This window comes from Choloepus didactylus, chromosome 1 (assembly GCF_015220235.1).
Source record: "Choloepus didactylus isolate mChoDid1 chromosome 1, mChoDid1.pri, whole genome shotgun sequence".
Classification (NCBI taxonomy): Eukaryota; Metazoa; Chordata; class Mammalia; order Pilosa; family Megalonychidae; genus Choloepus; species Choloepus didactylus.
The window spans coordinates 37,683,806-37,827,984 of NC_051307.1; the positions used below are offsets into that span (position 1 = coordinate 37,683,806).

A 144,179-nucleotide genomic window follows, 5' to 3' on the forward strand; every position below is an offset into this window, starting at 1 on the left:
ATATGCCCCATATTTAGGATTTTCACACCTATGTCCCACCCCATTTCTCCTTCCCTTCAGAACCAGGCTCAGACAGGGAGAGAGAGAGAACTATGGGCTAAAGCTCAGCAAGAGGATAAGGGTCAGCAATGTCTACTTTCTCCATTCCCTGGTCATAGAAAACAGAATTTTTGAATTTTGATGTGAATGCAGCAAATTGGCATGTCATAACATGGAAATTTGATTTGCATTTATTTACAGTAATGACCTATTAATCATAATCTTTGTTTATACCAGTTAAACATTTGAACTAAAGAGACTCAATAATATAGTACAATTTACTGTTGATAATATATATTTCTATTTTCTGTAACTGTTTTATATATTACTAGAAATTTCACCAAACCCTTCAACACATTATATAAAGATAGGTCTCAGTCATCAACTTAAAAGCATTGAAGACATGCCCTTTTCTCAGTGCTATTCTTGCTTTTCCAAAATATTTCACTCTGAGACACTGCACATATAAATCTCTTTTGTGGTTGATATTAAGCAGAAATTTTAGGTTTCTAGCAGAATTTCAGTCCATACCCAGTGAGATTCCATTCTTTTAAATGAAGCAAAAAAAATTTTATTTGCTCCCTTATGATGCACTCTTTTACACATGACCATAAAAACAAATAAAAATTATTTATGAATGGAAACACACCATATTATACTTCCAAGATATGGGATTTTTTAAGTGTCATTTTTCTTGAGTATCTTTCAGCATGCTATTTGCATGTGGTTTGCATTCATTTCAGTCCAACTGACTTTAATCAATTGATATGGCTTCAAAAATTTATGTAAGTCTGCTTTTTACAAAATAAATCATTTAAGGCAACAAAAGAACTTACTCTTTAGAGAAATGTAATAGTAAATTATTTTGTGAAATTGAATGACTTTCTGGTTAATCTGTGGTATTCACTCATTTCTATTATATAAAGGGTAGCATGATTGGTATTCATAATTTCTACATGTGCAAAAGTACTAGACAGGCCATTTTTTAACTTATGTTTCTTTATCACTCAGACAATGAAGATGACACATTGATTTCTTGTATGAAATTACTCAAATCCCAAGAAAAGAAAGTTAGTAAAGTTAGCACAAAGAGGAAGGAAAAAATGGAGATTAGACTGGATTCTACTCCTTCATCACTGAGTAGATCCAGCACTTCAAATGGATGTGACATGGAAGATACATTATCCTACTATGAAGGTGAAGTTCAGATGTGGAACAGCTGCAAGCCTTTTGCAGAAAACTCAGTCTGGACATGTGTTGATTTCCAAATATCCCAGGTTGGATACTGGGACAACTGCTCCTGCTGTACTCACCACCCACATCTCAAGTCTTCTCACACAGATACGGATCTCCCATATTGGTGGGTAAGTTTGTAAGCTGAAGAAATATATCTGTCTTATCTGGGTGTTTGTACTGGCAGGAAATAAACAGATAGCAAAAGTGCTAATCAGTCAAATTTATTAGCGTCAGGAAACTTACCAGAGCTAGCGTTGTCTTCCCAAAGAGCAGTGCATCTCTTGTGACTTTTTCCCTTGTTAATACTACATATATTTCTGTGTGCACAAATAAACTCCTGCATAATATTTTCCACAGGTTTTTTTTAATTGAAGGAAAGCATGCACATGTTGATTCAGATTGCAAAATTGTTCATTGAATTTTTAAAATTATTACTATTGTAATCAATTACACTGACTAATAATAGCAAAATTTAATGAGCGTTTTCTTTGGACCCATCATTTTCTGAAGTACTTTATATATATATATATTATCTCATTTAAAGCTCACAATAATCTTATGAAGTAGGGACTGTTATTTTAATATTAATTCTCCCTATTTTACAATTCAAAAATCTAAGGCATAAAGAAGTCAATAACTAGTCCAACGTCACACAGCTAATTTGAGGTAGAGGTAAAAGCTAGAACCCAGACAGGTTATGCTAGAGATTCTGCTTTTAGCTAATACATTACAGAGTTTTCCACATACTAAGATGGACCCTAAGGCTATACGGTACGAGAGATAGAATGTGGACTCTGGAGTTAGACAAGCAATAGCCTTGTATCCCAGCTCTGGTACTTTATTAGCTTGGGAACATGATTTAAGGGATTCAATCTTAGTTTTATCAGCTGTAAAATGGAAATAATAATATGAAACCCATGAGGTAATTGAGAAGGTAAAATTAAATAACACGAATTTGTCAGGACTTATATTTGTCTAACATTTTTCCACTTGACTAAAAGTTCCTTGAGGCACATATTATACTTTTATTTCCCTACAGTTGATGGTTGTTTGAATTTGCAATGAATGAATGGAACAACTTTGTGTATCCAGGCACCCCAGTATATGCCATTTTTCTCTAAGAATCATTGTATCTTTAGAAAAGGGGCTATATTTTATGGTATATTAGAGATCTCTGAAGAAGCTTATTCTCTGTTGGAATCGTTTTCAATTTTCAAGATTTGTTTATTGAGTTAGGTATGTGAAGATCAGAGCTAAAATAGTCTGTTTTCAGAGTACCATGTTAAATATCACAGTTATCTGATAGCAGTCTTGGAACTGGTGAAATTGTCCAACATTCACCATTCTTAGAAATGTCCCTTCCACTTCTTCAGTCTTCATCTTCTCATCTGTTCCTGTTTGGGTTTGCAGCCTTCCTCTTGGAGCAGTTTCTTAGGGAATACCTAGTAATATAATCAGGACATTTCTGTAAAGACTCTTCTTGATAGCTTCACAAGCAGGATCCAGGATGATAATTCCTTGACAAGTGTCAAAGCTGTCATGTAAGAGTCCAAATGCAAATATTATTCAGGGTTTCCTTCAAGAATAAAATCTAGACTCCTCGATTTGGCATTTCTGTGTTTCAGCCGTGTGGCCTCAACTTAACTTTTAGGCTTTATCTACTGCGCTTTCCTTAGAGATTCTCTATGCTGTACTGACACACTGAATGATTTGCTATTCCTAAAGACTGTCATGTACTTTCCTGCCTCTGTATCTCCGGGTCTATGTGATTATTTCTGTCTGGTATATTATTCCCTTCTTTAGAATCATTATCCCATCTCTTAAGACTCATATCACATAGTTCATCCTCTGGAAAGCCTTACTGGATCATGCCAGACAGAAGTAATCTCTCCTTCCTTTGAATTTCTAGATCATTTAAGGGAAGTACTTCATTTTGTATTCATCAAACACATATTGGCATCTTTTATGGGACAGTCACAATCTTAGGCTCTGGGGATGCAGAGCTAAACATGTATACTTGGCTCTGTCTTCATGGAACTTACCATACTCCACCCCACACTGTCATTAGTTGGGCATGTGCTTACTTTCAATAGTAATTTATCTTCATATACTCCATAATTCCTAGAATATAATGGGTACTCAATAGATATTTGAGTACCATTTGCTAATTAAATGAATCGAGTTTTAGAAACCAATTAGCTTTGTTTCCACAGATTCAGATAATATATTTCTTCTCATTTTTCTAACTATTTTTGTAGCCAAAACTTTCCTCATTCTAATTAATCCAGTTAAACAAAAATTCAGTTACTTATGTGTTTGTGAGTGTTTGTGGGTATGTGTGTAGATTTAGGTAAATGCACAATAGTAATTCACCCTTTTATTTGGATAGTTTTGTCTATTTTGGTACATAACTACATGATTAAATAAATAAGCTTTATCTATAGAAGGTCAAACTTATACCTGAAGAATGCTCATATTTCAGGTGATAATGTTCAGCATTTGTAATAAGAAAATCTCACTGGATTTGGAGAGGAGCTTCAAGAACATGTTAGAGTTAAATTGGTTTGGTAAATTTAATGAGACCACTTACACTCAGGGATTTGAAACATTAGAGTGAAGGAAGTTGGATGAGTGCAAGTTATTATTTTTATATTCTACACATATATTCTATAAAAACAACAACTGAAAAATATCCAGTTTCATTTTAGCATACCTAGTATTTTTTCCTCAGTAATTACACAGATATAATTTGGGTTATACTTTAATTTACATTCTATAGAAGCCACAGAACCAGATAGTGTCGAGGGAAAAGATGTGTTCCTGATATGAGTATTACTCACTATCAACGACAAGTAGTGAGATGTGACGTTTTTGAAATTTTAAAGGGTAATTTTGTGGTCAGGTTTTTTTTTTTTTTTAATGTGCCAAAATATGCAGACATTGTTGACTGGGACCTAAACCCTACATTTCAGGGAATGGAATCCAATCCCAGAAGCACACTAGTTTTTCAGGAATAGTAGATTCCAGTGTGATTTGGTTTCTGATGCCTTTATCAGATCAGAGGTTTGAGGTGGCCTGAAACTGACCTGTCTTCCAGAAAGTCTTTATTCACTCATGTTTGGATCTCTGCTGAGCCCACTGCAGACTCACATTCTCAAGGCTGGTTCTGACATTACCAGTGGAGTGAGCTTGAACAAGCCTCACTCTCTTTTCACCTCCTAACTCCAATTCTGTACAATGGTTTCAGTTCCTTCTCACTCCCTTCCCACTGAGTGACTCTTTGCACACAACAAACATCCATTGGCAAAACAAGGCTGCCAATACCTACTTTGCACGGTTGCTGAGAATAATAAATGAAATGGCATCAGGACTCCAGTCTTGACCTGATTTATTCCAACATCATAGAATCAAGAGGCTTGTGTTAGACTCAGAAAGAAGCAGCATTTTATTCAGTTCAGATACCATAAACAAACTGAATTCAGAGAGGGAAATGTATTATTTGTGAAGGGCTTTTCACAGAAGTCACCAGAGGAGAATGAGACACACAGAGATGGTTAACATTCAGTTTAGTTGTTTGTAAGTTCCATGGGATTTGGGGAGTGGGAAAAAATATATGAGTAAGGAATTGATATAAATTGAGAAAGGTAAAAGATCAGATTTACGAGTGCATATACTCCACAAGAGATATGAGAAAAGAAAAATACTTAAGGATGTGGGTCTTTTCTCGTATCCAAGATGACTGTTGTTGAGAGGGGATTTCAGATGCATCTTAGGAAAGGTAATAGTGGAGGTGAAATAATGTTTGAAGCCATGTGTTTAGAATCAATTTATAAGAAGAGTGATTGAAGGGTACTTACAAAGTTCTGCATGCTAAGGGTTTGAAACATCTTAGGGAAAGAGGAAACTGAGCCACAGGTTTGGTAGAGAATTAGCGCAAGAAAGAATAAAGGTGGTATGTTGCAAATGGGACAAGAATTTCCTTTAATATAATATTATGATAATAGCAAACATACTTTTTCAAAATCTGGGGGAATTTTTTCAGATTTATCAAAAGGATTTTTATAATATTTATATAATATTGATTATGATATCAAAAGGATTTTAAAAATATAATAATGTATTTTATAGTATTATAAATTATTTTTATAATATTAAGATATGAAGGAGATCTGCATATGAAAAGGGGAGTGAATATCCATTCCGATCTTCCGGTGTCCAAAAATATTTTGAAACCTATTGTTTAAAAAAGTGTGTTATGTTTAAAAAGTAACAGTAACAAAAGCTCTTTCAGGAAGAAGGAAAGACAAAGGCTTGGAAGAACAAAACAGGGACCCAATTATAGACGAATTCAAAAGCAGTAAAGATGAAAAAATGATAATAGTAAGTGATGGAATTACATGAAAAACAGAAAAAGGACTGGCGTGTATATACACAATCTCAAGGTAAGGAAACAAACAAAGGCTCTACTTAAAGACATTTTACAGAGTGTAAGAAGAGGATGAGAAGAGCAAGGAGCGAAGGTCTTTTTGGAGTATTATTCAGACCTGCCAAAATAGTGCCAAAAGAGAAAATGTAGAGAACTGAATTTTTTTTTTTTTTTAACAGAACTGTTTCAATGAGAGGAACAGGATATGTGCAAATGCCAACCAAGAAACAAAGAAACAAATGGTTTTACAACTAATATTTTAGTTCAGAGAGAGAGCAGTGGAGGCTAATTATTGACATGAGAACGTGCTCTTATTTTTTTTACTGACCCAGTGAATTATAAGACATACTAAGAAGACAGCTCACACATACACCAAGGAGAAGGCAGGCTGTGAGCCATCAATGCATCATTTCTCAGAGTTTATTGCCCTTGTGCTGCAACTCTAAGAAAGTGAAAACCATTTGATAGAACAGTTTTAAACCCATCCTGCTTACATTGGAATTATGATTGGATGACAAGAGAACAAATTCCAAGGAATAGTTAAGTACAACTTACAAAAAGGAAGACAGTGAATGCTAATCTAGACTGAGAATTTCAAAAGGGAAAATAGGAAATTGTGATTTAAAAATGCTGAAAGATGTCTATACTTACTACCCCATACACTGAAATTAATGAACTTGAGAACCAAGATTCTAAAAATAATTTTGAGTCCTAAATAAATAAGAACAAAAATTTATTATGAATGTTTTACATGTTAAATCTTTGATTACAGCCATTATAATGTTTGATGCAAGGAGAGTCAGCATTTACCCAAGAGCAGAATATGAAAAACAAGAGATGCCCCAATAACTTATTCATTCATTGACTCATTCATTCACCCACTCATTCAACAAATTCAGGTCAAATGCCTACGGAGCCACTTGGTCTATGCATGTGGGAGCTTAGGGGCTTGTGTGTGGGGGATGGACTTTCTATCATTTCACATTTATAATGAGAGTCTGTGGGGTCTTATTAAAAGCAAGAGGCAAAAAGGAAGAACAAATAATCACAACCCTTGGTATAAAAAATCACCAGATGGCAAAGAGGTTGCAATATTTGTATGTAAAGTAAGACTGGAAAGGATCTGGTCAGACATGCAAATACCTTTCACATAAACAGTGCTTATAGAAGAAACACTTTAAATACGAGCTACTTTAAAGATGTAAGATGTCAGATTTATGGAAATACTTTAGGTTGAGTTTGTTTGTAGAAAGTAAATTTCAAATGCGTATAAAATGTTTAAATGTCTTTTCTAATAAAATCTTTTATAATAAAAAAGGATAAAATGAGACTACATAATTGCTCTGTTTGTGTGAAGTAGTAGTCTAGAAGTCCAGGGTAAATAGAGACCTTATTCAGTTAAACTTTTGAGGCACAGTAATGCAGAAACCAAACCGATCTAATTATTTGGGTTGAGGTTTGGCTAGACCCAATTATACAAACCTCATGCATATCAGTGAGAATAACAGAACTGCCCTAGAAGCCATGACTCTCCCTCCTGCATGAATTGCACAAAGGATTTTGTCTCTTCTTTCTCTTTGTGCTTTTTCATGCTCTGCTTGTTTACTCAAGTGCATTAAATTAAGGAGAAGTTAGAATTGGTGTTCTCCACAATAAAAAATCTTTTGAAATCATCATAAAATAATTGTCATTTAGAACAGTTCTTGTGATAAAGAGATAGGACACATGATAATCGATTATAAATACATTTTAGCTTCTATAGGATGAGGTGAAATTTGTTTCATTGGACCTGAAAATGGAAGGAGGAAGACAATGATCATCAAGCTGAAAGTGGCCTAATTGACCTTTGGGAGGAGAGAGGCCTGAATGTTAGAACCTTTCATAGACTAAGCCTTGAAGAACACTCCAAGTATTGGTAGATTTTCTTTTCCGGCAGAGAAACAAGGTTATAAACCAAATATGGCTAAGCAAGTTAAAGACAAAATCATATATGGAGTATGTAGCATGGTATGCTAGAGCCTGTGTTATACTGAAAGAAACACAAGTCATAGCCAGGAAAGCCAGGCATGAGCCCAATTCCATTACTTATCACGGTCATTTTGGGTCATGCTGCTTAACCTCCATGGGCCAATGCCTCCTAATTTTTAGGATGGGGGAGAGCTATCAATTTTTAAGGTTCTTTTTACTTTCAATATTTTGAACTATGAGGGCTAACTATAGAAGATAAATTCTACATGCAAATGAGATCAGTTCATAAAGGATTTTTCCTGTTCTTTCAAAGCACCTCTTTTGTCACTCTTCAGATAACCAGTGCTGACCTTCTTTCTGTCATTTCTCTTTTTACACAAGCTATTTTTGGGGTGATATTTTCCCTTACCAACTGCACTTCCTGTCCTAGCTACTTCCTCTCTCCCTCATGCTCTCTGGATACATCAGCCATAACTGATTGTAAGACAAAACGGAAACTGCATGTGAGCATAGACTTCATCAGGACATATCTAGCTTAGGTTGGTACAAACTTCTGCATGAACCAATGTTTCTACATTTCCCTTCTCAGTGTCTAAGAAGGTTGCTGCAGCTCAAAAAGAATTATTTAAAAAAAAAATAGTTAGAGGACTAAATTTTGTTTAGAAAAGCAGATGAAGTTTAAGTGAGACTACAGATATGGCAGAAGGGCAGTCTCTAAGCAGTGTGAAGAGAGTTAGGTTGGAGTAAGTCATCCCTTTTCCCCACCATCACCCATGAACCACACACACACACACACATGCACACAAACTCACACACTCAAACACACACACTAGGAGCCACCTTGAGCAGTTCATGCTTTTGAGATCTTATTCTGAGCACATGGACACATTGGTGTAATGATAGTTGTGGCTTCCACTTGATTGTATTTTGAGTGTTTTTTATATATACTATCATTAATTGTGTTATGATTCAGTAAGGTGCTATTAACATCCCCCTCTTAGTGATAGAAATCTCAGGCTCAAAGGGGACAAATACTACTTATGCAAAGCAATAGCAGGTGACAGGGCTGGATTTAAAGCCCAAAACTGAAAAAGTCTAAAGTTTTTCTGCAAAGACCATGATTTTATATCTTTTTAGACTAGGTGTTGGGCATTGAATCATGTCTCCCACAAAAGGCAGGCTCAGGACCTAACCCCTGATACTGTAGGTATGAGCCCATTTGTAAACAGGACCTTTGATGATATTATTAATTAAGGCATGCTCAAACAGAATGAGAGTGGGGCTTAATCCAATAGGGGTGAAGTCCTTGAAAGCAAAAAAAATTGGACATAGGAGACGAACCACAGAGAGCAGCCAGAAGCTGGTCGTCAACAGAACCTGGAAGAGAAAGGAGAAGACACTTCCATGGGTTTTGCCTAGTGACAGAAAATCCAAGGGTTAAGGATCACCAGCAGCCAACTCCCAGAATGCCACTGTCTTTGGGGGAGATATCGCCTTGCTAACACCTCCATTTTGGACTTCTCCTACTCTCAAAATTGTGAGCCAATAAATTTCTATCGTTAATGCCATTGTATGGCATTTTTTAGCAGCCAGGAAATGAAAACACAAGACTAGCAATTTATTCTCCCTTTTCTCTTTGTAAAAATGGAGACATTAGTTCCAGAGCAAAATGAAATGAGGCATGTGACGATGCTGATTCGAGGTAGGGTTTAATAGCTTATCAAATAGAGCCTTGCCTTCAAGTGCAACATAGCATTTTCTCTTATAACAGCCCTATGAATTCAGCAAGGCACTATTACCATTTTACAGATGGAGAAATTGAGTCACATGGGAATTAAGTAAATTACATGCAGTTCTACAGCAGGTGATGGCAGAGCTATTACTGAACATAAACCACCTAATTCTTAGTCAAGACTTCCTATCACTAAATCATCTTTAAAATTTGCAGCAAGTAGCAAATAAAGAGAGCAGTTGAGAGCAGTACATGGTGGAAATTTCCATGGGTGTTAGAGCCAGATAAGCTTGGTTTTGAATTGTAGTCTCATTGCTTATGTTCTGTGTGACTGCTGACAAAGTACTCGATCTCTCTGAGTTTCAGTTTCCCTGTCTATTGAGTGGATATAATAAAGATTTCTTTGTGGAGCTCTTGTAAGAATTGGATTAGATAATTGCACGTAAATTGTATCTGACATCCAGTAGGACAAAGAAGAGATACTACTTTTAGTGGTTATTATTATTTCATTATAATTTATAATTATTTACTCTTCATTCAGTGAAAAACAGCATAGTGTCTACAATATATCAAGTATTACCCTGGGCTGTGGGAACACAAAGAAGACTAAGGTGTGTATTTCCCATTAGGGGCTCACCATCAACAATTCTCAGCAATTCTGCATCATGCAAGATAATGTGACACTGAATGTACATTACTGGTTTTCACTAATTTTTAAGATTATTTTATACAATTTGCCCAGTTGTCTCCTGGTAGATAAGAAAGGCGGACTGCCTAGTTGAAATGCACATAGGGAAGGCAGGGTGAGAATCCTGCTTTTAGCTTCCCAGAGGTTCTCCAGTGACCCCACACCCATGAGTCCCTGAGGCATACAGACAAAAAGCAGGTGGGACTGGGGATGAATGCACTGGGTTCCCCATTACTCTTTCCTGACCTCACAAATTATCACCATGTTTACAGTGTCTTATAAATGTAAAATATTTAGCTTCTTAAAGTCCTCTCATATTTTTTCATACCCATATCATATATAGATTTCATGGTATTATATTTCACAGTCAGAATATATCTCTCAGGCATAGTCACCTTTTTCAGAAAAGAAGGAAAAATGAAGGAAAAAATGTCATGTTTTCTTTACTGCCTGAGAAGTTGTAAAACAAAGGGTTAGATTCACTCTAAAATCCCTTATGAATATTCAGTGTAAGTCTTTATGCATGTCATGGTTCCCAGCAATTAAATTCAATCATACTGCTGAATAATTGGATTAGAAATACAGCCTTATTGCAGCTCATCTCAAGTTCAATCCAAACCAAAGCCCATGTCTCACCCACAGAAAAGGATGTGTGACCAGGCACAAGATGGATTAAAATCAAGAACTCAGTTATTCATTCACTCAACAACTTATTCTGGAGTATTTATATTGGGCCATATATGGATGACAGCACAGTGGGAAAAAGTAAACATCATAAACCTCATAGTCTAATGAGAGACAAAAGCAGAAATAATCACCTAAATAAATATGAAAAGGCAACTGTGATAAGAATTATGAGAGCTACACAACTCTTTGAAGGCCTGTAACAGGCAAATTTGACCTAGTCAAGGAGTCAGGAAATGCTGTCAGATGTAGTGATGATTGAGCTCAAATCTGAAGGAAGAGAAGTTAACAAGCCAAAAATGGGTGGAATAAGAGAATGGTCAGAATAGCTGGAAGAAAGAAAGCAAGGCATTGTGGTACAAGGTGACTCTGCAGAAGGAGTCAGACCACATACAGCCTTATAGGTTATGCTAAGTTTTGTTGTTCATCCCCTAAAAGCAAAGCAAGGAGTTTTTATTTTTATGCCAAGGCCTTGTTTTTTCTTTGTTTCTTGTTTGTTTGCTGAGGGTATGAAGTGACATGCTTAAATTTATATTTTGAAATGATTACTCTGCATCCAAAGATGTGAATGGATTGGAAGGGGGTAAATAGATGCAAGATGATGTGACAAATGTGATTGTAGAAAGAAGAAAAGATTAATGAAAAACTCTCAGGCTCATAGACTTGTGTCCCCAACATATAAATTTCTCCAAATTAAAGAAATGTCACTTTTGAAAAAGTCATCTTCTGTGATGCAAACTCAAAAGCTCCATTCCCTTTAGGACATATGGTCACAGGGGACAGTAGAGAAGCGGCACCACGACATGACTACACATTCTGTATCTACCCTTAAATTTTAAAATGAACTAGCTCAGAGCCACCATGGTGGTATAATGGAATCATTACCGATGGATAAGGAAATGTCATCCATTTGCCTCCCCTGATTCCACTTGGACATAAGCCATTGTTTCTACAAAGAGTGGCTAGGAGCCATGCAAGGTTTCAAGGGAAATTGGCCTTTCAGAGACACATACACATAGATAATGCATAGTGCTACTGTAATATCTCTAATGAATATTAAGGGTGGCTTTCATTTGTGGTGATTGAAATGAACTCCTAAATTTTCTCTCTTGGGTGCTGGATTTTTTTCCTCCCTGTGGAGAGATTTAATGGATTTGTGGCATTTTGAATGATTTGGCTAGAAATCAGAGGTACCTGTGCAGTCACCCACAAAAGGCACTTTGTTTCTTGCATGTGATAGTCACCACCACAAAATACTTTTAGTGAGAACCCAGAATGATTGATGCAGCCCACCATAAGCCATGACAAGGTGTCAACTGAAAAACTGGAAAAAGAAGTGGTTAAAGACACCACAGCGTTAAAAACAAATTCAACTTTTAGAGAAGGGTTATTTCCTTTTACGAAAAAATTAGGCCTACCACCTGCAAGAAATTTACATCAGTTGTTTGTGGCAAGGGCCATCATATTTCGAGGACACTGAGAGCTCCTACTGCTCTCTGTGTGGAGTAGATTAAACTGTTCCCACACAGTGATAAATATATCACAAACAGCCATAACAGGAATACAGTAGTTGCAACAGTTAATGGTACAACTTCCAGTTAAAACGATATTCTTTGGGTTTTCTTTGGCCAGTTCCCATTTTATGTGTGCTATTTTTTGACAAGTTAATTTTTCACATTTGCAAAATCAATAGCTTTCAAAGCTTTGTAGGAATGAACAGGAGAATTGGAGGCAAGAATTTTAGGGAGATTTACTAGCTGTATGGGCCTGATAATAGACCAAATACTGAAAAGTGCAAAAATAATCTATCAGAACAGCAGATGAGAATTAAGATGCAAAAATATCACCAGCTCTAGATTTTCTATACACATAGAAGGAAATGGGGGGAAATAAACCTTTCGGGGGTTGAATCATGACCCCCATAAAAGGCATATTCAGATCCCAGCCACTGGTCCTGTGCTGTGAACCCATTTGTAAATAAAACCTTTGGAGATGTTATTAACTAAGATGTGCCAAAGCTGAATGAGGGTGAGCCTTAATACAATATGGCTGAAGTCCTTATAAGCAAAGGAAATTGGGCATGGGGAGACACAGGGAGCAGCCAGAACCTGGAAGTCAATAGAACCCAGAAGAAAAAAGGAACAGACACAACAATGTGCATTGTCATGATGGAAAAGCCAAGGAACCTCCGAGATTGTCAGACAGCCAGAAGATCCCAAAGAGGAAGCAAGCCTTCTAGCTCTGAAACCATAAGCCAATAAATTTCTATTGTTATGGTAACCCATTGTATGGAATTTGTTTTAGTGGCAAGGAAACTAAGACAAACCCAAAGCAGTGGGTTACCCAAAATTCATTCATAATTTACTATGGGATGTGGTAAAAATTCTCTTTTCAGAGAAAGTAACTTTTTAATGTTTTTCAATGCTGAGCTGTCAATATGTGAAGTAAAAAGTTGTATAATTTTGTTCTGTTGGAGACGTGTATTCTTTTTGGATTGAATCCATGATCCTCCTTTTTAAAAGCATGAGTACGCTATTTTGAAGAAAATTAACCCAAATGCTCCACATTTATTTAGTTGAGGGAATTTTTACTATTATTTAAAACACTGAATTTCTTTTTGACATTGGACAGCAAAGGTTGGTCCAGTGGGGAAATCTGAGTATAGATTTGACTCTCCATCAGGCTTACCTTGGGTGGGAAACTTCTTTATTTGTGAAGATTCTGGGTTGGAAAACAAGCCAGGTGGCATCAGCTATGGTTTTCTTAGCCATAAAATAAATGTGTTGAACTAGATGACCATTAAGACCTCTTCCATGAACAAATGTCCATGAATCACTTTTGTGAGAGAATGAAAAGTAATTGGATTATGTTGTCATCATCTGGAGGAAAGACAGAAATAGCTAATGATACCTGATTTGCACCAGAATATTTCCAAACTCAGTGCCTTAAATTTTAAGAAACAAAATGTTGAACACCTTTAATTATCCACACTTAAAATAATTAGGCAAGAGGCAATGTGTAGTGTTCTTCCAACCTTGATGACTTGCCATTACCTACTTATCGTTATGTACTTACTTACTAAAACTTAGTTATGTTTAGATATGAAAGGCTGACATAGTTCTTTCTGAGGGGGACTCAGGGAACTCATCCCACATGAGAATCAGAGGGCTTTGAAGCCTGCAGATTCGAGGGAGAGAAATGGCATTGGAGGAGAAACTCAGCACATCTGATGATTCCAAAGAAAACAATCTCTTTTTTCAAAATTTTCCTAGAACATTACATTTTAATGCTGAACTGCATCAGAATCACTTAAAGGAATTTGTTAATGATGCCTGCTTACTCCAAACTTACTGAATCAGAATTTCTAGGAAGGACACTCTTTAACAAGCTCCTTTAGGTAAAATGTTTATGATCACTGAAGTTTGAGAATCATTCTGAATACTAAAGCAGAAGAAAACAATTCCTTGTTCTCTGATTTTTCAGATCACTTATCCAGGAAGCCTTTTCGAGAAAATGTCATATGTATATCACTTTTACAAGTTATTAAATCTTATTAGGCACAATAACCCTGTAAATAGGGAATTCCATTTGCTGAATGGACTCTGAGGATTGAGAAAGTTGCCCAGGGTCAATCATTGTTCAGGATATGGACTGGGAAATAAGTCAAGGCCTTCTGAGTCCTGTTCCTGTAAGAAGGTCATGTCATCTGTGATACCTCATGCTGAGAATATCTCTTCCCAAGGACGAGAACACCAGGAATGTACTGGGTGGCCACTTAAGTACTAAAGGCCCTTATAATCAGCTGGAAACATATATTCAGACTACAATGTATGCAGCTGATAAATCCCCAAAGGTAGTTTTGTTTTTTCCAATCTGACTTGGTTAAAAATCCCATTAGAGAGTGTTTGGGGATTTTGATCAGTCATGGGGTAGAAAAATCCCCAGAAGTTATAACAAACCACTAGGCCACTTACCACATATATTCCAGATTTTACAAAATGATTTCAAATATAAATAGCTCTTATGATTATTACAAAAATGCTAATTTCTTTAGTAGCTGTGTACATGTAATCTGATTTTCTAAAGTGTGCCATGTTGTGTTTTTTCATGGTTAACCTCAAATCTGGATTAAAAACCATCTGCCTGACTCATTTGTGCAACTTCCTCCAATTTATTTTCTATGTGCTATTTTCTGCACCCTCTTCTGCCGACTCCTCCCTGGTTTGGATGGTCTAGTGGACTGCCTTTTTGTGGTTCCAGAAGCCATGATACCCTCTGTCCACACCATATCTTTATGACATAGGCCCCAAAACAATATTCTGCCTAACTACTAAGGAGTAAAAGTCATCTCATTTGTCAGGAGATCAAAGAAAATGCCCAGCTTTGATAAATGTACAGCCCACTTCCTTCAGTAAGAGTTTCCATTATCATTTAATCATTATCTCTAAATTCTAAGACATTTGTGCCATGCTGATGGGTTTAAAAGGAATCCTGAGGTGATTCTTGTCTGTATGTGTGTGTTTCTGTGAATCAGATAATACTAACATTGCTCAACAAGAAAAATATGAAAAGGGTTTCATTTGATTCACCATGGTTAACCTACCTCTGCCATTATTCTAAAGCAGTAAATTTTAAGTGCTATGATATGATGTTAACCATAAATGTATTAATGGATGCAATATGTATCAAGACAAAACAAAACATGTTCCTTTACATTTCAGTATAGGTTGTGGTAAATGAAAAATCACCGGTTTTGAATTGTAAAACAATCTGTTGATTTTGAAATATGTATGATAAAAGGCTTTTTGAAATTGAGTTCTCAGCTTTGGTAATGTGATTTTCCTGACAGTCTTTCAACATTTGGATGTACTTACTTATCACAACTAGAAAATTTGATAACTGTATTTATTGTGCATTAATTTGGCTCGGCTAAGAGTGGAGAAGAGTTGCCATTGCCTACAACATGACTGAATTTAAATTAAACCTAAGGAACCAAGTACAAATGCAGCTGCTGCCAACGAGTTGTCAACCAGAGCAATATCTTGGCCTTTGTATCTCTGCTAATTGTTAGAAAGGTGAGATTATGTCCTTACCAGTAATGAAAACAGAACTATTTAGAAAGTCAGACTGTATATATGGAATTGGAAGTGAATTAACTGTGATATGTTCCTGTTCTTTCAATTGTGAAGACATATGCCCTACTCCCACCCCATTAGCAAGAAGACAGAGTACATTGGCTTTGCTTTTGAAATTAAACATATCAATCACCAAATATTTATTAAACCCATATTGTCTTAGTTTTCCAGGGCTGCTGTAATAAAGTACCACAGACCAGAAGGCTTAAACAATAGAAATTTATTATCTAATGGTTTTGAGGGATAGAATTCTGAAATCAAGGTTTCAACAGGGCCATGTTTCCTCTTAAAGGAAAGAATCTGTTCTCCCCTAACTTCTGATGGGGTGGCTGGCAATCCAAGTTGTTCCTTAGTTTGTGATGGTATAACTCAGTCTACCACATGGCCTTCTCTCTCTCTCTCTCTCTCTCTCTCTCTCTCTCTCTCCCCCTGTCCTTCCTCCCTCCCTTTAATCACTGTGTCCAAATTTCCTCTGCTTATAGCTATTGCTGCTACTTTCATTCAAGCCTCTAATCCTTTCTGAGCTTTAACTTTCTCAAATAAATTTTAAAATTCTATACATCAGTGCTAAAAATGACTGAATACTAAATGTTGTAACCAAAAGTTTTTCATGTGTATTTAGGAAGAGTCTTGGTTTAATAATATTGTGATTTTAAAAAATTATTATTACCTTATATTTTATGTTTAAAACAGAGGGAAGTCATTTTAAATTCTTCCTTCAATATAATAAAATCAGAAACATATACTTTATATGTTTGGTAATTTTATGTCGTATATTTAATATTTTTATAACATTGCCAGTTATATTCAGTAAGTGAAATGGGAGGCACATTGAGATATATTTTTATTCATTAAATTATTTACTTATATATGCAAAGCACAACATGTTGAATCTCAGGGTGTTATGATGAAATTGCAGAATGTGAATAAGAATGCTTTAACAGTATTTCTTATTCTCCAGTAGATTCTGTCATTCCAATAAAGATATAACACTAGTAAAGTGTGTGTGTGCATGTGTGTGCATTTATGTTGCTTGTAAATCTGAACACATAGCTAAGTTTTCTGTATTTATTATAGAATCTATTAAACTATTCAAAACTAGAGATGGTTAAAGTATACAGTCTAAGTATTATCAAAGGCTTTAATGCTACCTAATCAAATTAGAAAGGAGTCATTTGCTTGCATAAAAGCTACCAATTATAACAGTTCACGACATTTCTATGAAATACACCTAACATAAATGACAGCTGTATTTCAGTATAATCAATACTGATCTTAGTTTCTTGTTTCTTAAAAATTTTTTACTTGCATAGTGTATGGAAATCAATATCCCAAAAAGATAGGTTCAAGTCCTAAGCTTTGATAGCTATAAATGTGATTTTATTTGGAGATGTATTCAAGTTACAGTGAGGTCATAGTGATTAGGATGGGCCTAACCAATGACAGTTGTCCTTATAAGAAAAGGGAACTTTGGACCCAGACACACAGACACAGAGTGAAAGCAGCCACATGAAAACAAAAGCACAGATTGGAATTATGGTGCCATAAGTCAAGGTACAGCAAGGATTGCCAACAGCCACCAGAAACTAGAAGAGGCAAAGAAGGATTCTTTCCTAGAGTCTTCAGAGGAGCATAGCCCTGCTGACACCTTGAATTTGGACCTCTAGCCTCCTGAACTGTAAGAGAACACATTTCTCTTGTTTTAAGCCACCAGATTTGTAGTAATTTTTATGGCAGCCCTAGGAAACTAATACATATAGGATCAGACATTTCAAGATATTGATACAAATCAGTTTTCCAATTAGGATAAAGAGCAAGGAAAACAATTCTGGGAACTCAAGTGGCTTGCTACTGGAAAATAATTTCATTTGTTTTATGGCTATGAGGTTTTCAATTAAATTTCGTTACCAATACCAAAAGTCAAAATCATTTTAAGTATCCATATCATGGTATTAGTACTGTCATTTTTCACTGTGACATTCTCATCACTAAATAAGGTGGTCTGGCAGTGTTCCATTACAAAGCATGCCCTTAGCCATTATCCAGGTAATATTATGCAGACAAGAGGCCTCCAGTGTAATGTCTTAGACCAAATTAAGAGAAAGAGAAAGGTGATCTTTTCTCCATCCTTTATGTTTGCTTCACAGATGAAGAGACATTGAGGAAGTACAGTAGTCAACAAACTCTGGACTTCTCTTCTTTGCAAATTAGAGGAAAGGTACATCTTCTCCCCACTCCCCACCTCCAATTCATTCTCCACATTTCAGCCAGAGCCTTTTTTTTTTTCTAACATGCAAATCTAATCATGTCACTCTCTTGCTGAAGATTTTTCAATAGCTTTCCATCCAATATAAATGTATACCCCCATCTCAAGGAAACCTACACTATTTTGCATGGCCTCCAAAACCCTTCATAATCTGGCCTCAAACTACCCAACAACCCATCTCCTGTTTTCCTCCTAATTAGCCATATACGCTCACTGCAGGGAAATGCTCCTTACGCATAGACTACACCAAATGCTTTCAGAGCTCTGATCCTATCATGTACTCTTCCCAGTGCTAGAATGCTCCCACTTTCCCATTGTCTGCCTGGCGAATTCTTATCTGGCCCACCATTGCCTCAAGCATTGCCTGCTTTGTGAAACATTTCCTTACCTCTCCATACAAATTAAGAGATTTGTTCTCTAGGCTGATCATTTCACTTGATCATTTCACTGATCATTTCACTGATCATTCAATGATTAGTGAAATGATCATTTCACTGATCATTGCACTTAGGATTTATGTAGATCCCATTACATTGATTCTTAATGTCTGTTGGCCTGCCTGTCTCCCTGCTAAACTGAAACCTCTTAGAATGCAGTACTCATGTCATTAATCTTTGTACATCTAGCAGAGTATCAGGCCCATACCAGTATCCAATAAATATCTGTTAAACAAATAAGACAGGGATCCTTCTCCAAATCTGGGAACATGACAAGAATGATGACAGACTCTTGTAATCAATATCTTATGCCTTGTGAGGCATTTGAATCCTACTTGATCTTATCTCTGTCTGACTAGGGGGTTGTTCTGCCAACAACAGCTCACCAGTGCAAGAAATTAGACAGCCATAGGGAAGGCTCTTAAGTATATTAGGGGTTTCCCTAACTTAAGGGCCAGCAATGCAATTCCACAGTTTCCAAGATGACCTTTGCTGGCTGAAATAAAGAAGTTGACTTTGCATGAACCATTTGACATTCTCACTGATTACACCATGTTTTTCCCCTAAGAAAAAGAAAAAAATCCAAGTTTTTCCCCTAAGTATTTATCACCTTGTAAAGAAAGTTTCTTTTCCTCCTTCAAGGGAGAAGTCTTAGCTTTTTAAGCACCACTTCCACACAGATGAGCTGATAAGTTCACGTCAAGCCCTAATTTGCAGAGAATTATAGGGTCAGGATATTAGTGCAGATGTGACCAACAAAATTTCTATCAATAGATATGAATATATTTCATTTTAGTGAAGGCTTTGCAGGGAAGTTCACTGGCTCAGGATAAGGAGTCCTGAAATCAGGAGCCGACTTAGTAGAAGAGGAAATTCAAATAGTCTGTTTCCCATATGCATAAAATCAGGATAATTACTTCACAGGAAAGCTGTTAGGGCAAAATAATTATGCAAAAAGGCATTGAAGTCTTGGGTAAAAATGTTATGTAAATCAATAATAGATCATTATTATCATTAGGTAGCTATTTTGACACATCTTATGGATTTCCCCATAAAAGAGAAAGCTCTTTTTTTTTTCCTGAAGTGGTTTAGAGTCTGTGTGTTTCAAAATTTTTGCAAGGTTTTTTTCTGATAACCTCTAATTAAACATTTATACTACCTACCATGATTCTTTTTGGTTTCAAGGAGTACAAATTCTGAGTGTTTAATCTTGATACAAGGGGATGGCCTGAATTATGCATGGCAATAGAGCTGAGCTTATTCATCCATTCGACAGATACTGAGTCCCATGAGCAACGAGCAAGATGCCTGGTGTCTACCTTCTAGATAACCAAAAAAAAAATTAAACTATTAAGCATCTGTATGTTTTTAGTTCAGGAGGGCCCTTTGCAAAGGTGACACAAAGCCTGACACCTTGAGGATGAGAAGGTGCAGAACACGTGAAAATGAAGAGAAGAACATGCCAAACAGAAGACAGAGCTTGAGTTAAAAAAACAAGTTGGAAATGAACGTAGTGGCTGTCTGAGCACAGAGAGACTAGCATGACCAAAGCAGAGAAAGAAATGAGGAGATGAGCACAGATGGGCAAAGGTCAGGTTCTTCATGGTCATGGGACAGAGAATGGAATTTGTTTTAAGTGCAAATGCAGACCCACAGTTAAATATCACCAAATCTAAATGAAAGCATAATAGAATTCCCCCATAGATATTTCCCCTAACTAGGACTTGGGGATAAATAGCATACTCAAATATGATTATAGAGTGTGACAACAAAAGAGCAGAAGTTAAATTAGCAATGACATATGTAAGGGCTTTGGAAATCAGAGGTTGAATACGTTTCTAGGAAATTGGGTCATATTGTCACCACATCCTAGAAGGAGAGTGGGGCTTGAATCCCTAAGAATCATTTTCTTTGAAGGAAAGAAGATGAATCTAGCATTTTATAAGACCTACTCTGTGTCATTTACATAGTTTCATTTAAGCACAACAACAGTCTCATGAAGAAAATATTATTTCCCTTTTACCAATGAGGAAATCGAGACTTGGAGAGGACAAATGTTGGACTCAAGTATACACAACTTGTCTGAACTGAAACCTATGTAAATTCTCCAAAGTCTCCCATCACACACTCTCATCACACCATAGGGTCTCCAAGTATGGGTCCCATAAACTATAAATAGGACCCCGAAGCCAGGATTTCTCAGCAGAGGACTAGTCATCAGAGCTTATGACTGCTTGTAGGGGCCACTGCAGGTGGCTAGAATTGAATGCCCTTGAAAATAAAACAGGGAAACCACTATCTCTCTAACCAGATACTGGTTCTCAGTTTATCAGTTAGTTTTCTTGGGCTGCTAGGCATGAATGCTAACTTAGCTATTTGGTCCATTATACTCCTCGGCTAATGATGAAAACCAGCTTTTTCTTTCATTTCTAGTAAGCATTGCTGCAAAAGTTATGGAAAAATTTTTTACTAGAAAGAAGAATGGAATGGAGTTGCTGATAACATACTTGTAAAATCCCGTAAATGATCACCTGATTTTTTTTCTTCTCATAAATGACACATACAATGCTTTCAGATTACATTACAGGAGGTTTCCCCAGGAGCTGTGCCTCCCTGTGGCTTCACGCTTTACGTGGGAGCCTCACTCTGTGTGTTGAGTGGGGGAGGGTCGATTTATACCTATTTATAACATATCTAGACTCTTCAGAATCTCTTCTATTACCTTGGGGGTAAAAGAAAATGTGTAATTCCATTCAAATGAAGCTTGTCCTAATAATATACATGTGTGTGTTATAATATTATGAAATTTGATTTTGCTACAGTAAACATCTTACACTAAAAACATCCATCACAATCAAGTATCAATTTTATCTACAATTAAAGTACTTTATCTTATAATTATATTGTAGTTGGACTTAAAGAGATGAAGATCACACAGGGTTTTGATGGTTTAAATAAATAGGTTTATAAAATTGCTATCTCTAATAGCTATACATCTTTAACATACTTGCAAAATTTGAGGTCTGGAAAATAATCTGGTCACTATTGAATCTGCTATAAATTTTTCTGACGACTGATGGTAGGAAAGAAATAGAAATAATCTCATGCTTCCTGTTCAAGAATAACTCTTCTGAAGAAAGGAAGCTCATCTATATATATATCTTCAGCAGTATTTTAGTAATTGCCTTTCTCTTCAGTAGGGAAAGACAGGAAATCATGGTCTATTGATTAGCACATTCTACCTTCCTCTTGTGCTTCTGGGGAAAGAAGCATTAATTAAGCAGGGTATATTAATAGTACTTGTGAAGTGTACTGGATTCAGAGGCAAATTAATTTTAAAAAAACTTTTGTGCAAAAATTTAGTTTGATTAATTCTGTAAGTATTGTACTATTATGGTTGGAAGTTTATTTATTTGGAATGAGGCATGACCCAGGTATTACCAAGTTATACACTTAGCTTAAATTATTTTGAAGATTTTAATAAAGTGTGAATTTTAGACTGTTGTCTCATACTATATATAAAGAATGAAGAAGGTAAACTATTCCACAGGAGCCTGTATGTTTGTACTTATGAGAAGAATCTGAACATGTGGCGATACTACAATTACTTAAATGTGAGAACGGACTTTTTTTTATTAAATTAAACTCAGCTCTATTGAAATATATTCACGTATCATACAGTCATCCATGGTGTACAATCAACTGTTCACAGTACTATCATATAGTTATGCATTCATCACCCCAATCTATTTTTGAACACTTTCCCTACATCAGAAAGAATCAGAATAAGAATAAAAAATAAAAGTAAAAAAGAACACCCAACTCATCCCCCAACCCCATCCTATTTTTCATTTACTTTTTGTCCCCATTTTCTACTCATCCATCCATATACTAGATAAAGGGAGTGTGATCCACAAGGTTTTCACAATCACACCGTCATCCCTTGTAAGCGACATTGTTATACAATCATCTTCAAGAGTCCAGACTACTGGGTTGGAGTTTGATAGTTTCAGGTATTTACTTCTGGCTATTCCAGTACATTAAAACCTAACAGGTGTTATCTATATAGTGCATAAGAATGTCCACCAGAGTGACCTCTCAACTCCATTTGAAATCTCTCAGCCACTGAAACTTTATTTTGTTTCATTTCACATCCCCATTTTGGTCAAGAAGATATTCTCAATCCCATGATGCCGGGTCCAGATTCATCCCTGGGAATCATATCTTGCACTGCCAGGGAGATTGACACCCCTGGGAGTCAGGTCCCATGTAGGGGGGAGGGCAGTGAGTTCACCTGCCGAGGTGGCTCAGTTAGAGAGAGAGAGGGCCACATTTGAGCAACAAAGAGGTACTCAGGGGGAGACTCTTAGACAAAATTATATGCAAGTTTAGCCTCTCTTTTGCAGTAATGAGCTTCATAAGGGCAAGTCACATGATAGAGGGCTCAGCACATCAAACCACCAGTCCTAATGTTTGTGTCAACATCAGCATCAGTCCAAGTGAGGAAGTCCAACACTTCTGCATTTTCCCCCAGCTCCTCAGGGGGACCCTGCAAATATATTTTTAGAGAATGGACTTTTGTCCTAGTTTGCTAATGCTGCAGAATGCAAAACACCAGAGATGGACAGGCTTTTATAAAATGGGGGTTTATTTAGCTACACAGTCACAGTCTTAAGGCCACAAAACGTCCAGTAACACATCAGCAATCGGGTACCTTCACCGGAGGATGGCCAATGGCCTCCGGAAAACCTCTGTTAGCTAGGAAGGCAGCTGGCATCTGCTCCAAAGCTCCAGCCTCAAAACGGCTTTCTCCCAGGACGTTCCTTTCTAGCAAGCTTGCTTCTCTTCAAAACATCACTCCCAGCTGCACTCCCTTTCTTGCCCCCAAGTCAGCTCATTTATATAGCTCCACCGATCAAGGCCCACCCCGAATGGGTGGGGCCACGCCTCCATGGGAACATCTCATCAAAATTATCTCCCACAGCTGGGTGGGGCACACTCCAAGCAAATCTAACCAACACCACAACTTCTGCCCCACACAAGACTACAAAGATAATGGCATTTGGGGGACACAATACACTCAAACTGGCACATTCCACCCCCTGGAACCCAAAATGACATTATCTTTCCAAATACAAAATACATTCATTTCATCACAATATCACAAAAACTTAAATCATTTCAGTAACAAAAGTTAAGTACAAAATCCCATCAAAATCAATTTAGGCGTGGTCAGTCCCAAGGCACAATTCCCCTCTAGCTGTGGATCTGTGAACCTAGAACAAGTTATGTGCTTCCAATATACAAAGGAGAGACATTCATAGGATGAACATTTCCATTGCCATAAGGAGAAACAGTAAGGAAAACAGGGTTAACAGGAGCAAAACAGTTCCTAAAACCCACAGGACAAAGTCCATTAGATTTCAAAGTCCAAGAGTCATTTACAGAACAATGTTGCATCCTTGGGGCTTGAGAGAGTGGGAGCCTAACCCTTCCCAAGGGCCTTTTTGGCAGCTGTTTCCTCTCCAAATGCTTGGGTGAGTGCTCCAACATTTCCACACATTGGGGAGACCACCTTCTCGGCTCCACCCTCCTCAAACCTCGGGGCAGCTCCCGGATTCCCTTCCATCTCCGGGGCACACACTCAACCCCTTCAGAACAGCGTGGTGGCAGCCAGGCTCTCCCCAATTCCCTGGGAATGTGCTCCACCCTCTTTGGGGCTTGGGGTGGCAGGATATTTCCTGAGCAATGAGGCGGAAGGCCCGCCCTCGACCTCCAGGGCAAACTCACCCTTTCCCTGCGTGTGGGCTGCTCCGCTCTCTCAGCCCTAGACCTCCTGACTCCAGACCTCAACCTCCATGGCTCTGTCTTTGAAGAGATTTTTCCTTTAATTTTTTCCTTGTCTGTCTCCTCCAGTCCAGACCGGCAATGGCTCTGTCTATAAAGATCTCGCAAAAATTCTGTTGGCTTTGCATGAAGCATGCAGGGGTCAAAGCCATCAGACAACAGGAGTTTCCACAAATCCTTTCTGGATAATTCCATCTCCAATCTTGGCTTGTACTGAAATGGCAGCTGGATTCCATGTTTGGTTACATCCTCACGTTGGGCTGTAGCTTCTGGGATTCCACCCCCTGGAAGCCTGTAATTTTCCAAGCCATTGACTTCTGGTTTCTTTGAACCCAAGAGTTCAGTTCTAAGTTTATCTCTCTCTGCTCGCATTTTACTATAAGCTGCAAGGAGAAGCCAGGATATGTCCTCCACATGTAGTCTGGAGATCTCCTCAGCTAAGTATTCCAGGTTGTTGCTTCCAGATTCTTCCTTCCATCTGAGACCAGGACTCAATTTTGCCAAATTTTGTGCCACTTTAAAACAAGGATCACCTTTCTTCCAGTTTGCAACAACACATTCATCATTTCTGCTCAAGTCCTCATCAGAAGTATCTTTAGAGTCCATATTTCCACAAACAGTCTCTTTAAAGCAGTTTTGGCCTTTTCTATCAAGCTCCTCACAATATTTCCAGAGTCTTCCCCTTATCCATTTGAAAAGCCGTTCCAACATGTTTGGTATTTGCAAACACAGCAGCAAAAGCACCCCACTTCTCTGGTACCAAAATCTGTCCTAGTTTGCTAATGCTGCAGAATGCAAAACACCAGAGATGGACAGGCTTTTATAAAATGGGGGTTTATTTAGCTACACAGTCACAGTCTTAAGGCCACAAAACGTCCAGTAACACATCAGCAATTGGGTACCTTCACCGGAGGATGGCCAATGGCCTCCGGAAAACCTCTGTTAGCTAGGAAGGCAGCTGGCATCTGCTCCAAAGCTCCAGCCTCAAAACGGCTTTCTCCCAGGACGTTCCTTTCTAGCAAGCTTGCTTCTCTTCAAAACATCACTCCCAGCTGCACTCCCTTTCTTCCCCCCAAGTCAGCTCATTTATATAGCTCCACCGATCAAGGCCCACCCCGAATGGGTGGGGCCACGCCTCCATGGGAACATCTCATCAAAATTATCTCCCACAGCTGGGTGGGGCACACTCCAAGCAAATCTAACCAACACCAAAACTTCTGCCCCACACAAGACTACAAAGATAATGGCATTTGGGGGACACAATACACTCAAACTGGCACAACTTTTATGAAAAGACTTCATGTTTGTGCCCTGCCTCTTCCTACTGTGTGATCCAGGTAGCCCTGTCCTATGTCAATCTTAAAAATTGTAAGGTAGGAGTGGTGGTGACAGGAATCAGTTTTTTGTAATTAACTATATGTTCCATGTAATTAAGATCTTCACAAATGAAATGATAGATGCAAAAGTTTTAAAGGGCAGAGTGAAAGAAAAGAGTCAGAGGTGACAGAATTAGGAAGAAATATAGTTGACTAAATTGGTCTTGGCTTAAATATGGTGTATTATTCACATACATTTACCAAAAAGATATCAATCCACAGAGACAAAGATATTTGGAAATAGGATAGGAGAGAAGATGTCAACTAGTGTTTAGGACAATGGAAGGGAAATGGAGGATTGAAGCAAGTGACAACCTTAGAACCTGTGAAAAAGGATGCTGCAATGAAGTAAGTCAGTGTGTACCACAGAATCCCTGGGAGTCTAAGCATTTGAAGGCTTCAAGGAAGCTACTCTCTCTTCCACTGCCCCAGTAGGGAAGGGAAGATTTTTTTCCTGCAAAACCTGAATGGTCTCAAAGAAATGAATCTCAGAGTTGCCATTTTGGGGTCTCCCAATGAAAACTTCCTAGCTGTCTAGTCACACACACACACATACACACAAACACACACACAAACACACACAGAGGGAGAGAGAGAGAACAGTCCTGTTTTATACACTCAAACAGGAATCACAATGACATGAGACTTCTCAACAACAATTATGAGAACTAGAAGACCTGGATGGAGAGGACTTCAGAATTCTGAGAAAAAATGATTTTTTTTAAGGCTAGAATTCTATTTCAACCACAAATGAGAGACTAGACAAAGATGATGTGAGACTCAGACCAGAGAGGATCCAAACCAGAAGACTGAGAAGTTCCATTCTGACATCAGTACTGCATGTTTAAAAACAACCAAACCAGATTGGGACAGAGAAAAAAATCTGAAGTGTTGGAGCATTTCAAGTTAAAATATGATATCTGAAATTAAATATTCAAAACAAATCAGGAAGATATTTTGAGAATACTTATTTGGGAAATATTAACTATAATACATAAGGAAATAACCATATGAAAAGAGGCAATTAGAACCAAAAATGGCAGCTAAGGAAACAATCAAAGCACTAAACAGTATTTGACTCAGCTGTGAACTTATTTACATAAGGTTAATGTAAATAATAACTAATTATTTAACTAAATAAATAATTATAAGGGAGTTGGGAAATGAGAAGAGTACAAAATCCTGAAGAATAATTAGAGGAATCACTAGACAATGTCTAATACATAAATCAAGAAAGTATAGGCATATCATTTAGAGAAATAGATCTACTTGTCTAGAAAAATAGTTTTATTATAGGACAGATGTGAAAAAAAGATTGAAATGATCTGGGAGGAGAGGGAGATGAGAGAGGGAAATTTTGGTTTTAAGTTGTTTAATTAAGCATTTTGATTTTTATAAAACTTAAGATGACATTTGGAAGTTGTGCTAGTTTTCTCAGGCTGTTTCAGTGAAATAACTTAAACTGGGTGGTTTGAAACAACAGAAATTTATTTTCTTACAGTTCAAGAGGCCAGAAGTCCAAATCCAAGCTGTCTACAGGGTTGGATCCTTCTGGAGGCTCTGAAGAAAAAAACATCCCCTACCTTTCTCCTAGCTTCTGGTGATTTCTGGCAATTCTTGACATTCCTTGGCTTGTAGATACATCACTCCAATTTCTGCCTCTATCCTCACATTGCCTCCTTCTTAGTGTCTCTTCTCTGTGTATCCTCTCCTCCTCTTTTAAGAAAACTAGTCATTGGATTTAGAGACTGTCATAGTCCAGTATGACCTCAGCTTAACTTAATTACATTCATGAAGACCCTATTTCTAAATAAGTTCACATTCTGAGGTTCTGGGTGGATATGAATATTTTTAGGGGTGGTGGTGGGGTTATTCAACCCACTATAGAAATGTAGAAGGAAAAATGTTACAAAAATTTGAAGATTATAACCACAATTTGGATGTGATGATTGAAGCAAGCAAAAACTGGTGAAATTAGAATTCAAATACTGAGTAACAAAAGGCACTTTTTAGAAACAGAAATTGGGGAGCAATAGCTCCAGATCAAGAAGAAAAGAAAACACACTAATGATAGAAACTTCAAAGATAAAATCAGTTTATGGATGGAGTTTTATCAAAAGATGTTGCTGGGGAGTTTTCAGAACGTAAGTCATTAGGAAATGACTTGAGATTTAGTTTTGTCTCATACTTTAGGAAAAGTATGAGACAAATCTGATTTGTGTTCCTTCATTGATTTTCTCCACTCATTTTTATAAGCATGAAGTTTGAGAAAATGACTATGAAAGGTAGCACTGAGGGACAAGAGTCACAAAAAGACAGTATGGGTTGGAGAAGGGAAATGAAGTGGTAGCAGTTTTGCTCTCATGGTGGTGAGTCTTAAAGAAGAGGGTCCTGGATTGGCTGCAAACTGAACTGGTTGCAAATCAATTCTTTCTCCAACCAGCCACAAGCAGCTTAGCACTATTTTCCCTTACCATTCCAAATCCTGTAGTCAAGTAAGTCACTTCCATTTTAAACCAGGTCTTTAGATATGCCAGTACATAATTATGACACAGAGTGGTGGTTATAAGGTGGGAATTTGGATTGATTCCTTACTCCACCACTTTCTAGCTGGTTAACTAAACACATTGCCTAACCGCTCAAAACCAGTTTCCTCATATGGAAGCTTAAGGTGACAACATTAGTTCCATCTTATGTAGAATTCGTGAGGATTTTATGATAAATATACATAAAGCAAGACAACACAATGCCTAGCATATAATAAGTGTGCAAAAGTGACAGATTTTATTGTTAATACTATTGTATCTGGGAATGATAATATTACTTTATGAGTATTGCAGCTTTTAATAATGAATGGATAAAATTTTATTTGATCATTGTTCAGTGTGACAACCACTTTGAAGGTAAATTGTGATGGTCAAGTTCATTTGTCAACTTGGCTAGGTTACACTGGGAAATTGATGACCAAGAGGTATAGGGTACAAAGAGTTCTGATTGGACAATTGGTGACAAAAAGGTCTGAAGGAAAGGTATGTCGATAGTCCTTTCTGAATAGGTGAAAAACATGAAGATATTTGTGTCTCATGTGAATGTTCACCAGAGGATGACTTCAGCAGGGGAGGATCATAATAATCAAATGGATAGTTTAACCCAGTCTGTGGATACTAGTCTTTCCCCAGCTACTCCTGGGGAGACAATGCACTCAAGAATAAACTGGCCTTTGTGGTGGGATGATAGTTATGCATGGACTCAGCAACATGGACTTCCAATCACCAAGGCTAACCTAACTACGGCCACCATTGAGTGCCCAATTTACCAGTGGCAACTCCAACACTCAGTCCCTGATATGGCACCATTCCCTGAGATGACCAGTCTGCTACCTTGTGGTAGGTTGATTACATTGAACCACTTTCATCATGGAAGGAGCAACATTTTATTCTAACTGGAATAGACACATACTCTGGATATGGATTTTCCTTTCCTGCACACAAGGCCTCTACCAAAACTACCATACACGGACTTACAGAATACCTTATCCACCAGTATAGCATTCCATACAGCATTGCTTCCAATCAAGAAACCCAATTCAAAGCAAATAAATGTGGCAATGGGCATATGCTCATGGAATTTACTGGTCTTACCATGTTCCCCATCACCCTGAAGCAACTGTATTAATAGAATGGTAAAATGGCCTGTTGAAGACTCAATTATGGTGACAACTGGGTGGCAATACTTTTCAGAGCTGAGACAATTGTCTCCAGGAAGCTGTATATGCTCCACTCTATAGTGCTATTTCTCCCATAGCCAGGATCCATTGTATATTATTTAGGGTTCTCTAAGGAAACAGAACTAACAGGAGATGTCTGTAAATATGAGATTTTATAAAAGTTTCTATGCCACTGTGGGGATGCATGAATCCAGATTCCATAGGGCAGGATGCAAGAGTCCAAATTCCACATGGCAGGCAGTGAGCTGGCAACTCTGATGAAGGTCTTTGATGAACTCCCCAGGAGAGACTGGCAGGCTGAAGGAGAAGTGAAAGTTTTCTCTCTTCTCCCTTAAAAGTCTTCAACTGATTGGGTTAAGTCCAGCAGATTGAATTATCTCATTGCAGAAGACATTTCCTTCTTGATGTAATCAGTCACAGATGCAATCAATTGACTGATGATTTAATAAACCAGCCTTCTGGTTGATTAATAAGCCTCAAATGTCCTTGCAGTAATGGTTAGGACAGTGCTTGCTTGACCAGACACCTGAGCACCATCACCTGGCCAAGGTGATACATGAACCTAACCATCACACATGGATCCAAGAATTAAGGGGTGAAAATGGGAGTTGCACCACTCACTATTATTTCTAGTGATCCACTAGAAAAATGTTTGTTTCCTTTCTTCATGACCTTAAGCTCTTCTGGTCTACAGGTATTTGCTCCAAAAGGAAGAGTGTTTCCATCAGGAGACACAACAATGATTCCACTGAACTGGAAGTTAAGACTGCCACTTGGTCACTTTGGGCCCCTCTGAATCACAGGCAAAGAAGGGAATTGCTGTACTGGTTGAGATGATTGATCCTGCTATCAAGGGAAAATAGAACTGCTACTACATATTGGAAGTAAAGAAGGGTTTGTAAGGAACAGAGGAGAACCCCTTGGGCATCTCTTAGTACTACCATGCCCATTGATTAAAGTCAATGGAAAACTGCAACACCCAATTCAGGCAGGGATACTAATAGCCTAGAAACTTCAGGAATGAAGGTTTGGTTCACCCCATCAAGCAAAAAACCACAGCGAGCTGAGGTCCTTGCTGAAAGTAAAGGGAATATGGTATGGGTAGTGGATTCAAGTAGTTATAAATATGAGGCTCAACCAAATGACCATTTACAGAAATAAGAACTGTAATGGTTATGAATATTTCTTCCTTGTTTTGTAATAAGTATGTTTGTATACACACAAACAGCTAATATCTTTGTTTTTTTGGCTATCCTATCCCTTTATATAATATAAGTTGTATTAACTTTATGTCACAGTATTTTAGTTACAGGATATCAAATTTAAGAATGAATATTACCCAAGGACTTGCATCTTCTTGTGGGGAAAAGTTGTATGCAGGATAGTTGGATTATGTTAAGTCAAAGTATGACTCCTGTTTTTATTTAGAGGTTAAGTATGGTTTAAGGAAATGTGTATGGGTACCAAGATGACAAGGGGTGGACTATGCTAGTTTGTTCATGTGTCAACTTAGCTAGGTTATGATTTAAATCATTAGTCAGTTGATTGCTTTTACAGCTTAACAACTACAATCAACAAAGGAGATTGCCTTCAGCAATGAGAGAAGACTTATCCAATAAGTTGAAGGTCTTAAAAGGAGAACTGATTATTTCAGCAGTCAGAAAGAGGATTTTCAATATTTACTTCATACAGCCATCTTCTCCTGGGGAAATTATTGCAATTTTCATTGGAGTTCCAAAGTTGCAGCCTGCTCTAAACAATGTGGACTTGCCAATCCCCACAGTTTCTCCTGGAAAACACTAATACATAAACATTTATAATTTATTAAAGTGTTCTGGTTAATTTGAATTTATTCAGAACTTTATCAGTGCCCCTAATTTTTCAGTCACTTTTGAACTGAACACTTCTTGTTTTAGTCAGTCTTCTCTCCTATCATGTATAAAACATCTTGTCATACAGAGATGTAATATAAGATGTTCCTTATCTCTTTAGAGGAAGTGCCTTCCTGTATGATCATTTAGATTCACCATTCATCATAGTTAGTTTGTCCTTTTTATTGGTTTCAATTCTCTATTTCTTCTACAACTAAGCTAATGAGATAACGTTATGCATTATTTCTTAAGAAATCCAAAATAAGAAATAGTAATGCAGCAGCCAGGCTCCCTCTAAGAGGCTTTCCAAAGTATTTAGGCCTGACCAAGAACTCCCATGGTTAGGAAGTATGATGTTTCCAACACACCAATAGTGGATACATCTTTGGGGATAACACTCTAATTAACCACTATGGTAATGTATTGATTTATAAGGAATAATGGCAATTGCTGGGTTCTAAATACTTGACATTCACATTAAACAATGCATTCTCCTCCTATAGACAAATTAATACAAATAGTCAAATCATCATTAGCATATTGCTCCTAGAGCTTAGAATCAAAACAAAGGGAAGTAGTGAGATGAATCCATTGTTTACTGAAATCCAGCTAAAATTGCCTGATATATCTGTCTCCACAAGATGCATTACATTGTCAGGAGAATTAAGATAGTCAAAGTTCACCGAGGATCCCTCTGTTTGAAATCACCAGTTAAATTTATACTACCAATATTTGCCTCTGTTGCTCTCCTTCATCTATGTAAAGCAAAGCAGGTTAAGATTCTCTTACCACTTTTCTAATCATTTAGAAGAAGTGTTTTGGGCATCACCACCTTCACTGTCAGTGAATGCATGAAAACTCTGCAATGAAACCCAGACATATCACAAGGGGAAATGTTAATTTCTCATGTAGACTTGATTCAGATTCTTGGCATAAAATTAATCCTGTGATAGATAAGTTTAATTTCAAGTCATTTGGGATAAACTAATCTTAAGCACTCCCATCATCTTTCCATTCCTCATTAGTAGAATCAGAATTTTCTCTTCTTCCAATCTTCTCAAAATTTGAGTTCATTACTCCCCTGGAGCAGTGCCCTGGGCAAACAGAAAAGTGACTGTGCTGGCTACTCAATTTGTAAGATATAAGAAGGTATTGCAAAGGCTTGTGAAAGTGAGTGAATCACAGAAAATGATTAGTAAATGAGACTCCAGAGACAACAATGGAATGGGTAAATGACTTCAGAGACCTAGGAAATACAGGAGCTCCATAGGGAAGCCCCCCACCTCCCACCTCACCGTAAGCCTGGCAAGTATCCGTGCTGCCATTCCTCCGTGCTGCCATTCCTCTTTAGCCAGAGGAATCCCTGTTCCCAGTATAAACACGTAGGTATTTTTTCCACCACGTGGTAAGAGTGAGCAAGTTAGCTAGAGGAAGGTACAGCACCCAGTTTCCCCTATGATTCAATATGACCTTTAAGCCACACTCTGAATACTTGAGAACAGAATTGCACAGAGCATCACCGGAACCCAGTGCATATTTGCTTCAGGGAATCCTGAGTAAAGATGGGATTGGTATAGAAAGTACAAAATTTGCACATCCACTAATTCATAAGCATGCGGGAACACAATACCCCACTGGAGTTCTTTCCATAAATTTCTCTTCCCCATACTGTGAAGAGAAACCTGTTTGGCAAGGCCAGAAAGAAGAAAGAAACTATCATCTTAAGATGCTTTCATGATTGACTATTTCTTTTCTTTATCATAGCTGATTAAATTTAGTAGATCTGAATGGAGTATTATCCCTTCTTTTTCTATAAGTTGATCATTCTATCTTACATTAAATTTTAATTTCAGAGTTGAACTCTACGATGACAATCTTATTTCCCTTATTTTCAAGTTCTTACAAGATGTCTCTCTGTTGCCCTCCTCCAAAAATGCATTTGAGGGACAGTCAGGAGTATTTTAGATTATAGTTATGAAAATGGCTCTGGTCATGGTTGTCCCAGGAATACATGGAGACATGAGTTTTACTGTGACTAGGTCCACATGTTAGAGAAGGTGTAAATTAAAAGGCAGTGTGTGCTTCCTAGGCACATTCTAAAAGTTTTGATCTTAAAAAAACCCTCGATCCACTGAGCACATGTAAAATTTTCATAATAAAGTATAGACCAAGGTTAATCCACAAATTACTGCCTTATTTTATCACTGCCCTTCAACCTCCTTGAGTGTGGGTCTACTTGATGGCAGAAAGTAAAGAGATGTAGAGGGAGGTCATCAGGCCATGAAGATCTCAGAATGCATTTTCCCATGAAGTATACTTACTGACTTCTATGATTTGAATTTGTTAACTCATGTTTTAGCAATGTACTAATTATTTGTTGAATTGTTGCATTAAGCAACTCTTTTATACTTCACCTTACGTTCTCATAAAATACACCTCAATATCTCTCATTTGATTGCAATTTCTTTAAAATTTTGACTCACCGTCTGTGATGCAGAAATCATAACCAATATATATATATGCCATAAGTTCCCAACCTCATTTCACCCTGAGTTGTAAGACCATTAAGGTAATGTGCGAAAACAAAGCACTAAGACTTTCCTCTTTTGCAATTTCCCTGTTTCAGAACATCTCTTAAGCAACATGTAGCCTAGTGGTTTAATCATGATCAGGAGTTAGGTGTGCTCAATACTGGTCTATTCCAGCCCTGTCCTGTCTACCTTTGACTTTTGAACTTGCTTGATCACACTGGGTCATTCCTTCAATACTTCAGTATCCCCGGAATTCCATTAAATAGTAGATGATTGATAAAAAACACTTGCTACCTTTTCACTTAAGATTTTTTAAGGATCAAGTAGTTTAACATGTTTAGACCGCACATGCCATGTCATATCTGTCTTTTAATTTAGAGAAACCATTTTTTCTTGAGTGAATGAGAAGATTGGAAAATTGCCTCTCTCATTTATAATTTTGATGGAAAATATTCTAGTTTTATTGACATTTTTAATATTTCTTATAGTGTTAATGATGGTAAAATGCTTAGATAAGCTGAGATTTTATATCAACTGCTTGAGAATAATATTTTTTAAACCTCATCCAGTCCAGTTATGGTCACCATGACTATGAGTGTTATTTATTCTTTATTTATGATTGTAGAAATATAAAACAGCAATTATCACCCCAAACAGAAAGTCTGAAATCACATGCTTCTTTAGGATGTACAAACATCTCTTTGTTATAAAATATTACTTAGATGATAAGTCATAAAGTCGGTCTTTTGCTGGTATTTCCCTTTATCTCCTTCCTTCTCCCCAAAAATCTCAATATGATGTAGTAAGGTAAAGAATTAGTATTCTTAATTTATTGACTGAACCCCACAACTGAAGAGACAGGGATTCAGAGGGAGTTAATGATGTGGTTAAGAAATATATATTCTCATAATTTTCAATTTCTGAAGAGATAAAACAAAAATTTTGATTCAATCACTATCTTATCTTACCCCAAACAGAAAGCTTTAACGAAGGCACATTTCTAGAATTACCCAACCTCAGAGTCCTCAGGTATTCCAGCAGTACCATGTCAGTATTTGAAAGTATCAGTCCAATAATTCTTGAAACTATAATTTTGCTTTAATATCTGATGAATGAAAGATATTACTCATACCCTTGACTATTGTCATTCCTCCAATTCTATTATAAACTTTTTTTCAACTAGTCAAAATGCTAATGTATTATCAAAGTAACTGAGTGCCCAGCACACTGTAGACATTTCATTTAATATTTATTAAGTGAACTAGTGAAAGTTCAACACTAGAATTGGGCATCAGGGATGAGGGACTTATAGGTGTGGGGGAAGACTGAGAAATAGAGTCAGAACCAATTTGCTTGTTAGAAATGTGACACCTCTGCTTTCCAACCCAGGGTTTTTATATGCAGAAATACAGGTTTATTTCCTTAATATGCCTGTTTTAATAGAAACAGTGAGTTTTAGACATTCTAGGATTCTTCCTTTGGTAAATCCCCATTTAACTAGAAGCTCGATGTTATTGTTTTTACTTTTTGGATATCTTGGGCTTTGACAAATTATAAAAATTTTAAAAGCTTTACTTTGATAAGCAAAGTTTTTGTGCCAATTTGGATGAATTATGTCCCCCAAAGAGCAATATTCTTTAGTGCAATCTTGTTGGGGCAGATTTATTAGTCTGTTAATTAGAGTGTGACCTCTTGATTGAATGTTTCCATGGAGATTTTATCCCCCCCCCCCATTCAGAGTAGGTCTTGATTAGTTTACTGGAGTCCTTTAAAGGGAGCTCACACAGAGAGCAGAGAGATGAAAACGCCTGGGGATATGCTAAGCCAAGGCCCAGATGCTTCCTGACACTTAGAGATTGTTGGAGATGCAGACAGAAGGATGTTTGGAGATGCTAAGCTAAGGGATGAAACCCAGAGCTTGTCCTGGAGAAGCTAAGAGAGGCCCAGAGACATTTTGGAGAATGCCATTTTGAAATGCAACTTGGGAGCAAAGGAACAGCAGACGCCAGCCATGTGTCTTTCCAGATGACAGAGGTGTTCAGGACGCCATTGGCTGTTCTTCAGTGAAGGTATCATCTTGTTGATGCCTTAGTTTGGACAGTTTTATGGTCTTGAAACTCTGAATTTGTAACCAAATAAACTCCCTTTGTAAAAGCCAATCCGCTTCTGGTATTTTGCATAATGGCAGCATTAGCAAACCGGAACAGTCTTTTTAAGCCATAGTAGCTCTATTCCGGTCCTACTAAATAGAGAATGTGGATACTTCCTTTGAAAGTATCACTTATCAAATGGATTATCACTGGAATAGTAGTTATCACTATATGGCATTAGAGTTTGTAGCAGAAGACATCCAGTAAATTGAAGCTCTGTTAATTTGGTGCCCTTATTAATCAATGCTTTAAAATGGAGTAATTAATGTGTTTAAAATTACTTAATACAGATGTGCAATTACTTCTAGAGTAACATTCCCATTTATATTTGGTATGAATTTTGTCCATACTCAAATTTTTATTAAAGAAGTTGTGGGTTTACAGAATAATCATGCACAAAATATAAGACTCCCATATACCATTCCATCACCACCACCTTGCACTGGTGTGGAACATTTGTTACAACCAATGATAAACTGTATTATTAATTAAATCCATGGTTTAACTTAAGAGTTCACTATTTGGGTAGTGCAGTTCCATGGATTTAAAAAAAATTTTTTTTTATTCTGTTACCATGTATACAGTCTAGCATTTCACCTTTTAATTATGTTCAGATAGATATTTCAGTGCTGTTAATTACATTCACAATGTCAATGATGGATGGTTGTGATGGTACCACTTAATTTTTAAAGTACATTTTTAAATAGGATAATTATTGTTTTAACTCTAGCTTATTTAATCTTCTAACAATGTTTCTAAAATGTAAAATTTAATACATTGAATATTCTCTTTTTTTGCTTGTTTTTTTAATACATTGAAAAAGCCCCCATCTCAAATTTGATTTCATTTATTGGCTTAGATACTTTCTTCCCTTCACCTTTAGAATATGTTGTAGATTTTTAATTTTTATGTGAACTGAAAAATGAGTTTTGTGTTGAAATCCTTGTGACCCTTTTGATAACTGCAGGCATGTTGTTGCAAATGATTTGGGAACCTACCTCATAATATATAGCAAGGGATAGGACATTAAAGAGTTACCAAAGAGTTACAGTAAAAAAAAAAAAACCAAAAAAAAAAAACTTACCCATGTAGATGTTGAAGTCATATCCTGACCAAAGGAGGAAGTGGCAAGTCACTGGGCTGAAACTTATCTGATGCTGTACATCATAGACGGCACATTGCTGACTGTTTTCAGTTGTTTCTGTAACAAGAGACAGTGCACTCAATCTGAGAATAGTCCAAATTCAAAATGCTGAAGAGAAAACCATCCAATGCTTCAGAGAAGGAGAAACATCAAAAACCAAAGGTAAGGTATTTTCATACATAGTCAAACAAAACAAAACCATTTAATAGAGCATTTGTGTGTGTGTGCACATACATGCACATTGTTCTTATCTCTCAGTCATAAATCAATTCAATAGAGTTGAATGCATTGTGGCAAATACGTAAAAATTGAATTGCAAAGTTAGATGCTAAATAACACTTAGCAATCACAGTTTTTGGAATTCTGCCTACAGTACATATTCATTATTTACATTTGTAACTGAGGTTTGAGTTCAGATCATTAATTTCATTAACTTTTAATGAATATGAAGTTATCAACATCTATTTAACAGTCTACCAAATGCATTTTATCTTTTAAGAGGTTAGTTCTTCATAACAAAAAAGTTATCAGATGGAGATATTTCAGTTAAAATATGATTCATTATTGAAAGTTAAAATATGATAGTTTGTTGAAGAGATGTATTTGCCTTACTCTCCAAAGTCATAAACAGAGAGAGGGCTGGGCTGTGTTTTGGGAAGCATCAAAACTTCATAAATTTTTAGATTTGCCAAATTGGCTCTATGTGGAACATTATTATATTCTTACTCTTGGCAATAACTACCACTTAAAAAAATAGGACAGGGGATAGCAAAGATTAGATTCTATCAGAATTCTAAATTAGATTCATTAATAACATAAAAGAAATGATTTATGAAGTTCCAGGTGTCAGATAATTTCTACATTTTTTGCATTTTTTAGGTAGTTTCATTTGTAATCTACTTGTGAATAGACAATACTTGAGTCCAGATGTCTTTTTAAATGATTGATTCAAAATCTATTATTGTTATTTATTTGCTTGGCATCTCTTCTGAGAGAGTGGTTGGGAATTGATTGTGGCCTTCTGAATTTATGTAGTATTGAACAATATTTTGCAAATCTTTGGATGTAATTTACCACAGTTTCTATGAAGACAACTGAAAATAAATGATTTACAATATTAATTATTTTATAATTCAAATTTTATAAAAGACAGATAAGCATCTTTAGTTAAATATACACTAGATAGCATATCAATACTAATATCATGATGTCTGTTATTTTCCCTATAATAACAATATATAAGATAATATTTCCCAAAAGGTACACATTTTCAAAAACATCACTTACATTTCCATTTAAGATTAATTTTATATACAGTTTGCTTAATTTAAAGAAACATTTATTGAGTTTAAACTAGTAGGTTTGGGGAAGACCACAAAAGTTAATAAGTATTGTTTATTTTCAAAGTATTTAAAATCTAAACTTAGAGTATTTCATAAGGACTGCATTATGTAGTAGGTTATTATCATATTCATGTCACTGAACTATTTTCAAAATGATACTTCAGTCTATCATCATTTGTCTTAATAGTGGGAACTATAGTAATACTAGTGGGATATTGTTCATTTTATTGACTCTTCCTTATTCATAAAATTTAAAATATATTTGATAAAATATATGTCTAAGAATGAAATGTATCACAGAAAATGGTGGCACTGGACAAATATTAACTCTTGTGAATGATTTCTCATTTTCTTTATGTAGACGGTTTTATTCTACATGAATTTTAAGAGATATATAGATGTATAAGTGTGCTTTTCATACATTCCAAACCAACTATGTCTTTTCCTTTTAATATGGTAGTGATATTTTAAAAATCATAATAATATCTTAGAAACAACTCCTATTTAATCCACATTTATGTTACTGGGTAATTGTCTAATGTAGAAAAATCATGAATGTAGAAAAATCATGAAAGACTGCATTTTTTTTATGGAAAAAGAGCAGACTCTATAAGGGATGGCAGAGATGGATCTTATGATGATCTTCACATTTAAGTCACAGTAGAGTGAGGACTTCAAGTCTCTTCTTTCACTGGAAGAGAACATAACATCAAGCAGTCTTGAAAGGTAGAATAGAACCATCAAGAAATCAGTCTGACATACAGGTACTCATTGTCTGTACTGATTACTTTATCAGACAATAACTCACATCTCTTGACCCAGAAACTTATATCCTTTGTAGTATACTCTTCCAAGATTGCTGAGACAGATTTCCTTGTTTGTTTGTTTGTTTTTGTTAATCATAAATGTTAAAATAGGCAAAGAGTGACAAAATTAAAAATGAAGGAAAAATTACTTGATGATCTAGTGGATATTAACTCCCATGGTGTATATTTTAGGTGACCTGATTCAAATGCTGAATGCATAGTATACCTAATGTAATAAAACTGTTAATTTTAAAAGGAAATCAATGGAAAAGAACTTGGTTATTAGCATTTTCAATTAGGTCCTATGGGTGTGAGAAGGTGGAAACATTTGTGAATATAAAGTGTAGTAATAGATTATATGAGTTCTATATCCAAAATAATTTACTATTTTCTTACATTTGCAAGACTTATCAATAAATATGTCCATGAATCCAAAAGAACAGTAAATCAAAACACATGTTAAAGTACCATTTTACAAACTATTGTTTTATAATTACGGTATCCTCTTTTCACTCTTTATTCCTCTGTTTCTCTATTTTTGATATGGGCTCTTTTCCTTCTAAATAGCTCACAAATGAAACCAATACTATTCGAATTTATGATAAGAGATTCACAGGGTAGGTTAAGAGAGAGGAATCAGAGATATTTCATAAGGGAAACTGAAAAGTGCTGAAGAGTAGTTACAGAAAAGAAAAAAGAAAAGAAAAAAGACTCACTGTACTGGAATGTTAATAAACTCTAATAAATTTAATTTGTCTCAGAACTCTCTATGGTGTATAGGTAAATTATGAATTAAGAAAGAAATTTCATGGATAATGATTAAGTATTCTACATTTTGATATGTCCATTGCAAGTAGTATTATTTAACATAAATACAAAGTACTGGACTTTTCTTCTTTTAGTTTTTACCTTCTTACCACTAATGGCCACTACTGGTAATGATTTTAAAAACGTTTAAGCATATTTCAGACTCAGATTTGATTAATTGTGATCTTACTACATTCTATAAATGTTTCAGTTATGGAACATAATACATTCCCTTGTCCTTTTCCCAACTAAAGTGTTTTATTTTACTCTTCCATATTTATTGTGAGTTTATTACACATCAACTGCTAGGCTAAGAATTTTTTGAACACTAACTTACTTAATGTTTGCAACAACTCTGTGAAAGAAGCATTCTTATTTACCTTCATTTTCCAGGTAAAGAAGCTAAGGCATAGAGATGGTTAATAAACCTCAGCAAAGATATATAGAGGAATCATCAAACTGTGTGATGTGAAATGCATATATCAATTTCCAGTACCTATATTGCTAATTATCATATTGCCCTTATATTATAAGCAATGAGACTGTGAGATATTACATCTATTTGTATCTGAATTTTAGCTAAATTTTAGGAAGACCAGGGAGACCATATCTCTAAGAACAAAAGAATTCTAGCCTCAGTAAATGTGAAAGGAATTTAGAGGTCCTCCTTTTCTGTCTTTAACTAAATGCAGAAAACCATCTACAAAGCCCTCCAGGAGTCCACCCAGCTTCAATATTTAACAATTGTAGAACAACAACAAAAAATTTTCTTAATATTCAAATGTTCAAATTGTTTAAAATATGGAGGTAAGTATAACCATCTCCCTCCTACACCTAGCATAGGCCCTTAATAAATATTTATAAAATAAATTAACTTTCTTGAACCTAATTATTTGCAGCCTGGTTCAAGTGGGAATACTCATCAATACTATGCAATTTCATTATTCTTGGTATCAAGTCTGTTACTGTGTAAGAGGGTGTGTTGTGTGTATGTGTGTAAATACAACTAGAATTCATTTCTAAGCTTTGTATTAAGGACCAAAATTAACAAATTTTGTGCAAGAATCCCTCCAGAGGCCCCCTTTACATGACAATAGACATTTGTTCTATGGTAGGGAATATGGTTGAAACTGAAAATTAAAAAGGAATAGATCCTACAAACGAAACTTGGTAACTGTAATTAGAACAACTTGGCCTTTACTTGGCAGAGATTAACAATCTGTGTTAATGAATTTTAACTGAGGTTTTCCTTTCGGTAAAGAAGATTCAAATATCACTGTTATTTTAAAGGGAGACATTGGAAAAATGGCAGTTCTGGAAAAACCTTTTTTTTTTTTACCATTCTTTTAATCTAAAGTACATACCAAATGAGACACCATTAAGTGTCACAGATGCTAATTTTCACTAGCAATGACTGAAGTGGCATTGTTTCCCATTTGCATTTGATCCTAGCAATGATGAGAGGTGATGAGTTGATGATGAGCTGTTTTCACTGCACTGCCCGCTGTGCAAATTTATGCTCCTAGACAAGGATGACACATAGTTGTGGCATTAAAGAGCTTTCCTCATTGCTTTTTTGTAACAATGCCGTTAAGATACATTTTAACTCTTATCTAACCAGGTATAATAAAAGGAAGAGGAGTTTACTTGTTCTGGTGCTTACTCTAGGCCAAGCACTTGTACGGGGGTTATGTCCATTACTTTATTTAATCTTCCCCAAATGAGGTAGGAATTTTTTTTTTCCAATTAACAGGAAAAAAAAAATAGACCCATAGATGTGAAATGCTTTGCCCAAGATATCATAGCATGTTTAGAATAGATTTGGAATCCTGTGGACAAATTTTCTGCTTCTAAGCCTTTGGCCCTTCCTCCCCCATTACTCCCTGTTGCTTCTTTATCTGGGGTATAATTTTCAGCCCTTAATTTAGATGAGTTTAGCTGAATCCTTTGGCTTTTCAAAAAAAGTTCACATGCTGAATACGATATATGATATACAATGTAGGCAATACTTTGGATTCATTATTTCTTAAGATTTTGTTTTAAAAAAGGTGGGTATAAGTGTTTAATTTTACTTTGGTTATTACACAAAAATAATTCTCAAAAGATTATCTTCTTTATGGAGTTAGTATTTATGTCATATTTGTATTGTAAAAATATTTAAAGTAAATTATAATGCAACCCAAAACCAAATAAGACAAGCTGGAGAAAACAGAGTATAGACTACATTAGAAGTTATCACAGGGGCCATCAGGATTGAGTTTAATACATCTCCAAAAACTTGCTCTTTGGTGTGGTCCTACAGACTAGCTGATTGGAATTCCCTGGGAGGTTGTTAGAAATGAAATTCTTTGGCCTACCCTAGACCTACTAGGTCACAGTATACATAGTAACAAGATACCCAGGAGCTCCTGAGCACTTTCAAATTTGGAAATGAAAGTTGCCACTGACCTATACTGTTGTGACTTCCAGCTCATGCCTCATCCCAAGGAGAAATGTCCCCATTCCACTGTTCACATTCACCATGGCTTACTGACCCTTGCAACCAGAAACACACCTCAAAATTGATATGCCATTTCCTAAACGTTTCTTCCCTTTCCTTCAAAATCTTCTTTTTCTATTGGATAAAATTTTAATTACTACGGCACCTTACATAGATGGGATGAACTAATAATTTGCTCATTTTGTTTCACCCATGTTTAATTGGTTAAACAACTTAAATAACTTTAGCCTTGACAAATTTTCTCCAAACAAAGCACTAATTCATCTTAGCCTTCCCATTTTATAGGATGTGAATCTATAATCAAGTTTGGCCATGAGCAAGTAGCTAAAGGTTTGGGGCCAAATAGATCTGCTATACTTGAAAAAAATACATGATATACAGAAAGTTCAGGAGATGAAATGGTCAAGAGAAATGGCAGAAGTGTAGCCTCCCCTCTGTTTCTAAATTTGGATATTATATCTTATAGGAAGAGTATAAAGTCATTACCTTGACTACCAGTGCACTGGATTTGTTAAAAATCAATTTAATAAGACACTTGTCTATTTTAATCTCTCCCTGCCTTGCTCTGGAGATAAATGGCTTCATTATCTACATAGAATGTGTGTGTGTGTGTGTGTGTGTGTGTGTTTAATATAATAGAATCAAACCTATACTCCACATGTCTAAGTTTCCAAATTTAGGATTTCCAAACAGATCCATTTCTCTTTCTTTTTAGTGTTCAGGATTTAGGTGAACTTTTAGAAACAAGACATTTATAATTAGCTTCTTAGTAGAGAACAAAAATGTTCTCCATTAAGAATTGATTAAAAAGAATAGAAGGGGTTTTAAAGCTATCTCTGGTGGTAGATGAAGTGATTCTTGTATAGATAAAATCATTTGTCACCACAGTGGTTAAGTCCCCTATCTCCCCTTATGTGAAGAGATTTGGAAATTTTCACCTAGTCTTGAAGTCTTACTAATTGGACATGAGGATTTCAGCTGCTTCCTTTTGTCCAATTACCTTACATCCATCACCACTTCCAGTTGCCCAGGATCCTCATGCAGCCAAACCCACATTTGCCCTGTACTTCTCATTGCTGCATCCCTCTTTTACTTATACTTGCCAGTATTTTTCCTTGTTGTTCTTTCCTTTCTCCCATCCAAAATTTACCTCTGTGATTCCGCACTAAGCCTCTATTAGGAATAATTTGAAAATCAACAAAAGTAAAACATTTGTTCTGCCCTCTTGACCAGAGGCTTTTTAGCTACATATTAGAATCATCTGGGGTATTTTACAAAAATACCTGTGTGGGCCCCACCACTATATATTCAGATTTAGTTGATCTAGTGAGGCCCCTTGGTCGTGAGGTTTCAGTCACTCTCATGCTTTTCCGTCTGTGCTTCCCTTACTCTGGAATGCCTTTGCTCGCTTTCTGCGACTCATAAACTCATATCTTATCCTTCACTACTTAGCTGGAATGTCACCCTCTCAAGAAAACCTCCATCAGTGACCCTGAGTCAATTTATTATGGAGCAATCTGGTAGAGCAGCTGGGTCATAGACTAAAGTTCTAGAGACCTGAGTTTGAAGTCCTGTTTTGATATTTCCTATATAGGGGACTTTGAACAGTTTATTAAATCTCTTTTGAGCCTCAGTGTGCTTATCTGGAGAAGGTGATGTGTTAAAGCATGTCTCAAAGGATTGATGCGAGAATTAATTTAGGTACTATAGGTAAATTCCCTAACACATAGTGTTTGTTTATTAATCTCTCCCTTTTCCTGTTTTCATAGTGCTTTTTCCATACACCTATCACTAATCTTACCACAGTTTATTTCAATATGTCCTCCCAACTTGATTCACCATCAAGAACAGGGGCTGTGTCATTCATATTTTTATCCCTGGAATTTTTGGGGGGAACAAGGGAGATTGAACGCCATTTCTCTGACATTCAGATTCCATATACTTTCTTATTAGACTTTGGCTATCATCAAAATAATTTATAGCATAGAAAACAGTAATGATTTCTCAATATATGTGCGATGATTGTTGAATGACTAATGGATATTATTAGTCATCTACAGAAGTAACCACTCCAGGACATAGTTTGTAAACAGGTTGCTAATAAAAATCTGGGGAAATTCCACATGAAAACAAAGTAAGCTTTCTTGGATTCATAATGTAATAATCAGTAATCAAACATTGTATTGTAATCTATCTGAAAAAAAAAAGTGTTAGCAAAAAGGTGTTGCTGTGCAGGGAGCTTAGAAAGGGATAAGCAGAGTAGAAATTTACCACTGTTCTATGGATCTAGAAAAGTTGACACAAATATTCCATTCTGCTCAGCAAACTTGTTCACTTTGGTGAGATGTGTACTTCAGGCCATTATAATTAGTTCATGGCTCTATCCCTTGATCTCACCCAAATCACTTCACCATGACTCTACTACAATAATCAAACAAACTTCTAGCAATGACCCAGTGTCCTATGTAGTGTTTCTTCCAGGGGAGACAATTCTTCAATCATCCAACAAGAATGTTCATTCTTCCTGGCAGTTAAATTGCACATAGCATATCAATAATTGGTAATGCCATTCTTGATATCTTATCAGTTTGGTTTAAGAGTTGGTCCCCCTGAAATAATTTTTGAATGCTTGAAATATGACGTTTCTGTACCTATAAAGGTGAGGTCCTTATATTGGATGTGGAGACCTGACTCAGGTACTGGCTTCCTAGAAGGACTGGCCAGAATTGCCAAATGGCCTCACTTCCAGATACTTTTCTCTAAATAAAATGTAAAGGACAACTAAATTATGAGGTTTTTTTTTTTTTATATATTCTTTTATAATCTTAGTAATTTAAATTCCTGGCATAAGATTTAAGGCAGATTTACCTTGTATTAAATTCTATTTTATAATACATAGTGATATGGAATTAGTCTGGATATTTGGTTACAAACAACCAACTGAAATATTCAGTTTTTCTCTGAATATTTTATATGGCTACAGCTATGTATCTTTGATTTGCTTTTTAATTAAGTAAAAGTGATAAAATATTTAATTAAATATGTAAATTTTTAATACTTATGAGTATACTTTCTTGACATTAATTATAATAATTAATTGATATTAATAATAACATATTATTATATAGCCATCATCATTTTTTGTTGTCTTTTGTTTGATTTGCTTAAATTAGGCCATCTAAAGTTTTCAAATAACTCTCTTTTCCATTTTAAAGCAGCCATTACCAATGAAATAAGTATTGATATGTTTAAAATACAATTTATTCAAAGATAAATGTTCTATAAGAATTAGACATTATAGTAAAGGTCAAGGAATTATCATTAACTGAATTTATTTCTACCACTACTATTATATCTCAACACCACTTTTAAGTACATATACACATTCGATATAGATTGAAATAGTCATACAGCCAAATCCAAATGTACGGAAAATTCTCTTCCAAATATCCTAACATGGACTTACTATTACAGTAGGACCCTGTCTTACATTACAAATAGGTTCCAAGACCTATGCATCAGTTGAAAATTGTGCATAATAGCGAACCCCATTATAAATAAGTATTTCTTGTACAAACATACCTATCACATATTTTTTATACATAAGACAAATAAACACTCTATGGACAATAAGTAAATAAAATTAATTACAGAAATAATTTTAAAAATCTTAATTCTCTTTCTCTGCCTTTATTTTTTTCAATTGACAAATGCATACACCTGGATTTGCATGTGTTGAGTTCACATAAAGTGAGGGTCTACTGTATTTTTCTCCACCCATTCTTTCCTTGTTGGGGATTACACACCATATATTTGCCCCACATAAACATGTCTGTTCTTACTGAGAAAAAAAAATGTTTAAATTCCTAGGACCAGTGGCAGCGGTGCTGCCTGAGATGGGAATGTTTATAAGCTTTATGATATTAACGGCAGCATTCAACCTCAGGTGGCATAAAGCATGCAAAAAAGAACTTTCTGTCAGTTTTATTATTTCTAAAAAGGTTCCCCTTGAAGCAGAAGAGTGACCTTGCTCTGCTGAGCTGACATATGCCTCTGGATTAATGGTCGAGCTCTGCTGGAGGGAAGCTCACGGAAACATTACAACTCCAGAAGCTGGGCTGGCGGTGACCATTAATCAGGGGGACCCAAATCATGCATCAAACACATGCATTTAAACGTAGTAAAAATGACTTTAAAAAAAAAAAACTTTTTGAGAATTAGCTTATTGTTTGTCATTACTTGTGTTCAAGGAGATCACTGTATGACTGAAACGTCCCTTGGGGAGACCTTTAGAAAGGTTATTATGTACCTAGGTGAATGCAGATGACATTTAAAACTAATAGGAGGTAACAGAGTTTTTCTTCCAGAGAATTGGATGGGAAAGTTTATTAAATTGGTTCTGTTTGCCCAACTTAATTTTCTCACCTTTGTTTAACCATGTTTTCGAAGCAATGAATACTCTGAATGTTGGCCTCCTTCGTGATAATTTTATTTTTAAAACTGGAGTAACTGGATTTAGTAGTACATTCATTTGACTGGTAAAAAAAGTTTACCAGTCAAATTTTGGGGAACCTACAGTTTGAGGCAACATACTCGGCTATTAAAAGTATCTTGATGGGCTTTAAAAATACTGTAATCCTTCCATCATGTGTCAATCAGCTAACGAAAAATTTTCAAGAAGTTCTTTCTATGATTACTGCAAAGGAAAAAAAAAGGTTTAAAATTAAGAACTTGGAGATAATGTCCAGCTTAATTTAGCCGATAATATTATGTTACTCTTGCTTTTTCCCCCCAGTCCTTTTGATGGTAAAATTAAATAGACCTAGTTTTTCTTTTAGGCTTCTAGTAGTTTGTTATTTAGAGTAATGATACTGTATATAAGTCATATGATATAATTTCATTAATAGGTAGAATACATAGAATAATTCAGGCATGTATTAAGGAAACCAGAATGAAATTTATATTTAATATTACAGTCAATGTAGTAAACCTTGTTGTGATCAGGACTTCAAAATTATTCTTCTCCTAAATAATAGTTGGCTTCTTTTACCATGCTTCAGTATTCCCTTCTAGCTATTAGCCAAATCCTACATAGGAGGCCACACCACGTTCTATGCAGAATTATTTATTTGTTTTTGAAATTTAGGTATAGGATTAAAATAGCTGATTTTGATGTGACCAGAGTTAAATAATATTTAATACTTGGTTATATATAGGAAAAAAAAAAAAACAAATATGCAAACAACAAAAAGTTAATTTCTAAATTTATGGGAGAAGGAAATATATTTTTTTACCTGGAAATGTGAATCATCCATCCTTGGTACCACCTTCTCTGTATCAAGATAGCTAGAAAACAAAATTAGTAATGAGAAATTTGCTCAGGGAAATTGCTTATCTTAGATTAGGAATGGAAAATGCATGAAACATATGTTATTTGTAATTTATGTTCCCACCACTTTCCCCAAAACACACAGTATCTCTGTAAACCATGGTGAACACTGTTATCATGATCTGTTTACTCTAATTCTGAAAGTGGTTTCAGAACCATTTCAATAAACTTTCCACAAAGATTTTAACAAACTATCCATGCTGGTGCAAGGATTGAAAACTTCTTGCCAAATTTGATTTTAAAGGGATTGTTCACCCAGACAATGGAAAAGCCTAGTGAAACATTCCTATACAAAATATGCCACACTTCTCTACTGACCAAATGGTTACATTCAGTGGGACAGCATCTCTTTCTCTACCTTGAAGAATTTAGGACACAATTATATCAGACATATTTTTGTCAGCTAGTGCTCCCTTTTACATACAGGGTATGGTCTTCAACATTTCTGTTAATTTATCATCATTTTAGCAATCACCATATTTGGATATGGCAACTTCTAAAGACTCCATCAGTCAATAACCACACAATCTCTTTGAGTAAATAATTTTTGAAGATGGTTAAGCAAATTCAAATTTTATTGATTTCAGCTGATTTCAGTTGGAAAATTTGTGATCATTTTAATGTATCCTTTTTGAGTCTGATTATAAATAATATATGTATAGGTTTATGTACCCAGAATTCCTTTTATGCAGTAAAGTCAGTACAAATAAGTATTTGTAATGAATGAATATAAATTTCCAAGTTGACATCTACTATACATTATTAGCTTCAGTTATTTTACATATAAATCTGCTTTTAGGATTGCTTCTATTTTTGTGCTCCCTTTATTTAAGCATGCCTTTATTTAGCTCTTATGCATTGAAGTGATTTGTTTGATGGCACAAATAGAGTATAAATGACTCAAAGATATATTCTTACTTTATTCATCCAGACAGTCCTTACCCTAAGTATGAAGTTTAGTCATAGAAGGCATTTAGTTTATTTATGTCAAATTGCATAATGTTAAACTGTATGGTTTTTAATTAAACATAATTTTCATTGGCTTTACAAGATTAAGTTAAATAATTTGCTTTTATGAAATTATGACATATAACTTGAAGAGTATTGTGGGATTTACCATCTACTGTGGTTTTCCCCAGTCTGACAACTTGAGGTTTTTTTTCCACAGTTGCTATAGCCTTTGAGAGCAGGAGCGATCAGTGTGTCCTAAAATGGCGAGGCTTTGGCAAGTGGTCTCATTGGGGAGGTGGGACTTGATCCTGCCCTTGATGTATGGGCTGGGTTGGGATTGGTCGAAGAGGCAGGGTATTCCTCAAAAAGAGAACAGCATGAGCAAGAGCTTAAAGACATAAATGAATTTGTCCACAGTAGCCAAGAAGGCATTCTGGGATAGAACTGAGGATCGGTGTCAGAAGTTTGGCTTAATCATATTGATTAGGATTGCCTGATAACGTGGGGAGTCTTGAATGTGTGCCATGCTGAGTTTGGACTTTTTTTTTTTTTTTTTAATAAGGAAAAGCTACTTAAACTGTGAGCTTCAGTTTTCCTCATCTGGAAATTGGAGAAATTAATAACTGGCTCACAGAGACACTGTAGATTTAATGAAATAACTGTAGATAAAGAACTTGGCACGGAGCTTGGCTCACAGCAAGCTCTCAGTAACCACCAAAACAATGTGGGGCAAGCTTTACATTTTGAGAATAATGAAATGATGATTACTGCTACTTTAGAAAAATTAGTCTTAGTGGTATTATGTTAGATGATTGAAGGGGCAAGAGATTGGGGACAAAGAAGCTGAAAGTTGTTGCATTGGCCTAGGATTGGGGTTATAAACATGTATTTGATAAAGAGACAATATAAAAATAAATGTTTACAACAAAGATTTGGAGAAAGGATTGAGCAGATGTGGAATGCGGGTGAGTGTGCCTGTGTGGTGCATTATATTTTGCATTATATGTCCAAATTCACCAAAGAGAGCAGTGAGGAAATCCAGGTTTGCAGCAGTCCATGTAGATGAGTTGGAGAGTTCAGGAGGCAAAGTCAAAGCAGATTTCCACAGGCAGCAGGACATAGCCTGAGAGACATTTGTTGGCACAGCTGCCTTTCAGCCTGAAGACAGGCAGACAGTGGTTAGAGGCTAGACAAGAGGGAGTTTCCAGGAGAAATTCCTTAGGTTTTCAAGAAAAGGTGGTATAGTGAAAGAATTCCAGAAGGATCAAGGACTACTTAGTGTACTTGTTTATGGGTTTAGTAGAGAAGAAAGAGAGAGAGTAGAGGAAGAGAAATTGCAAAATAAAACAACATTGCAGGACTATGTGGGCCAAGCAGAAGGTTTACAATAGGGAAAGCAAGAGGTCTCCCTGATCACAGCCACATTTTAGAAGCTTTTAAGTTCTTTTATAGTCTATGACATTTTGTAAGACTAGGCGAATCTAAGTGACTGATCTTGCACAAATGCTTACAGAGCCTTGACTGAATATTTTCCTAAGAAAAAGATATTTAAGAAACATTAAAACATTGTTTATTCTAGGTAAACACAACAACTCCTTTCAACTAACATAGAGTATGATGATTTCTATTCTATTCCTAAAAGTATAGCATGACTTATAGTATATGCATACAATGTAAATAATGAAAGATGGTTACAAATCATGCAGAACTACAATAGAAATTGTTAAATACTATATCCTTTTTTACTCTTTTAACTTGTTTTGTTACATTTAATATTCTGATATGAGTGTCGTCTTTTGCAGGTTATGGATTGTTCTGCATTGATTTCTTTTCTTTTCTTTTCGGTTCTAGTTTCTTTCCTTGGGTAATCTTTGAGGCAGTGTTCATTTGCAGAAAACATTGCTACTGGCACATCAACTTCTGAAAGTAGAACTTTAGCATGGAAATTATGACACAACTTTAAAACACTATAGTGGAGTCAGAATTTTCAGTTCCTTTAGATTTTTTTTTCAGTTGATAGAAAAGATACCAAACCAAAGAGATTGGGGGGACTAGTTTTTTTCCTAAGAGTCCAGCTGTAAATGAAAAACATTTGGGGTATTGATATATGTATGAACACTGGATAGCCTTTACCCAAGGTTAAAATGTTAGTATTTAAAGAAATGTTTCACAACTCTCGTTGTCTCTTAGACACTCCAAACAACTCCCTGACACTCCGAACAACCATCTTCCATTGGCACCACAAGATATTGTAATTATTTAACACTGAGGCAATCCTAACAGATTTTTTTTTTAAGTGAGTTAAATTTGTTTCACACTCTTCAAAAGACTTCAGCACCTGAGTTAGTTAGAACAATTAAATCCTCGAATGTCTTTGGATTAAGCCTATTGAGATTAAGCATTTTATTATTATAGAATACACATACAGGGGTGTGCTTTAATAAAATTCTGATCTTCAAGAGCGGATTGCTAACCAAAGGCTCCCTATGCAATATTTAAAAGATGTGAGAACTTGTTGGCAGATTGTGTGTAATCTTTAATTTTCTGGTATATTTCAAAACACTGCGGATGTCTGACTCACATATGCAAACAGGTTTTGTGAAGCAGACTGTGAAACTTTTCCACCAGTACCTTACCCAAAAATTAAGTCATGCTAGAGATGAGATTTTATTCTAAGACCCCAAAAGCTGGTGACTGATAAGGAAATAAAAATAAGGATCAAGTTCTGGTTTATTTTGTTTGTTTGTTTGCTTTGGTTTTCTATTTTTTTTAATTAGAAAAGTTGTGAGTTTACGGTCAATCATGAATTACAATACAGGATTCTCTTATACAAGTTCTGTTTTTGATCAAAATATTTTGATTCACATTTCTAAAGAGAGATCCCCTAATTCAGTTTCATATTGGTAGATGCAGACTGGCCATTGTTCTAGGAAGCTGTTCAGTTACAGTCTTTCTACCAAGCTAACTTTGCCACACTTTTCAGATTCTCAGATAACATGTTTCTTTGAAAAAAGGAAGACAGAATCAAAAGTGTAATAGAATGGTGCAGGGGAGAACATCTCAGGGTGGAGAACTGGCGGGGAGGGGGAGAATATTTTTGCTAGTTTGGGCCTAAGATACTTTCCTTATTGAGAAGGAGTAGATGATTTCTAAGAACACTGCCAACTTTATATCATAAAATAACACTCAGTAACAATTACAATGGTTATGTAAAGCTAAAGAGATGTGACTGATAAAAGTGAACCCTCTTAAGTTCCTTTATGTTATTCATTGCTTTGTGCAGGGACACACGTACACACATATGCTCAGACACTCAACAGGTACTTGTTCAGGCCTATTTTTGTGGGAGCCTAGTAGGCTAGGTGGACAAAGGTAATCTTCATCATGTGAACACAGATACTATTCAAAAAGGCAATGCAGTCACACACACTATATCAAAGTAAGTTGTACTAAAATAGATTTAGTAAACAAAACTTTAATTTTTCCTTAAATACATGCCCAATTCTAAGCAACTATCTATCACTTTAAAAAAAAATTTTTTTTACTTTTTTTTATTAGAGAAATTGCAGGTTTACAGAAAATTTATGCATAGAATACAGAGTTCCCATATATCACCCTATTATTAACACCCTGCATTAGTGTGGTATTTTTGTTACAATTAGTGAAAGAACATTTTTATAATGGTACTATAAACTATAGCCCATTGTTTAGAGTTCACTGTGTTATACAGTTCTATAGTTTTGGCTTCTTTTTGTAAAATTTTTTTCTGATAACATACACACAACCCCAAATTTCCCCTTTTAATCACATTCAAGCATATCATTCAGTGCTGTTAATGTTCATAATGTTGTGCTACCATCCATTACCAAAATTTTTCCATCAACCCAAAGGGAAACTGTGCAATTTAAACATTAGCTCCCCGTTCCATACCCCATCCTGACACCTGGTAACCTTCATCCTGGTTTCTAACTCTATGAATTTGCTCATTCCAATCATTTCATATCAGTCAGATCATATTTTGTCCTTTTGTGTCTGGCTTATTTCATTCAACATGATGTCTCCAAGGTTCATCAATATTATTGCATATATCAGAACGTCTTTCCTTTTTAGAGCTGAATAATACTCCATTGTATGTACATACCACATTTTATTTCTCCATTCATTGACTGATGGACACTTCGGTTGCTTCCATCTTTTGGCAATCTTGAATAATGCTGCCATGAACATCAGTGTGCAGATATCTGTTCCAGTCCCTGCTTTCAGATCTTTCGGGTATATATTTAGAAGTGATGTTGCCAGGTCGTATGGTAATTCTATACTGAATTTTCTGAGGAACTGCCAGCTGTCTTCCACAGCAACTGCACCATGTTATATCCCCACCAACAATGAATGAGTGTTCCTATTTCTCTGCATCCTTTCCAACAGCTGCAATTTTTCATTTTTAGTAGTAGCCATTCTAGTGGGTGTGAAATGGTATCTCATTGTGGTTTTGATTTGTATTTCCCTATGATTAATGATATTGAGCATCTTTTCTGTGCTTTTTGGCCATTCAAATATCTTCTTTTGAGAAATGTCTATTCAAGTTTTTTGCCCATTTTTTATTTGGCCTGTTTGTCTTTTTATTGTTGAGTTGTTAGATATCTATATGTAGCATAGATATTAAACTTTCTTTGGATATATGGTTCCCAAATATATTCTCTCACAGAGTAGGTTGTATTTTTAACTTTTATGATGAAATCCTTTGATGCAAAAAAGTTTTTGATTTTGATAAGGCTCCATTTATCTGTTTTTCTTTTGTTACTTGTGCTTTGGTTGTAAGGTCTGAGAAACCATTTCCTAACACAAGGTCCTGAAGATGATTTCCTATGTTTTCTTCTAAGAGTTTTATAGTTCTGGTTCTTATATTTAGGCCATTGATCCCACCAGAGTTGATTTTTGTATATGGTGTGAGGTAGCGGTCCATCTTCATTCTTTTGTACATGGACATCCAGTTTTCCCAGATCTATTTGTTGAAGACATAATTCTTTCCCCATTGACTGGACTTGGTGCCCTTGTCAAAAATTAGTTGGCCAAAAATGTAAGTGTTGATTTCTGAACTCTCAATTCAATTCCATTGGTCTATCTGTCTGTCCTTGTGCCAGTACCATTCTGTTTTGATTGCTGTGGCTTTGTAATAAGTTTTAAGATCAGAAAGTGTGAATCCTACAACTTCATTCTTCTTTTTAAAGATCACTATTCAGAACCCCTTACCTTTCCATATAAATTTGATGACTGGCTCTTCCATTTCTACAAAGAAGGCTGTTGGAATTTTGAGTGGAATTGTGTTGAATCTATAAATTTCTTTGGGTAGAATTGACATCTTAACAATATTAAGTCGTCCAATCCACGAATGTGCAATGTTCTTCCATCTAGTTTGGTCTTCGTTGACTTCTTTTAGAAACATTTTGTAGTTTTCTGCATGCAAGTCCTACATCCTTCACCAGAATTATTCCTAGATTCTTGATTCCTTTTGTTGCTACTGCAAATAGAATTTTTTTCTGTATATCTTCTTCTCATTGTTCATTGTTTATGTATAGAAATACTACTGATTTTTGCATGTTCTTATAACCCACCATTTTGCTGAATTTGTGTATTAGTTCCAGGAGTTTGTTGTGGATTCTTCAGGATTTTCTGTAAATACTATCATGCCATCTACAAATAAGGAAAGTTTTATTTCTTCCTTTCCAATTCAGATGCCTTTTATTTCTTTCTTTTGCCTAATTGTCCTAGCTAGAACTTCCAATACAATATTGAATAACAATGGTCACAGTGGGCATCCTTGTTTTGTTCCTGATCTTAGAGGGAAAACTTTCAGTTTTTCACCATTAAGTATGATTTTAGCTGTGGGTTTTTCATATATGCCCTTCATGATGCTGAGGAAGTTTCCTTCTCTTCCAAGTTGTCTAAGTGTTTTCATCAAGAAGTGTAGCTGAATTTTGTCAAATGCCTTTTCTGCACTAATTGAGATGATCATGTGCTTCCTCCCTCCCTTTTTTCTGTTAATGTGGTACTGCAATTACATTACATTTATTGATTTTTTTTATGTCAAACCACCCTTGCATACCTGGGATAAATTCTATTTGATCATGGCGTATAATTCTTTTGATGTTTTTGGCTCCTGAGTCATTTTGACACAGCCCCTGCATTTTATTTTATGTATGGATTCATCTTGTATATTTCCTACTCCTGTCCTCCTTTTAGTAGAAAACATATTTAGGGTCCATTATCTGGTCACTAAGAGGGCCATGTTCTATATTGGTCATTCATCCAGGCCTTTTCAATAGGCAGAGCTAAGAAGTCTATAAGACAAAATATATCATGAGCTCTCATTGATGTTTGCAATTAAGAATAAAGAATACAGGGTTTTACTCAACCATTAATTTTATATTTTCTTTGCCTTTTTCATATACTGAGTATATTGGTTCAAATGACATTAACATCATTACTCATTTGTGTTATCCTTCAACAGATACATTTATATAAACCAATATTATTAATAACAATATAATTACTTAAAATAGGTTAAAATTCAGTTTGTCATTGTTTTATTCCTTGTATATCCCACTGTTCTATGATAGTCAAATTACTTTGTTTTAAAATCACTCAAACTAATTCCTCTTACTTAAGCCACTAATTCAATATGCAATTTTTCTTCATTTTGCTTCAAATTTTAGGGATTGTTTTTTATCTTGATTTAATTTTGTTTATAAATATTTAAAACATTTACATGGTTTTTAACTCAAATCTAAAAAACAAGGTACATTCATAGAAGTTTATTTTATTTCTTATCCTCTTTACTGTTTCTTTCACCCCATTTTGCTATATATTTGTCTGTATTAAAACACTTTCACAAATATTAAACTTAGCCACCTGGGGATTTCCTTATATTCTCACAAGCATTGGGGACTACCAATGTAGTAGGCTGAGCCCTCAATCTTCGGGCTTGCCCTTCAGAAGCTTGTTACTACAAAGGAGAGGCTAAGCCTATGTATAATTGTGCCTAAGAGTCAACCCCAGAGAATTTCTTTCGTTGCTCAGATGTGGCCTCTCTCTCTCTCTAAGCCAACTTGGCAGGTGGACTCACTGCCCTCCCCACTATGTGGTACATGACTCCCAGGGGTATAAATCTCCCTGGCAACATGGGACATGACTCCCAGGAATGAGTCCGAACCTGGCACCGTGGGACTTAGAAGGCCTTCTTGACTAAAAAGGAGAGGAGAAATGAAATGAAATAAAGTTTCAGTGGCTAAGAGATTTCAAATGGAGTTCAGAGGTCATTCTGGAGGTTATTCTTTTGCATTATATAGATACTCCTTTTTAGTTCTTAGTGTATTAGAATAGCTAGAAACTGCTGAACTGCAATCCAGTAACCTTGATTCTTGAAGATGATTGTATAACCATATTGCTTATACAGTGTGACCATGTAACTGTGAAAACCTTGTGGCTCATATTCCCTTTATCCAGTGTATGGACAGAAGAGTAGAAAAATGGGGACAAAAAAGTAAATGAATAATTGGGGGGATGGGGAATGGGGTATTTTTTGGTGTTCTTTTTTACTTTTATTTTTATTTTTATTTTTTTTGGGGAGTAATGAAAATGTTCAAAAATTGATTGTGGTGATAAATGCAGAACTATATGATGATATTATGAACTGTTGATTGTACAGTTTGGATGACTGTGTGGTAAGTGAAAAAAAAACACGCTTTCTCATATGTTCCTGTCCTCCTTAGATAAAGGAAACCCTTCTACATACACTTTCCTACACTTTGCTTTTTTCCTCGTATTATATACTGAAGAGCATTCCATAGCATATAACAAATTATATTTACATTTTTTGCAACTGCATCTCCATTGTCTTGATTTAATGTATTTTATTCAATCATTCCCTTATTGATGAACATTGGGATTTATAGTTTTTATGATAATATAAAAGTGCTTCAATGCATTTCTGTAACTCATTTCATACCCAAGTATATCTCTGGTACAGTCATCTAGAAATGGAATTTCTGGTTCAAAGGGCAATATATATGTAGTTTGCTAGATACTGCCAAATTTCCTTCCAAAGGCATTGTACCATTTCATGAGTACATTGCTACTTGTATAAGGAAAGATTGTACAAATGTATAAAAAATACAGCTAAAGAATAAATATGATCTAATATCAATAGAAACAAAAACTTATCTGTAATATTAATTGCATTTTTATTTAAGGTGCTCTTCCCATTGATAGCTGTTATTTTATATAAGAGCTGTCCTGGTGGGAGCTTCTGTCACAAGAGAATATTTTCTTAATTAAATCATTGTGATTAGACAATGCAAGATTCTTGATATTTGAACACATCTTCAGTTATTAAGGGCTATTATCTAGGAAGCAGGTTTTGCTTCCAAATGATTCACCTTTTCATTAGGAAGTTTACAGGAGAAGAAATTATACATTTGTTAATTCATACCTTATAGTAGACATTAGCCCTTTTTCATCATAAGCCATAACCTATAATACATTGTGAAACTACCTCAAGAAACAAACTTTTAGACTGAGAATTAAGCAATTTTAAAAATGACCTTTTACATACTTAGATTCGCTTCCTAAGGATGTCCTAGTATGAACTGATATTATACTTCTCTTGCTTAAAGCTGTTGAGTGATTAGTAATGAGATAACTGACAAAATCCAAAGTAATAGTCCTTTATTCTTCTTAAACCATGGCTCCTAAATCTGCTTTTCTTTATTGAGATAATGAGGGGTGAATTAATTTTAAAAGGTGGTGACTATTGATTACTTAATGGAAGAAGATGGTGTGGAGAAATGCTGAAGTGGGCCTGTTCCATGCCCTTCTGCGCAACACGGCCCATTATCCAGTTGTTGAAATCATGCTATAACCCTTATTAATATTTAATATCCACAAGGTGTGGATGAAGTCTCCAAAATTGCCCTAGGCAAAGGTTCCAGGAGGCCATAAGAATGCTTCGAGTATACAAAAGAGTAACAAATTTCCCTGTGTTCAGATTGTTTATAAGCAGGATGATAATATACACAATTTCCTTCTATGAGCTCTAAGCAATGGTGTCCTGGTGGAAATGCTTACTAGGCAAGTTGAAGTGATTAATGCTCTGGGAAGTCACTCTGGGTTAGTAAGCACTGCATGAGAAGACTGTATTTTTCAGTGTGGTTCTGAATTTCAACCCCTCTCTTCCTCTCCTCTTGCTGCAAGCTGAAGGGCTTGTGCAGCAGGGGTGGCAAGTCAACAAAAGGCGTTAATTGTGTCTAACACAGCCATCATCCTTGGGGCAATATGCTGTATCACACTGTCTATCAAGCTAACCCCTTGTCACATGTCAGGATCTTTTTATTTCAGCTCATTTAATAGAGAAACAAGGAGTTTTAAAGATAGCTGGTGGGGAGACAAGAGTATAAGAGTGTGTAAGGACTAGGAGCCCTTGAAGGTGACTTGAACTAAAATTGGTTGTGATTTCTGAAAGGACAAGACAAGCTTTTACAGTTTACTCACTCCTGTTATTATTTTTTAAATCACCAGATTATTTTTCAATGCTACCAGATGATTTTTAAAGTATGATAAGCTTAAAATGAAATGATGTCCTAAAGATAGAACATATTCTTGAGATTTTTATGTACACAAAGAACACAGAATCAGCTATTCACCATCCCAAACAATGTATACAATTAAATAGATAATGAGGAAACACTAATTTTTTTACTCAATGACTTTAAAGATTTTTGAAAATGTGTTTAGGAGAACCACATATTTTGTAGCATATCAGGAATTGTTTACAATTACCTGCCTAAAACGAGTATCATGAGACTAAAAGTTTAGCTTTCGAAGCAGCAAGTATCCAAGAGAACAGACTTTTATTAACACATTGAGCTTCTTCTCAAAACTAGTGAATGATATTGACTCTGAAGTCTCATTGTAGTTCTATGTCAAATGTGGAAAAAAACAATTTTCCTCCAAACCTAAGACTACACATGCCTAAATACTGCTTTCAACTTATTGAAAGATCTACATGTAAGCCATCTCTTTCTGATATCCAACAGAAAGCTTCAAATGATCAAGAACTAGCAATGGGATATGTACTTGTGTTCATTTTTGTTTTTCAACAAACTTAATCTTTATGAGGCATAATGGTGGATCTCCTTGGATGCTTTTGGTTTGTTTGTTTTATTGTGATTGTTTGTTTGTTTCTTGGTTGGTTGGTATTGCATGCTATTCCTTAATGGAAATAAGTTACTAGTTAGATCATTCCAAGAAGATTCAAATTAGAATTCATAGATTCCTCAGCTGCCATTCCCAAGAGGAAAAATACTACTAGAAATTAAAATAATTTAACAGACTTTCCCTTAAGGTGCTTAACATTTTAACATTAAACATATGAAGACGTTTTCATTGACTGTAAATACTAAGTGATAATAATAGTTATACTTTAAGTGTCTGTGGATATTCCAGAAAGAAAAGCTTTTTTAAACCACTATTAGCAAAAGACTGCTGCTTCCTGAATTATAACCTATTACATTTAACACTTTTAACAGTGAAAGTCTTCAACTCTAAGTTTACTTTTCTTTACATTTACTCCGTTACAGCGCAGCAGCAGTTTTGGGAATTTTGATCGTTTTCGGAATAATTCCATATCAAAACCAGATGATTCAACTGAGGTTAGTATTTTATTCCATTTTGATGAATATTATGCCTACACACTACAAAAAAATATGAAGCTAATATCACTTTTGCAAAATACAGTAAAAATAATATATTTTCAAATCATGGGACTTACATATATTTTCGTAATAAATAAAGAATTATTTAGCACCTAGTTCCATTCTGGGCATTAAGAGTAAAAAGCTACCTAGGAACTCATTTGGGAAGTGAGAACATGAATTTAAGAAGATAATTACAATTCAAAGTTACTTAGACTATCACACATTTTCTAAGCAATTCCACCAGAAAATAATAAGTATGACAAACTGTGGTAAGTTGCAATTGTCTTAAATTAGGAAATGATTAAGCAGCTTCATTTTAAACTTGTTAAGGAGAGCATGTAGCTGTTCAATTGTACTCCCACTCTGCCACCATGTGCATTGAAATGTCTCATTGGTAACCACTATAAACATGTTTGCAAAACATGAACACTTTAAATGTGGCTAAAGAAAAGCTTCCCATAAAATTGGGTTTACATAATAATAATAATAGTAATATCTACATTTAATTGAGCACTTACCATGAGGTAGGCACAATGCTGAATATTTAACCTACCTCAAACACTGGTACTATTAGAATTTACATTTTACAGTTGAAAAAATATGCTTCTGTTGGTAAAATTATCACTAAAATTACATAGTTAATATATGACAAAGGCAGAACTCAACTTCTTGTCTACTCCAAAGAGTGCCATTTTGTTATACATCTCATTAAAAGGAGGGGCACTTGTGATAATGAACAGTATAACTGTAAAATAGTAGAGAGGAGAGAAGTACATTGAGAAAATTGAAAATACATGTTTATTATTAAACCTGGTTTACCTTACAGGTGATACAGTCATTTTGAGTCAATATGTTTTAAATCTTATGCATTTCTTAATGATCAATTCTGGTTGTATCTGTATTTTTTTTGTTTTTTTATAATGAATTTCCCACTTTATTGTATCTAATTTATTAAGGTGTTTTTCATATTTCTCTATATATATATTATATATCTATAATATTTTTAAATATTTTTACTTCAGTAATTGATATTCTAGACAAAAGAAATGGAAATAAAATGTCATCTGTTATTGCTTTAAAATATCTCCCTTTTATCCATCTATATATTTACATACACATGTTTATGGATAAATTTGTAGATAGCTATATATGATTATCTATCAATATTTACATAATTATATATAATAAAGGTAATATAATATATGCATGTAAATAGTGAAAGAACATAGATAATTTTATTTTTAGTTGGCATCTTATGTAAATCTTTTTCTCTCCAAAATCATGCATAAGTATCCACTGTTATTTAGTTTATAATTCTAGAGTTAAGCTGTTAAAGTAGCTCAGGCTTTTTAGGGCCTATTGATTAATAATGGTGGCCTAGTAATTTGTGAAAGAATTTGGAGACCCTGATGAAGTATTTTGCACACTTTTCAGCAATTCAAAATTCATTCATTCAACAAATATTTACGGAGCACGTATTCAAGAGTAGGACTTCATTAGATACTCAGGAAGTGCTGTTGAACCAACAGATGAAAATCTTTCATGAGAATAATTCATGAAGCCCCTCTATAGACAGAAAAAGATACTAACAACAACAAAAAAAACTTCATCAATAAATAAATATCTAAATAAAATTGTGATTCAGGTTACGAAGGAGAATAGCAACCAATAGCAATGATACAAAAAATGTTAAAAAATATTTTGAGATAGTTTCTTTGAAATGTCTGTAAGAAATTATAGAAAATACTGTGATTAAAAATATTTGTGGTACTTTTTAAAGCTCAGTTAATGTAAGTTAACATGCGAAGTGCTAATATAGCACACTTTCATATTTATTTTAGTTAGTAAAATAATTTTACATTGAATCCAGAGAAAGTTTAAGTAGAAAGAAGAAAAAGGTTAACTCGAAAATTTAATGTCCTTCCAAATTATGTTTTATTCAAGGCTTTTGAATTAAGCAAAGAATCTTTGCCTTTATAAGCTTGAATGTAGAAATTAATAAAGTATAATGAGGGCTTAAATTGGCTGTTCATTCATATTTATCATAGGCAATTTGGGGTACAATATGAGGCAAAACATCATATTGATTAACAATGATGTTAAGTATGTGTTTAAGCCTTCTTATTAAACTATTCAAGTTTATGAAAGAGAACCTTCCCATCATTTCTTTATATTCAAGGAATGACTGTCCGCTTATCAGGAATGGTGGGTGGTGCTAGACTAGATGACTTTTAAGGGTCTTTCCTTGCAAATCTGAGATATTAAGGATGTGTAATCCCAAACATGTCCTCATGAAAAAATTACTGCTAAGTTCTACATAAGAAGCTTCATTCATTCAAAAACTTTTGAGGTCCAATTGTGTGCCTGGAAGTATTGTAGACAGTCAGGTTAAACCAACAGATGAAGTCCCTAGTCTCATGTAACATTCATCATAGTGGGAGATGCAGACAATAATCATGTAAAAAAGCAATGAAAAAATATTGGGTAATAAATGCTTAGAAGAGTAAATCAGAGTACACATGCAGAGAATATGGACAAGTGCAGGCTATTTAAACTAGGATAATCCATCAGGAAATTTCTCTCCTATTGCATGACATGTGAGTAGAGGATGAATGAAGGAAGAAACTTGATAAAGATAGAGAGGAAGTGGGGCAGTGTGGCGAGACTGTAATAGAGTGGTTTTCAAACTTAAGCGTGCATCAGAGTCACTGGAGAGCCTATTAAAATATAAATTGTCCCCAGATAATGCTGATGCAACTTGTCTAGGGGCCACATTTTGAAAACCACTGCTCTAGTGAGCAGGGAAATCTGAGAAGTAGCTAGGAGCAAGGTGGGGAGGGTGTTTTAGTTCATACAGATGCTAAATAATGTAATATGTATTATATTACAAAAATTAAAAATATTAAATTATAACAATTATTTTATATTATAGTTTAGAGCCTTATGGGTCATGAACACTTTGCATTTCATTGTGAGTTAGATGGGAAGTCTGGTTTAAACTGATTGTTAATAAGCATAAGGCATATGCAGCCAAAATAAAAGATTTGATTAGTACAGTATGTGAATTACATGAGGATTTCTTTACTAGTGGCTGGAGTTAGTTCATTTTCACTATGGCTTGAGAAAGTGCGAAATTTGCATGCATGTTCACCTAAGATGAAAAAATTACAGTTTCTCAGTTGATTTAATTAACTCCAAACTTTCTGAAAAATAACCATAGCCATTTCAAGTTCCACAAGAATCAAGAGGATAGTTTAACATCCATTTAGTACAGATAGATGTTACAATCATTCCCAAAGTCCCCTTTGAAATATTTCTAATCTATACAGACATTATCACTCCATTAATTTGATGGGTATTTAATTCTATTTTTGTCCATCTCAAAAACAGGAAGGACTACAATGTTTCTTTTATACAGATATAAATAAAACAGCCAAAATTCTCTGTGAGAATTTCAGCTGTGAAGCTCAGATCCTGTAATATCATGTTTTACTTTCTGAGTTTGTAAAACAGGTAACCAAGCCTGGGCAACTTTAAAAATATGTGTTAGATCCATGTTTGAAATCTTGAAAGCTGCTGAACAGAAGGTACAGGAAGTTAACAATTTGGAATCTTCTCTCTTACAATGTTTTGGAATCGATGTTTTTTATGTTTAATTATTTTGTCTTTTGTAAACAATTTTAACTAGGTATATGAAGGGGAACCCATAAATGAAAGTGAAGAACAAAATAAAACTTCTAATAATGGAGGAAGTTTAGGTAAAAAAATGAGAGCTATTTCCTTGACAATGAAGAAAAAAATGGGTAGAAAGTACATCAAAGCCCTTTCTGAGGACAAGGTAAGTAAACTCTGTTGATAACTTGTATTTTTTTATTAAAAATTTATTGAAATATTCCACAGTTTGTTCTTTCAGATATAAAAGTACTTGGTACTTTACGAAATGCTTAAACTTCTATTTTCTACTTTAATCATTGTGCCCAGAAGTTGGGTGGAAGAAAGTATTATTACTCCACTTTAATTGAGGAAATTGAGATTCAAAGTGATCATATGTTTAGTCTGCAAAGAACAATATGTCATCCATGTTGTTGCATGTATAAGTACTTTGTTCCTTTTTAATGCTAATAAAATTCTATTATATGAATTTGCCACATTTTATATATCCATCCATCAGGTGATGGACATTTGGGTTGATTCCACTTTTTGCTATAAATATTCATGCACACATTTTTGTGTGGACAAATGTTTTTATTTCTCTTGGGCCTATGGTAACTCTGTTTAATATTTTAAATAACTGGTAAACTGTTTTCCAAAGCAGCTGCATCATTTTATATTCCCTCCAGCTATGTATGAGGGTTCCAATTTCTCCACATCCTCATCAACATCTGTTGTCTGTCTTTTTTATTGTAGCCATCCTAGTGGGTGTGAAGTCCAATCTCATGATGTTGAGTATCTTTTCATGTGCTTTCTGGTCATGTGTTTATCTTTGGAGAGACATCTATTCAAGTCTTTTGTTAATTTTTTAATTGGGTTGTTTGTCTTTTTATTGTTAAGTTGAAGGATCTCTTTATGTATTCTGGATATTAAACTTTTATTGGATGTGGTTTCCAAATATTTTCTACTGCTGTGTAGGTTGTCATTTTACTTTTATGCTGAAGTCCTTTGAGACACAAAAGTTTCTAATTGTGATAAGGTTCCATTTATCTATTTTTTCTTTTGTTGCTTGTGCTTTGGGTGTAAAGTCTAAGAAACCACTGTCTAACAAAATGTACTAAATATGCTTCCCTATGCTGCTTCCCTATGTTTTCTTCTAGGAATTTGATAATTCTTGCTCTTCTATTTAGCTCTTTGATCCACTTTGCATTGTTTTGTATATAGAGTGAGGTAGAGGTCCTCGTTTTTTTTTTTCTTCTTTTTTTTTTTTTTTTTGCAAATTGAGATCCAGTTTTCCTAGAACCATTTGTTGAAGAGACTGTTCTTTCCAATTGAGTGATCTTTGCCCACTTGTCAAAAATCATTTGGTCATAAATGTGAGGATCGATTTTTGAGCCCTCAATTCAATTCCATTGGTTTATATGTCTTCCTTATGCCAAACAGGTTGTGTTAATTACTATGGCTGTGTAATAAGTTTTTAGATCAGAAAATGGGAGTCCTCAAATTCATTCTTCTTTTTCTAGATAGTTTTTGCTATTCAGGTCACCTAATCCTTCCATAGAATTTTGATGATTGGCTTTTCCATTTCTGCAAAGAAGATTGTTAAAATTTTGATTGGGATTACATTGAATCTATAAATTGCTTTGGGTAGAATTGACATCTTAACGATAATTATTCTTCCAAGCCATGAACATGGAATATCCTTCCATTTATTTAAGTCTTCTTCGATTTCTTTTAGCAATGTTTTGTTGTTGGTGGTGTAAAAATTCTTTACATTTTTAGTTAAATTTATTCCTAGATATTTGATTCTTTTAGTTGCTATTTTGAATGGAATTCTTTTCTTGATTTCTTACTCTGTTTGTTCATTGCTTGTGTATAGAACACTAGTGATTTGGGGCTGTAGATTTGTACCCTGCCCCTTTGGTGAATTCATTTATTAGCTCTAGGAGCTGTGTTGTGGATTTTTCAGGATTTTCTATATATAGGATCATGTCATCTGCAAATAAGGAATGTTTTACTTCTTCCTTTCCAGTGTAGGTGAATTTTATTTATTTTTTTTGCCTAATTGCTGTGGCAAGTACTTCCAGTACAGTGTTGAATAACAGTGGGGACAGTGGGCACCTTTGTCTTGTTCCTGATCTCAGAGGGAAAGCTTTCAGACTTTCACCATGAAATAGGATGTTAGCTGTGAGATTTTCAAATATTCCCTTAATCATATTAGGAAGTTTCCTTCTATACCATGTGTTTTAAATGTTTTTTTATCAAGAAGGGGTACTGGATTTTTTCAAATGCCTTTTCTGCATCAATTGAGGTGATCATGTGTATTTTTCTCCTTTGTTCTGTTAATGTAGTGTATTACATTAATTCATTTTTCATGTTGAACCAACCTTTCATACCAGGGATAAATCCCACTTGATCGTGGTATATAATTCTTTTAATATGATGTTGGATCAGTTTGCTAGTATTTTGTTGGGGATTTTTGCATCTATAGTCATAAGAGATATTGGTCTATAGTTTTCTTTCCTTGTGGTATCTTTATCTTGTATGAGGGTGATGTTGGCCTCATGGAAATTATTAGGGAATATTCCCTCCTCTTCAAATTTTTGGAAGAGTTTGAGCAGAAATGGAGTTAAGAGTCATTGGAATGTCTGATGGAATTCCCCTGTGAGGCCTGGACTTTTTTTTGTCCTGGGTTTTGGATTACTGATTCAGTCTCTTTACTAATAATTTGCTTGTTGAGGTCTTCTATTTCTTCTTGAGTCAATGGAGGCAGTTTGGGTGTTAGAATTTGTTCATTTCATCTATGTTATCTAATTTATTGGTATACAGTTGTTCATAGTGTCTTATAGTCCTTTTTATTTCATCATGGTTGGCATTAATGCCCCCCTTTTCATTTCTGATTTTTGTTATTTGTATCCTCTCTTTTTTTTTCCTTGTCAGTCTAGCTAAAGGTTTGTCAATCACATTGATCTTTTCAAAGAACCAGCTTTTGTTTTTCTTGATTTCCTCTATTGTTTTTTTGTTTTGTTTTGTTTTGTTTTCTATTTCATTTATTTCCACTCTTCCTTCTGCTCTTTCCCGGATGCTGTTCAGTATTCGTCTGGCCTCTGGAGTTTCAAATAGTTGTTTCAGACAGTTCCTGCCTGTTTAAGAGATATTTTGGTGAAAGGACTAAATTCTGGAGCTTCCTACACTGTCATCTTCCCACAATCCTGCCTGTATTGAGTTTTAAAAGTTCTTTATATATCCTGCGTATGAATCTCGTATCAGGTATACAGTTGGCAAATATTTTGTCCCATTCCATGAATTGTTTTTATACTTTCTTGCTGATATCATTCACAGACAAAAAAATTAATTTTGGTGTAGTCCAATTTATCTATTTTTTTCTTAACATCACTTGTGCTTTTGGTGTTGTATTCAGAAAACATTGCCTAACCTAAGGTAACAAAGATTTACTTCCATTGCCTTGTAAGAGCTTTTTTTAGTTTTAGCTCTTACAGTTTGATGTGTGATCCAATTTGAGTTAATTTTTTTTTTGTATGGTTTGTGGTATGAGTTCAACCTCATTAATCTGTATTTGGATTTCTACCTGTCCTGACATCATTTGTTAAAAAGACTACTCTTTTTCCATTGTATTGTCTAGTGTCCTTGTTGAAAATCAATTGATCATAAATATATGGATTTATTTCTGGACTCTGGATTCTATTAAATTATATTGATCTATATGTTTTATGTCAATTATATTTTCAACCCCCTTCAATATGGCTTCGGTTCCCAGTACTCCACTGAAATGATTGCCATGATCATTGGAGACCTCTGAGTTGCCTATTTCAGTGGTCACTTTTTCTTCTCCTTACTTTATATTTCAGCTGTATTTGACAAAGATGACTTTCTTATATGTAAAATATTCTCTTTGCTTAATTTCTTTGACTCAGCACTCTTCTGGGTTTTCTGCTTACACGTTTCTTGGCTTTAGTTTCTTTCTATCCCTCTTAATTTTTCTGAGGCTTATTCCTGGATATTCTACACTGCCTACTCTCTCTTATTACATGATTTCATCTAGTCTCATGGCTTTAAACACTATCTACTAGCCAATGTTTTTCACTGTTATTTCTCTAGCTATGATCTCTTCACTGATCAGTATACTCATACAATCAATTGCTCATTTAATATCTAATAGATATCTGAAACCTAATATATCCAAAATTGAAGCCTTGTTTCTTTACATTTCTGAAAAAAAATCCATTTCTCCTCCAGGTTTCTCATTTACAATAGACAACATTATCATATCCCCACATAACCAAAAAAAAAGAACAGAACAAAAACAACCCTCCTAAGAATCATTTTAGACTCTTTATTTCTCACACTTTTTCATGAGATTAATAACTTGAGAGATTAATAACTCTCATATTTTATGCTGATGTATTCCTAAGTATTTTATTGACAAAATATGTCTTATTTGTTAAATAAACCAGTATATCCTCTTGGTTCTAACTCTAAAATACATCTAAAATCACTTAAATTCCTCATTTAAATGCCCCCTGCTTTATCCTAACTTACCAACATACCTTGCATGGATTACCATAAAATCTATTTTCCACGTGGCAGCCAGAAAGATTTCTGAGAAGTGGACAACAGGGTGCATTACTCCTCTTTAAAACTTCACAATGTCTTCACAATGCTCTACCTTACTATAGTATGCTGTTTCCTGTCCTCAGAGAAACAGATTTCAAGAAGGAAATAGACAAAATACTTACTGGGGGGAAATGCCTGTGAAGGATAAAGAGAAGGAGGCAGAAATGACCAGGAAAACCTTCAGACTGCAATGCAGTTCCGATAATGTGAAAGGAGAGGCAAGAGGAAAGAGAATTGGGTAGAAAGAGTCTCAGACTGCAACAGAGTTAATGAGAATCCTTTAGTCAGGTTTATGGGGAGTCCCTGAGTCAAAGTTTTCCTTTAGAATAGTTCCATGTCCCACTAGAATAGGCTCAAGCAGTATCTCTACAGTTTTAGTCACTGGCGGGAGTATGGCCTCAGTACAAACACAGTGGTGCAACAAGAAGAGCAGTAGCTGGGGCTATCAAACAAGTAACATCCCTACAGCAAGAGGTGTGAGTAGCACATTTCTATAACCACCACACCTGGTCTATGAAGCTCTTCATGATCTGGTTCTATTCTTCCCTGGACTCATATCCTAACACTCTTCTCTCTTTGACTCTGCATCAGCTACATTAGCCCCATTGCTTTTCTGAGCACAATTCAGAAAATTCTGTCTCCAAATCTTTGAGTAAATTACATTTTCTTATCATTCAGATCAAGAATTCAGAACAAATATTTCTTTTTGAATAGGTCGTCGGAGATTACTCCATCTAAATCAGCTAACCTTCCCCTAAGCCTAACCCAAATAGCCAATTTCTCTCAGATCATCCAGTTTTATTTCCTTCATAGCTCTTATTACTCTCTGAAATTATATCCCTCATTTTGTTTATACCCTCCTTAAAATGTGCATATCTGCACACACACACAGCCTAACATACTAGCTAGTATCTCATTAGAGCAAGGACCCTAGTACTTTATTCACAGTGGTAACTCCCATCCCCAAAACAGTGCCAGGGACATGAAACATGTTCTATAAATTTGTGCTGAATAACTCAATGGATGGATAAATGGATGGTTAAAGGCAGAGGCTCAAACTGCATGCAAATAATATGTATATTCTGAATTTTTATCAATATTTAGAAAAGCTAAAGAATGGGGAGTATTGAATTACCTTTTGATGAACATTAAAAAATTCATAGGTTTTGTCAAAACTATCTAAATGTGGAAAATATCTGAGATGTTTTCAAGCAAATGTAATTTGTTTTGAAATTGTCTCCTAATTTTATGTAAGATTTGCTTTTCACTTGACTAGGTGGCAAGCACGGTATGAGATTTGTAAAGCTTCTTAGATAAGCTTTGCTTTAGAATTGCAAAGTGTGCATGTTTTATTCATATCTAGTGATCCAGTACTGTGCAAATAACTGACATGAAACTACCATGCAGAGGTTAAACTTGTAGTATCAGATCTCAAAAGATTAGTAATGGTGGTAAAGAGATGACAAAGAAAACACAAAGAGGCAAAAATGCTTTAACAGATGAAGCATAGATGCTAATAAATCTAGCATTTCTGATTAAATACTCCTGACAAGATAGTCATCCTAATTTGTAGCAATGAACTATTGTAATTGCCATTGAATTCCACATTGGTTTCATTATAAGGATGTTTCCTGAGTATACCATAAAATATTTTGCTAGGAATTGAAGATTAACAACTCTCATATTTTATGCTGATGTATTCCTAAGTATTTTATTGATAAAATATGTCTTATTTGTTAAATTAATGCATACAGTAAACATTTCCATGGAAATATGTTCTCAGCACTTAACCTTTGATATGTTTTCCTGAAGGAAGAGGAAGATGGAGAGGATACCCTCTCATATAGGAACAGTGACCCTGTTATTGGAACCCACACAGAGAAGGTCTCTCTCAAAGCCAGTGACTCCATGGATAGTCTCTACAGTGGGCAGAGCTCATCAAGTAAGGCTACAGAATAAATGAAAAGATCCTAGATGTGAGGTCTGGGTTAAGTCAATTAGAAACAATGCATTTGCTCCTATGGGGCTTGTTTATCAAATTAGCAACAGATTCCAGCTACTTGATAAGAGAAATGGTGAAAATGTAGGTTGTGTTGAATCTAAATGGAATTGCTGTTGCTTAAAAAGATACATAATACATTAAATAGAATTATGTACTGTTTTGAAACTTTTAACACTGTAGTCAGCATAGCTCTTGGAAATATGCCTCAAAAAGGTTGTGTTGGATAATTAAATCAGCATTCCTAAAATAAAAACGTATGCTGGAGAGAACTGAAGTATAATCTTCAAAGTTTTAAAACATCTTGAAGTATTCAGATAAATGAAGTCCTTTTTTTTTCCTCTCTCACCCTTCTTCCCTCCTTCCTACCCTCCTTCCTCCTATCCATCCCTACCCCCTCTCTGTTTCTCTCTCTCTCTCCTCTCTCCCTTCCTTCCTTCTTCCATTCCTCTCTTCTTTTCTTTATCTCCTTCCTTTTGTCACTTTTTCCTTCCTTGCCTTGCCTTTTTTTTTTTTTCCTGAAGTGTTTTGAGAAGTGCAGGACATATGCAGTAATTCTGACAGTTACATTTTAGGTCTTGACTGAGCAATAGTGAGTACAGAGTGAAGCAATATGTAAATACTAAATGATAAGGATGTCACCAAATAGATAACATAAAGGAATTAGCAAAAGTCCAAAAAGAATTTTTAAATGAGCACTGATATTTTTCTAAGAAGAATTTTGTCACACACCCTGATACAGTATTTGGATAAAACCACTGATACTGCAGGGTGTATTATGACTTTTTATATGTAGACTGTTTATATCCCTCTAATCTTTTTGAGGCTTTTAAATGTGTCTGCAAAGTTTATTTTCCAATTCCTTTTAAATCAAGTGCTTCTGTTACTTGAAGATGGATTGGAAAGAACAGATGTGTCAAAAATCCTGAAGTTTATTCCCTTTTTCTTATTGGCTGTACAACCGTTATTATGTGAAAAAGGTTAATGCAGAAACATTTGAAGGATTTTTTTTTTTTTTGCATGTGTGAAATTCAAATTTCATTAGTATTCATTCCTACTGGAAGTTTTAAAATTCTAAATTGTAATACTGAATGTGGAGAGAATTTTATTAACTAGGATGTACCAAGAAAAGCCAGAGCCTGGGGTGGTCATGGAAAGAGGGGTATGAAGAGGTTGGGGACATAGTTATCTGCTATACACAATTTAGTTTCTGTGATCAGATGCAACTCACATTTCTTTTACACCAGATCATATACAATATGGAGCATTTAGAAACATTTTTACCTTATTTATAAAATGGATTTAGGGAAACCTGGACTGTTCCCTAACTGAACAGAACCCTGGAGGGGCAGCACTATAGAAGGAAACAAAGTTATACCTGATGATGGTGGTGAAACCAAGAGTTACTTCCACCAGGAATCATTCTTGCCCTCAGACTGGTGGTAGAAATGGAATCTATTTTCTTTTTCCTTGAGGCTCAAGATCAGAAAAGAAGAGTACTAGAGAACAAGGATTTAGAGCAGTTTGCAAAGCTTAGTTTAGAACAGTTTCAAACCACTTGGGAGTACAGACATTCAGACACACATTCTCCTCTACTCATACCTATACCATGAGCAAAAGTGTCACCTTTTAAGCACAGAGATGTTTCAAAATGGTCTTGACATGTAGTGGCAAATCTGGAGGAGCATCCTTGCCACAGATGAGATAAGTAGTAGGGAAACTTGGAAGTCTCATGCCTTGACCACTCTGTGATCAGTAGCACACAAAGATTAAACTGTTGCTGATAAAACATTTTCTGTCTTTGTTTACATGAACAAAATTAATTATCTGGCTTGTACAGGGATTAAACCTACACCATCTGCCTCTTCAGCAAATAGCCAGTGCTCAAGTCACTGTGCTTCTGGATCAAATCACAAAGACAAAAGTGAGAAGGTGTGGGGATTGTAGTTGAAGAGAGAAGAGAGAGGCCAGATTGACTGGAGAAAGGTCAGAAATGGCTCAGAGGACACAGGTTGTACCATCAGAGGCAGAAACAGGGATCAGTCAATAGAAACTTCTCATAGGCAGGCATCCAATGCTCCAGCATTATCCCACACAATTGTGTCAAGACGATTGTTCAATACATTAAGCGCCCTCTGTGTGAACTGTCAACCTCCACTTTCATCAGGTGGAATAACAAGCTGTTCAGATGGAACAAGTAATCGGGATAGCTTCCGGCTTGATGATGAAGGCCCCTACGCAGGACCATTCTGTGGCCGTGCCAGAGTGCATACAGATTTCACACCAAGCCCCTATGACACTGACTCCCTCAAAATCAAGGTGAGTGAAACATCAAGTCTACCTTCTGTATGGTTTCCCAAATGCTGTGTTGTATGCTGTCTTTGAGGAAGTACAGGCAGTGAGAACTAGGGACGTTGAGTGTGTTCTTCCCAATGATAGAACCGGGAAGTAACTTATTGAGGCAAAGTTTGGAGAAAACATGCAGGGGGGTATCAGTCTTTAGCATTAGTTGTTATTGTGTAGGTAATGCAGATTCAGAGCGTAGCAGGGGAGGAGGAGTTGTTTACATTTTCTAAAAACTAAAAGCCTTACAGTTTGCTGGATATGCTCAGCTCTGTCTGATACTTGCTGGAGTAAAGATAATGAAGCCAAGATGATGGAGAGGAAATGGAGCTGTCAGACCAAAAGCCCAGCAGAGTAATGGCTTTGGCAACCAGACTTGGCAGGGTTCCTTCAGTGCTTTTTAAGTTGGTTGCCGTGAGTAACCAGAGAACTTCCTCCCAATGATATTCACTCTGAATCCCTCTTCTTACTCTTATCTTCTGTATTAATGTTCTAGTGCATCACAAATTACCGCAAACAAACTATCACAAAAAAAATTACCACTAACAAATTTCCACAAACTTGGTGGCCTAAAACAACACGTATGTATTATTATCACACAGTTTTGTAGGTCATAAGTCTAAGAAAGTTTCAGTTGGGTTCTCTGCTTAAGGTCTACCAGGTGAAATCAAGGTGTCGGCTAGAGCTGAGATCTCATCCAAGGTTTGGGGTCCACTTTGAAGTGCACCAGTTGTTGCCAGAATTTAGTTCCTTGGGATTGTAGGACTGAGGTCCCTGATTTCTTGCTGGATATCAGCTGGCAGGCATTCTCAGCTCCTAGAGTTCACCTGCTGTGACCTCTTCCACAATATGGCAGTTCACAAGGCCAGCAAGAGAAAATTTCACTGATACTGCAAATATCTTTGATTTTAAGGGCTCCTACATGATTAAATCAGACCTACTCAGATAATCTACCTTTTAACTAACTCAAAATCAACTGGTTTGGGACATTAATTATACCTTCAAATTACATCTACGTAATCATGAATGGGAAATCCAGCATATCCATAATTCCACCCACATTCAAAGAGAGGGGTTGATACAGGGCATATAAATCAGGGGCATGAATCTTGGGGGCTTCCTTATAATTCTACTAAATGTTCTCATCTAAGAAAACCCTTCTGTCTGCTATTCAGATTCAACTGCTCATTCAAATTGCACTTGCTGTGTGCCTTTATGTTATCTCACTTAACCCTTGCACCACAATCCTGTGGGGTAGGGTAGATTAGCACCACTTTCTATGTGAGGAAATAGGATCAGAGAATTTGCCACTTGCCCACCATCCCCCACCCTCTGAGGGGTAGATTAGGAATTACAAATCTTGTTTTCTGATTACACCATACCATACTGCTTTATAATGCAACACTATTTAGAAACACCTACATTGCCCATTGTAGGCCTGCTGAGATGGTCAGCTCAGGGTACACATGTTGTTGCTGTGGGCTAGTTTTAATCAATTTATTTCACTAGCTCTCAAACTCAAGACTTCTTTTCTGTACACACACTGTAACATCTACTACTACCCAAACTTTCCAAATCCTCAGCAGGGCAAAGTTTTAAACAAGGAAGACACAGCCATGGAGGAATTTCAGAAATATTGCTACCTCTCTGCCACCTCCCCAAACAGGATGATATATGCTTATGGTTTTTAAAGTCAAGGCTCCAAGATAAAATCATGGAAACCTATTAATAGACTGGTCCTTCCTTCATCCCTGTAGCGTGCTAGTTATGCCCTCAAACTCTACCCACTTCAGTTATTCAATAAACTGAAATTATGCCATCTTTGGACCCTGAAAACAGGCCTAAAATACTTATCCACTTACACAATGTGATGGAGAAAGTAACACATCAAAGTGGTTCATTCAGGAGTTGCAAAGTGAGATGATTGCTGACCCAATATTGGCTGGTTACAATAGCATGAATAGAAGAAGGCTCAGTGCTAAAATATTTTACAGATGTTAAATTACTCCTTTTAGTATCACAGAGTGCAATAGCTAAAAGGGCAGGAATTATAAATTTTCAATAGTGTCAACACCAAACCAATGTTAACTAAAAATTATGACACATTATGAAGTATTAATGTTATTATTTAACACTCAAGGCATTCAGCTTTTTCCCTTTTCCCTTCTATGTTACCAAATCAGGGTAACCTCAACAGAAGAATACAGAAATCACTGTTTCCTCACTTAACTCCTTAGTCATCTAAGTGAAATGACTTGAAGTGCATGTTCAAGTCCTGGGGAAAGGGTGCTTGTTGGTAGTAACCATCAAGAATGGAGAGACAGTGGAAGGGAGCTCGGGAGAAGGGACTCAAAAAGGGACTTAGCTTTCCACCTTCCATACAATACTATGCCAGTGCACCTAAGGTGACTTCTGTGGAGCTCTTACTAGGACACAGTAAGAATCCCACAGTTACCACTGAGGATTGAAACACTATTGTTTTCATCAAGGGTCTTATCCAAAATAATACCACATAATAAAAGGATCATGGGGGGAGAAAGGCTATAGCTCAAAGTGCTTTGCAAAATTTTAATATATTAAAACCAGAGGTATTTGCTAGAGAGCATTCTATTGTATAAAACTGGAGCTTTAAAAAAATGTGTTTTCTTTGGTACTTTTCATTCCTTCCTTCCCTTTTCCTGAGCATACTGCAAAAATCTCTCCAGTGTGAAGGCATTGTCAGAGTATGTAAACAGCAGCAGGCATATGTGCAAGAATAATACAAAGGTCTTTTTTTCTTTCTAACAAATAAAAATACAAAAAATTAAACTGGGTCTTTGCCTGGTGATCTATGGGCCTTCCTAGAATGTGCATTTTTAGTAGGGTAAGAAGAAGGATGAAACAAAGGGCTACCATGCCTAGAAACAACCCCCAGAGTTCATAGTGATTTTCCTACAGGCTTAGCTGAAGTCATGTGGCAATGGATATGATTCCCTGACGTTTAAGGTGGGAAGACTCAGACTAGCAGCTGGCAGAGCCACAGAGGCATAGGATCACAAATCAGAAAGATCAGATTTATTAATCACACAGAAATCTACTATTACAAATAAAATTCATGTTAGATGGAAGAACACTTTCACCAAGCAGCAGGAAAAAAATATATTTTTAGTATCAGATGTAATGCTTTGTATTATTTCAGGGTAGTCCCTTAAGTGGCAAAAATATTGCAATCCGTAATGTCATCTTTGGGGGCAGAAAGTTATATCTTAAAGGAGTAATTATGGCAATTAATGCAAGCACTGTATTTGCATAGAAATCCACTTTCTTTTAAAAAACTGCCCCTGTGGGGTTATACTCTTGCCAATAACTGATAGGTGTTAGCCAGTTAGGGTCCTGGCACTTAAATAAAGAAAAAGACCAATCCAGTTTATCCATCTCAAAGTGCTTCGTTCATACTTCAACCCAAAGTTCGTTGCAGAGCTCAATCTAAATATTATCTCCTATAGAACAAGAATTAAATAGCATAATTTACCCTTTGTTCACAATACTTTTGTATATATTTGATGAATTCTGAAAATTTTCATTATTTTAACTTCCTATAAGCCCTTGGGAAGACATTTAACATCCATATTTCTTTTTCTGTAATATTTTAAGTAATAACAATGAAACCTCATATATGTAACTCAGGTTTTTTGTGAGCATAAAATGAGTCAGTATGTGCAAACTACATAGGGTTTTGAAAACTACATAGTACTTTGTTAACCACATAGCGGTTTACAAATATAAGGTGATATGAAGATAAAAGCAAATATGTCATCAACTGCTTGTAGGAGCTTTTCTTCAAGCATATTGAATTATTTTTCATTATTTTCTAGTAAATTATATCCTTGCACTTCTTGAGGCAATTTTAACTAGATTTATTTCTTTTACTCCTATTTACTTCTTTATATAATCCTCCCATTATTCTAATTTTCTATGATTCCATTCTTTCTAGCAGTTGTCACAGCACCAGAGTTCTTTGAAATCTGATTTATATATTTCTTTGTCCTTAGAAAGGAGACATCATAGACATTATCTGCAAAACACCAATGGGAATGTGGACAGGAATGTTGAACAATAAGGTGGGAAACTTCAAATTTATTTATGTGGATGTCATCTCAGAAGAAGAAGCTATCCCAAAGAAAATAAGGGCACACCGAGGAAGTAAGAAGGAAAAACCCAAGACTCTGAAGGAGTTCTTAGAGAGAATTCACCTTCAGGTTAGCAAACCTATGATCATTGGGTTTTGGTTGCATATGGATAGAATAATTGAGAAGAATGGATCTATGAGCACTTGTTTAATTAAAATGGAGATTGTACCTTATCTCCAGTGACTATGGCAGTCTCCAAGCACCACTAATATTTCTTTTAGTTTTTTTTTTTAATTTCTTAATTATTATAGAGTCATAAGAATGCTAACTCATGACAGCAAAGATGTCTTGTGCAGTTAAATAATTTGAATTAAAGTTTGAGTTCTCACTTAATTCAGTGTTTGTATACTGTTGTTAAAAAAATACAAGACTTACAGCAAAGGAAAATGTGTTTTCTAAGAACAGTTCATATTTCTATTTTATTAATTTTATTATGCAAGGACAGTTCTTGATACAACATTCCTCAGACTAAACCCTAATGGTACTTAGAAGTGATATTAATGTTGAGAAAGTTCAATGAAAAATGAAAAATACCTAAAAGAATAAAAGACCCAGAAAAAAGACATAAATAAGAATGATACAGCATGAAAAGTAAAGGCAAAAGTCTAGAAAAGGAAAAGGAAAAATGAAAAGAAAATAGCATTTTCTATAGAACAAAAATCAAAATCAAGTAAAAAAAATTAAATATAATCATTTTCAAAGGTAATTTCATGGGAAACAGTGATCATTAGGACCCAAAAGGACTGTGCTAAAGAAACTGTGCTATCTATATTTGCAATTCAATTATTTTCTCCTTGTTGTATTAGCAATTTAAAAAAAAAAAATCTACCTTGCTAAATGGTTGCACATGTATTACACCTAGCCTCACTCAATTTACTGTTTTGCAATCCATTTCTAAAATTAGCCCAGCAGTACTTTAATTTTCAAAATGTATCAAGGCATTAGCCAATTAAGCTTCCTTTAACAGTTTTTGTGAATTATCTAGTTACATTTCTGTACCTAAGCCTTCGAGTCCTACTTCCGTTTGCCCCCAAATAGGGTATTCCTTGGAGGAAGGAGAAGTTTGAAACATGCCTCTGTACTTTGTTCTGCGACATGTGGAAAAAGTAAAGCCTAAGGGAGTTAAGTGACTTATCCAAGAACTCACCATTAGATGGTTATGTCAGAATGAGAATTTTGGTTTTCTCTCTTCCAATTCAGTGTTTCGAGATATATTTCTTAATTGCCAGTTTTTCTCCTCTTTTTCTGATAAAAAAAGAATGATGATAAGTTCTTCCCAATTACTTAAAACTTTAGACTTCCCCTTATTCAATTTTAGTGACAAAAATAAGGATATTGAAATTATAATCAAGTAAAATGGGAGAAATTTTGAAGGAAGTTGACAAAGCTTTCAACTTAACAGTTTTATTCTATTAGAACAGAGATTACATAAACAACATACGGACTTTGATATCAGAGCTCACGAATTTTAAACAAATATGTATTAATATAAATGTTGGAAAAAAATACATGCTCAGAAAAGGAAACAATAATTTCCTCAACCACAGTGCTTTTATGCTTAATAAAAATTTTTAATTAAGTAGAAAGTCTTGAATTGCTTAGGCTTATATAATGCCTTTCCACCAAAATGTTAAATACATTTTTTATATAGATTTGTGTCTGTTTCTAACTCATTTTTAACCTACCCCAAGAAGTTAATGAGTAGGTATTTTTATAATCAAACAAGAAGAGATGGAGATTCAGAAATACTACTATAATACACTCTATTATACAGAGGCATTGTGTTGATAGAACTTAAGGAAACACTAGTTTGTCAATTTAGCTTGTTGAAAACTAAAAAAGTGCCAAATGGGATGAATGATCCTGCCATTTAACTGATCCATGATTTAGCATTGTATAGCTAATGGTAATTATTTCTTCTTTACATTTGTCCTTCCAGAAGGTGAGGATTATACAACATACTCTTTTAAAAATTGTCTCAGAGTTCATTCATGAAAACTACTGCAAGTAACATAATGTTACGCAAATGTTGTATTGGCACCTTTAGTTTATATATACATTTCTACACTTTATCTGAATACAACTAAAAATAAAATATTTGAATCTAATGAGCTTACATTTTATATATTTTTCTCCCCTACAGGAATACACTTCAACACTCTTGCTCAATGGCTATGAGACCCTAGAAGATTTAAAGGATATAAAGGAGAGTCATCTCATTGAACTAAACATTGAAAACCCAGAAGACAGGAAGAGGTTACTATCAGCTGCTGAGAATCTCCTTGATGAAGAAAGTAAGTGTGCACACCTATTTTTCATCCTAGATGAAAACCACAATTCAATGTAACCAGTAAAAACAAAGCCCTGTTTATTTACTGTGAATTGTATAAACCATTGTTTCTCATAAATATCTCTGACCAATTTATAATTATAATTTTTTACCTTACTGGAATCTTAGGAAATCAAAGGACTCTTCTAGGTACCTCATTTCAATTCTGCAGCACTATTAATTTACACACAAATGGACACCTGCATTCCCATAGACTCAGGGAGTCAGAGACAAGTATTTAATGACAGAATGAGCCATTAGTGAGTAATGTCATACATGGCTTCTGTAGAACAACACAGAGCATGGCTCTAAGCTAATGAGCTTTCACTCCACACAGGAAAATTCATCTCATTACCATACAGTCACATCTTGTATGTTTTTATAGTATTCTTTCAAAAATGTTATAATAGCTTGTAAAAATATTCAGCACTCAGTTTTATTATCTGAGATGTAAGTATAAATTGAAGATGGAATAATATGTACGGATGTACTGGTGGCAGGACACTGGCTACGCAAAGCGGGTTTGTGAAGGTAGGATGGCTTTTATTTTTACACTTGCCAATCCAAAACACTCTCCTTACTAAATCTGGTCAGGCCCCAAAATCCTGAGCTCAGAGCATGCCAAATTCTGAAAGGAGTATTTCATAAGAAAACAAAAGGAGGGGGGTAATTTTAAAACTGAAAAAAAAAAACCCCACACTACCTTAGATCATCTAATACAACCTCCTCTTTCAAAACTAATTTTAAGAACTGTCTCTTTTGAACACATTCCATGAATGAAACTAGGCCAGGTACTTTACATTTATTATTTTGTTTAATGCTCACCACAGATCTGTGAGGTAGAAATTACTGTTCCCATTTTCATGATAAGAAATCCAGAAGATAAGTAACTTGTCCAAGCTCTCACATCTAGCGAACTGTCAAGCTAAGATGCCAACCCAGTGTTTGTGATACAATGCCACTATGTTATAATTCCAGTTATTGCAAGTAACAGCCCAGACAGAGAGTGATGATGATAGTATACACATGTTTTGACTGTCCCTTCATGGGCTTTCCTATACCCTCTCTCATAAATCCCACAAAATGGACATAGATACACACTACATATTTATTATACAGCGGCCCTTTATCTAGTGGGAATGAATAGTCTGTCTTAGAAACTGTCTTGCTTTATTCTTACTTGCTGTCTTTTATTCTTCTTACTGACTTCTTGCATTTGTCTGCTGTCTTGCAACAAGACTTGCTGTCTTGCATTCTTACTTGCTGTTTTCATCCTTTTCAAAGAGCTTCCACATGCATGACTAATTTGACAAAAGCAGAACTGATTTCATCTTTTAGGCCGAACTTTTTACGTGCATTCTTCAAAGTTGTGGGAGCAGGAAGATGAAAAAGAGAGGGCGGTGGAATCACAGAGGCAGACAAAGGCCAAACTTAAAGTAGCCAATTTACTCAACAAACAAGAAAAAAAAAAAAACTGATCAGTGTAGACTGACATAACAATATTTTTCAGGTAAATGAGGCAGTTTCCTTCACATCTTGTCATTTCAAGGCATGGCTCCTCACTAAATAATGTTTGATTAGGAAGTAGATTCTGTGGCCTTTCAGTCAATAATGTTCAGTGTCATTGCCTATACTCTCCAAAATAATTTGAAACTGAAGTTGACTTAGGGAGAAGAGTGAGCATTTTTGAACACTTTAAAATAATTGCTTCTATAATAACCAAACATGTGTATCTTGCCTAGTTTATGGATGAAGAAATATTAAAAAGATGAATTTCAAAGATGTCACCTAGTTAGATTGGCAGAGTGGGGTTTAATCAAAGTCCCCCTGCTATACACGTGCATTTGTGCAAACTGGTAAATATCAGAACAAAATAAACATTCAATTTTTGAATTGCTTTTTGAGCAAATTTTGACTGCTACTTTGTCAATTTTCTCAAGGGCTTCACTTCAGTTTTCCATCCCAGAAAGTAGAAGTTAATGTTTAAGTGAGAACAGAAAATTCACAGCAGTATGACTCCCTGAAAGGTGGGAAGCTATCGTGGCCGCCTTGCAACAGATTAATAAAAGGGGCTTGAGAGCAGGGCGTTACATGGCACCATGGTGGACAACAGGGACCCCCCAGAGGGAAGAGCCAACCCAGTGCCAAATGCCTGTGACCACTGAATCTCTTCTTTCCATCTCTGTCATTACCCATTCATTTGCTGTGTTAAGAAAAGAATAATGTTTTATAGATCATATATTATTTGAGCTGGATGTCATTTTACAAAGCATCATGGGGAAATGGGGAAAGTAAAACCAGAGTAGCTAAGTGGTTGACCTTTCCCAAGGTCACATATTTATAATCCAGTCTCCTAAATCTCCTGGAAGCATGTTTTGCTATCCCTTGGTCTCTGAAAATAAAACAAAATACCTTCAAAGTTTGAAGTGACCTTCAATGTTGGATATAAAATAGACAAATTCTCCAAATTGTTAGAAAACTTTAGAAATTTGTGCTTGAAGTTCATCAGAAGTTGATCAGTAATAATAGCCAGTAATATACAAACATACACACGTATAGAGTAAAATTCTGGCAGATGAAAAATGGGGGAAAAATGCAGATTCAACCAGTGTTTGTTGTCAACACACAATCATGAGGTTTTTTGTATTTTAATCTTAATGGTCTAAAGTAGTATTAGAATATACATGTCAAAAAGATGCATATTGAATGTTAGGTTATTCTGACTGAAATCTGTTTATCATATAAGAAATTTCTTTGCTTGAGAAATAAAGAATGACTTCCATTTGTTGATAAGACGGTGAGTTCTGATGACTCGGCACCATGCTGCTGCATGCTTATTTTTATCTCTTCTCTTCTCTGTGAATCATGTCTTCTACAACAATGCTAAAGATTAAATGCACAACCTACATGTACCTTGAATGATAAAGACCCTGAATATATGGTTATACAAAACTGAGACATTTATTAAACACAAATGCATGTCATAGTCATGGTTAAAAAAATAGTTAGCTTTTTATGGAAGAATGGAGTATGCAAATCACCCAGAATTTTATGCATTTTATTTTCATCAGTGAATAATGTCAGTTGTTTGGAGAATGCCGGGGAATTTCTAGTTTAGGTCCTCCTTGCTTGTTAGGTTGGGGGTTTGGAAAACTTTGCTTTGCTAATTATTCATCAGAAATTCAGGAGAGCACACACCTGTTTTGAAGATAAGAGTTGAAACTTTGAGATAATATAGAAAAGATCACAAGGCCCATTTGAGCCTTTAATACAACTAGAGGTACCAAAACGATGGGGGATGAGGCAGGATAAAAAAAGAGAAATCTAAGACTTAGAGCAATCAATTTTACTTTTCTCTTAGCCTAAAATAGACAGCATTCTAACCACCTTGACCTTGAAAACGTAAACTGGATTAAACTCTTTAGGTCACTGCTTGACAGGAGGGAAAGGTGCTTCTCTAAGAAGCTGATAGAAGTGCTGGCAAGTGGTGTTAGAGGTAATTACAGGATTACGTCTGGGGAGGATAACGACTTTGGGGTTCTGCAATCTGGCAAGACCAACACAGAAATATTCTGAATTTGCTTCCATGTTGCATTAGAATGGAGCAGAATTAGGTCACTGGCTTCCTCAACTGTAAATCTGGATGAGGTTAGAGGGAGAAGAAAAACTGGGGTGAGCATCAGTTCTCAAAAGAACAGAATCTGTTTGTTTTCTCTATTTATTGTCTGAAATTAAAATCGGTTTGTTTACTTTGAGTAAATATTCCTAGCAAGTAAAAAAGAGACTAAAGAATAGATCTGTGTGTGGGGGTGTGGGTGTTGTTCCATAAACACAGCCTTCAGAAATGCCTTGGCCATCGTCAGAAATGCCTCTTTAGAATAATGAGATAGTTAACTGCTGATTGTAGTAAATACATTCTCTTTATTCTGCACTTGTTTCTCTTTTCCCACGTTTACAAGCCCCTTTCTGCATCTTAAACGTGTCTATGAGAATGTTTGCTACCATCCTTGGGGGAAATGAGTGATGGAAATATCTCGTTTTCTGTATAGTACCAGAATAATTACATTTTAAATTGGAAAAAAAAAAAAAGTAACAATAAGCAAACTTTACTAGAATCCATATACAATATATTTTGGGTACCTGCAACTTTTGGTTGCAATGCCAAGTGAAATGGAGGGTGGCTGTGTGCCAGGCCATTGGCACCAGCTGTGGTCACAGCAGCCTCTCATTGCTTAACCATTCCCAGTTGTGCCTTCTTGCATGCCTTCCTGCCCAAAATGATTCAGGGCAAATGGCAGGGCACAGCCAGAAGCCTGGAACACAGGCTACCAGCAGGGGAAATTTGTAGTCATGCCAAGCAGCAGTCCAGCAGTTGGCCTGACAGTGTGCCAGGATAGCCTGGTGCTCTAGACTCTGAAATGTGTACCTGGGGTTTCCCACAAACTTGCCATATGATTTGAATTTAGAATCAATAAACGTACAGCTTTTAAGGAAAGTATGCTAATGTCAATATATACTAATTAGACAATATATAAAGGCATTTTATTTTTATGTTTTTATAAATATGTATTTAATACCTATTGCTCATCATAGCTGCTTTGCTTTATCCAATTTAATCTCTTCAGATTTCTTTGTTTTACCCCCTAGGGTTTTAGTTATGCTAGATGCCATGCTCTATATAATACAAAAAAAAAACAAAACAGTAAGGTGAAATATAAACATTTATTTTTCTTCTACCAGAGAACAATCCACAGAGAAGAGAGTTCAAAGATTTTTCATCTCAGTCAACTGAGGACCATTTAATTCCTGTATTTATAGAGCATTCTTGTTCTTGTTTTTATATTGCACTGGGATTGTACACTAGGCGTGGCTTTGTAATGATTGGCACACCAGACAAGACAAAATCCTGCGTTATCGAGTGCTTGCTCAAAACCCCTATAGTTGTACTTCGTAGCCAATAGATGAATTAAAAATGCTTGTAAAATGAATAAATGTTGAGTGAGGGGGTAAGCATATTTGTAAATTGTAAGCAACCACTTTTTTCAGATTATAAAAATTAAAGGCCCCTGTGATCCCTCCTCACACATACGAGTTGTTCTAACAGGACAGAGGGTATTGATATGTGTTCTCAAAATTTATTTTATGCATTTGGTGACTGTGTGTGCATGTATGTGAATGAGAGTGTAAATAAGCACAACATTTTTGGAGGATAATATTGTGAAAAACTATCAGAGTTTAAAATACACATACTTTTATATTTGGAAATTAAATTTTAACCATATCAAGTAAACAGGATTAATATAACCTATAGGAAATATGAAACTGTTTTCTTCTAATTAAACAATATATGGATACTTTTAAATCTTATTTGGTCATCAAAATAGTCAGTGCAATACCACAACAACTCAAGTGAGGTTAAATATATCCTGCAACAAATCTTCTGTAGAGTTTGTGGTTGGATTGGACTGGGTAGCAACCTGATGGTGTTGCCCATATTGGTGCTGAGTTACGTGATCTCGAGTGAGTATGTTTCTGCCCTTTTGGAGCAGCCAGCACAGTGGCAGTGGAAATTGCTGTGGCTGTAAGTGAATCTCATTTTCCCAGTGCACATCTTGTTGAAGAGTAGACTACAATGTTACGATACTGAAGAGAATTGCGCAAGGAGACGGAGAGTCATCTCAACTCCATGTTCTGACATGGCCCCAGAGAAACAATGGTGACTTGTTTGTCCATAAGGGATTCCTGTTTTTTGGTAGTTGCTATCGTTTATCAAAAAAGTGGGTTGGTAATTCTAATCGAATGAATTCCAAATATTCACTATAAATAGAAATTTAGGTATTCAGGTAACTAAAGGATAGGCTCAAGATGAAATCAGAGAAAACTGAGAATTATACTGCACCATCTATTAAACATTCCTCCAGAGTCATTACTGCCCCTGCACAAATCAACATAGCCATAGCTAACTCTTAGACCATGGCCTAAGAGTTTTGGTTTGAGTGTTTGAGGTTAAGGTTTTTATCGATCCTAAGATATGCATCCTTAGTTTTTCCACTTTGGAGAAGGCATTAAGCTAGAGAAAAAGAGGAGGCTGATTTATATAGCCTAGAGGTATCCCGTTTTGAACTTATGCAAAATTCCTTATTTGGTCTCTTTAGCTCTTATTTCTTTAAATGACCTAATCATTAGTCTCCTTTTTTTGGAAAAATCATTTATTGAGAACTTTCTTGGCCAAGCATTTTTCTGAGCCCTCTAGGTTACATTATTCTATAGTACTTGACCCAGAGAAACAGTGACTTTGTACCTAAGGCAAATAAGATAGGACAGACAATATCAAGAAGATTTATGTAAAGAAACCCAGGCAATCGCAGCAAAAATTAGTAGCTTTCATTTTAACTGAATCCTTGACTTTCTAATATATACTGCATATTGGGCAGATTTCTCTCCTTAGACCATGAGAACTTTTTTCCCAGAATTACAGTCTACTTTGATTTCTTTAAAGCTTTCTTTACTTTTAGTATACTTGAGATTGCCTGTACTTAATTAAATGACATGACTCCAATATAATTATTTTATGAGTAATTATTTTAGTTGTCTTCTATTTCAATCACCATACCACTTTTGTCTATATGATGACTGTCTTAAAATGTTGAACCATGGTTTCATATAATTCCTAAAAAATTTGGTTAGGAAATAAATGCAAAAATAATTGAACATTCAAATTAGTTTTTAATAACAAAATATTTCCTAAATAAATTTCCCTAATATGATTATTTTATTTTCATTACAGAGAATATAGAACTGTTTTGAGCTGCTATCTGGCCTTCCTATTATACTTGTTGTTAGCTGGCAGAAATGAAAGAGCTTTTTCTAAGTTATCTAATAATTCTCCAATATTCAGATTTGAAAATGTATGGTTATTGGGATATTTGCAAACCACTGGGGGGCTTTATTGAAAAATTATACCATTTAAAATTCTTTTTTCATTAAAATAATATGCCAACATTGTATATTCTGAGAAATACATGGGAAATCTATCTAAAATTATAACACTTTATTTCATGTGTGAATTATAGGTATATGTTTTGTACATAATTTTAATAACAGAATATATAGAATTACATATTCTGACTTTTTAACTCAATAGATTATTAGAAACAATTAGGTACAAAAAGATACACTCAGATATCCTATGGCAAGTTTGTAATTTGGGAAGCAAACTGTTTCTTATTCCAGATCATTACTTGCCTGGTTAGCTCAGATTACTGAACCACGATACAAAACTGACAAAGGTTATGGTTGCAATTTCTGGATAGGTCAGTTAGCTTTACTCTGTTTCATGGCCACATGAAGGGACTGAATGACTTAGTAAGAAAATGTGGACATAAAAGTGTGAATTCATCACCTCTTCTGGAAAAACTACCCAGAACACAGGATCTAAATTTATGCCAATCTCTATGTTATCAGTGTCAGGATGAAAAGAAACAAGAAGGAGGAATATCCTGACCCTCCAAATACAATAATTGAATATTATATAGCTTTCATTTCCATAACATAATGGCCTGCCTTTTCTTTTTATAGTTGCAGTTGAGGGGCTCCAGCTGATCACCTGTCTGAAATTATTGCAAGCCTGGTGGGAAGCATTTGGGGAGGCATAGTCATGTTTTCATTTCACCAGGAAATCATTCAGCAAATTACTGCTTTTCTGTAAATTACTGTGCTGCATAACTTTCACACTGAGAAACTTTTCCTTTTTCTGTAAAAATTGCAGATGAAAGGTTCCTACAATAAATAACCTGTATTTAAAACAAATCAATTCCTAGAACTTAAATAACGTGAATTCGCATTTCTCGGGTGGAATTAAAAGCAAATACATTTTATTATTAATATTAGAAGTGGTATTCTGTTAAAGTCAGTTTCTGATTTATTGTTCCTTTACTTTGGTACCCTTTGAGGTGAATGTATGGAGGCTACTGAGGATAAAGTCACCATCTAAGTACTTGTCTTGTGAAGGTTAAAGAGCTAATTTTGGAAATTGGCATTCTTTAAGCCTAAATTTTATATCTTGGTAAAAGTCCTACAATTCATAATCAACCTAAATAGAACAGGGTGTGGGGAGCAAATGGTTTTTATTATGCCAAGTTTTGTTTAGGATGTTAGTCTGAAGGAAAGCAACTCACTTCTTTTAATTTTATGTTGATGTGAGAGGCCCAAATATAATCTGGGGAAATGTGGTCTTATACCCACATCTATTAGGACTAGCAATTTCATACTCCAAATACAATGATTACTGCTGATGTACCAGGAAGTGTGCAAAAGGACAATTCCTAAGTCCCTTTCCAGAAACACTTGGAAAGTGGAACACAGAGCTGGCTCGTTTCATTCCAATGGCAAGAAGATAGAAAAGGAGAGGCAGGGGAGAAAGCAATTCCTCATAGAATGAGTTCCCATTTCAGCGCGGCCTTTTCATAAAAGAAGGGCTTGGAAACAAAAGTGAATAACTGAGGTCCATAAAGACTAATGGATAGTTATTAAATCCTCCCAAACCTAGAGCTTATTATGATGAAAAGACAACGCTCTCCTGGTAGGTAAAATTTAAAAATGACAATTACAATAGTTTCCCTTAAAATCAAAGCCCCTTATTCCTACTACTAGTTATATCATTAATAGACTTAAATATCTGATATTGGAATGCCCAATTAAAGAAAATTGTGGCAAAGGCGAAGATGATTCAGAAAAATGGTATAAATGTGGTTTCATTTTTGCAAATAAAAGCCTTGAGGAAAGGTTAAAAGAGCTATTATGATTCATTCTGAAGATGAATAGACTAAGCAATATTTTTATAATTTTCTTTTAACCCTTCTAAACCAGTAATGCTCATCTAAACCAAAAAATACAACAACAATTTGAGGGACGATCTTCTCAATTCTCCCAAGGATGAGGCATAACTAGTACTATTCCAGATACAATGAAGAGAAGTTAATTCATTATTTACAAGGATGCCTTAGGGCACCAGGACTTAATTCTCCCTGGTAACTGAGGAAAACAAGCGGACACACAGTGGACCATAAACTGATGTTGGCAAGGTATCTGTAGCTAGAAAATGCATTTAATAATCAGGACATCTGTAGTCAAGACAAAGAGAGAATTTCCTAAAGATAAGTTACTTAACATTATAATAGTTTAGTGAGGGAAATTATATAGTCTCCTTCTTCCAAAGATTTTGGGGTTGGGATTTTCTTTCTTCTCACTTAGAATGCAGTAAAATGCACAACCTTGGAAAGCAGAAGTCTTGACCCAGCCTGAAATGTGTTGTTCAGTTCTACCATAGTGGAGCTATTCAAATATCTAAATTGGGGAAGTCCCAAGGCTAGAAGGGAAAAGAGCAAGATGTGCCAACACAAATGAGAGGCAGTGGTGAATTGTCTGAGATCCATCTCTTCTTTGACTAACGCAGCTCATGGTGCAAAGAATTCCCCACCTATTGGTGTCAGGGAAGAGCTAGAAAAGCACTTCACATTGATAAAGAGGAAGCTGATGCTATAGGATTCTTGAAAAGAATTAAGACCTTAACTATAAAGTTGCTAGGTTTTTTGGAAATACCTTTCATTTCATCCCTAAAAAACCCTGCTTGCTGAATCTAGAATACTGCTTTGATGACACAGAATTATCAATCTGACCATAAATGATTGTTATTCAAAATTTCAAATGAAGATATAGAAGACAAACTAAATATTCATAAGGAAAATTCACTGGAAGTTTTGATGTTTTACTTGCTGAAATCAACTTGGCTTCCTATGTCTATCTTTTTGATTAATGAAAATAGGAAAATTCTAGATATTTACAGTTTTATTACTTAAATGCCAGGTAATCTAAGTTCTACTGTACATTATTGCCCATAGTGACCTATTATTTATTAATCCACATTAGCATGATTCTCGAATTGTAGACAAAGCTCACTATTGAGTTGGATTGTACATTTGAACTACAAATGACTTTTTCTAATGATACTTTAAGGAGTGTTTGGACTAAGCACCAGCACACTGTGGGTACAACCTACTTTCTCTGGCAACTTGTTATTAATGTAAAATGAGAGTCTATATTGATCTTCCCTTATGTAGGCAGTTCACATGAATTCCATGAAACTGCAAGTGAGCAAGTAAGGGCAGAATTTGTCTTCCAATAAAATAGTGACTTGAATATCTGAGTGTAAATATCTATTTTATAATAAACAAATATATCTTTTACTTGCCAAAGTTTCTATTGTAATGAAGTCAAATCTGGAACAGTTAAAATAGTATATTGCTTGAAGATGACTGGATATATAAATAAAACTTTTCTTGGCTTTGCCTAATTCCTGCCCTCTTTTCCATTTACAGCTATTCAAGAGCAAGAAAATGAATCTGTGCCCCTATCTTTGAGCCCAGATATCTCCTTAAGTAAGTCACAGTTAGATGACTGCCCAAGAGACTCTGGTTGTTACATCTCATCAGAAAATTCTGATAATGGCAAAGAAGATCTGGAGTCTGAAAATCTGCCTGACATGGTACAGAAGATTACTATCACAGATCCAAGTGACTAAACACATTCTCAACTAGAAATCTATAGCTCCTTTCCATTTCAACTCTTCTTGACCTAAAAGATCAAATAGGAAAGAAAGAAAAAATATTTCTAAATGCAATCTAAAGTTAAAATGTTTTAGTCTGAATGATGTACATAAAAGTTCATAACGACATTTCCAACTATTGTAAATAACATGTATATTTATTATTTTAAGTGCTAATTGTTAATATTTCATTTTCTTGTATTAGAAAAGGTATAGTGTAAGTCTCTGGTATGTGTGACATTGACTTTATTTTATAAGTGAAAAATGATAAATTTACAAAAAAAAAAAACCCTTCCTTTTTATACCTCCTGGTTTTGAATGTGTGTATATTTTTGAATAAATAGTAACAGAGCATATATGTTACTATCTGGCCAACTTTTTTCCAAGCAGCATCTACATTCATTTTTTTGTTTACTGTATGGGAAAGCAGGAGTTAATATTGGAGACATTTTATCCTGATCCATCAAGGAGTTTTAATAATTATTTTTGATGATTTCTTCAATCTGTCATCTGGTATAACAGTCTATTGTCAATCCTGATATAGTGAAACTAATTGTGTTAGTTGTACAGATGTTTTGTCTTTAACTGTAAATATTTCTCACTCTGAAATGCCCTGATTTTAATAATAAAAAGAACTATGTTCATATTATATTTTCCAGACTAGTGTCATTTAAGGTACTCTTGGGGATTGAATCATGTTCCCCACAAAAGGCATGTTCAGCTTCTAATCCCTGGTCCTGTGGGTGTGAACCCATTTGGAAATAGGACATTCAAAGATATTATTAATTAAGGTGTGCCCAAACAGAATGAGGGTGGGCCTCAATCCAATATGGCTGAAGTTCTCATAAGCAAATGAAATTGGACATGGAAGGAGAAGCCACAGGGAGTAGCCAGAGGCTGGAAGTTGAAGGAGCCTGAAAGAGAAAGAAGATGCCACCATGTGCATCACCACATGACAGAAAAGCCTAGGACCAAGGATCAATGGCAGCCAGAGCCAGAATGCCATAGTCTTCAGGGAGAAAGTATCACCTTGCAAATTTCTCAGTTTTGGACTTCTCCTAGCCTCAAAACTATCAGCCTATATAATTCCAATTGTTTAAGCCAACCGTTGTATAATATTTCTTTTAGCAGCTGGAAAACTAAGATGGGTACTTTAATATTACTTTAGAGAAAATATCTCATATCTGACAAGGTTTTATACTCAGTCCTCATATCGTTTTTATATTAGTGATTCCCAAATTGATTACCCCAGCCACAACCTGTCTCCTGAACCCAGATCTGTGGTATATAACCTCCTAGACACAGATACTCCAAGGAAGGTTCAACTCAACATCCCCAAATCCTTGATTTTCTCTCCAAATTTTTTCTCCTCTTATTCCAAACCTCTCTCTTTTAATGATCCACCACACAGTCAGTCATCCAAAGCAGAAAATTATTTCACACTTCAACTCATGTCTGTCCTCCTCATACAGATTCAATACGTAACCAGGCCCTGTGGATTCTACCTCTAGAGAAGCTTTCATATTTATGACTTTCCATTCCCATGGTTGCTCTCTTATTTTAGAAATTCATGATCTCATGTGATAGTTGCTTCCCAACTAATCTCTGTTCTCCTAGCGCCCTACCTTCTATTCCATCCTCCACACAGCCTACAGAAAAATCTTCCTAACTTGCAAATCAAATCATGTACTTCCCTGCTTAAAATTTTTTGGATGGCTCCTCTTTGTTTTTAGAATAGTATTTAACCTTTCTTCCAGGGTGTATATGGTCCTTCCAAATCACTTTTTAACCTGCTTTATGAGTTGTTTCTTTCCTCTACCACCTCTCAACTCTGAACTCTTCCAGTCTTAATAATCAACATGCCGTTTCCTGAATTCATTCATTGTACCCTCTGTGGCTTTTCAAATGCAGTTTATTTTCAAAAACAGCTCCTGCTGTTTTCTACATCCAGCATTCTCCCACTGCTCTCCCTCTTAAGACTCAGGACAAAGATTGGCTGCACTATGAAGCCTTCCATGACTCCCTTTGGTGCTCTCTTCTGTGTGCTTCCACAGCAACTTACAAGTATCTCTGTTGGTTATAGAACTTATCATATTATACTTCAACTTTAATATGACTATTGCCCATCTACAAGTCTGTAACCTATTCATGACTGAGATTATTTTATCTTTATAAATCCCTGATGCTTATCATAATACCCGGCACAGAGTAGGCATCTAGGAAATGTTTGTTGCAGTGCATTGAATATAACGATTATCCCCATATACTATATTCTATCTTTATATTTAAATCAATCTGTTCAACCTATAGATAAATACCTCCCAAAGCTCCCTAAGTTTTTTAAAAAACAAATTAAAGGTAATACCTTAGGAAAAATCATGAACACAAAGTGTTATTTCAAATGCTGGAGGACAACATTGCACTGTCAATCTCTAGATATTTTTTAAGACCCACAATATTTAATTCTGTATGCCTTAACCAGGTCATACATGTATCACATGCCTACCACTATTCATTTTTCTCCACAAAAGAAAAGTTCTTTCAGTCTTTACCATTCAAGATTCTGCCTTCATCAAGGTCCCACTACTGCTCTGGCTAACACTGTAGTTTTTTCTAGAGCTTCCTGAACATGGCTCAGCCACTAACAATAATTTTTAAACTTTAATCAACCTTCTGCCTCAAGTAGTTCAATAAAGGACCATTTCTTTATGGAGTTTCCAGAAAATTGTAGGTTGGGGAGCATTTAAGGAACTACTTGATTGTAAAATAGTGGCAGTCACCCAAGAAACATATTCAACCACAACTTCAATCCCTTCAAAATGAAGGTCTGGTACCCAATCAAGGATTTAGGGAAATGCTTTCGAGTCTAATTGCTACAGACGCAGATTAAGCAGAGAAGGCAGGATTGGATTCATACAAAGAGGGGAGCAGGGAGGGATATGTGGATACCTTAAGGTTCAAGCGGAGCAGTGCACTGAAAAGGACAGATGTGCAGCTAAAGTACATTCCACATTAAGTGGGTACTGTTGCCTTCTCTGTACCTACCAGATCCCTGCCACTGTAGCCACACTTTCCTGGAGTGGGGAGGAGTGAAGAGGAGAACAGCAGAAGGAAGGTGGGTTTTTGTCTTGACTATGGAAAGCTAGAGAAACAGGAATGGAAAGGCAAGAAATAGTTCACCCAAGTTGTGAGGTAGCTTTTGGCTGGGGGTAGACCATGAGTTTGAGCCTTTTAAGAGTAGATGTGAGGATGTTTAGAGGGTTGACATTTTAATATTTACAGTATGAGCACACTGACTTTCTGTTTCTTGGTTGAAACCTAGTAGGAACAAGCTAAGATTCCCAGTATTATTCCCTTTATTAATTCACACAACAGTATTTAGACATGGAACATTTATGCTGCCCAAGACTATGCCAATAAAGGCCCTTTGGATGGGATAATCTACATTAGAATCATGCCACACCTTCCCCGTTGGAATCAGCTGAGTATTTCAGTATACACGGAATAGTAAAATCTTTCTGGAACAAAATGATTATTCTGATCATAGGCATTTCCTACATTTGGAAATCCAAGTAAGTCATGACAGTATGCAAGGTTAAGGAAATTTTATTCTAGGTGGATGGAATCCTCAAAACACTTTTATGATAATATTAAAAAAGGATCATTTTAATTCTGGTTACCCTCCATTCTACAGCTGATAAACTCATGAATATATTTTCACCCCAAAGTATTTTATCAGAAGGATTTGCCAAGGGAGATAGTTAAGAAATGAAATAACTTTAAAAACCTCTAAAATGAGAGGCAGCTGAAGACTATCAGGTTTTAGACAACATTCAATACATTGAGGTTACAGTCAAGCACCTTGCAACTTCCTGAGTGAGGCCAAATTGATGACATTTCATGTTGAGAAACTTCCGTTACAAGCAGAAGTTCTGAGAAAAATAATATGAAGAAATTTTAGATTCTCCATCACCCCCCCACTCACCCACACACACGCACTTCCACCTCCCTCCTCCACTAACAAAGAAAATTGTATAACTAATCAGCATGCAGACTTTGAGTACTCTCTCATAAAGTGGGAAGTCATGCTAAAATTATGTAAAGGTTGAGAGCAAAATGACGAGAATAAATATACATAAAAGAACAGCAGTTTCTAAATTTGACCAGGGTTTTTGGCTATGAAAGTGAGATAAAGGAACCGCTCATTTTGTGTTACCTCAAATTCTACCATGGAGTACATCTGATCATACTCAGAGCTGACCTCAGCTCACAGACTAAAGGTCTTAGAGTTGAACCATCTGGATTTGAAAACTGTGTGACCTTGGCAAGTCATGTGTCCTCTAAGCTTTGGTTTCTTTATCTACAAAATGTAAATAATATTAGTACTCATAATTCATATTACAGTGTCAATTAAATGTGTGCAAAGCACTCAACACTATGCATAAAAACCACTTTCATTATTATATCCACTAATTCAGTTTTACCCACTGATGCTTGAACATATGTGACATGCTACCCTAATTCAGGTACAGACTTGTAGGAATTCAAAATCCTTAAGATGCAAACCATCTGAGGGCAAGGAAACCTATGTTGTCCATAAGAAATGAAAACTAGCATGTTTAACAGAACTTCTCAGATAAATGACCATTTCATCATAACAGAATATTTCTTTGTTTATTCCTGACCAGTTTAGGAAGAGGCTATACTGTATTTAGCATTGATTCCTCACAAGTGGCAAATAATAGCGGCAATGGTTTTTGCAAAAATGATTAAAGGTATAAGTGAATGCCTACATCAATGAATTAATGAATAAATATTTGCGGTTATTACTGCTATTACTGTTCCACTGGGCCTTTGTCTCTCAAAATCATGGAGTCACAGTTGACTGTTCCATAGGCCAAAGGGAACCCTTCAGGAAGGCATCCTAAATGTAGACATTTACATATTAATGAAACTTATGGACAAATCACCTGCCATGGGAAACCAAAGCACAGAGAAAGGCTAAGAGGTTACCAGGAAATGTGATATGAACTTTTCATCATCCCTTCTTCTTCATCATGTAAACTTCTTATATTTGAATTGAAACAGAGTATCAGTATGTCTGTGTGATGTATATTACAAATTAAGAAGCCATGAGGACAGAATCTTAAAAATGACATTATTGGAGGAGGCGGGGCAAGATGGCAGACTGGTGAGCTGTATGTTTTAGTTACTCCTCCAGGAAAGTAGGTAAAAAGCCAGGAACTGCGTGGACTGGACACCACAGAGCAATCTGTCTTTGGGCATACTTCATACAACACTCATGAAAACGTGGAACTGCTGAGATCAGCGAAATCTGTAAGTTTTTGCGGCCAGGGGACCCGCGCCCCTCCCTGCCAGGCTCAGTCCCGGGGGAGGAGGGGCTGTCAGCTCCAGGAAGGAGAAGGGAGAATTGCAGTGGCTGCTCTTATCGGAAACTCATTCTACTGATTCAAACTCCAACCATAGATAGACTGAGGCCAGACACCAGAGACTCTGAGAGCAGCCAGCCCAGCAGAGAGGAGACAGGCATAGAAAAAAAACAACACGAAAAACTCCAAAATAAAAGCAGAGGATTTTTGGAGTTCTGGTGAACACAGAAAGGGGAAGGGCGGAGATCAGGCCTTGAGGCGCATATGCAAATCCCGAAGCAAGGCTGATCTCTCTGCCCTGGGCACTTTTCCTTAATGGCCCTGGTTGCTTTGTCTATTAGCATTTCAATAACCCATTAGATCTCTGAGGAGGGCCGTTTTTTTTTTTTTTTTTTTTTTTAAATCCTTTTTGCTTTTTCTAAAACAATTACTCTAAGTAGCTCAATACAGAAAGCTTCAAAGAATTGAAATTTGGGCACCTCAAGTCAAGAGCAGAACTAAGAGAGCTCTGAGACAAAAGGCAATAATCCAGTGGCTGAGAAAATTCACTAAACAACACAACTTCCCAAGAAAAGGGGGGTGTCCGCTCACAGCCACCATCCTGGTGGACAGGAAACACTCCTGCCCATCGCCAGCCCCATAGCCCAGAGCTGCCCCAGACAACCCAGTGTGACGGAAGTGCTTCAAATAACAGGCACACACCACAAAACTGGGCATGGACATTAGCCTTCCCTGCAACCTCAGCTGAATGTCCCAGAGCTGGGAAGGGGGAGCAGTGTGAATTAACAGAGCCCCATTCAGCCATCATTTGAGCAGACTGGGAGCCTCCCAACACAGCCCAGCAGCCCAGAACTGCCCTGGGGGGACGGCACTCACCTGTGACATAGCACAGTCATCCCTCAACAGAGGACCTGGGGTGCACAGCCTGGAAGAGGGGCCCACTTGCAAGTCTCAGGAGCCATACGCCAATACCAAAGACTTGTGGGTCAGTGGCAGAGACAAACTGTGGCAGGACTGAACTGAAGGATTAGACTATTGCAGTAGCTTTAAAACTCTAGGATCATCAGGGAGATTTGATTGTTAGGGCCACCCCCCCTCCCCGACTGCCCAGAAACACGCCCCACATACAGGGCAGGCAACACCAACTACACACGCAAGCTTGGGACACCAATTGGGCCCCACAAGACTCACTCCCCCACTCACCAAAAAGGCTAAGCAGGGGAGATCTGGCTTGTGGAGAACAGGTGGCTCGTGGACGCCACCTGCTGGTTAGTTAGAGAAAGTGTACTCCACGAAGCTGTAGATCTGATAAACTAGAGATAAGGACTTCAACTGGTCTACAAACCCTAAAAGAACCCTATCAAGGTCAGCAAATGCCACGAGGCCAAAAACAACAGAAAATTATAAAGCATATGAAAAAAACCAGACGATATGGATAACCCAAGCCCAAGCACCCAAATCAAAAGACCAGAAGAGACACACCTAGAGCAGCTACTCAAAGAACTAAAGATGAACAATGAGACCCTAGTACGGGATATGAAGGAAATCAAGAAGACCCTAGAAGAGCATAAAGAAGACATTGCAAGACTAAATAAAAAAATGGATGATCTTATGGAAATTAAAGAAACTGTTGACCAAATTAAAAAGATTCTGGACACTCATAGTACAAGACTAGAGGAAGTTGAACAACGAATCAGTGACCTGGAAGATGACAGAATGGAAAATGAAAGCATAAAAGAAAGAATGGGGAAACAAATTGAAAAACTCGAAATGGACCTCAGGGATATGATAGATAATATGAAACGTCCGAATATAAGACTCATTGGTGTCCCAGAAGGGGAAGAAAAGGGTAAAGGTCTAGGAAGAGTATTCAAAGAAATTGTTGGGGAAAACTTCCCAAATCTTCTAAACAACATAAATACACAAATCATAAATGCTCAGCGAACTCCAAATAGAATAAATCCAAAAAAAACCCACTCCGAGACATATACTGATCACACTGTCAAACATAGAAGAGAAGGAGCAAGTTCTGAAAGCAGCAAGAGAAAAGCAATTCACCACATACAAAGGAAACAGCATAAGACTAAGTAGTGACTACTCAGCAGCCACCATGGAGGCGAGAAGGCAGTGGCACGATATATTTAAAATTCTGAGTGAGAGGAATTTCCAGCCAAGAATACTTTATCCAGCAAAGCTCTCCTTCAAATTTGAGGGAGAGCTTAAATTTTTCACAGACAAAGAAATGCTGAGAGAATTTGCTAACAAGAGACCTGCCCTACTGGAGATACTAAAGGGAGCCCTACAGACAGAGAAACAAAGACAGGACAGAGAGACTTGGAGAAAGGTTCAGTACTAAAGAGATTCGGTATGGGTACAATAAAGGATATTAATAGAGAGAGGGAAAAATATGGCAAACATAATCCAAAGGATAAGATGGCCGATTCAAGAAATGCCTTCACGGTTTTAACGTTGAATGTAAATGGATTAAACTCCCCAATTAAAAGATATAGATTCGCAGAATGGATCAAAAAAAATGAACCATCAATATGTTGCATACAAGAGACTCATCTTAGACACAGGGACACAAAGAAACTGAAAGTGAAAGGATGGAAAAAAATATTTCATGCAAGCTACAGCCAAAAGAAAGCAGGTGTAGCAATATTAATCTCAGATAAAATAGACTTCAAATGCAGGGATGTTTTGAGAGACAAAGAAGGCCACTACATACTAATAAAAGGGGCAATTCAGCAAGAAGAAATAACAATCGTAAATGTCTATGCACCCAATCAAGGTGCCACAAAATACATGAGAGAAACATTGGCAAAACTAAAGGAAGCAATTGATGTTTCCACAATAATTGTGGGAGACTTCAACACATCACTCTCTCCTATAGATAGATCAACCAGACAGAAGACCAATAAGGAAATTGAAAACCTAAACAATCTGATAAATGAATTAGATTTAACAGACATCTACAGGACATTACATCCCAAATCACCAGGATACACATACTTTTCTAGTGCTCACGGAACTTTCTCCAGAATAGATCATATGCTGGGACATAAAACAAGCCTCAATAAATTTAAAAAGATTGAAATTATTCAAAGCACATTCTCTGACCACAATGGAATACAATTAGAAGTCAATAACCATCAGAGACTTAGAAAATTCACAAATACCTGGAGGTTAAACAACACACTCCTAAACAATCAGTGGGTTAAAGAAGAAATAGCAAGAGAAATTGCTAAATATATAGAGACGAATGAAAATGAGAACACAACATACCAAAACCTATGGGATGCAGCAAAAGCAGTGCTAAGGGGGAAATTTATAGCACTAAACGCATATATTAAAAAGGAAGAAAGAGCCAAAATCAAAGAACTAATGGATCAACTGAAGAAGCTAGAAAATGAACAGCAAACCAATCCTAAACCAAGTACAAGAAAAGAAATAACAAGGATTAAAGCAGAAATAAATGACATAGAGAACAAAAAAACAATAGAAAGGATAAATATCACCAAAAGTTGGTTCTTTGAGAAGATCAACAAGATTGACAAGCCCCTAGCTAGACTGACAAAATCAAAAAGAGAGAAGACCCATATAAACAAAATAATGAATGAAAAAGGTGACATAACTGCAGATCCTGAAGAAATTAAAAAAATTATAAGAGGATATTATGAACAACTGTATGGCAACAAACTGGATAATGTAGAAGAAATGGACAATTTCCTGGAAACATATGAACAACCTAGACTGACCAGAGAAGAAATAGAAGACCTCAACCAACCCATCACAAGCAAAGAGATCCAATCAGTCATCAAAAATCTTCCCACAAATAAATGCCCAGGGCCAGATGGCTTCACAGGGGAATTCTACCAAACTTTCCAGAAAGAACTGACACCAATCTTACTCAAACTCTTTCAAAACATTGAAAAAAATGGAACACTACCTAACTCATTTTATGAAGCTAACATCAATCTAATACCAAAACCAGGCAAAGATGCTACAAAAAAGGAAAACTACCGGCCAATCTCCCTAATGAATATAGATGCAAAAATCCTCAACAAAATACTTGCAAATCGAATCCAAAGACACATTAAAAAAATCATACACCATGACCAAGTGGGGTTCATTCCAGGCATGCAAGGATGGTTCAACATAAGAAAAACAATCAATGTATTACAACACATTAAAAACTCGAAAGGGAAAAATCAATTGATCATCTCAATAGATGCTGAAAAAGCATTTGACAAAATCCAACATCCGTTTTTGATAAAAACACTTCAAAAGGTAGGAATTGAAGGAAACTTCCTCAACATGATAAAGAGCATATATGAAAAACCCACAGCCAGCATAGTACTCAATGGTGAGAGACTGAAAGCCTTCCCTCTAAGATCAGGAACAAGACAAGGATGCCCGCTGTCACCACTGTTATTCAACATTGTGCTGGAAGTGCTAGCCAGGGCAATCCGGCAAGACAAAGAAATAAAAGGCATCCAAATTGGAAAAGAAGAAGTAAAACTGTCATTGTTTGCAGATGATATGATCTTATATCTAGAAAACCCTGAGAAATCAACGATACACCTACTAGAGCTAATAAACAAATTTAGCAAAGTAGCGGGATACAAGATTAATGCACATAAGTCAGTAATGTTTCTATATGCTAGAAATGAACAAACTGAAGAGACACTCAAGAAAAAGATACCATTTTCAATAGCAACTAAAAAATCAAGTACCTAGGAATAAACTTAACCAAAGATGTAAAAGACCTATACAAAGAAAACTACATAACTCTACTAAAAGAAATAGAAGGGGACCTTAAAAGATGGAAAAATATTCCATGTTCATGGATAGGAAGGCTAAATGTCATTAAGATGTCAATTCTACCCAAACTCATCTACAGATTCAATGCAATCCCAATCAAAATTCCAACAACCTACTTTGCAGACTTGGAAAAGCTAGTTATCAAATTTATTTGGAAAGGGAAGATGCCTCGAATTGCTAAAGACACTCTAAAAAAGAAAAACGAAGTGGGAGGACTTACACTCCCTGACTTTGAAGCTTATTATAAAGCCACAGTTGCCAAAACAGCATGGTACTGGCACAAAGATAGACATATAGATCAATGGAATCGAATTGAGAATTCAGAGATAGACCCTCAGATCTATGGCCGAGTGATCTTTGATAAGGCCCCCAAAGTCACCGAACTGAGCCATAATGGTCTTTTCAACAAATGGGGCTGGGAGAGTTGGATATCCATATCCAAAAGAATGAAAGAGGACCCCTACCTCACCCCCTACACAAAAATTAACTCAAAATGGACCAAAGATCTCAATATAAAAGAAAGTACCATAAAACTCCTAGAAGATAATGTAGGAAAACATCTTCAAGACCTTGTATTAGGAGGCCACTTCCTAGACTTTACACCCAAAGCACAAGCAACAAAAGAGAAAATAGATAAGTGGGAACTCCTCAAGCTTAGAAGTTTCTGCACCTCAAAGGAATTTCTCAAAAAGGTAAAGAGGCAGCCAACTCAATGGGAAAAAATTTTTGGAAACCATGTATCTGACAAAAGACTGATATCTTGCATATACAAAGAAATCCTACAACTCAATGACAATAGTACAGACAGCCCAATTATAAAATGGGCAAAAGATATGAAAAGACAGTTCTCTGAAGAGGAAATACAAATGGCCAAGAAACACATGAAAAAATGTTCAGCTTCACTAGCTATTAGAGAGATGCAAATTAAGACCACAATGAGATACCATCTAACACCGGTTAGAATGGCTGCCATTAAACAAACAGGAAACTACAAATGCTGGAGGGGATGTGGAGAAATTGGAACTCTTATTCATTGTTGGTGGGACTGTATAATGGTTCAGCCACTCTGGAAGTCAGTCTGGCAGTTCCTTAGAAAACTAGAGATAGAGCTACCATTCGATCCAGCGATTGCACTTCTCGGTATATACCCGGAAGATCGGAAAGCAGTGACACGAACAGATATCTGCACGCCAATGTTCATAGCAGCATTATTCACAATTGCCAAGAGATGGAAACAACCCAAATGTCCTTCAACAGATGAGTGGATAAATAAAATGTGGTATATACACACGATGGAATACTACGCGGCAGTAGAAGGAACGATCTGGTGAAACATATGACAACATGGATGAACCTTGAAGACATAATGCTGAGCGAAATAAGCCAGGCACAAAAAGAGAAATATTATATGCTACCACTAATGTGAACTTTGAAAAATGTAAACAAATGGTTTATAATGTAGAATGTAGGGGAACTAGCAGTAGAGAGCAATTAAGGAAGGGGGAACAATAATCCAAGAAGAACAGATAAGCTATTTAACGTTCTGGGGATGCCCAGAAATGACTATGGTCTGTTAATTTCTGATGGATGTAGTAGGAACAAGTTCACTGAAATGTTGCTATAGTATGTAACTTTCTTGGGGTAAAGTAGGAACATGTTGGAAGTTAAGCAGTTATCTCAGGTTAGTTGTCTTTTTCTTACTCCCTTGCTATGGTCTCTTTGAAATGTTCTTTTATTGTATGTTTGTTTTCTTTTTAACTTTTTTTTTCATACAGTTGATTTGAAAAAAGAAGGGAAAGTTAAAAAAAAAAAAGAAAAAGAAAAAAGACAAACAAGGAAAAAAAAAAAAAAAAGATGTAGTGCCCCCTTGAGGAGCCTGTGGAGAATGCAGGGGTATTCGCCTACCCCACCTCCATGGTTGCTAACATGACCACAGACATAGGGGACTGGTGGTTTGATGGGTTGAGCCCTCTACCATAAGTTTTACCCTTGGGAAGACGGTTGCTGCAAAGGAGAGGCTAGGCCTCCCTGTATTTGTGCCTAAGAGTCTCCTCCTGAATGCCTCTTTGTTGCTCAGATGTGGCCCTCTCTCTCTGGCTAAGCCAACTTGAAAGGTGAAATCACTGCCCTCCCCCCTACGTGGGATCAGACACCCAGGGAAGTGAATCTCCCTGGCAACGTGGAATATGACTCCCGGGGAGGAATGTAGACCCGGCATCGTGGGATGGAGAACATCTTCTTGACCAAAAGGGGGATGTGAAAGGAAATGAAATAAGCTTCAGTGGCAGAGAGATTCCAAAACGAGCCGAGAGATCACTCTGGTGGGCACTCTTACGCACACTTTAGACAACCTTTTTTAGGTTCTAAAGAATTGGGGTAGCTGGTGGTGGATACCTGAAACTATTAAACTACAACCCAGAACCCATGAATCTCGAAGACAGTTGTATAAAAATGTAGCTTATGAGGGGTGACAGTGGGATTGGGAATGCCATAAGGACCAAACTCCACTTTGTCTAGTTTATGGATCGATGTGTAGAAAAGTAGGGGAAGCAAACAAACAGACAAAGGTACCTAGTGTTCTTTTTTACTTCAATTGCTTTTTTTCACTCTAATTATTATTCTTGTTATTTTTGTGTGTGTGCTAATGAAGGTGTCAGGGATTGATTTAGGTGATGAATGTACAACTATGTAATGTTACTGTAAACAATCGAAAGTACAATTTGTTTTGTATGACTGCGTGGTATGTGAATATATCTCAATAAAATGATGATAAAAAAAAAAAAAAAAAAAATGACATTATTATGTTCAGTGACCTCTTTTGACCTTCTGAAGTCCCTGGTGGGCCTGAGTGCAGAGCACTGTTCCCTTACAGGGAATGGGGTGAAATCCTGATGCCTAAGGCTAACGGGATAGTTCCCTCTCTTGAGTTCTTGGGCATTGAGCCAAATGAATGGGCAGGAATCATTCCATTTGCAGAGGAAAATGGGGTGAAAAGCACTTCTGGCATACTTTGTCCATATAAATTATACTTGTTTGCAATTCATCAACTCTTTCCCTCCTTTATTTCCATATGTAATGTAAATGATCATCTTTCTCTGAAGCTCCATAATGATGCACAGCTCAAAAATGTGATAGAATCAGCTAAAAGAGAGCAGATGGAAGTTTTTTCCCCCAATATGCATATTCATAAAAAAATAGAGAACTCAAGAAATGGAGATACATAAAGTACTTGTACCCGGGGGCTGCATGGACTTATGTACAAGAGTAAGCTGGTTTTCTATATCTATTCATTCTCAGAACCTTTACTCATTTACTCCCGCAGCATACATCGAAAATGGCCTGCAAAAAAAAAAAAAAATCTGTCTCTCTATATAACAACAAAGATATTTCCCTTTAGATTTTTATTGCACCTTAGAATCCATGATTCAGGAAGTAATGGTGAAATATTTTACTAGAAAAATATAATTAGAAAGCAAATCATGTAAAAATGTGGAGGAGTCAGTGTTTCTTTAGCAATACAAATACATTTAAAGGCACAGTGTTATACTGAAAAAAGCTAGATAAGGGGAATAATGAATTGCTTGGTTGGCATCTTTTTTTAAATGCCTGATTATTCAGGGGCTGGGAGGTTTGTGTATTTGTTCTAGGGGATCAGAAATGCTGCTAGAAATTGTGTGAAGATTATGACTATGGCAAAAAGAGATATTGTGAAGGAAACAAACCATAAGGGAAAATAGAAAATGTAAAAAGAAATGTAAGAAAATAATTTGAAGGGTGTCAGTGAATTCGTCACATAACCAAAGATATGGTATTCATCCCAAAATTAGATTTCTCGGACTTCTCATATCTCTCTCTCCAGATCACTCTCCACACGTGAAGCCCAGGTATCTGCTCACAAGGCTAACTTGTATCAACTATGTACAGGTTATTTGCCTTTGGGATCAGTTGGGCTCAGTGAATGGGAAGTACCTCAGGAGACTGGAAAGAGAGATGAGAATGAGGTCAGAGTATTTGTTCTCCCCATGGGGTCAGCTTGGGCTATAGCTGTCTCCTTTAATCAAAGGTCACTGCTCCTTTCAAAGTGACCGTCTCTACCTGACTCTCTTTCCTTCAGATTCTGGTAATTGTTCCTTCCTCTCATCCCTTAAGGCTTAGATTTAATAACAGCTATAAGGCTTTTAGCTTCCAGTACCAGCCCAACTCTTAATGTTTCCCCTACACTCCACCCTACCCATGCTTTTTTAATTAGTACCTTTATAAATAAACCTTCCTAGAATTATCCTAATTTGGTTGTGCCATCTGTTTCTTGGTGGGACCTAGACTAGTACACTGGTCCTTGGTGGCTCATGACTTCCAGTTACATGTCTTTTTGTTAAACCCGGTGAGCACTGCTCTATTATTCCAGTATGACTACATTCATGTAGTTTCAGGTTGCTTTTTTCTATTTCAAACCAGCCTACTACCCTGCTTACAGTCAAGTAGTTTCAGTGTAAAGCATTTCCACTTACCCTAGCATAACTCTTGTCCTGTGTCCTTTCAATTCCTTATCCAACTGTCTCATGGGGTCCACCTACATATTTCTCCTTTTCCCAGGCAGCTAAGAGTTCCTGGAATTGGGTTGACTGACAGAATATAAATGGAAGTTTTCATGGTGCAATTCAGGCCTATCTCTGTTGCAAGGAACACTTGTTCATTCCGTTAGTAACAACCAAGTCCAAAGTCCACTTGCTATAAAATATATAAAAGTCATTTCTATTAGGACAATACACCATCTACCCACAAGTGATATCCTTCTAATGACTACACAATAAAATAGAAGGAAGCAAGTGCATATTTTGGCTGTTTTCTACCAATCAGAAATATTTGAAATTAACAGCATGTTTAGGTTTTATAAAAATGTGATTGCATATAGATATTGGAATTGTACTTGCAACTTTTATTTCTAAAATTCTTTAGTTCCAAGTTATATTTGATTTTACAATAACACTCACTGACATGGTTCTCCTATATGCAAGGCCATAGGTCTCCTCATCTCAAAAGAGGTTATTGTAAAATATGGATGCCTAGATAATTTCCATGATTAATGAAAATATGTTTTAGCATATTAAACTTTTAAGATGTTAGCATTTAGTAGGCTTTCTGATAGAATTTAAAAGACTATTAGAGTGACTGATGAATTGCTACAGTACATTAGCCCTCAGAACAGTGAACGTGCTAGAGGACATTTATGTAACTTTTTAGTGTTCTTGTTTTTCAGTCTTATTTTTTCCTCTCCAACTAAGCTCTCCTTTTGTGACCTTGGCTCAACTGTAAATGCTCAAACAGGGGACTCTGCAATGTTTTGAATAACTTGCAAATTACATGGGAAGCTACTGACGGGGAGAAAGATAGCAATTGTATTAGCCAGGACTTTCACACAAAATCTGGCAACCTAATAAGAGTGCCCAACAAAAATGGGTTGAAGGAATGAAACACCTTCTTTCATGGTTAGGATAGTTTTACCTCAGCACAGTGAAAAGTGAAATAAAAAATTCCTCCCCAGTCAGTGACAAGGTCACTGACAGTTTAGTTTTTCAAAGCTAAGAAATGTAGACACACTTATTCTTTCCATTTGCTAGGAAATGTATTTCAAAATGAAGCTCCACCTACTGAAATCTTTCTATAGCCTTTGTCCTTGATTGCTGCAGGGCTTATCAGAACCTATTAGGCTATTTATTTCTTCCTCTTATTATACTTAGAGATGAAATAAACCAAAAAGGACTGTCAAGGAGGTGTTTGTGTCCCCTCTGGGTAAAAAGGAAAATATCAATGAGAAGGTAGGACCACAAGAAGCATCAAAATAAATTCTTAAGGTAGGAGCAATAAGCTGCTAAATGGCTCTGGTTTGGGGAGACAATTAACATTACTTTCATTTATGTAAGGTATTATTATGAAGTTATGAGCTCTCTCTCAGAGGGCTACTTACCAAAGCCTGCTTCTATAGGCAACATTTCCTTTATTGTGTTTAGTTTATAGTTTTCCAACACTCATGTGCTATATAGCATCCTTATTCCTGTGTCAGGGAGCACAAAGGAAAATATGCTATCATAGATCACCAAGAATACCACTACTTAACCATTGATGAAAATAGTGGCAAGGCAAGGGTAATAGGCTGAATAACAGCCCCCCAAAACATCTGTTCCTAATCCTGGAACCTATAAATGTTTACTTATATGGAGAAAGGCTCTTTGCAGATATGATTAAGTTAAGGATTTGAGATAGGGAAGTTATCTTGGACTACCGGGGTGGGCCTTAAATGCAATCACAAATGTCCTTATAAGAGAGAGGCAGAGGGAGATTTGATACCCATGGAGGAGAAGATAATGTGAAGGTGGAACAGAGAGAGATTTGAAGATGCTGGTCTTCAAGATTGCAGTCACAGGCCAAGGATTGCCAGAAACCACCAGAAGTTAGAAAAGGCAAGGAACAGATTCTTCCCTAGAGGCTCTAGAGGGAATGTGGCTCTGCCAGCACTTTGATAGCCCAGTGATACTGATTTGGAACTTCTGGTTTGCAGAATTGGGACAGAATAAACACCTGTTGTGTTTTAAGGAACAAGTTGTGGTAATTTGTTATAACCTGCAGAAGACACTAATACAGCAAATAATCCATTTCCAGCCCTAAAGATGAGGGTAGTGGTCCTTAGTCACAGACATTACTGGTACACCATAGAAAAAAATTATATTATTAGTAACCAGTTTAATAGAAAGTATATCAATACATAATACATACATTCTTTAAAGCCTATGTTTATTGTCCTTCTTTACCTGTATTGTGAGAATGTGTGCAAGCAGCTAAATAATTTTTTTCAACAGGGAAGAAAACTCCTTCAATAAAATAATGGATTTACGAATATGAAAGATAGTACCTGCCGCAAGATGTTTAAATTTTCACTAAACAAGAGTATGCTTTCTGTCATCCACACCTGGAACATTTCAGTAATAGGTTAAAACGCGTAATGCAAGTTTTAAATATTCTCACAAAACAAACAAAAACTCTTCAAGCTTCCTTGAAGACATAGAAATACATATTTTTGCATAAATACCATCAAATATTTATGGATCATGTTCCAGGAGCCTGGTTCTCTACCAGGCTCTGGGAATAACAAGATTAATGGTGATAATACTTTGGCAAACAGGTAAATACATATATCCATGTGGAATGTGATAAACAATAGTAGTGATACAGGCAAGGCAAGTTGTGTGGAAGCAGGATTTAAAAATAAATTCTTTCAGAACCAAAAGTTTCTAGAAATTCAAGACTTATGGCTACCTAACCATCAGGCTCTGTATATTTGAGCTTGAAAAAAAGTTGAATCGTGCCCATGCATTTGCAGCTGGAAAAGAATTGAATACATTGCATTAGGAAAGTTTCTTATTCCTTATTCTTATTGCCAAGTATTTATGACATTCCTCATCAAAACCTTATTTAAAGTTATGGTAGACATGATTCAACATCTTCAGATTCTGGATAACGGAATTAGAAAATTAGAGTAGTTCTTCTCAGTGTTTCAAAAACATCTACTTGGACGATAAAGGTTGCTTAATTAAAACCTATCCAACCGAAACACCCATTTATCTGAAACAAATGTTTGTGCTATCAACATCAACCAACTCTTCACATGAGTAGCTAACAATAAACAATGGAATGATGCCCAATGAATATCAATTAAAACAAATTGCTCCCAATAAATTTTGTCCTAAAAAAAAATGCATTCTTGCATGGGTGCACGTGCGGGAGAACACATACAGAGTTTGCTATTGTAACTTGTCTTCTTTTAAAGGTCAATCAGCACTCACCGCATCTTAAATAGTGTATCTATCTTCAATTTATCATCGAAGCCACAGTTTCAGTCACTGATAAGTAGTAAGTTGCAGGTAGGACCAGCCACATAATGGGAGATGGCCAGATAGTTCAGAATAACTCAGAACAAAATGGAAATGTGGATATCTTGTTCAAAATTATTAAGAATTTCCGGATGACAGTGGCAGAACATAAAACCAGGTGTGGGATCTTTGTGAGAGCAGAATCCTGTGTGACAACATGGATTGTGTGCCTGTGAAGCCCTGCCTTCAGGTATTCCTTATCAACAGTCTCCATTTGGATTTTCCCAAGGACCATACTCTAGATGAATGAAAATGAAAATGACCTGCCTAAAAGTCACATTATGATAATACAAGTCTATGTTAACGATAAAGACTTTGTTGGGTGCCCATTAAAATTCTATTAGGATTGAAATTTATTTGTTATGCTTACTTGGTTTTGTTTTTCTCTGTTCTATCCAACCTTACTCACTTATCTTGTGAGGCAGAGAAAATGCTACGTAGTCAACAAACGGTGTTTATTAGCCTCCTTGGTATATTCCCAGCCCTCTTGTATTTAGTTGGGTACATGTGACCAGTTCCAACCAGTGGCAGGGCCTGGCCCATAAGATCTTCTTTGGGATACATATCCTAAGTAACCTCGTTCTTTCTTTTGTTTTCCTTCCCCTCTCCTTTGTATACATGGCTGAAAGCAATGAACTCTGAGATACTGAGCCCAATATGGAAAAAGGCTGAATCCTTGAGTCGCATCTCTGGAGGAGAATCATTCAGGACTGCTGCTTGATCCCTATTAGAATGCAACATAAGATGAATCTTTTTTGCTCTAAGCCACTTACATTACCCTAATTCTCAAAGTCAGAGAGTATGATGGTCTGAGGCAGGGAGAAAAGGGCCGAGGTTATCAAACTCCCTAAGCGATTCTGTCCCACATGAGCCTTGGTCTACTTTCTGAGCAATATTGCTGAAGTTGTCTTTTCAATGGACTATAAACCAATGTACTAACCAATAGCTATGATATTATCTAATGGGGGTGTTTACATTTTCAATTTTCAAAGTACTCTTTCCTATGTATTTTTAGAGTACTCTGAAACATTGTGAAGACTTGAAAATCCAAGCTATAAATTATCAGGAGTAGAATGACCAATAGCATCAATGATACTTTGCAGAGCACCTCCTCAAATCTCATAAATGGTCATCTACCCTGTTTTGACAGTCCTCAAAATTCAAATCATCCAAGCAATCATTTGAGAGAAAGTCTAGAATCCAGGCTTGTTTGCAAAATCTGGGAACATTGTTCTCAGGTAACACAGGGCCTGTTTCATTGGGAGAGACAATGGGAGATGGCCAGAGTGCTTAGAATAATGGCAAGTGTTCTTTCCCTTTGGCTGCAAAATGTCAGCATTTATGGGAAAAAGTCGATCAAGTACTTACTGGATCTGCTTAATCAAGCATAATTGTCACCATGTGACTGGCAGTTATTGGAAGCTCCTGGATGAGACAGTGCCAGAACCAGTATGCAAAGAACTACCTACATTTTAGATAGTAAAAGGAAAAATAATGTCTTCCTTAGCTCAGGCAATCAACATGATGCAATGGAAGAGTATAACAGTGAAAGGAGAGAGATTTGGGTTCAGACTTATTTTCATCATTTAACCATCTAAGCTCTAGTTTATTCAACTGTAAAAGGCATGATAATGCCTATATTGCAGGATTGTTTGAAGCTTAAATAGTGCACCTAGCATGATTTCTGCAAGTTTATACCTCTGTCAAATTAGTTATTTTTATAAGTTATATGATTATTGTTAATGATATGGTTAAGAATGAATACGACCTTCAAAGAAGAACTTTCATACGGCACTTTCAAACTTATACAGTAAAAAATACCACTAAATATCCTTCCTGCCTTCTCTAAAGCTTCGAAATTATTTTGCCCAGACTTTCTCAAGACACACTGACAGTGTAAAGCATTTATAATCACTCATTTCCCCACACAGCCAGACATGCACTCATATTCCAAACAAAGCCTCAATTGTCAAAACACTCATAAGTTGTAGGAAATAATAATTCATTAAATATTTATGAGATATTGAACTATTGTATTCACACCAAGGGAGTTTAATGAAAGAAATTACTTCCTCATCCTGAATCTTAAAAAGGACTCTAGGGACCCTGATTTATATAGATTTTCCTAACTAGAGTGTCCCTTTTATACTGCCTTGATAAATGTTTAATTGATTATGCTTTATGGGATCTAGGATTGTATTCCCCCGAACAAAGCACAAAAATTCTTCCAAATCTAAGAGAAGGATATACATTTAAAGATTATTTATAAGTGCCCTTCTGAGATAGAAATCAGATACCACATAAACTACCATTAATAAAAACTTACTATCTTTCTTCCAATAACTACAAAGCTGTCCCACATTTTACTGTGTACTGGAATGTTTCTAAAAAACACATCACCCACGTAAAAAAATTCAGAATTCTAACAAGTTTGTTATTTTAGATGAATTAAAGGCGTTTAAAATATTGAAATATCCCATGCCTACATAACTAAGAGCCTAGACTAAACTCTATGGTAGTTTCTAAAAGACTTAAACAATATCTTTTAATGTAAGAGAAATAGAATAAAAATATTTAGATTAGCTTAACTGGTAGAAAACTAGCTTTTTCTTCATTAAGTTTATTTTGTGTCTATTTCTCTGCCTATAGGATTCCAGCAAACATTAACTGAGTACTTCCTAGGTAAATAAAATTGTATTAGTCATTGGAAATAAAAAAAAATCATATACATGGCCTTTTCTCTCAATGAGTTTGCAATCTAGCTGAGGAGGCTGGATATAACAGTACCAAAATACTGTGACAAAATGACATGTCATAGTACCAAATCAGTAGAACAAAGTAATATGAGTAGAGTCCACAGAAGGAAGAAATCCTTAAAGACTGTGGCATTGGGATATTTGCTTATAAGCTGAAATATTTTGTTTCTTAATTGATAATTTTAAAAGGAAAAAAAAAACTTGCCCCAATATTTAGCAATATAACTTATCTATGTACTGGGTAAGCTTTTTGTGAAGTAACAAATATTTCGCTGCATGCAATATGATTTATGGGAGGTATTGTCAATGAAATATTGAATAACCACAAATTACATCAGAGTGGAATTCAGTTTATTATAGTAGGCGAAAGGATTAATTTCTACATTCTTTTTTCATGAAGTTTGTGAGAAATTGCTTATATTTCAGTGATTAAAAGGAAACCTTTAGCCCTTTAGTCTGCACAATTGTTCCATAAGCCCTCTCTCAGTCTGTCTCCATCTCTCTCTTTCTCTCTCCCCACCCCACAGTCTAATACTTTATTAATAAACAGCCTAAAAACTTATTAAGAGATTATTTGTGGAGTCAACTGTTACACACTAGGTGCAAGGGATACTTAGGGTCCAAAAATTATATGGTCCCAGAACTTTAAGGGCTTAGCATCTAGTTGGGATGTCAGGACTCATATTAATATGATAACATGCAGTAGACATATGTTAAAGGCTAAATGAGCCTACTGGACATAGTGGTCCCAGTGGTTATAATATTCCCAAAACCAAAAGGAACCCTTCTCATCCCATTCTAAACCAAGAGTCCATGAATCTGGGAATGAATGATGCTGACGTCTTTCTTCAACTTCAAATTTCCATAGTCTACAATAACACAAGACAAGTAGGAGATAAATCCTGGGAGAAGAGGGTCCCTAAACGTCAGTCACTAGTGTGTCATAAATAACTATTTTCACAAAGTTGTATATTAAGGAATTGGATGCTGACAGTTAATGCTTCTAGAGGAGGGACCCCTATCTTCATAGGATCATAGAAGTCAGAGATGGAAGGGGCCTAGTGAGGGTCTATTCTAATGCCACCACATTGTAGGAAAGATTTGAGGTCTAGAAGTGGCAAGAGACCTATCCATGAGTATGCATATTTACAAATAAGAAGAGTTCAGATTTGTGCCATTATCTCCTGGAATTAAGCTCAGGCCTATTTCCTTCATACCGTCTTTCACCAGGACATTGGGCAAAGTTGGATATTTAACAAAACATTGTTGATTAACATTATAGTTCATCAAGAAAAAGCAACTTCTTTCATTCTAAGAATCCACTGATTTTGTTTTATTATTCTAAATAGTATATGGCCTCTAGGCAGAAAAAAATAGAATCACAGTAGTCTAGAAATCATAGATCTTACTTAACAATAAAACTAAAAATATCAGCAATATAATGTTTGCCATTTAGAATTTGTGTGAGAGTGCTGTCCCAAAATTAGAGAACTTAGGAGTCAAAAAAGTTTTTACAAATCTTCCCCATAACTTAATGTGAAATGTGGGATCTAAGAAGAATCATACCTACTATAAGGTGCCTTGAACATCATCAGAATCTTGTGAAACAACATTTTGATTAGCAAAGTGAACATAAATTACAGTTATTGGCAAAGGGCTATGCTCCAGTTTAACTCAAACTAAGACCAATTGGTTGAAAAGAGGTGAAACATCAAGAAGAAAGATTCATTCTACACACTGCATTTTGATTACGATCCTGGATCCTCCCACTGAAGACCCATACTGCCTCCAAGACTCATCATTGCTTGATGATAATTACAAAGATATGGTAATCAAGAACCTTCAATCAAACATGCATGGTAGATCTGATGTCAGTGCAAGAACCAACTCATTGTGAGCTGGCAGGGAGGATGTGCTTGTCATTCAACTGGCAGAGCAGGCCCTAGCTCCACTTTAAATCTTCCTGAGATACTCCCTATTAGAGTAATTCGGCTATTGAAAATGTCAGTCTTTGGAGAAATCTTTCATAATGTTAAGTGTCATTTCTAGGTTGCCGAGGAAAATCGCCAGGACTGCAGTGATGCCTGACTGCCTGATCCATGGGACAATCCAAATGACCTGCCAGTCATCTGCTCTTGCCAAAGTGTCTTTGTGAGGATGTGAAGCCTCTGAAAAGCAAACAATTTAGATAAGGGATTCCCAGCCAAGAAAGCCTAATTATCTCAAGAAGTAGTATGAAATAGACACATCTTCAGAGGACAATTGACCAAATTTTTTAATTTTAAAAATAAAGTTATATTAGAAACAACAGGGATGGGGGGGGGACAGATTAACAGTGAGAGAAAAAAGAACTAAAGTAGAAATTCGTTCATAACTCTGGCAGAAAGGCCACAATAGAGACACAATTTGCTAAAACTTGTGTGGAAAGTGTTTCTTAATAAAACCACAATTAATTTGCTATCATTTTGCAGTGTTCTTATTTCCAAGACATTTTCTTTTACATCACAGAGCTGATTTTCCTTAACCTTTAAACATTAATCTGCTGATAGAAAATGAGCAAGTCTTCGATTCTTGTTCTGAAATCGGAAGTTAAATTTCGCACAGACTATGTCTATCTACAATAAAATTTTACCAAGATACATCAGTGAATTCAATAAGTTGATAGTATTGTTGAGAAAAAAGAAATCAGTCTCTGAAAAAGGCGAGTCCTTTCTTTTTCGTTTTTGGCCCAGCACAACCTTAACTGGCCCCCAGTTCCCTCTTTTCTTCTGTGTCTGATCCCAGATCAAATCCTGGTCTCATTATGCTCTGTTGGTCTCACCACTCCTCAGGCATCCAGTGACTCACTCTTGCTTGTCTCTTTACCTCTCCCGTGAACATAATTTGGATTTCAAGCCTGTCCTCCTTCATTGTGTGGATTACTGCTTGAAAACCTCCTCAACTACCAAAAACTAGAAGTTACAAGCATTCACAAACCCAAATATATCATGTGTAACAATCCATCCAGGAGGCCCAACACACAAACCTAATCTTTGGAATCTGATATGCCTGTATGCTTCTCCTCAAAGCTCATTTCTCAAAGATCCAAACATGCCTTGGCGAGTGTTCTCCATTACATGTACTGTGATGAGCCCATCTCCCCAATTCCACAGGGATATCCTCCAAAATTTATTTGTAAGCCAATTCTTAGCCTTACTTCTTACTCCATCTGCTGGCTCATTTTTTCTATCTCTCCCTTAAGAACCCGATTTCTTCAGAGTTGTCTAAACTTGTTTGTTTTTTTTTTCCCTCCTATTCAGGTCCCAATTTATTGCAGTCAAGACTACAATCTCACCACTCTATTGCAATTGCTTTAACAAATATTACAGTGACCTTTTAGTAGATATTTCAAATCAGTACTTTTCAATACACTTCCAGATGCAGGTAGCATCCAATAGCTTTGATAATTCTCTTCCTGAAACCCTTTTCTTTTTTGGTTTTCATAAGCTCCATCTATCACTGAAACATTCCTTATATACTTCATTCATAAGCTCCTCTCCTATTTCCTGGCAATAAATGTTGCATTTTCCAGAATATGGTTCTTGAACCTTTTTCTCTAAACCTTTGCCTGAACATTGTTCTGAATAAATGGCGTGTTTAATCAAGAAAACTGGCTAAATCTTTGTAAAAACAGCAAGCTTCGTATCATTTCAACTTGCCCTATTCCTATCAACCTCTCCCCATCTCTTTGATTTTGTACCCTTCAAACCAAAATCTATACCAATACCACAAATGTGAAAAATAGCAGACTATAAGCCACTGGAAAGAGCAGAATGGGTTTGGAGTTCCCCTCAAAGCCATATCCCTAAAAAATTGCCATTATTTGAACTGCTTGATATCTCCGTTCTCAGAGGTATTTTATTTGACCTGACACAGTGATGAATCAGACATAATTCAGAGCTAACTCAGCTCACTTGGTGTGAACATCCTTATACCTGAGTTTGTTGAAAACAGTCAGTAGCAATTTTTAACAGTGCAGCTGCCTGAAGGGCTAACTAGTGGCTTAAGGCTAACAAGAGGCTTGCCAAAAAATTTAAAAAGAAAAACCTGGGGAACGAGTTGTCCTTAAAAACATCACATATTTTTTGCAACCTAGCAGGCCACATGAATATGCAGGGGTATGCACATGTCAAGAACAGACCTGAGAAGGCCCTAATCTCTCACCTTGAGACTCTGTTCAAGCGGGAAGTAAAGGTTAAAGTAGAGACTTAAACTTCCTGCTGAAGTTTTGAAACATGCCCCAGTACACATTCACACAGACTCTCAGCAAAGGCAGGATAATTTTTGGTTCAATGCATTTAAGGAAATCTCTACCCAATAACTAGCTGACAACTATGCTAACTGAGCAGGAACTTTGGGGGCTGCTCATCATAAAAAATACAGACTTTACAGAATTAGCTCAGGAAATTCACTAAGCAAACCAAAAAAAAAAAAAAAAAAAAAAAAAAAAAACAACCCTGGGAGTAGGAGGGGAACTGTTTTCAGAGTCACCACATTTATTTAATATGTCCAGTTCAAAGTATGAGCCATGCAAAGAAACAGGAAGGTATGGCCCAAATAAGGAAAATAAGCAGTAATTAGAAACCGTCACTGAGGAAGCCTGGATGTTACATTTACTAGACAAAGACATTAAGCCAATTATTATAAATATTTTCAAAAAAGCAGCATGAAATAATGTCCAAAGAATTAAAGGAAAGTTTAAGAACTATGCCTGATCAAACAGAGACTATCTGTATTTTCCATAGTTCTCCAGAGAAACAGAACCCACAGGATATATATATATATATATCCTTCTAACCATGGGTATTGGCAAATCTAAATTCTATGAGACAGTCCACAGTTTGGAACTCCAGTGACGGTTTCAATGAATTCCCCAGGAGAAACTAGCTGGCTAGTCTTATTTCTAGAAAGAAATTCTTTTTTTTCTGACTGCTGAAATTATCAGTTCTGCCTTTAAGGCCTTCAACTGATTGGATAAGACTTACCTCACTGCTGAAGGCAATCTCTTTTCTTGATTGTAGATGTAATCAGCCATAGATGTAATTGACTGACTAATGATTTAAATCCACAAAATACCTTCATAGTAACAATCAGGCCAGTGCTTGCTTAAACAAACACCTGGACACCATTACCTAGACAAAGTGACACATGAACTTAATGATCACAATATCAACACAGCGAAAGAAATTGTCAAAAATAAAATAAAATAAAATAAAATGAAATAAATAAATAAATCCTGGAGTACAAGAAATGAAAGGAAAATTCCACTAGAGTGGTTCAAAAGAAGATTTGGCCTGAAAGAATCATTGAATTTGAAGATAGATCTATTGAGATTATCCAGGCTGAAGAACAGAAAGAAAAAAGAAGAAAAATGAACAGAGCCTCAGATACCTATGGGACACCATGAAGCATACAAACATATGCATAACGGGAGACCCAAAAGGAGAGAAAAGAGACAGAGAAAGGGCAGAAAGACAATTTTAAGAAATAATAGTTGTAAACTTTCCAAATTTGATGGAAAACATTAATCTGCACATCCAAGAAATTCAACAAACTCCAACTATGATAAACTATAAAATTTATAGTCAAACTGTCAAGAGCCAAGAGAGGATCATGAGAGCAGCAAGAGGAAAGAAACCCACCATGTGCAAAGGATGCTCAGAGATTAACAGCTGACTTCTCTCAGAATTCTGGATTCGATTAAGTAGTGGAATCACATGCTCAGAATGTAGAAAGAAAAAGACTTTCAACCAAGAATTCTATAACCAACAAAACTACTTTCAAAATTGAAGGAAAAATTAAGACATTTTCTGGTAAACAAAAACTGAAAGAACAATTGCTATTAGGTCTACTATACTAGAAATACTAAAGGAAGTTCTTCAGGCTGAAATGAGGGACTTCAGAGAGTAACTCCAATACTGACAAAGAGGACTGCTAAAGGTAGCTGCGTAGATAAGTAAAAAACAGTATAAATGTATTTTTGTTTGCAACTGTTTTATCCTATTTGACTTAAAACAATTGCATAGAACAGTAATTATAAAACTATGTGGATGGGCTTATAATGTGTAGAGATGTAATGTGTATGACCACAATCACACAAAGGAGGGGGTAGAGAATGGAGCTGTACAGGAATAAGTTTTTGCATACTATGTAAATTATGTTGGCATTAATCTGAACTAGATTATTTAAAGCTAAAATGTTAATTCTAATCCTCAAAGCAACTGTTAGGGAAATAAATTTAAAAACAGTAAAAGTAATAGGGAATTACAATGGTAAAATCATCTATATAACACAAAAGAAGGCAGCAATGGAGAAATAAAGGAACACAAAAGACAACAACATATAGAAATGTAAAGTAACTAAATTAAATGTAAATAGACTAAACACTACCATTAAAAGGCAGATACTGGCCTAATGGATAGGCAAACATCATTCAATTATATGCCATCTTCAGGAGTCACACTTTAAATGCTAAAACAAAACAAAAGAAATAGTTTGAAAGTAAAAGGATGTAAAAAGGTATATTATGCAAACAGTAACCAAAATAGAACTAGAGTGATTTTTATAACTTCAGGGAAAAAAAACAGATTTTAAATTAAAAATTATTTCTAGAGAAAATTACTAGACATTTGAACGAGACAGAAAATCAGCAAGGAAATAGAAGACTTCAATAACACTATAAGCCAACTAGGCTAGCAGACAGCTATAGAATACTCTACCCAACAATAGGAGAAACCATCTATAATGCACCACATTAATAGCATAAAGGAAAAAATCACATGATCATCTCAATAGATGCAGGAAAAGCATTTGACAAAATCCAACACCTCATGATAAAATACACTCATCAAATCAGAACTAGATAGGAACTTTCTTAACCTCATAATGACTGTCTACCAAAATCCAAATGTAACATCACCCTTCTATGATCAGAAACAAGAGCAAGATGTTCACTAGTCCCATTTTCTAATCAACATTGTACTGGAGGTTCTAGTCAGGGAAATTAAGCAAGTAGAAGAAGTAAAAGGCATCCAGATTTGAAATAAAGAAGTAAAACTACGTTTATTTTCAGGTGACACAATCTTGTATCCCACAAAATCCATACACACCAAAAACTATTAGAACTAATAATCAATATGGTTGGCAGATACAAGACCAAAACACAAAAATTGATTGTATTCCTATACTCTAGCAGTGAACAATCCAAAAATGAAAGTAAGAAAACAATTCCATTTACAATAGCATCAAGGAAAATAAAATACTTAGTAATAAATTTAACAAAAGAAGAGCAAGACATGTACACTGAAAACTACAAAACATCACTGAAAGAAATTAAAGAAGATCTAAATAGATGGAAGGCATCCCTATATTCTTTTATTGGAAGACTTGTCATGGGTAAGATAGCAATACCCTGCCTCACAATGATCTACAGATTCAATGTAATCCATATCAAAATACCTTCTGTCATTTTTGCAGAAATTGAAAAACTGATCCAAAAACTCATATGGAAATGCAAAGGACCCAGAAGGGCTAAAAAATGTCTTGAAATAAGAACAAAATAGGAAGACTCAGAATTCCCAATTTCAAAACTTACTATAAATTCTATAGTAATCAAGAGTATGATACTGTCATAAGGATAGACATAGAGAAGAAAACTCTTACATTTATTACCAATTGGTTTGCAACAGGGGTGCTGAGGCAATACAAAGGGGGAGAAGTATTATTAACATATTATTCCAAGCTAACTAGATGTGTACATGAAGGGAATGAAGATGGATTCCTATCACACACCATATGGAAAAATTAATTCCAAATGGATCACGTGCCAATATGCAAGAGCTAAAACTACAATCTCTTAGAATAAAACATAGGAATAAATCCTCCTGAACTTGGATTAAGCAATGGTTTCTTAAATATGACACCAAAAGCACAAGTGCAAATGAAAAAATAGATAAATTGGACTTAATCAAAAATCAAAGACTTTTTTGCTACAAAGGACATGATCAAGAAAGTACAAAGACAATCCAAAGATTGAGAAAAAATATACAATCAAGTTTTACATTTGATAATGGACTTATATCTAGAATATATAAAGAATTCTTATAACTCAACAATATAAAAGGAGAATAACCCATTTAAAAATGGGCAAAGAATTTGAATAGACATTTCTCTAAAGAAGACATACAAGTAGTCCATAAGCACATGAAAACATTTTCAGTATTTATTGGGGAAGTCATAGACACACCTCCCAACCCTTGCCTTCCCCTTCTTTTTCCCCTCTTCCTCAATTGTGTACAGTTGCTTCATTATGCTTCCATTTGGTAGCCCATGGGAGAAAGATCTAATGGAACAGCCTGACAGTACCTTGAAGCAGAAACCAGGAACCAGCAGCCTTAGCTGCTTGTCAGGGCAGGAATTCTACACAAAGGCTGCTTGATACATGCATTTTAGCCCATAGCAGGGCCCCTCCCCACTGGGTTGTATAAACATCCAGCTCTTGCGCAGCACAGGTATCTCTCCTCTCCAGTGCAAAACAGGGCATGTGGAGCCACCAACCATGACCCAAGCAATTGAACTCCTCTGGGGTCCAGCCATAATGGGATCTCTTCCCCTACTCTTTTGGACCCTTTGTGCCGTGTAAATAATGAATTAGTCATTTGTTGAGAATTTCTGTTGTGACTGAGCTTGTGTTTCCATGAAACACCATATAGCAACTCACGGCACAATATCATTAGTCATTAGGGGAATGCAAATCAAAACAACATTGGTATACTACTTGTGCCAGTTTGGATATATTGTGTCCCCCAGAAAAAGCCATGTTCTTTAATGCAATCTTGTGGGGACAGAAGTATTAGTATGGATTAAGTTGGAACCTTTGGCATGGGTTGTTTCCATGGAGACTTGACCCCACCCATTCAGGGTGGGTCTTGATTAGTTCACTGTAGTCCTTTAAAGGGAGTCTGCACAGAGCAGCTGTGAGGGACATTTTGGAGAGAAGCTAAGAGCTGACACTGAGTCTTACACTTGGAGATGCTTGGAGATGCAGACAGAAGGACGTTAGCTAAGAGATGAAGCCCAGAGTTTGCCCTGGGATATGCTAAGACAGGACCCCCAGGCACTTAGAGAGAAACATCCTGGGAGAAAGAACCAAGAATGCACAGGATCTGAGAGAGGAACTGGAACACAACCCGGGATCAACAGATGCCATCCATGTGCCTTCCCAGCTAAAAGAGTTTTTCTGGACACCAATGGCCTTTCCCTGGTGAAGGTACCCTATTGCTGATGCCTTACCTTAAGTTATAGCCTTAAGACTATAACTGTGTAACCAATTAAACCCTGTTTATAAAAGCCAATCCATCGCTGGTGTTTTGCAAACAGCAGCATTAGCAAACTGGAAGACTACTTCAGACCAAATGGGATGGCTAGAATAAAAAAGACAGACAATAACAAGTGTTGCTGAGGATGTGAAGAAATTGGAACACTCATATATTGCTGGTTGGAATGTAAAATGGTACAACTGCTTGGAAAACAATTTGGCAATTCCTTAGGAGGTGTTTCCATAGAGTTAAACATAGAGTTACCATATGACTCAGCAATTCCATTCTTAGTATGTACCCAAGAGAACTGTAAATATATTTCCACACAAAAACTGGTACATGCAGACTCATAACAGGATTATTTATAATAGCTAGAAAGTGGATGCAACTCAAACGTCTGTCAACTAATGAATAAAAAGAATGAATTTGGTATATCCCTGCAATGGAAAATTATTTAGCCTTTAAAAGAAATCAAGTTCTGATAAATACTACAACATGGATGAACCTTGGAAACATTATACTAAGCAAAAGAAGCCAGATATGAGACCGTATATTGTATTATTCCACTTATATGAATTGCCCAGAATAAGCAAATCTATAACATAGAAAGATTAGTGGATGTTAGAAGCTGATAGGAGGAGGGAAGAGGGAGTGATTGCTAATGAGTAGGGAGTTTCTTTTTGAGAGGAAGAAAATCTTCTATAATTAAATAGTAGTTATGTTGTACAACTCTTTGAACACACTGAAAGTCACTGAATTGTGGCTTTAAATGGATGAATACTTTAAAAGGATGAATTATACAGTATGTGAATTATTTCTCAATAAAACTGATATAAAAATACTAGTAACTGGGTTCCACCCCTATGTATTCTAATTTAATGGTGCAGGATGTGGCCTGCACATTGAGGACTGTAAAAATACCTCAAATGATTCTAATGTATGGCTATAGTTAAGACCCACTGGTCTATACCATTCACTTAGGGGAGTGGTTCTTAATCAAAGAGGCACATTGGAGCCATATGGAGAGTTTTTGAAGTACCTTTGTTTGGGTCCTGCATTTAGAGATTCAGATTTTATTGGTCTGGAGTACAGTCTAGGCAATAAAATTTTCAAAATCCTGATTCTTATGTGTAGCAAAGTTGAGAACCATTGATTTAATAAAATCTATCTGCTCTAAATTTTTAGTCTAGCCTTTCCATCCAGTGATTTATTTTGTATGTTCTGCATGAATCTCAAACTCAACCTGTTCAAAACTAAATTCATCATCTACTTTCCTAAATCTTATCCTCTACCAGTGCTCTATCTTCCAGCCAGATTCCAAATCAGAAATCTGAATTTTTCTCAATAAAACTGATATACCCTTGACTGTCCTCTCTCTCACACTTCACATGTAATCAGTCACTCAGCCCTATCAATATTAGTGTGAAAGAATAACTCTCAGCTCTACCCCTTTCATTTCATCCTCACTGATTCTGCCTCAGTACATGCAGTCATCTCCTTTCACAGAATCATTAACAACAACATTTTAACTAATTTTTATATTTTATCTCCTCCATTCCATTCCCAGACTGCTCTGCAGAGCATTCTAAAATGCAAATCTAATTATGCCACTCCCCAGTTTAAAATCCTTCCCTAGCTCTCAAGTACTTTCTGAATGAAATTTGAACATTTAGGCTGATTTTTTAATTAACTGTTCCTACCTAATTCACCAGGCTTATTGCTCATCACTCTACCACTCCTACCTCATTACCCTATCTTCTGGTGATGGGAAACTGCATTAAATATTTCCAGTATGCTTTGCTCTCATATCTTTTGGGCTGGCCACCCCACCCCCATATCTACACCAACCCCCTTTACTGATACTCTTACTCAGCCTCCAAGACAGCTCAGATGTTAACTATTTTTGAAAAGATATCCTTGATACCCCAGTGTGAATGAACTTCTCTGCTGTTGCTCCCATATCACCTTGAGCATTGTTTTATGACAGAACTTTTCATGCTCACAAAATCGTCTGTTCACTTTGTCTCTGAACTACACTTGATGGCTCTCTGGGATAGAAACTATATTCTCAGCAATAAGTAGAAACCAACACATAGTAAATGTTTAATAACCTAAAATACACAATGGAGAAATAGCTAGCCTGTTTTTTCATACTGTATGTAATAGCATTGGAATATACTCACTATTTATTATTAATGTTTAAAAATTATACAATAGAATGTATAGTTGTATGAATGCATAACATGTGTACACATATACATACATATATATAATACATACAAATACAGTATATGCTGTATGTATGTGTAAAGATATATAAAAAGAACCTACACAGAAATAGAAAAATACTAATAGGACGCAGCATTACAGATATTTCTCCTCTTTTTTAGACTTTTCTGCATTTTTCCATGTGAACATGTATTACTTTTACAATGAAAATAAACCAGTTAAAAAGAGAAGCTTACTTCATTTTTCTCCACTGATTCTACCTACTATAATTTTTCTCCTATATGAGCCAAACAGAACATCTTTTTCCTCTGATCTCCTGTCCTAAGTAGGCACAAAAACCCAACTGATGGGCCGGGCACTGGTAGGATAATCAGGATCTGGGGCTGCAGGCATTGGCAGAATTTGTAGGAACAAATGCAATTTCATCCTTTATTCCCTTCCTCCCAATTTGTAGTCTCTAAAGATGATATTAAAATAAAGCAGATTCTTAATTTAACAGAAAATGAATTGAGTGATGTTCCAGTTTGCTAATGCTGCTGTTATGCAAAATACCAGAAACTGATTGGCTTTTTTTAAAGGGGATTTATTAGTTTATAAATAACCTAAGTTCTAAGGTTATAAAAGTTTCCAGACTGAGGCATCAACAAGAGGATACCTCCACTGAAGGAAGGCCAATGGCATCTGGAACACCTCTGTCAGCTGGGAAGGCATGTGGCTGGTGTCTGCTCATCCTTTGCTCCCAGGTTGTGCTTCAAAATGGCTTCCTCCAATGTATCTGGACTTCTGTCTCTCTTAGCTTCTCTCTCTCAGCTCCTGTGCATCTTTGCTTGTTCTCCCAGGGTGTTTCTCTCAAAGAGTCTGGGGGTCCTCTCTTAGCTTCTTTAGGGCAAACTTTGGGCTTCATGTTTCAGCTTAGCATCTCCAAACACCTTTCCGTTTACATCTCCAAGCATCTCCAAGCATCAAAGTCTGTGTAGGCTCTTGAGCTCCCTTAACAACTCTAGTAAACTAATCAAGACCCACCCAATGGATGGAGTACACACCTCCATGGAAATAATTTAAAAAAAGTTCTCACCCACAGTTGGGTGAGTCACATCTCCATGGAAACACTCAATCAAAAAATTCCACTCTAATCAAAAGACTAATAAGTCTGCCCCCCAAGAATGCATTAAAGAACATGGCTTTTGTGGGGTGTACAACAGATTCAAACCAGTACAAGTGAGTAGTTCAAATATCTCATGTTTTGTGTTATCATGATCACCATTAACAAATAATGATTAACTGCCTTCACATACCTTGATGTAGGAGAAGGAGTTGAGGGAAAAGGAAAAGATAGTTACATGGTTATTTCTTAATCTAACACAGACTAGATGAAGCCCATATTTAATCAAACTAAAAAGGCTACTTAAGACTCAAATGTGCATTTGAGAAAAACATTGCATTTTGGTTTAAACATTGTTGACTCAAAAATATTATAATGGCTCCTTCAGAGCAGTGAAGGTTGATTGGGAAAAATGTTCCATATTAAAGTAGTTAAAATTATGCTTCAGTTAACATAAGGTTCAGGTACTGTTTTAGAGTGTGATGTATTCTCAGTTTATAAGCTGTTTCCCTGCTTACTCCATTAATCTGACTGAAGCATATGGGCATTAAGTCTGAATGTTATAAACTATATTATATTTCCATTGAGAATTCTTTCATATTTATAAAATGTAGAAAGCATTATAAAACTGTCAGTCTAGTTTTCTTTTCTAAAACCACAATCCCCAAACAATTTTGGATGAAGGATAGAACAATACAAAGAAAACCAATCAAAATCCTTTTAGTGTCTAGCCACCTATCTCTTTGTTTTGATCATCTTAGGCAACAGCCAAGTTGTCTTCAGTTCCTTCTTTGAAGATTTCCAAAGCCAGAAATGAATACTAAATTGATTAATCTCGCAAGAACCTGGAACAAATCCAGCCAAACCAGGAATATATCATATACATATGAAAGTAACATACTCAGAGCATCAAGGAAACCCTAAAGAGGAAAATAAGACACACAGGAACAATCTAAAGCTTGAGTAAAGAAGAACTTGGAACAGAAAAGAAAGGACAGCGAGGCCTTGGCTTCTTGATCATGGGGGGATTCCCTAGTTTGTTTGAGTATAAACCTCAGGTCTTTCAAAGAATCATTTGGCCCTCTCCCTCCTTCTCATTTCTACCTCCTCTCTTTCCACAATCTTCAAAACATTACCAATGTATTCCCAAATTAGGACCTACATTCTCCATGCTCTCCATAGTTCTGCCTTCTTACAGGTACTTGCACACCAGAGGATAAGGTTTTAAAAGCCAGGGATACCTGTGGCAGGATGGTCAGAGCTGCAGGCCTCCACACTTGACCTCCTTTTTCTAGTTATGCATTTTACTCTTTTGTCACTGGAGAGCTCAGTAAACTTCTAGATTTCTGAGTAATAAATGAATTCAGTTGCAGAGGATTTGTTCCACTCCAAACAACCTGGGTCTACATATAAACATGATTAGCTGCTACAATGTGATCTGAAGATGACAGTAAAAAATAGTGTTCCTCACAACTCTGATCAAGCTGCCATGGTACCTGATCTTACATTGGGGGAGAAAATTTTCTAAGAAGGTGCTTTTAAAATGTAGTTAGCACATTCATTCAACAAAAATTAGCCTAGATTAGTTTCTCCAGATAGCTATGAGGCAGAAAGACCCTGAGGGAATGAAATGTAGAAAAAAAATCTATCTGAGGTCCTGAAGTTGTATAGTGAGGCCCAGAAAGTTTAGTGAAATAAAGTTGTACAAAGAGCCAATAGCATTTGGTTCCAGTTCTGACTCCATTATTCGCCACAAATTGCAAAGTATATGTATATGTTCAAATTTAGTACTTTTTCCAGTGGTTGTACCAGTATTTATACCTATCAGCTGGTAAGGGAGTACAAGTTGCTCTGCATCCTTGTCAACACTTGGTAATACCAATACTTTTTTTTTTCATTTTAGTCTTTCTAATGAGTACATAACTGTGATCTATCAAGACTTTTTTTTGCATTTTCCTGTTTGCATCAGTTTTATCTATCTTGCCAGGAGTAGAACTTTGGTCTTCTGGTAGCACTGATTCTTATAATCATAAAAAAAAAAAAATCAACCCATCTCTATGGGGACAACTTTTCTTTATCCTTGTGTGAGAGATTTTAGCAGTTATGGATTAAGGCTCACTATGCATGTTTGTTGTCATAGTCAGTAGATACTCCATTGGAAGTTTGTCTCTGCAAGTTTATTTTTTCAAAAAGTAAATATGAAAAAATGGTAAAAAAAAAAAAAAAAAGGAAAGTATTTCAAGAGAAGTCTATATAATAAAAAAAAAAAGCATAGAAGTTCTCACTCAAAATGGCTTACTAAACACTATTGAGTTTAGCTTTCTGCTTCCTCAAATCCCTTTTCTAATGACATAAGAAATAAAACGATAAAAATAAATCCATAATAGCACTTGAAAGCCAGGCGGTATGGTACCACAAACAAGAAAAGAGATGAATTCCTGGAAGATATTATAAAGCAAGTGGGAACAGATTGACAATGAAACCTAACAAAGCTCAGAAACGATAAATCCCATACAGACAAAGAGGAGCTCAAAATAGATAAGTTTTTTTCAAGTGTGAAATTACACAAAGAACAAAAGGAGCAAGGTCTGGGAGATGGAACTGGCCAGGTAATTAAAGAATGATAAAACAGCTGTGCCAGTAATCACCTCCACCCCCAAATTACTGAATCCCGCATTTGCCCCCAAAATGATGCCTCAAGTACAGTGATCTAAAATGAGAGTTCTATGTCCAGACTGTTTCTGGCCTAAAGAAGCTGAGCAATTCCTTTGAGAATGAGATACATTCATTGTAAAAGTAAGTCACTTGTGCATTTAATCCCTCCATCAAATATGGAGGGGAACAGGAGGAAGAGGGGGGGTCCCTGCAAGCCCATTTTTAAAAGCACGGACATTTCTGGACCTGAGAATTATAAAGAAAATAAGTAAAGAATTGTGATTCCTTATAGGCTTGCTCCTAGGATGGTAAAACCTGTCCCTGTGCCTAGGGTGATCACATAATTTCTTGTTCAAACCCTGAGACTTCTGAGCATGACAGGAGACTAGTTGCACTTGGATAAAGTGTTAAACCAAGTGATCCTGCACATGCCTAACTAGGCCACTCTTCCTCAGAAACAGGGAGAGGTAGTGCAGGCATATTTCCTGTTGATGATTGGTTCAGCTATGCTTGTTTGCTGATCAGCAGGACAGAGTAAGATCCTGACAAGAAAAAAAAAAGTAAAATGGCAACTTTTCTCTCAATCAGGCAAATCTGAACATGGACTTGGGCATTAGATTATATTAAATAATTACTGTTAATTTTGTTGGGTGTGACTTTTGCAATTTTTTAAAGTCCTTACCTTAGATGAGGAGTTTTTACAGATAAAATTATATGATCTCTGTGAGTTGTTTTACAATATTTTCCAACATTTTGGCTGGTGGAGAAGAAAGGGAGGGAGATAGTTAAAACCAAATTGGCAATATGTTGGTATTTGTTGAAGCTGAGTGATGAGTACATAGAGGTTTATTGTACTATGCTCTTTACTTTTGTGCATGTTTGAAAATTTCCATAATAAAAATTTTAAATGTTAATGTAAGGAAGGATTTTTTAAACTAAACTCACAAGAATAAAGAGTACATGAAAGAAAATAATATCCAAAGAATTTAGGAAAGCAGAATGAGTAACAATTGACTTAGAAACTTCCACAAAGCTAAACCTAAGGTAGCAGAAGTGTATCTGAAAAATAATGCAATTTATTCCATAGACCCTCCACAAACTCATGAATTGGGGGGGGGGGGGGTTACATGTGGAAGGGCAGGGGAATAAGACATAAAGACAGGCAGATTGGCTGGAAGTCTATTTAAGAAGCAATTAGACTTCAAAATCTCCTCTCCCATGCTATTCAGCCAAGCTTCTGTCCCACTTTCATTCTTGCAAAACACCACAAATGTAACCACTGTAGTGTAATATAGAGTTTCACAGCAGTGGGGATATCAGTACTAAGCATTTGAATTGGATATTCTATACTGAAAACAGGGAAATTTAATAAAAGTTTCATAAATTTATATTGAAACTTCTACTCTTCTTCTCCCTCCTGCCTCTTAGGATGCTAGAATCCAGGCAGGAGATTTTTATCTGGGAAATCTTAACTAGTCAAAGAAAAAGATCTAAAAAATATTGACTTTGGTGACCTTCAATAGGACAGGCTAAAAGAACACCTTACAATTAAACTAACACCCAACAAGTCTCTCTCTGTCTCTTACATATATACACACATGCAAACATTGAAATCAGCCTTTTAGTGCCAACACTTGTATATGACAATACATACAAACATCACCAGACACATAAGGAAAGTCTCCAACATGAAAGATAAACCAAAACAAGCCAACAGTAATAAAAACAAATAAATAAATAAATAAATAAAAACTTGAACGAAACAGAATCTATGCAGGGAGATAGGAAAAATATTACTAAAATCCTCAGAGAACAAAAGAGATTTTTCATCTATGATACAAGAAATTCCAGCTCTACAAAAGGAAAAATCAGAGAACAAGAAACAGTCCTTTGAAATTAAAATTATTGAAGTAGAAATTAAAAATCCAGTAAAACTGTTAAAGGATAATATAAAAAATTTGGAAAATAGAAAACATAAGAAAATTATAGTACTAGTAAATGAGGTACAATATGCCCAAAATAAGAGATGCCAAAAGGCTAACCAAGAAAAAGAAAGAATGAAATTTTTAGTAATTTAGAAGGGGCAATTGAGTAGCCAATACAATGGATGAACATATTCACACATTAACCATCATTGTGAACATCCAGAATACTAGGGACAAAGAGATTCTACAAGAGTCTCAAGAGGAAAAAAAAAAGGTGATATAAAAATGTTGGAACAAAAATGCTTTTTCTTCTACAGAAGCTCCAGATACAAGAAGACAAGGGAATAATGCTTTAAAATTTTCATAAGAAAATTATTTCCAATGTAGGTTTGCATGTCTAGCTAAACCATGAATAAAATAAAGTAAAACAAAGACATGTTTAGATATGCGAGTTATTAAAAAATTTATCTCCAATGTACCCTTTCTCAGAAGCTACTGGAGGACATGCTCCACCTGAATGAGAATGTAAACCAAAAAAAGAGGACTACTTGCAATCAACTCAAGTAAGAGGTGGAAAGAATCCCCTGATATGAAGAAAAAACAGTCCAGATTGGAGCTGGTCAAAATTCTAAAGAAGAGATAAGGTCAAAGTGATGAAATTGACATATGTTGGATAAGCAAACTATGAACTTCAAGAAAAATTACAAAACACTTGTAAAAAAACAAAACAAGGAAAAAATGGTAATCTCATGTGTAGTAGCATCACCAATATTCCATTCCCTCTTCCTTCCTCAGCATTCTACATCCCAACATCCTTTCATTTAGATAAGACCATGTGACTAGTTTGGGTTAGTGAAATATAAGCAGGAGTGACATATACCCACATCTGGTCTAAAGCTGTGAAAAATCCCTGGATTCTCCACTCCAGTCTCTCTCTCTCCTTTATTTTGGTGAGTGTTAGTGAGATGGTAGATAGTTGGGAATAAAAGACATTTGGCCTGGCATGGCTTGTTTTCTTAAAATTAGACAATGTCCCCACAGGAGCTATGAGATGGTTATCTTCCCTACATTGCTGACTGAATAACAGAAGTCAGAGTTCAATGTGAGAAGTAAGAAAACGTATGCACAGGGAGATAAATTGGTGGGTTTTATGACTATTGAGCTCCTGGTCCTATGCAACACCCCTTTTATGTGTAAACTACTTAAATTTTTTCCATACATGGAACCAGAGACTTCTGACTGTTAAAACTATGCATGCCACTTGGGAGTAAAAGGGCAGCTGAATTTTCTCCTTTGGTCCCTAAAAAATACACATTCCTTAGGTAGTATGGTGGTTTGAAGATGTAGGTACCCCCAGAAAAACATGTTCTTTAATTTATTCCATTCCTGTGAATGTAAGCCATTGTAAGTAGGATGGATCATTTGATAAGATTACTTCAGTTAAGGTGTGACCCATCTCATTCAGGATGGGACTTGATCCATTGACTGGAGTCCTTTATAAACAGAATGAATATATATAAAGAAAAAAAAGCCACAGAAACAAGGAGCTGAAATCAATGTAACCTGAAGAGAAGGGAGAGAACAGCAGATGTCCAACAGTGCCTTGCCATGTGGCAGAGGAGCCAAGGATTGCTAGCAGCTGGTCTTTGGGAAGAAAGCATCACCTTGATGATGCCTTGATTTGGATATGTTCCTGGCCTTAACCTGTAAGTTAAAAAACTCCCATTGTTTAAGAAATCCCATTTCATGGTATATGTTTTGAGCAACCTAGGAAACTAAAATAAGTAGAGGGAAAGATTGCAATCCGATTCTCTCCTTTACCTAGACACTTCTCTGAGAGGTAAGCAAGTCTTAGGTTAATTCTTGGGTCTTTCTTTAACAGAAGGATTCACCTCTAGAACTGGATGGTTTCACCACAGCTCACTACGGGCCACATGCTCACAGAGGAAGGTTTTATAGGATGTGGAGAAAAATACCATTACTCTCTAACATTCTATTTTCATTAGAGAAGACTGACATTAATTATATATTTCCCTATCTCTAGAAACCCCTGGAATCCTTTCGCTGACAGTATCAGCCCAGGTTTAGAGCATCTTACTCTCCTGGAAGACAGAAGGAAAATCAAATGCATTACATCACCAGATGACATAAGCTAATAAAGGAAAATGATAAATCAATTATTTTTAGCAACATGTTGAGGAAATGAGAGAGTCTGCATTAGCTCTAGAGAGTATTTGAATCCATTTCTTAATTCTTGATTTAGCAAATTTGAGATTTCTTCTTTCTCAGCTAACAGCCAACATAATTAACACAGAGTTTACATGTACTGGGAAAGTGCTGTGTTGAGAAAAAAAAGAGAAACTGTATAAACCCTGTGGCCAAGCAATTTGCTGCCAGAAATAGAACTGTGAGCACCAGTTTGATTGGAAATGCTGCTGTGTGGAGTAAAGATGACTGAGACTTGGAAATCAGTTCAACGTTTTCCATATTTACACCCTGTGCAAAGTTCCCTGGGTGTCCCATGAGGAGAGAGGCATGGATAATAGGACTGTTTGGGTTTAAAAATCCCTGATGAAAGGAATGAGTTATTTAAATCAACAATATGGAGTATATTAGAAAAGGATTTAAGGTATTTCATTGAACACCGCCCAATCTAAATTCATTCCAAAGCTAAATATGTTAAGCTTGTTCTACTTTTATTTGCCTTTCTGAACTGAAAGGGACCCATAAAATAACATAGTCCCTCATTCTTACTGTAAATGGCAGAGGAAGGGGACCCTCAGAAAGGTTAAGTGCCTGGTCCAATGTCAGCTGACAGTGAGGAGCAGAAAAGGCTATCACAGCCAGTCCTCCTGGCTCCTAATTATTGTTCCTTCCACCAACTGTGCTCAGATAAAACCTGTAAGAATCCCAGTATGATAATGGGAATAGTGTCACACATGTGGAGACCAATAGTTTCCAGGGAATATCAACTTCCCACTTGTTAGAAGGCAACTTTTCTTTTCCAAAGGGGGAATGAGAACCTTCTTTTTGAAAACTATTCAAAAGGTACAAATGTGTGAACTTAGAGCAAACTATTAAACCAAGTGTTTGGCCTAAGCAGTAAAAAGAAATGGGACAAATAAACTCAGGTGATTCTGTGTACAAATTTTACCCTCTGGAGTCTAAACATCTTGATCATCCTTAAAGGAAAAAAAATCAGGGTCCTCGTCACCACAATTGAAATGCAGCTCCATTACTGAATCAATATTCCCTCCAGCAAATACTCCTTTTGGAGTGCCTTGCTGCACAAATTAAAATAATATGGGGTGAGGTGGGATGGGGGTGGTAATTCTGGGAAACTTTGGGACGATAATAACTTCAAAACAGAATTTGTGTAATAGAACCTGGGTTGGGTGGTGGGGGCATGGCTGAAGGGAGTGGGATGTCTTACATTATGATTTTTTTAAATAAAAGCAAGACAGACATAGACATTTTATTTCCAAGACAGATGATAAAATGATCAAGTAGCTCTTTTCCCTCAAATAAATACTGTTATGCTACATTTTCATGGTCAGTAGTGCACCACTTATAAGTGCCCCTCATTTCAAAAACCCATTTGGCTTATCTGTTTTCCCCTCCTTGCATACATCTCAAAAGCTGTAACAGATTCAGGGAAATAGATGACCCAGTCACAAATGCTCACTTCTCCAGGGACTTGCCTTTAAATTGACCTTGAGCTTCACAAACCAAAAAGAGCATTTGTGTAGCTCAGGACAGTATTAAATCTGGAAAAAATTAAATAAGAAGGGAAGGAGGATAGACAGACTTGGCCAAAGCAAATAAACACTCATTTAGACAATAGATAAGACTGCAGAACCCCATTATGCTGTTGATCCGTTATGGGGCATAAGTGGTTACAGGAAATGTCTGTTTAGATTAATGCCATACCATCAACAGACTTTTACAAGAAATTTTAAAATGGGAACTTGTCCTACTTTTATGTGGCTTTTTGCTTCTGCTCTTTTAATTTTGGAAGATTTTGTTGATAACAGCCTGGGGTTCAGTCAACTGGCATATGCGTCAAGGAAAATTTTTATTGTTTACCAATGCTTTTTAATGTACTCACATAGCACCTTTTTTCTAAATCCTTGTTCTCTGGAGAGGAAACACACACAAGTGTGTGGTGATATTAGTGGATTATGAGCTTCCAATGAATAAACTGAAACCAAGTTCTATATGTCTTGTGGCATAAATAGAAACCATTGCTATCATGGGAGGGAAATTCTCACAATTAATGTTCAATGGCCTATGTAGGGTTATTTTTAAATCTCCAACTGCCACCTACTGATGAGGACCACTTAAAAGGTAAAGAAAAAGCAAGACAAAAGTTTGTTTTATTCTATGAAAACCTGAAATAAAATTATAAGCAGAATTTTTAAAAAGCTAAAACAAGGTTATAATAATTATAGCTGGGACTTATTCAGTACTTTCTAGGTGCTATGGATAGTATGCTAGGTAAAGATGGTTACAAATACTTTGATATATCTGTCAAGGAGAGGAGGAGTCTATGATCCCTCCCTTGAATCTGTGTGGGTTCTGAGAAGGCTTTTATCAGTCCAATATGACAAATGTACAGTTGTATTAGTTTACAGACCCAGACCTTAAAAAGCTGACAGCTTTTGTATCCTCCCTCTTGGAACACCTGCTCTGGAAGCCCTGAGCTTCAATGAAAGATGTCTGATTATCCGAAGACCACCTGATGAAGAGATCACATGGAAGAACTCTAATGACATTCACAGCCTTCTACTCATCCCTATCACATACCAGACATGGGAGTGAAGCCATGTGGACCCTCCTAACCAGACTATCGTCAGTTAAAATGACACCAACTGACCTCAGTTGATGAAGCAGAAGAATGAAGCTGAGGAATTGTCACCTTTGAGGACAGTTCCTGACCCACAAAATTGTGAGATACAATAAAATAGTGGTTTTCTAAAGCCACAAAGTTTTGGGGGTGGCTTAGAATTTGGATCCAAATGGTTGTTTAACACCACTATGTTCTGGAGAGGATACCAAAACAGATACTATGCAAACTCTTTATGTTTAGTAACCTATTTAATCCTCCTAGCAATGTAACCATGTCAGTAATACCATTATCCCCATTTCGGACATAAACTTGAAGAAATTGGAGCATAACAAGATTAAGGAAATTGCCCACAACCATACTGCTAGTAAAGGGCAGAGAGATGATTTAAGCTCAGGCAGTGTAAAGCCAGAATCTATACTCCTAACCATAATATTTTCTCCATCTATTCTGAAAGACAAAGTAAATAAAATTATCAATCAATAAATATTCATGAAGGGCTTGAAAAGCTGTAAGTCATTCATAGTTGTAGTTGGGGGACATGACCACAGATATTAATATGGCAATCCAATCCAATAAAAGAGAAGCATTCCCTGACTCACAATCAAATATGAACCACCTTCCCTAACCTAGCCTTCTTCCTCTCCAGTTCTACATCATCACCCCAATTTTTTCTTGTATAAAACTTAACTCTATCTGAAATTACCTTGTTCATTTGCTTATTTAGTTGCTTACTGCCTTTGAGACATAAGCTCCGTGGAGTTGGTGTGGTTAAGTCTGGATACCCCTGTATCCCCAGCTTCTACAATGGTGCCTTGCACATAGTATGTGTTCAGTAAAAAGTAACTAAAAAAATGTCAAATAAATTCTCTCATTCTCTTTAGGTTAAGCTCCCACCACTAAAATGCTAAAGGTGTCTAGGCTTAAAAAATTGAAACATTAAGATAAAGGGCTTGGAAGAAATCTCTTAGGACCATTTTTCCTCTTTCCTGAAAAAGCATTACATTGTAGCTAGAACAACAGTTCTTAACCTGAAATCAGTGGATGAGATTCATATAGTCTATAAGATCTTTAACACTGTACCAAAAATGTGTGTGATGGATTTATCTTGGGAAGGGAGCCATAACATTCATTACATTATTAAAAACAACAACAACAACAACAAAAACCCTCAAATCAAAAAGTATAGAGCCAGTTATTGTTTTTTTTTTACCAAAAAAAGTGTTTTTCAAACTTTTTATCCCATCATACAAGAAGGAAAACTTTTTCATAAGGATCCAGTATGTGAGCTCCCACACACAGACAAAAGGTGGAAATAAAAGTTTCATGAAAAAATATTTCCTCTGATTTCATGCAATGCATTCTAATATTTTCTATATTATAATATTCTACTTCATATTTAGAACTTTGGTTCTAGAGCCACAATTTTTACCAATTCTAGCTCTCTTATAGATCAGGCCTTAGAAAAAGGCGAAAAAGGAGAAAGTACAGCATTTTGGCAGACAGATGAAGACAAATTTGAGAGCAGGAGTGAACTTGTGAACTCCTCAATCATACAGTGCAGACACTTATTTGCCCATTCCCCAATGTCTCCCATTAAGTCCCACCTTGGGAAAATGCATTCCCATAAATGTAATACAAGATAGGAATTTGTAAGAATGGATAGGCATATCCATTTGTATGCCCATAGCTTCTGCGGGGGCAGAGTAAGGAGGGTGAGGAGTACAGTAGTTTGATCTTTCACAAAGGAAGTTCTTTCAGAGCACATCCTGTGGTGAATCTACAGATTACCTACAGAACATCACAGCATCCTATGGGTACACTGAACAGGGAGGCAGCCAGTTTAAGCAAAAGATCACTTCACTCTGAATCAAAAGAAATTAGTTGAAGTCCTGGTTCTACCACTTGGACAAGCTATACAAACTCTTTGAGCTTAACTCCTTAGGCCCTAAAATGGTAAAAAATAAATTAAGGCACCTAGTCCATCTAACAGGGTTATGGTAAAGAACAGATGAAAAGTGACTAGATAGACCTAGGGATTCCCTAATATTTTTCTCTTAAACTAGTTCTCACTTAAGAAGAATTCCAAATAAGCAAGTAGTTATTTGCAAATTAGCCATGTTCATTCAATAAATATAGTTATACTCCTGGCTTTTTTCTGACCAATGATTTATACAACTTCCAAAGTCTGCAATTCAAGCAGTTCACTCACTGCCTGTCACCTCTTTTCCTCACAGCTCACCCACTCCATCTTCTCCAGAGAGGAAGGATTTTGAATTTCCTTAAAATCTTAACAGAAATGAGCAACAACTTGGGATGGTGGGAGGTCGAGCCTCTAGATGGAATGAAGACAGTGGAGAAGAGAATTAGTGACCCAGAGGCAGCTTTGGTGTGGGGGAAGAATCTGAACATTGAAGTCAGAAAAAAAATTTAAACCTCAAACCCTTAATTCACTACCATTGTAACCTTAAATATGTTGGAGAAATGAAATTGGCTAAAACGTCCTTTTTAAATGGTTATTAACTTTTTTTCTCTTTATTTTCTCAACATAGAAGGAAGAGGTCTTTGTTGTAAGCAAGATAGGGCAAAGCAGTTATAGATTATTGGAAATACAAGCTGTATACCTGCACTGAGAAAATGAGTAGTGTCTTCGTATCACTTGCTTAAAACCTCTGTTTGGAAAATACTTCTTAGTTGTTCTTTTTGAGATATATATATATATGTGTGTGTATATACACACACACACTCCCACATATATATATCTTTGAATAGATAGGGGAGAACCTTATGACACAAAATAATGGCAAATATGAAATATAGCTTGATTTCACAAATGTGCTCAAAATCTTGACCCTGGAGAAAATAAGGAACAATCATAACAGCCTCTTTTCCTTATTGGACACTAGCTTGATAGTCCCTAATAAGCTCAGCTGCAAGCAAGACTCTTCTGCTATTCCCTGGTCACCAAGTGAAGACAGCGAGCTTTGGAGCTGAATACCACCGCCACCAATGAAAATGCCATCTATCCGCTGGAGGACTTGGAGAAATACAAGTGATTTCTGCATAGAGATTATGTCTTGCACTTTACATTGGAATATAAACACAATGCATATTTGAAATTGTTCCAGTTTGCTAATGCTGCCAGGATGCAAAACACCTTTTATAAAAGGGGGGTTTTTTGGTTACACAGATACAGTCTTAAGGCCATAAAGTATCTAAGATAAGGCAACAACAATCAGGTTCCTTCACTGGAGGATGGCCAATGGTGTCTGGAAAGTCTCTGTTAGCTGGGAAGGCATGTGGCTGGTGTGTGCTCCAGAGTTCTGGTTTCAAATGGCGTTCTCCAAAATGTTGCTCTTGGGGCATTTTGTCCTCTCTTAGCTGCAGCTGCTCTAAAATGTCACTCTTAGTTGCTCTGAGGTCCCTCTGTCTGTTCCTTTATAGGACTCCAGTGAACCAATTAACACCCACCCACCCTGAATGGGCAGGGTAACACCTCCATGGAAATTATCCAATCAAACGTTTTACTCACAGTTGATTGAGTCACATCTCCATGGAAACACTCAAAGGATTCCAATCTAATCAACACTAATACGTCTGCCCCCACAGATTGCATCAAAGATAATGGCATTTTGGGGGGACATAATACATCCAAACTGGCACAGAAATTAAGGTCTGTTCCATGGAAGAGGGTATCCTCATTTTTTTTCATATATTATAGTAGGAATATGTATGAGCATTGAAATGCATGTGCCCATACACATGCCACACATCAAAATATTATTTGTGGATATACATGGGTTTAGGGATTTTAAAATATATTCTTTACCTTTTTCAGTACTTTCTAAAGAGTCTAATTATAAATTTATAACCAAAAAAAAAAAAAAAATAAGAAACACTAGATTAGTGGACAAATACACCTTAGAAATGCATTGCTTTTGATTTAATAAATGATGCTGGGAATCATCTGCCAGTACATGAATAAATAAATAATTGGATTACCATTTAATTCAACAAAATGACTCAGCTCTCCCTTTTGTGTACTGAATGAACTGGGCCATTCAATAACTATGGGTGAGCCTTTGGGGCCCCCCTTAGGGCTAGGCCAGAGAATCACCACATGTTTCCTTATTATGGTTCCTTCACAGATCCCTCTGAAAAACAATCACAAATGAAACATGGAGACCAGTTGGTAGTTCCTCAAAGATTTATGCCTGAGTCCATGACTTTAAGCTTTTCTGTGGCAGGAAATTGCCATTCAATCTTTAAAACAGAATTTTAACTGAGAATTATTATGTCTTATGATCCCAGGGATTTCTTTCCACACACTAGATTTTGATAATGTGATAAAAACAGGCATATGGAAGGATGATAGTCAGTAGTTACCTTTGAGCAAGAACACTAGTTGGAACCACATCTGCAAGTTTTTAAAATGGTTTCTAGTATCTCCATATCTCCAGTATCCAGAAATTTTAAGCCATGTCACCAAACTTTTTGTTATGCACATTTTTGACTGACAAAGACAAATCAGGTACCTGTAAAGCCTGATATCCATTCGCATTCATGTTTCACAGTGACTGGGTCAGCCATGGCCTTTTGTTTTTAATTAATTTTTTTATTAAAGAAGTTGTGGGCTTACAAGAATAATCATGCATAAAATAATTTTGCAACATTGTTTAAAAAGCATCGCCTTTACAACCAGATACGTATCTGGATTAAAGTTCCAGCTCCACTACTGACTGCTATGTGATCTTACGCAAGTTATTCCATTGATTTTAAAGCTATTTATTTATTGTTTATTTTGAGCCAGGACTGTGCTAGATGCAGGGGAGGTATTATGGACATAAAAGGCATGGTCTCTGCTATTATGGAGCTTAATCCAGTGGGAATAGGCATTAAACAAATAATCACACACACAAAAAAATAAAACAAATGCAAAAGTGAAAACAATGTTACATCTAATCCTCAGCTTTTTAAACAGTTCTGGTGGTTGAAAAGTCTTGCGTAGAGCAAGATGTATGGGTGAAGTTTTGTAGCTAAAAGCTGGATCAGAGAGAATTGCTCCACATTTGGAATGGGGGAAGTAAGAATGATTGCCCCAGGGAGCTGGGGATGGGGTAGGGGGCTCCAAGAATAAGGTTGTACACCTGCAGTATTGGCAAGGTCCTGCTGGTGATGGAGTCAAAGTATGGAGGACATTGAGTTTTGGGCATAGACAATCAGATATTTCAGGGAAAGCAATTCGGGGTAGCAATTTCAGAAGAAAATTTATGGCACTCTGTTAGGTTGTTTCCTTGGTCTCCAAATCTTAAGAAATGCTTTCAAAATATTTTTATAAGATGTTAGGTGATTTTAGAATTATGGTGAAAAATTATGACAGGTTCAGGCCTGCATACTAATCAGCAAGGTCCTGTCACATAAATCTATACATTATATGACATATATAAATGATAAAGATAATGATATAGATATAGATGATACAGAGATAGAGATACATAGAGACAGCTAAAGATAGAAGATTGCTATGAGAGGGTAGAACAAAAGAACCTAGTTAAGATAGGCAAGTGGGAAAAACTTTGAGAAGTAAAATTTTAGCAAAGACTTAGGGGAGAAGTAGGAATAGCCAAGCAAATTCTGAGGGAAGTGTTTCAGGAAGCCTGGGTGTAAACAGAACTGATAAAGTCAAAACAAGTAGGGCATGTTCTAGAATGGAAAGACTGCTGTGAGCCTGGAGTGGAGTGAGCAAGGAGAGGATGGGAAAATATGAGGCTGGAGAAGTAGGCAGTGTCAGAACAGGAAGGGTGATAAGGATTTTATATCGAGGAGCAATGTGATTCAATATGCATTTTTAAAAGGTAATTCTGGTTACTATGTGGGAAATGGATTGGATGGGAGCCAGATGGAAAGGAGAATAGTTATTGCAAGAGGCTAAATGAGGGATGATAGTGACTTGAATTAGCATGTTGACCCTAAATATGGAGCTAATTGGACTGTTTGAGATGTATCCCAGAAGTAGAATTAATTGGACTGGTGATAACGTGAGTATGAGGTGAAGGGATGGCAGACTTACCACTAAATGGGGGATAAAAAATGACCCACCACACAGGGGCATGTGAGGATTAAATAAGATAATGCATATAAGTGCACATCAAAAGCAGTCAATGTGTGTATGCTGAAATTATTGCAAACATAAATGCAATAATAAGTACATTTAACTTTGTAGTCATTCTAAATGGCCAAGAATGTGAGTATGTTTATACTGGGTTGGAATTGGGGAAACCTGAGAAGTGATAATTGGCTAACGTTGAGCCATCAAAACCTTCCCCTAGAAGCACACAAGTCCTAGAAGGAACTGTCAATTTTCACTTGTTCGGGATGACTGCTTCATAACTCCAGCATCCTGAAAATAACTTCAAGCAGGAGAGTTGCCTAGGCTTCTGAACAACCAATAAGGAATCAAAGAGGCAGCAGTAGATGGAAAGCTTTCATGAAAGAGTCATCTCCACAGAAGTAATCCAAAGCATCCATAAAGTGGGCACATGCCTTATGATTCAAAGAAATAAAAAACTCGACTGAAGGAATTTAGGTAACTTCACTTCTGGCTGATATATCTTGAAAGCATAATTCTGAGAAAGAGAAATGTGGTTTTCTTATGTCATATACTTGACCTTTTCTAAAGGTGTCATTTTTTCTCAACAAAGACGACAGGAATGACAGGAGAGATGGCAGGTCAGAGAAGCCAATGAGTACTATTTACATCTTGAGAAAGAAAACTGCAAACTGTAAAAGTGTTATACAGGAGACAGAAAAACATCTTTCCTGGTCACTCTTCCAAAACGATAGACCCTCATCTCATCAGTGGAGACCTCTGGTTGTTTCCTTAAGCAAAACAAACATTGAAGGATATTTTTTTTTTCTCTGAGGGTCCTACAGGTGTCTTTCTACTTGTCAGTTTTGTTGTTTTTAAGGTTTCTCTAATAAGCAAAGAAGGAAGCATGGATACTTCAGAAGAGTCCCCACTCAGGTCACAATAGTTAGATACAATTTCTCAAGGGCTCTGGCAAGCAGAACTGCAAATATGTCATTATCCCTGACCACAGAGAACTCAGAGGAAGGTCTACAAAACTGAACAGACTCCTTGAGTCACCCTGATGTGCCTCCCTGATTTTCACTGATTTATTTTCAAAGTCTCTGCAATCATTAATTGGATATTATTCATAATAACCTTCTGGGGGTGAATCAGTGTTATTATCCCTGGTATAGTTAAATATCAATAACTTTTCAGTCTACTTACTGTGTTCCCTGGCTTGCAAGGAAGTTTTGTGGCTGTGACATCTTTTAATGCAGGTTTGCTAATGATTTTTTTTTTTAATTTCTTTGTGCTAGCAAAATTATATCCACAACTTGAGAGGCTTAGCCCTTTAATATGTTTAGTGCCATTGACTGCCAGTCACTCCAAGAATGAAAGTGTTAGAAAAGAATGTCATCTCTCACAGGTTGTCCTAGAGCCTCCTAGAAAGCTGCAGGAAACCTTGGACTCTCGTGTCACCTCTGGAGATAGGAAAGGGGCTGAGAGGTCTACTGAGGAGGAAAAATTGACCCTCCCATCAGGGTAATAACTGCCTCCACAGCACTGTGCTTTGTTTGTACATGCAACTAAATCCTGCCCTCCATCACCATATATTGTAAGCTCATGCCTCATCTGAATCAAACTTTCTAAAGGTGTTTCTTGTTCATTTCTGTATGCTTTGTACCTGGCACAGAGTGTGCTTTAAAAAAGATGCATTGGATTGAAATAAATCAGTTTAAAGCAGGAATACTATGCACATTTGACTTTCTCATTTTCCCCAGTTCAATAATATGGCTGCTAACCTAGTTGTTATTTTCAGGTGCTCCCAGCTAAGAGTGGCAAAGAGCCAGGTAAGTGTGATGAGAACTGATAGTGTATGTCTCCTGTTTCCAGGCTTCTGGGTCTTTGCCACAGGAGAGAGTGGCAGTGAGCCAGAAACAGAAGCCAGAACTGCACGGGCAGGGTGAGTCCTTGCCTTATACTAAAGATTCCCATAATTATAGCTTACTCTAAGCTAGAATGCTAGTATTAAAGAAATGGATTAGATGCAGTCACAATTCTGGAATCTTCTGACATCATTATCATATGTTCAGAAATCAAGAAGAAATGAGAGAAAAGTTAAAACACCTGGAGTTTCTATTATTGCCTTTTGAATCGTGCCTCCATGAAACCTTTGCATTTTACTTTTTCGACTCAGATCTATAGACATTTTTTAAAATAGAATTATACCTGATATGAGTCATGACTTTCTTGTTTGATCCCAAGTTTGCAACATCTGCAGTAACAGAGGAAAGTTGAAAGACTACAGTGGGGGGAGAGGGTGAGTAGCTTGTCCTATTGCAAAGAGGCCATGTGGCAAGAGCCAGATTGAAGAGCAGAGCCCATGCCAGTCTCAGTCTCCTCATGGAGGCAGCAGGGTGAATGGGTGAGATCCCCAAGGCTCTTCCCATGAAAGGACAAGATGAGGTTGCTGAAATCTTGAGCTTAGAATGGAGAGTTTTGTTGCAGCAGTGGTTAATTTTGTTATCATTACAAACACAAATGCAAATCACACACATACACAAATACACACAAACCACACATCTAATGTTTTCCCTCAGGCTGGAAACCCTTGGTTATACAGGTAACAGATATTGGTCTATATCCCCATTGGCATCATTTACAGAATCAGTACTAACTGTCTAAGATAAACTTCAGAATTAAATTTGGATTGGTGACCTATGATGGTGGTGCCACTGAGTGCCCAGAGACAATCCGGCTGAAACTTTACTCTCTCCAGCTCCTCCCTTGAATTATTTTCTTTATTTCTTCCTTCTTAACTTCTGTGTCCCTTATTTATTCCATCTGTTCTTGAGTCCACAAGACTGGCATAGTCGAAGCTCAATAGAAAAACAACGAGTTAAAGTAATAGCTAAATTTTTCTTGTAGAATTCTGTTTTTGAAAGGGCACTGGCTAGGAGTCAAAGGACCTATGCACTTGCCCAAGTTCAACTAATGGGCAAGTTCAAGCAAATTCTTAACTCATCTAGACTTCAATTTCCTATCTGTAAACTGAAGTTAAGAATTTCTTCTCTGACCAACCCATAAGGTTGCAGGATCGAGTGAGATCATATACATGAATGGTCTTTACACACTGTACGGTGCTATAAAACATCCTCAAGTTCATATTTGTGTTCAGTAAGCATGGGCTTATATCTAGAGTAAAAGTGAAATGATAGCAAAAGATGATTCGATGGAAATGTAAAGATGAAAGCTAGAAAATTGTCCTCAGGAAATAAATCAAAATAATCAGACTTCCTAAACAAATTATATCATTTGTAATAAAAATCTTTAATGTGATCTTATTTACATAGCTGCTGAAGTATAGTAAAGAAGGCTGGCATTTCAAATTTGTACAGTTGTTGATAAATTGTTGATTCAATACCCAAATTTCGTTTGCCTTTCAAATATCACAGATACTAAGCTAATTTTAAGAAATCATAATGCCACATAATATCATCCTGTGACCCAAAATCTCTTCCCCATGTTTTAAACTTCATTTTCTGTTCATTTTGAATTGCCTTCAAGGTTATAAGGAGAGTATCAAGGATGAGTTAATAATAAATAATCTTGCCAGAAAAATAAACACTGAATTAGACTGTTTTTAATAAGACTACCACATGTTAAACCATGTGAGGTAATTTTTGTCTTACTTGGCATTTAAAAGCCCTCAGAATTCAGGTTTTTAAGTTTTCTTTGTTAAAGTACATCAAGAAACTGGAAGGAATTTAGAAAACAACAACCAAATTTAAAAGTTTAGTAAATAAAGAAAAGTTGAAAGCATGGGGCAATCCTAGTTATGAGAAAAACAAATCAACCAGCATGGTAAGAGGTCAAGGAAAGAGTAAATTAGAAGCATTTTACATAGCAAAGAAGGAAGTATCAAGCATTCAAGTTCAGCCTGGTTACAAAAGGAAAATACAGAGACATGTCAATTAGCAAGCTCCATTAGAGTAGGAGAAGGTCTCATTTTTAAGAATTAGCTTGAGGATTTTCATGGTAATCATCTATAGACAATGCCAACCTGTATGATATGCCCAAATCACTTACTTTCTTTCTTTTTTTTTCCATGAATGGCAGAAATAAAGATGCAAATATCTTGAGCATTATCCCTCAACACTAATAAAATGCTGAAGTGTAAACAATGCAAAATAAAGTTAGACATTACAGAATAGACAGTTTGTATTTTACTGCTAAATTATTCAAAATCTAATGGAAATGTAACCTCTATGGTATTGTAAACAGTAAACAAACCATGACTGTCAAGGGACTGTTTAATGGTATTTCATAGGGGATATCATGACTTCCACGTTTCTGCAAGGTGGGCAATTTATTTTCATTTTGGACGCTAGAAAGGAAGTGTCTATTACTATCAAGAGTATGTAATATCCACCATCACTACATCCCCTTGCTGCTGAGGTTGCTGATACCACAGAGAGAAGAGTGATGCCAAAGAAAACATAGATCCAGATGGAAGATTCAGACACAAGAGAAGAGAGCCACAGCATCACATGACCAGAAAAAATTGGCATATTTTTAGACAAAATCAAGTATTTTTGAAGGAAAACAGTTGAGAAAGATTAAATTCATAAGCATAAACAGAAAGGGAATGGGAAACAAAAAATAAAAGGGAATCAGCAGCCACACCACTGAAGACTGCAACAGAAAAGAAAAACACAAGGCATACAGGAAAACAATCCAAATCAGGTCAGCTATATTTCTTCAGGTTTAGGACTATTACTACTTCCTCAGAGAGGAAAAAACTTACTAAAATGTGGAAGATATTTCTAATTTTTAAAAGAAACACCTGTAATACAGCAACAGGAAAAGACAACTTCCTAAATATCATAAGGAATATTTATTAGAAACCAAAAGGAAATATTAAAGGCATCTACAATAAAGCCAGGAGCAAGACTGGTATGACTGAGTGATTGAATGTCATCATATATGAAGAGATGACCTAATGCAACAAATTTTGGGGAAAAGTTTGCTAATGGATTAAATTTTGGAAAAGAAGAGACAAAATTATCATCTTTTGCTGATAATGGAATTTTATGCCTGGAGAATCCAAAGTAAATAACTATAATAATTTTAGAAATAACATGAGCATTTTTTGAAGTAGCTCTATGTAAGAAAACATTACAAATCAATAGTTTTCCTTTATGTATGAAAAAAAAGCTGGAAATTAAAACAGGAATAAAAGATCCAATTTACATTAGCAACAAGCGTTGGTACTACCTAGTCATAAACTTAACAAGAGAGGAATAAGATCTATAAGAAGAAACCTATACAACTCAAAGGACATACTGGAAGAAACATAACTATTTTCCAAGTGAAGAAGAGGCATTTCCCAAACCTGGGTTCATTGCTCCACGCGGCCAATAGAAGTCACATTGAACCAGGCTGAAGAGGAAAAGATGGTTTATTACACCAGAGGAAGGCAGGGGAGGCTTTCCCAAATCTGCCTCCCCAAAGTGCTTCTTCATTTGGGTTTTATACCCAGGTTCAGAGACAAAGGGAGATAATCAT

At 36.1% G+C, this 144,179-nt stretch overlaps 1 protein-coding gene across 1 annotated transcript; it reads left to right on the plus strand.

Annotated features, from left to right (window-relative positions):
* Nucleotides 1–37,268: 37,268 nt before the first annotated feature.
* SAMSN1 (SAM domain, SH3 domain and nuclear localization signals 1) lies at nt 37,269–90,182 on the plus strand. Its single transcript, XM_037833524.1, has 8 exons — nt 37,269–37,419; nt 59,688–59,759; nt 63,493–63,642; nt 69,903–70,032; nt 72,257–72,408; nt 76,464–76,670; nt 78,745–78,895; nt 89,307–90,182. The coding sequence occupies exons 1-8, from the start codon at nt 37,363–37,365 to the stop codon at nt 89,507–89,509; spliced, it is 1,122 nt and encodes a 373-aa protein (XP_037689452.1). The 5' UTR covers nt 37,269–37,362; the 3' UTR covers nt 89,510–90,182.
* Nucleotides 90,183–144,179: the final 53,997 nt, after the last annotated feature.

Excerpts from the sequence above, each read along its gene's own strand:
- SAMSN1 (XM_037833524.1), top strand. The coding sequence starts at position 37,363 with ATGCTGAAGAGAAAACCATCCAATGCTTCAGAGAAGGAGAAACATCAA. Across the intron at positions 72,409-76,463 it reads CTGACTCCCTCAAAATCAAG|AAAGGAGACATCATAGACAT; the intron begins GTGAGTGAAACA and ends CTTTGTCCTTAG. Across the intron at positions 78,896-89,306 it reads GAATCTCCTTGATGAAGAAA|CTATTCAAGAGCAAGAAAAT; the intron begins GTAAGTGTGCAC and ends TTCCATTTACAG.